This window comes from Homalodisca vitripennis, chromosome 8 (genome assembly GCF_021130785.1).
Source record: "Homalodisca vitripennis isolate AUS2020 chromosome 8, UT_GWSS_2.1, whole genome shotgun sequence".
Taxonomy (NCBI): domain Eukaryota; kingdom Metazoa; phylum Arthropoda; class Insecta; order Hemiptera; family Cicadellidae; genus Homalodisca; species Homalodisca vitripennis.
The window spans coordinates 9,455,249-9,599,427 of NC_060214.1; the positions used below are offsets into that span (position 1 = coordinate 9,455,249).

Sequence of the window (144,179 nt, forward strand, 5' to 3'; positions counted from 1 at the left end):
ATATTTATAGTTATTAATTTAAAATTATATATTCCCAAAAAAAATAAATACTTATTTTATTTTTACCAAACATACAATATTTAAAGAAATATTTCAAATGAATTTTAATTATATATTTATTTATTGATAATAATCAATAATCAATAATTTGGAGGTGAATAAGAATTTGTTTCAACTACAGATGATTATCTTCTCTAATAATCGCCGCAGCAGCGAACGAGATATTTGCAAAAACCGATTTTTCTTGAAGTTTGACCTTAAATAACTTAAGTCCCGTACACGTGATTATATGAGACTTTTGAGGTAAGTTTTATACCATCAAAATAAAGACGTATGCAAATCTTTAGCTTATTATCTTTTATTCCGAGGTTGCATCCTTATTTTACTGAGTTAGGCTACAGGATACGATAGCGATCCGGAATATGAACAGTTAGACGACAGGTTACTTAAGTCAAGTAATTCCGACCCCGCACTGCTCTCGGCACATGTTCCACTTATATTGATAAAGAATACCAACCTGAGATACGTTTAAAAAAAATAAAGTTTTGCACATTTTGTTTATGATACTATTACAGTTTTGTTTTGTTTTGAAAAGTTAAATAGTTCATATTATTTTATTTTTCTTTATAAAAGATTAATAAATACGAGTAACTAAAGGAGTTTATACTTCATATTTACACACACAGGAATCCATGCAAGAAGAAGAAAATACACCCGTACAATTTTTATAACTTACAATAAACATGTATAATTCAATAGATTTTAAAATTAAGATAAACTAGCAACCTATTTTAGGGTTAACATTATCATAAAACAAATTATCATACATATAAGATTGAAATACATAGAATATTGTAAAATTGAATCATCAGACAAAATAAAGTAATTTATTTAGACCAAATAGCACAGAATACATTAAATCTTAATATAAAAAACAAGGAGATTGTTATGCAGAGTAAGTTTACAACACCTGGAGCTATAAAGTGAATTTAGATCAGCTGGTGACTTTATAATAATGGAATTTATTCTTTGAATCATGACTTAATATGAGACTGACAAGAACCTTTTTCGTCACGAAATTTATTAAAAAACACAAAGTTAATCAACATTGAGTTATTAAATACAGTCATACATTTTATTATTTGTGTAAAATCGGTAAATCTCGATTTTTGTAAAAAAAAAAAAAAAACAGAATTGACATTTACTAGATGATGACCATTCGAATATTGGATGGCAACCAGAACTCTAAAATCTTCAAGGATCAACATTGCCAGTATTAAATCCACACTAAACCGACGAGGATGACTGGAAGATGAATAAATGTCAATGGAACACACAAAGTAAAACTGGACCCAATTTATGATTTCAAATCTTTCAAAATTCAAACCTATTGTTTTGTATAAATTCAAACCTAACATGCACCAAAAGCTTTTCTATGTTGGATATAATTTTTTTATGTGCCCATGGAAGTATAATTCACGAAACCCTGTATCATACATGTGACAAATAAACTCAATAATAATTGTAAATCAAAACGTTTATTTATTTATATCAATAGCCCAGTTAAGCAAGGACAAAGAATGAGTTAATAAATAAATAAATCAAAAGGAAAATTAATAATACAGATCATGATATGCATGCAATAAACCATGGTACTAAAGTGCTGCTTTCTGTGAAAACGTTTATAACATATTAGAGGAGTACGAAATATATAGGGCATACGATAAAAAAAACACACAGATGATAATATTTTCAATAATAAAGTAAATTCATTCCATACACCATTTTGACTGGATCAGCTGCTCCTAATAACATAACTTATAGCGAGTGTTTCTGATTCAAACTTCAGTAACAATAATCCTGGATCATCTGCACCCGTCAAATGAATTTTCACAAAATGCCACAAACCTTCTATATTAAATATATTGGATGAGCTGAGGCTCCAGATTTGACTAAGAGAAAGCCTTCAAGGGGTCTGTTTAAAAAGTAAAAATGTTGAGGTTTAATTGATGTGAAGGAAACAGGATTTTTCCGGACATTTGCCATCGTTCAGTAAAGTAAAAAATCAGTAACACTACTTTTCGAGATCTGCAATCTCAACTCTTCTTCAGGTAAATAACTAACCTAATACATAATTTCAAACTAGGTTAAAATGCATTCTACATTATTCATACATTAGAGAGTACGAAATATATAGGAAATATGATAAAAAAACACACAGAAGATAATATTTTTCAATAATAAAGTAAATTTCATTCCATACACCATTTTGACTGATCAGCTGCTCCTAATGACATAACTTATAGCGAGTGTTTCTGACTCAAACTTCAATAACAATAAACCTGGATCATTTGCTCCTGTCAAATGAATTTTTCACAAAATACCACAAACCTTCTATATTAAATATATTGGATGAGCTGAGCCTCCAAAATTTGACTAAGAGAAAGCCTTCAAGGGGTCTGTTTAAAAAGTAAAAATGTTGAGGTTTAATTTATTTGAAGGAGACAGGATTTTTCCAGACATTTGCCGTCGTTCAGTAAAGTAAAAAATCAGTAACACTACGTTTCGAGATCTGCAATCTCAACTCTTCTTCAGGTAAATAACTAACCTAATACATAATTTCAAACTAGGTTAAAATGCATTGTACATTATACATACATTTTAATTATGTATTAGTTTAGTTATTTACCTGAAGAAGAGATAAGATTGAAGATCTCGAAATGTAGTGTTACTGATTTTTTGTTTCACTGACCGATGGCAAATGTCCGGAACAAATCTTGTCTCCTTCACAATCCTTCCATCGTCAAAAATAAACTTCAAAAAAAGAATTTAATTCATGGTTTGATATCTGAAACATCTCACCTATTGCAAGGTTTTTTAGTTTTTGAGCTGCGCAGCTGCGGTGGGGAGTATTTGCCTTGGTTTTCGTTCACACATTGGTAAGTGACGCATGAAAATTTATTGAGGGATAAAAGTTACTTTAAGCTATAATAATCACACACTTACAGTGCATCTTTTGGTAAGAAAACTTCTTATCAGTCCAACACAAACGATAAAAGAACACAAAGACTAATGTTTGCCCGAGCCACTTTCACAGCTGTAATAACAGAATTGTGTCCTTTAGTGAAGTTGCTCTTAGTTGTTTCTGTCTCACATTACGTCGATATCAAAATAAATAAACAGAAGACAAACTACTGGAAATATTATAAACTAAACTATATTGTGATTATGAACCAAGTAGCCTTTCTTACTAATTTTGTACACGCATGTTTGAAGGGTGATGGTAAATATTATATTAGCCTATTTTACGTTTGCTTACGATTGAACAAACTCTCAATTGAAAAACACATACGTCATAATACAAATACGTTGCATGAGTAAAACGGAACAGAAAACATCTAATAGTTTTTGTTTTTGGCTAACTGTATCTGTGTAAATAGAAAATTAAATTTAAAGTTCAAGTCTTTTCTGCAAAGGACAATATATTATCAGCCAGTTTTATTAATTTAAGTAAACTATTGTTTTTTTAAACTTACCTTCTAAGCGTAAATTATGAAAATCAAGTAAAAAACTGCCAATATTAATACTGTAATCATAAAATACTGAATAAACACTAATTTTAATACTCAGTCAAATTTGTGCAAATTAAGGAATTGACAAAACACAATATGATCAATTTTCATGTATGTTGCATTTTAGAATTCGAAAAATATTTCAAACCAAGTAGGTGATCATATTATCGCTGATAATCTTTACTACAGGATTGACAGTTACTTTTGCACTTTACCTAGTAAGGTACACATCCATTTCAGTAGATTCAGCTATATATTTTATCTTTTTTTTCTTCTCTTTTTTTAAGCCTCAGCTTTTATAAGCTATGTTGGCTTCGATGTACACTGATTTATTAAACTGGTATTTATTTGCAAAGTACTTTTGTCAATCGTGTGTCTATGCCTGATTGGACCTCCCCGGGATTTGAAACCCGTGATCTTTCACTTTAGAGAGCCGAGACTATATCCATTAGTCTACGGAGAAGGACGGATATATTCTATCGTAAAAATAATAAATAGCGATGCCGTTATATGCATAATGTTGCTATCGTGAGAAGGGTTAATTCTAAACGAAATTGTTTAACTACATTTCACCTTCACCTGAAGGGAGACTAGATGTTTTCGTTGTCTCATCATGTGAACAACATCAAGTGCACTACGATGTTCCAAACTTGATCCCAAATCACGGTGAAGCAAGAGTTTTCTACACAGACCATAGTTATGGTGATTTGCGATTGTGTCTTAGAACATCGCTGTGCATTTAATTCTTTGTGCATTTAATGAGACAATGACGGAGACTATTCATCTAGATTACTTTTTTGTATTCTAGGTGTCTCTAATGTCTCTAATACAAAAAGTTCCTTTTTACCCTCTCTTTGCGGAGCTTTCTAAATCTCTTCCAGGAGTCAAGTCTGCGACAGTATCAGATTTCAGACACTGTTGAGTAAAAGGAGAAATTGGGCGGAACTCAACATTCGTGCCGCTATATAATTTGGTATCTATCGTAAAAACTTACTATATAAACTGATTAAAGATTAGTTGACAAAAAACAAATTATAGACAAAGGTAGAACACGAAAATGTTAATCAGTACTATAAAATATTGTTCAATTTCAGCTGTACCTTGGAGTAATCATACAGTAACATATTAACTCTTTCCTTAGTATGATTAACACTTTAGAAACATCTATTTTTAAGGATGCATTATAACCACACATATATGGACTGTCATCAATCATATACATTTAAGTTTAACACAAGACTGTTAAAATAACTCAAGTGTTTTAAAACGCAATACGTGTTTACACCCTCAAAAGTTTTGTAGCTGCAAGAAATTGTTTGCAGCAAAGAAATACAGTGTAACCTAGTCATCCAATAAACCAGAAACCCTGAGAGAAACCACATTGTACTCACCGCCAACCGCATTGATGTTAATTATTATACAATTACTGGAATGAACGACACATATTTAAAATAATATAAGACAGCAATTAAATCATGTTATTAGTCAATCCGCTTTTTTAACTATCAGAGAAAATAAGAATAAAACCAATCTAAATGCTATAAAAACGAATAAACTGCCAAGTACAGTAAATCTAATGTGCAAACCATTCAGAAAATAAATGCTCCTAAAAATCAAATAAATGCAATTAATAAGTAGGATATTGTCTATCTAGCCTAAAAAATACTATTCATTAATTATTTATTATTAAGTTGAACTAATAAAAAATGATGTAAAGGGATTTTGTGAAACTTGCGGATCTCTTTACGTTGAACTGCGCCACTTCGCTACTTTGCTATTTGCTACTTTATTGTCTGAAAATGTTTAAATTTTGAAAGTGAGGTTAATTATATTAATATGAAAATGAGAATATAATATTAATATGAAAGTGAGAATATAATATTAATATGAAAGTGAGAATATAATATTAATATGAAAGTGAGAATATAATATTAATATGAAAGTGAGAATATAATATTAATATGAACGTGCGAATATAATATTAATATGAAAGTGAGAATATAATATTAATATGAAAGTCAGAATATAATATTAATATGAAAGTGAGAATATAATATTAATATGAACCTGAGAATATAATATTAATATTAACGTGCGAATATAATATTAATATGAAAGTGAGAATATAATATTAATATGAAAGTGAGAATATAATATTAATATGAAAGTGAGAATATAATATTAATATGAACGTGAGAATATAATATTAATATGAAAGTGAGAATATAATATTAATATGAAAGTGAGAATATAATATTAATATGAAAGTGAGAATATAATATTAATATGAACGTGAGAATATAATATTAATATGAAAGTGAGAATATAATATTAATATGAACGTGAGAATATAATATTAATATGAAAGTGAGAATATAATATTAATATGAACGTGAGAATATAATATTAATATGAAAGTGAGAATATAATATTAATATTAACGTGCGAATATAATATTAATATGAAAGTGAGAATATAATATTAATATGAAAGTGAGAATATAATATTAATATGAAAGTGAGAATATAATATTAATATGAACGTGAGAATATAATATTAATATGAAAGTGAGAATATAATATTAATATGAAAGTGAGAATATAATATTAATATGAAAGTGAGAATATAATATTAATATGAACGTGAGAATATAATATTAATATGAAAGTGAGAATATAATATTAATATGAAAATGAGAATATAATATTAATATGAACGTGAGAATATAATATTAATATGAAAGTGAGAATATAATATTAATATGAACGTGCGAATATAATATTAATATGAAAGTGAGAATATAATATTAATATGAAAGTCAGAATATAATATTAATATGAAAGTGAGAATATAATATTAATATGAACCTGAGAATATAATATTAATATTAACGTGCGAATATAATATTAATATGAAAGTGAGAATATAATATTAATATGAAAGTGAGAATATAATATTAATATGAAAGTGAGAATATAATATTAATATGAACGTGAGAATATAATATTAATATGAAAGTGAGAATATAATATTAATATGAAAGTGAGAACATAATATTACTATGAACCTGAGAATATAATATTAATATGAACGTGCGAATATAATATTAATATGAAAGTGAGAATATAATATTAATATGAAAGTGAGAATATAATATTAATATGAAAGTGAGAATATAATATTAATATGAACGTGAGAATATAATATTAATATGAAAGTGAGAATATAATATTAATATGAAAGTGAGAACATAATATTACTATGAACCTGAGAATATAATATTAATATGAACGTGCGAATATAATATTAATATGAAAGTGAGAATATAATATTAATATGAACGTGAGAATATAATAATATCTTGTAGTTTGCGGGTTAGTTTCTGGTAACTGCAGTATCCAGAGGTTACTCAATATACTGTAAACTTATTTCAAAATTATATAAAAAATATTTTGAAAAATTTTGAGACAAGTGTTAAAACTGAGATAAATTCAATTGTGAACAATATGAGAAATGAACCGATACTGCGAGAACAACAATTAGTTACCTGTCATTAGTTGTTGACTATTTGTTGTTATTAATAAGTTATTTATTGTTATTTGTTATTAGTTGATAAAAATCTGATAAATGCTATATGATTAATACGACCTTAATTTATTCAAATATTGAAAAGGGTGAAAGGATTTATATAGATATTATGATGCCAAGGAAAGTATAGTTTTTATATGAATTATAAAAACTGTTTATTCCAAGAAATGTATATGAAACAATTTACATTGTTTTTATTATGGAAAGGTCATGAATACATTGAAACTTTTACAATTTTAAATTAAAGAGCATTGTAATAAACAAAGTTAAGAGTATTTATATAAGTATATTGAAATAAAACTATATCAAGGTCTTTTTTTGAAGCAATTTATAAAATTTTTATTATGAAAAACTTTTGGATGGCAGTTTTAACATAAACATAAACAGGGTTAATATATTTATGTAATATAAAATCCTGAACTAATGAATTATAATCAGTAAATTTAAAAACTTCTGACATCCTCGTATGTTTGAGATATAAAGAAAATTACTAACCAACTACCGGTGTAGTAAGAAATGGATAGATATTGTGGGACCGCTGCACAAGATTTCGTTCCACAACGACATCATGATGGCAGTGGACTTCTTGAAACTTACTGGTCGCATCACTCCGAATATTTCAGGTAAAGTTTTACAATAATTAGTTGAGGACAACATATTAAAAAAAATATGGACTTTGTGAATAGTGTGAAGGACTACTCGAGTTTTGAACTTTTATTAAATTAAAGACCAGGTAATGCTTGGCTACATTTACGACAAAAAACTCGGTGTTAATAAATGTCAACAATTTTGTTACATTTTAGGAAGCATAAGGTAAAGCGGGAAACTTTTTATATTGTAGAATTCTAGGACAAATATTTTAATTGCGGAATAAATATGAAGACCTTTTAAAATTGCGGTGGTGATATTTGATTGTGGTTATATAGTGCAGCATACAAACTATTTAAGCAAAATAAAACGTTGCCATGTTCAAGACTTGAAAGGAGTTTTATATAGTGGTATGTCCACAGTTTATTCATAGGAAGATGGAAAATTACTTTCTCTTTCAGGAAATATTTTCCAGGATGGAATAACAATTTTTATATGAAGTAAATTATAAATGAATCCAATAAATATCAAGTTATAAAACCAAGCCCCGACTATTTGGTATTTTGTGTTTTTTATTATAGGGAAGAATTTGAAATAAATAAACATGAGGTAGATGTCATGAATGAAGAGGAACATCGAGCTTAGGAAAATAGTTTAATATTTACATAATAATGCTGTGTTCCAATGAGAATCAATATTTGTTTATAGATTAAAACCCTACTGTGTTGGAGATTACAGTATATATTTCTTACAGTGTTGGTCATGTTGTGAATAATAATTGAATGCGAGCCATTGTTCATAATTAACATGAGGCAACTGAACTGCTATTTTCCCATATGTTCTTTGTATTTATGTTTGTCGAATGAAAGTGAATGAAAATATACACATGTTCCATGTAAATATAAAAATGGTTAAGAGTTTAAATTTGGTGACCGATTGGAAATTACGATAAAGCATAATGGATTATTTAAAATATTTTTACTTTATGAAGAAATGTTGAATAAATTTAAATTATTGTTATATGAAACAATATTATTTCAAAATCTTTGAGCCCTGGCAAGAAAACAAATTAAAAGAACTGTACGATCCAAAACAGATTTATGATGAACAGACTTCACAACCCGATCACGGCACGAGAAGGGAGACGCGGTACAAAATTCAGCGGGACACAGAAACACTGTAGGGGCACTCCCGGTGGACGTCGGTCGACAGAACCTGGACCTAGGACTCATCAGCTGTTCCAGGCAAATCAATAACTAGTGGACAGAGGTCAACTGATTATCGCTCCGGACTTAGTAGTGATTGGTAAACGGACTGTAGGTCCACGTCATAAAACTGCCGGAAGCATTTCTTACCTACTTCTTAAGGGGTGGGCAGTGGGTCCACGGTCCTGGCCTGGGAACCCACTGTCCGACTCACGGGTTTCTTTTGACGAGGGGTTGACAAGGGATCGTCGTACTCACACTGCAGCACTTGAATGAATGTTTCGAGATCTAAACTCAATATCTGCTAAATAGTTTTCAGTAGCCTACACTACATAAGACAGCTGCAAAAAGAATGAAACAAAATTATATAAAAAAAATAAAGTCAGGTTATTTACGCCATTTCTAACTTAAGAATTTCTGTAACGATTTATAGTGGTCTTTGCTTTATTGGATACGTTTTTCGCTCCGACTAGGAGAACAACGATTAAAATATCGTAAGAATGCACAGAAAAATCAGGAAAAGAGAACAAGACATTTATATAATAGTATAAGCGCCTGTTAACTTTAGTCAATTGTTCTGTGTAAACATTGTTTTATAGTAGCACAATCATAAATTACCTTAAATTTAGTCGTGAAAGCATAGAGTACTGTAAGCTTGATAATAACAACACTTCTTATTACAAACTTTTTTGCGACCACTGTTGAGCACAAGTAAGACAAATATTGAGATAAGAAAACTAAAAGTTTTATTAAAAGTCTACTTTTAACTGTACACTTTAGTAAATATTGAGTATGCATGATAAGTACTATATGCAGACATCAAAGGAATGTACTATATAACTTCTATATAGTTATAAAACGCATAGTTTATTTGACTTTTGACAGAAGTAGGCTTCTCAGAAGTTTGTATGTACCTTGTTCGAGAAAACAAAGCAATATTAACTAGGGCTTTTTTATTAACTAAACACCAAATTTTAAAATTTTTAACGGTTAACGGTTTATTTTAAAGGGTAGTAAAACTAATAGGGTTTAAGAATAAATTTAAGAATTTGGAGCGTTCGAAGTCCTTATAACAGCTAGTAATTAAACATGTTATCTCCTGTCGTTCCGGGATCACAATTTTAAATAACGTTAAATTTTTTCGCAGCGAGATATAGCGATGAATAGCAATTGGAAGTTTGAATGAAACTAGACAAATTGTTTAGCCGTTCATCGAATTCCTGTTTGAGTGATATTTACAACGTATCGTTAGCGGCATAAGGTTACTATTATGTAAGTTAGTGTGTCTGTGTAGGCAGATGTTTTGTTTACTGTTTGGATTATATGCCAAGAGCCACTATTTAAGGTAATAAAATATTTTTTCATCGTATCTATTTAATTTAATTTGGTACAACTTTAAAAATGATATATTAGATATGAACTAAATGGTTATTAACAACCATTTGAACTAACTATTAACAATGTTAATAAAACAATAAACCATCCATTTCAATTAACGTGTACTACGAGTAATGTGTCTACTGGTATATACAGTATTATACAAACGATGGTCCAATATAAGGAATAACTAATACAAACTTACTGTAGATGTTTATGATTCATTAGGACAATGCCAAATTAATCAGATAGTAATATAATGCTACATGGAATTCGTTAAGATATAATCCCTATTAGTAATCCACTTAATATGTGATAGCTTGAGTAAACTGTTGTTAATATTTACTGCTTTAGCAGTACGCTGGGCGAATGTAGTGGAAGCATCACTGACCAGAATAAAGAATAAGTGCAGGTAGAAAAACTAATGCACGGCCCGGTCAGTTTTGAAAAGTAGGGCAGTTAGTCCACGTGTGTCAGCGTTAGTCCACGGGTGTCGGCGTGGACTAACTGTCCTACCCTGCAGAAAAGTGACGTCAGCCACCCTCGTCAAACTAGGCGTGGACCTACAGCCCTACAATCGTAGTGATTAAGGTAGAATTGTTATGTGACAGGGACGTGGAAAGTAAACCTCAGATTTCAAAGAACAAATAAACACAATTACTCTCATTTTATTGTATTGTTTTTGGATAATGAATTGTTAAGGGTAACTTACTAAATTGGGGTCTCCTTTCTAAATGGTATTATTAAATATCTAAGCTATAAAACAAAGGGAGGGGGAAATAAATGTTGCATCTGCTACATAAGCAGTTTAAAACTTATTCATTACATATTTTTTATGATATGCGAAAATATTTTCGAATTTAATTAATGATATAAAAGTATAGGAAAATTAAATTATCTAATTTCTCAAGAAAGGGTTTGCGGATATAGGATGATACAGTGAGATAGCGGGATTTTCTGGTAGTCTAGTTTGTTAACGTGTTTACAATAGGGGTAGTTTGAAGATTACTTCGTTCTCTCTGACCTTGTGGTTGGATAGTTGGAGGCCAATCAAGGCTTGGTTTTAATTATTAGGAATTGAATTTAAATATATGATAAGTTACAAGGATTGTTATTTTAAGTCCAAATTAGTGAACTGCTAATTAATAAACAAATTTTAAAGTGACAGAGAAAGTATTCTCCTGTCTATCTACCCTTACGAATATAATTAATTAATTAAACTAGATAATTGAGTTGCAGTTGAACTCATAAAAAAATGATGTAACGAGATTTTGTGAAACTTTTAAACCTTATTACGTATACGAGTACACAAAAATTAAAATTAAAAAGGTTCTACTGTTTTCTCTAGAGATAAACCAATAAAATATTTGGGTGATGTAATATACATTCTAATATATATGAGGTACAATATTTGGGTATTGAGGAATAGAAACAAATACAGGCAATTCAGTAAAAATAAATATTATATATGACACATGTACAAGAACTTTTGATTTATTTTGATATATGGAGTTCGCTGATTAATATCTGACGCTACCATTTAGATATAATTTATAATATCTTCCAGGTTTTGCACGTTTTAAGTTTGTTACATATTTTGTTCCTCCCGGCTTTTGCAATCATACAATTAAAAGTGGTCGTGCTCACTTACGCGTTGACTGTTTGAAAAAAGCACTGTTTGGAATTGTAATAGAAATTGCAAATAAAGATACTGTCTTGTGGGTTTTATAACAGTCAAATAACAACAATACTGATTTTTGTTGTTATTTGACTTAATTAATTTTCAACAGGCGCCATTTTGTTTGTTTTATAACAAATTACGGCATTATTTAAAAAAAATATTTATCCTATTTACCGAAACTTATTTGCAAAGTTTATTATTTGTAGCTTTACTACTCCAAGAGATATAAAAGTTTCTATACCAATACAAAATGGCGGCTAGCTGCTAAACGACACATTTCTCGACCTATGTTAGAAGACATTTTTGTTTTTAAATAAACAGTAATATCAGCCATAGAAGTTTATGACGCCTTTTTTGAGCAGATCTTTGAGGAGCCAGATGTTATCAGATAGCACAGCAAGGAAATTGATTGGCCGACAAATAGACTCTAACGGCCACTTTCAAATAAAAAAAATGAATATTACTATTTCTCGTCACAAATTGTCTTATAACTACATTAATAATCATATACACTTGAATACCTTATTTGGGAGATAGAAATAGTATGACGCGCCCTCGAAAGGCGTAACATAACCTAAGATAGTGCTATTCTATGACAAAGGACTGGGAAGTAACTCCTTAACTGGCACCAAAAAGCTAGTGTACGAAATTATTGTATTTTCCTATTGGGAAGACAAGGCATTATTGCTAAGCACTGATTTCTTGAGGGACTAATAAAAAACACTGGTTTGAAATTTGCCATAATAAGTTCTGTGCCAAGTTCAGTCCCATTGGCTTGATAAGTATTCTACAACCAGTACTCACATATTATTAAAACGTGCTTAGATTCGATCATAATAAGGTGCAAAATAGAGAACAGCTCAGCTCACCTTGTATAATTAATTATTGTTTCCTTATACGCCTTTTAAACCTTTGACTGAAAATGACAAGTCCCTTTGAGAGTCTTCAAGGGAACGAATCTATTCATTTATGTCGTTCAGTACCAAAGTAACATGAGTGGGTCAAGTAAAGGCAATTATGGGAAACCCTATAAATGCTACAGATTTTGTATAATATTATTTAGCTGACAGTATGTTCTTTCTAAAATAGATAGCAGGAGCGGTGACTAATTTCCTGGTTATACTGATCCAGTTCGAAACTAAGCCACCGCCCTACCTAGTCTTAGAATAAGCCATGAAACTCTGAACTTGAATACGAGAGTTGAAGATTAATGTTGGGTGTGAGTTTTCGTTCATACAGTTATTTTATTCAAATTATCGTATAAATAGGAACGAGTAACAGGCTTTCACTGATTCAATTATTCAACTGAACCTAACCACAGTATTCTTCTTATATAGATTTTATATGGTGATTAAGTTTATGGTCACCCAAGATAATGTTATTGAATTACTCTTTTATGAAGCTTGCGACCATGACATGATTAAATATATTTATGTAAAAATTGTAATTTATTTTGCCTACGTATAAAAACAGTCCTGTCAGTCATATGCAGCCATTATTGTCCTGTAAAGGCTATTTAAACGTCTAAAAATAAATACAGAATTACTAATTTCCTTCGTTGTATCTATCACCTGGGTAGTAAGTTACAAGTTTTGAGTGGATGTATGTATTGTGTACGTGTTAATTTGTTTTAAAATATTTGTTGTTAGGTTTCTTGTATTGGATTAGTTAATTAGTTTAAAACAATTTAACAATCAAAGTTTCTAGGAATAGTTATTCGTTTCAAACAGTTTGCTTAGTCTTTTTCGGGGGGAAATTATTAAAAACGAACTAAGGCTTACTACACGGTACAACCAGGTACAGAAATGTAAAGAAATTTAAAAATCGAATTCTAAAATTTCAAATTTATGTTTGTTCTTTTTGTCATCCTGTTTTGCTATGGATGTTCTTTGCTTTTCATTTGTTTAATAAGGTTTTTTACTGCTCAAGTATATAAACACTCCGTGACAACAGAAGATTAATCGTGTTTCAAGTAAGGTGCTCCCAATATTATAATATTACTTCTAATACATACATTTATATAGAGTATTTCGTGATTACATTGAATAGCCCACAGTTATCAGTAATACTTGAACTATTTTAGACTAATTTGCAGGAACCAAAGTCGAAGTTCGTAGCTTTCTTAGTGGAACAGTTATAATTTTCCCAATTAATTGGAGTCCTATGATATTTTGAAATGATATTAATCACATAACATGCATAAGGTACCTATTTTCCAGTTTTCATGGTTAAGAGGATCAGAGGTTAAAAGAAATTGCAAGTAATTCTTATTTCAGGGTTTGCACTATTAAGACCAATTCTAGTTCTCCATTTAGTTTACACTTCCGATTGAATTCCGGTCCACTTCCTCCGACATGTTCTAAACAACCCTACTTGTTACTAGCGTACAAGTCAAAAGCAACTGTGAGAACACTGGGCTACTTTACAATCTAGTTCGCTGAAAAGCAGGCGTGTGGCGTGTAAAGTCGCTGGCTGAACTAGCTTTTTCCCAGATGTGAAGAGAACACTGAGCTAGTTTACAAGCTGCGTGTAAAAAATCTAAGTGTGCTTAAGCCTGTATTGAAACCATGCACACCCTTTCCTAGTGCTGTCGGATCATAAGATTGTGGAGAATAAACGAAAATTTTTCAGTATTTTAGATAAAAATTGTATATTGTTGTTTGAAAGTAATCCCCTAGCAACTGTAGAGTTGTATAGTAAACGAGTAAAATTAATTCTTTAAAATTATAAATATTATTTTTATTTACATGGAAGAAAGATTTGATATGCATGGAATGACATGATGCATGATGGTATCAAACATTTTTTTAGCAAGACTCCAAAAGAGAATTTTTGTCAGGATCTGGTCATCGTGTTCTCTGTAAGTCGTTTCAGAAATTATATTTCCTCGTTCTTCCAGGTATCTACATTCATGAATTTTAAGGCTCTGCAGAAACTGCCTTTAATCATCCGTATAATACCCACCACAAGGTAACATGGTCTACCCGATCCATGGATTGACACTTTTTAAAAAGATAATGCACCATTCTGCTCTGAGGCTATATAACGCGCACGCTGCCTGGCCACCTGAAATACCTACACAGGTAAACATATTTTCTTATAAAAGTTAAAACCAATTTTTCTATACAGATATAATATAGAACCAATACAAAAACTTTGGTACTTTGGTTTTGGTACTTAGGTTTTAGTACTTTGGTTGGTGCTTTGGAATTTGGTATGACCAAAGTCTAACAAGCAGTAGATGAATGATTGTTTTGATGCCTCTTTCTGCTGGTTTAGCGCAAGACTTAAACGCGTCGGTGTCCCAACGTTCGATTATAGACACCGAAACGGTTGTTACCACTCATACTCAACACGTGTTACTCACGTTTTAAAGCAACATAGGCCTTGATTTGAGATCGCTAGCTCGATTAACACCTGTAATATTCGTGGACCTTTGTTTTGAGCTGATTAAGAAGTAATTCTTGAACTTTTCTCAAATTCGGTTTTAGATTTATTGCAAAACGACTTAACGTGCATGATAGTAAACTACATTCAGGTTCAAATCGTGCTACGTTGGTTTTTGAGCAGGGTTGAGTTTTAAATTATTTTTCTTTTATATTTGCTTTTCCATCGCCGTATATTAGTTTTTTAGATTTGACACAATCCATGTTTGGTTTCGAGCCTAAATCAAGCAAGACATGTCGTAGGAATTTTGAGTTCACTGGCATGGTGAACACCTCTTGGTGCAGCGTCTGGAGTATGGTGCTGGTAGAGACATGACTCCTGAAATCTGGAGTCATGTTTGTCTGGAGAAAGCCAAACAAATTCGTTGGTGAAGAATGTTAAACGGAATTCTTCCCATCGTTTTAAAACCAGAGACACCCATACTACAAAATATAGTGTAGTGTGAGTGAAGAGGTATTCTCATATTCAGATACCTACGTATTATCATATATCTTCTATATATTGTGTAATCCAAGCTAAACTCAACATTCCCACGGAACTTTTTTATTTAGGCTGGAAACCAAACATGGATTGTGTCAAATCTAAAAAGGCAATGTACAGCGATGGAAAAACCGAATATAAAAGAAAATAATTGAAAACCCAACGCTGCTCGAAACCCAACATAGTACGATTTGAACCAGAATGTATTTTAGTATCATGAACGCTAAGTAATTTAGCAATAAGTCCAAAACAGAGTTTAAAAATATTCCAAAAATTACTCCTACCTTAGCTCAAGACATGAGAATTATATAGGCAAGAGATATGAGCAAACATATGTATCTGAATATGAGAATACCTCTTCACCAAGATTACACTATATTTTTTAGTATAGTTATCTCTAATATGTAATTGAGATTTTATCTCCTTATAGTTCAATGGACAAAAACATCCTTATAAATTGTAAGGAAGACAAGAGTCAAGTTCTTCTTTGCCTATTTCAAAAATAAAGGACTTTCTTGAGTGGATAAGTTAAGCTAAATACAAAGTCGTCAAGTTAAACAGTCCTAAGTAGACTGGAAACGGGCTAAACAATTTAAGTGTAGACAAGTTCCCTCCTTCCAAACAGTGAGGGGAAGTCGGGTAGGGTGGTGGCTTAAAGCAACATATTGAAGATACTTCTCAGAGTTAATTCATAAGTTTGTAATAAAATGTATAATTGCCATAACATTTTTCCATAGCACAATATTTCATATATGATGTATAGGGTAGGGTACGATAAGCGGACCCGGTTTTTATATTGAAATTGGCAAACGATATTACTGAATCATAACCATCGATACAATCAATCGATACCGATTAATTATCTTTAACGATTAATTAAATAATCTATATCAATAGCTGTAAACACTTTCAAATAATACTCTTAATGTAATATTTCCATTTTATATAAGTAACATTTGATTATTAAAAATGACAGTCAATTTTATAAAACTACACGAAATAGCTTTGGAAGATGATAAGACATGTTTTTCATGACTTTAACATGTTGGAATCGTGCGGAAAAACCCATTATGTGAAATTTGTGGGAGAGAAACAACTATAACTGTGAGAGGAGCAAATATGGTCGTCTTCAGTTTTCCTAATTTTGGTTATAATAATTTTTTTTATTACTGTAAAATATTAAATTCATATTTTAATTGAGGACTTTAGGTACTTTTATATCGATTGATAGTCTAGAATTTGAGAGGCGAATATTAGGTACCGATGATTACATCTTCGATATAAAAAAACCGGGTCCACTTATCGTACCCTACCCAAAGAGTACTAATGCTTAATTTTTTGTATCACCTCTCTAGATACGGGAAAGGAAGTGGAGAGAATTTGGAGTGAGGTAATCGTAAGGTTTCTCATGCTTGTGACTGTTAAGTGGTTATAAATCTTTATTTTAAATTCATTAAATAAGAAAAAATATAGGAACTTCTCATTCTGAGTTAGAAGTAAAGTATAGATGAAAATAATTTTAATTTATAACGGATTTAGAGTAAATGGTGTGGCTCTATAGCACCCACTGTTATATCATCTAATCCCATATCAACATAAAGTAAATTATCGTGAATTTAGGTGGTGTGATATTAGGCGCTGTGAGACAAGGAAGGTGCTGTGGGACGATCAAGTTTTAGTGGCACAGCACCTAATCGGTTCGGATTTATTCAAATCGATGACTCCATTCTTCGATATAAAAAACCGGGTCCGCTTATTGTACCCTACCCGATGTATAATATAATAAGCCTTAAGATAATACCTAACAAGCTAAAATTTAAACACAACATAGTTCCTGCATTACTATAAACCAAAAAACATCTTGAATTTGGTAAAAAAGGAGTTGTCAAATATGATTCAATATGACGTCACAGTGTGGCGAGCACTCGGTGATCTAACTAGCCAGTAGGTCAAAAGGGCATTTCGGCAAGAAACCAAAGCTATAGGAGGAACAACTAAAACGCTATTTTACCAAAGCTACCTAAAATATAAGGTAAAGGTATTATGATTTTCCACCTGACACAAAAAGTAAAAACTGAAAATATAAAAACTGTTTTATATATTAGTACTTAGGTCATGCTCAGTTTAGTTCAGTAGAATAAATACTTTCGTGTCCTACAAAAAAAAAAAAAAAAAAAAAAAAAAAAAAAAAAAAAAAAAAAAAAAAAAAAAAAAAAAAAACTATAATTATTGGACTAATAGCCATGTACCAAAATTTATAATTTATTCGACAAAAATAAACCTTTTATCAAATTAGCCCTACCAAGATTTAAACTCTTGCAAAACCTTCAGCAAAGTATCATCACAAGTGTCAATAAATAATTTTCGGTTAATCCATCTGTTAATTATACCACAGTCCCTGTCGCAAGTAAGTAAGGTATGCCCCTGTTAAACGGAAGTACTTACTGTTGTATCTAAGCTTTTCTAGGTAGTTTAATTCTTGACCTGGCAGTATATAGTGATTGTGTACATCACATAACTGAGAGCAGACTCATTCAGGATGATGTATATAAATGGATACACGGCAGGCAAAGGGTTAAGCAAAATGCAAATGTTCTAAAAATGTGTTTACTCCATAACAGTTGAATCTCTCGGATATCATCACGAATTTACTTTTTTAATAATACAAAATGGTACAAATTTCAACCAGAAACAGTACCAATAAGCTAAAACTGCAAAGGAATTAATGTGGAATGATCCTTGTACCGTTATTTAGTTGTACTTTATATAGTACATATTTTCGCAACCCTGTTACTTGTTAGTAGCATAAGTTATATCCGATGTTCTTGGAACTAAATTCTTGGAGAATTGATAACCTAATTGGCACGCGTATTGATTTTTCTCTCGGTAACTTTGTAGCTGCCGAACCTTGCTACCGAAGCTACATCACGCGCGCCTTGCCCGTAAGTAAAAAGTTTTACTTTCGTATCATAAGTTAGCCCTTTCATGCGAGACATCTTCATTTGAATGTAATGTACAGTAAAATTATAACTTGTAAAAGTAACTTACCTTGAATGTGTTTTATTTGCCAGATCAACTTGGATAATATTTGTGTCGATGTTCTTCTGACGAGAACACGTGTCGTGATTATAAATGGCTAATACCGTCGCGATTTTGTCTTAGGCGAGTTGCAGTTCGCTCTTCGAGCTCACTTCTTGAGTTCAAGCCCCATTACTTCATGTTTTAGACTTCCAGTCTACTAATATTCCCCTTTTCCGACTACAGCCAAGAATGCAGACGCCCGCGTTTTTGAGTCAAATTCATCGTAAAGGGAAGTTATTTTTAAAGTTTTAGTTATTAATTTCGAAGGTACAATCTATAGAATATTGGAATATTTAGGCCCTTCCCAAGGTATTATATTTTAGTTAATTCATATTCTATTTGGCAGCAACGTGGAAGTACTTTGTTTTATTTTACCAACTAGAAATGGTGCTTTTATGTTTATTTGCCAGTATTAAACATTATACGTAAACTTAGAATTTCGAGTAATTCATTACTACGACCTCAGTGGTCGTACCCTTTAGTAGTAAATGTACTACTACTAATAGACAGCGTTGTTAAAGCTATTTTGGTAATGCTTAATATATGATCAAACACTCCAATAAATGACAAATTTTTATTTTTGTGAGGCCTTTTCGTGCTCAAAGAACACATCGTCAGACTTACATAACTGAAATAAAAGTAAAGTAATAATACAAACAATTTAGACTTAAATAAAGTATTTAGACGAAAATAGACGAAAGTATTTTTATGCAGAAGAACCAAAATTATTTAGTAAATAATGAGCCTGGACGTCTACAAAATTCACCGTTACTGCATTTAATCTAATTAAATATTAATTTTTACATATACAGTAGACATACTTCCTGGCCTTTAAAATATTATCTCTTTGTATTTTTCAAGACATATGTTTTTATTTAAGTCTAAATTGTTTGTATTATTTACTTTACTTTTATTTCAGTTATGTGGGTCTGACGATGTGTTCATTGAGCACGAAAGGCCTCACAAAAACAAACATTTGTCATTTATTGGAGTGTTCGATCATATATTAGGCATTTAGTTTCCAATAAGAAGAAGCTGGTAAAATGTATTTTGGTAATGATGACTTTAGCTACAGTTCATCTTACTCAACCGTACTTAGAGATTGTGTCAGAAACATAGTAGAGAACACAATTGTGTACTTGATAATTCGATGAGAATACCTATTTACCTAGATTACACCATATTTTTTATATTCTATAGTCTAGGTGCCTCAATTTTCGAATCGATGAAAGACTTCGTTTTAAGCTTCTTCGTCGCTGACTTTCTTTAGATCTCTTCAGACGAAAATGACTTCCGTAATCTGTGAAAGCTTTATAGTCCAGAATTTGCACTAAGAGCAAGTGAACTGGAGCTAAACTCGACATTGACATTGAATCAACCCTTCCCGTCATAACCAACACTGTTCGTTAAAAAAGCATTAGTTCAGGGCAGAAAGCATCATAGAAAAACAATAAGCCGGTTTTCCCAACGTTTGCGAAAAGATTTAATGAGTTGGTTCTCTCCACGATGAGTGTAGTTTGAAGCCCAGGGCATTTAAACAAAGGTTTTGTTTTCATTGCCATGGGTTTAGAAATTATCACGCCTTCAATTAGTGGCTCACCCTTACGATTTCGTGACAGTAGTATTGACTTGAGTAATAAAATTTAACCCTCCAACTCTTAAGCCCAAAAGTGTACAATAGTTGAAACTCGTGCCAAACATTTTGTTCAACTAAATATGTGTGTGATTTTGATTTGTAGCAAAATTAACTTTAATTTACTGAATAGTCTCTGTTCGAAAAATATTTAGGTTTGTATTCAAAACGATACCATGCCCTAACTCGAAATCAAAGAACAATCAAAATATTGTAATTTTTTTATGGAAATACACCAATTAATTAACTCGTAGTATCTATCTAAAATATATGACTTTTACTTAATATAGTGCTGTTTTTTCTTGTGATACCCCTTTTCAGGTAAAAGAGATAGAAGGACTTAATATTATAATTTATATTTTAGTTTATTGTGTAGTTCGTTTTTTGTGTATTTTGTACCGTTATTTAGTTGTATTTTATATGGTTAATATGAGTTTACATACGATGTTCTTGGAACTGAATTCTTGGCTGATTAACTAACCTAATTGGCTTGCTTATTATTTTTTTTCTCTCGTGAACTTTGTAGCTGCCGTCCCTGCTGCCGAGTAACATCTCTATAATATTACTCTCTCATTCTTTGATTTCAACTTCGAGTCTCTGATTTTAGCTTCGAGTGCTTCCAGTATTCGTGTTTTAGATTTCTAGTTTGCTAATCTTCACTTTTCTCCGACTACAGCTGTAATATCGAGCCAAGATTCTGACTACCGCGCTTGTGAGTCGAGATCACTTTAACGTGAAGGGAAGTCAATGTCAAAGTTTTATTAATTTCGTATACAAAATTCCTATAGAACATTAGAATCATTAGGTCCACCCCCATGATATCATTTAGTTCATTACCACTCTATTTGGCAGCAACGTTGGTAATACATTATTTTATTTTTAACATCCAGAAGTGTTAATTTTATAGTTATTTGCCACAATTAAACATATAAGTAAACTTTGCAAATCGAGTATTCATTACGACGACCTCAGCGGTATTCGACTTCATGTGTTTCGTCCATTCGGTACAAATTTAATCTGAGAGAAACTATCGCCTTTGGGGACTAACAATTTTGACTGCTAGAAAGTAAAATGTGTCGTCGTGATACAAGAGATCAGTTTCGAGATCCGCAACATGGTAGTTGTTATTCTTGACTTATGCGTGTCAAAACGCTCCGGTACGATTTGTTTATTAAAATAATCTAGGTTAGTTCCACCCCCCCCCCCCCCCACCCCCCCCCCCCCCCACCCCCCCCCCCCCCCACCCCCCCCCCCCCCCACCCCCCCCCCCCCCCACCCCCCCCCCCCCCCACATTTTCACCGAAATATAGTGCCAATGTTTTAAAAACACGTTGATTTGATTGTAAAGTAATTTACTACAAAAAAAAAAAAAAAATATATATATATATATTTATATACATATAAATGAATGTTTATATGTATGCTCTTTATAGTCTCAAAACTATTTGACCGATCATTATAAAAATTTGTTTGTATGTGTATTTTTCCACGGAGAAGGTTCATATAAAAGTTATCAAAGCGCCTGCACATTATAAACTGCAATTACGAGACTGTTACGTATATTAAACAACACTATTTGAAGGCGTTATTTTTTATGTATATTTTGACTTTGAAATAAATTTCTGGTTGAACTTAAAGCTTGAGTGTTAGATACTTTATAATAAAGTATATTTATGTGTACAAATATACACTATAAACATACACTTTTGACAGTGTATTTCTTGATATTAGCAACAAGGTAAAGTCTACATCGATCGGCGTTGGAAATGTAATTCACTTGAACCAGAAGTGCTCACGGGCAAAGCTTACGAAAAGCGTGCGAAGCCGCGGGAAACAGCTAGTTCTCCATAAATAAAAGCTATATTTTAATGCTTGAATAAATTGAAATTGAATTGTAAATAATATTCCATAAGGGATATTCCATAAAGGGATTATAAATAATATTCCATCATTATCAAATTTGTACGTTACCATGTAGAAATGAAGTTTCATGCAAAAGTTTCAATTTGTTAATTCGTTTACTTTTTGAGATATTCTGTGAAAGACAGAAGAGGGATTTTCCATTCCCCTGAATGAGAAGCTTTTTCCAATACTGAACCAAACACCATAAGGGAATATGACCCATCATAGCACTTGATCTGGCCTATGCAGGAAGGAATTTCAAGTCTATAGCTCCATGCATTCTCGAGACGTTCCGCATCAGGCAATAGAGATATTGCCAACTCCTGAGTGATAGACTTCGCTAACGTTCAGCCAATCAGTGGAGTGCTCCTGCCGTCCCTATATACTAAGCTAATACGACTGCGGACTAGCTAGAAGCTACACTTACAGCTTGAGCTAGGTGCTGATCCGTGAGTCCGAAACTCCTGGCGAGTTTGTAGTCCCCGTCGACGTAATTTCCGGTCAAGGTCGGGTCGTCAGAACTCAGCGAGAAATTCACTCCATCCTCAGCAAATCTGGAAGTCAGAGAGTTTTACATTGTGGGTGCAACGTTTCCTAGATTGCAATAGAACCTCTAAAATTCTTAATTCTAAGATGAATTTCGTAATCTAATTATAAGTTACGAAGCACCTTTGGTGATGAATAATATTCTAAACTCTCAAATACCAAAACTGATTTCCAAAACTTAACGAAAAACTTTTCTGACACTGTTCAACCATTGATTTTCTTACAAAAGTTGCTTCATCTAAGTGTTTTTGTAGGTGAATACTAATCAACCATCATTTTATTTTATTTTTTATTCATAACCCCAACCTCTTCCTTTGCTTCCTGTCATAGAGATTATTCTCATCTCTTTTCAAGGTATTTATACACTTATCCTTTATTGTCCCTTGTCCCTAAATTTTCCTAATATAACCATAATAAAAGGTTTAATTTTATACCGTCGATGGAGTGACAATGAGCGGTTAATTGTGGTTGAATTAGAAACACTTAATGACAATGCTTGTTTCAATATTTATAACTTTTCCACAACGGATCTTAACTTAATAAATATTACTTTCCTAAATTACCTCTCTCATCAATGTTGACTGTTTCCGCATTCTGTCTAACTTCTACTTCTTTTATAACTGGTAACAACCGGTATGAACACTATTTACTCCCTAGTTTAGTTCTCTCATTACATTACCGATAAGGGTTAATATGGTATATTGAAGATTTTTAAGTTACACTTTGATTGGAGCTTAACACTTCCTCCAACATTTTCTTCCACTTTTACCACCACACTATCGTACCTGAGGATGGGGTGTTTGGCGCAGTTGGGAGGCACAGCAGCGGTCAAGAAGCTGGAGTACGGGCAACACTCGAAATGAATCCTGTCTCGGCGACACCGAGCGTACAACTTCTCGTCTTGAACAACGTGGTAGCCGTGGCCTACTCGGTCACTCTGCAGCTTGTACGCCGCCTGCGGGAGTCACAATCATGTTGAAGACTACACACCAACATATGACAACAATCAGTTCAAAACCAAGTTCAAAAATCTTTATTCAGGAAATCGTTGAATACATGCAAAACAAATACATTCAACGATATATGCCAAAGAACGATATTATATCTTTGGTGGTTGGTTCATATACAAAAGACGTTGACAGACACCCACAAAAATCGTCGAATGGTTTCAGCTTTGACATTTCTTGATTTAATCCTTGAATTTGACATTCGGCCATCTTTAAACTTTTGACACGATTCACACACAACGCCATCACTCACAATGTTTTCTCCGTTAACACGGCACATTCTCCAATAGACTTCTGCTTGCAGGAAACGAACAACACTCCCCAACTTCTTTTGGCGAGAGAATCAATAGAAGCGGTCATGTTTATGCGACTGCAGCTCGGCGATAGCTAGCTAGTTGAGATCGGCAGTGACAAATGTAGCGGGGAAGATGCGCGATCGACTACTGCGCACACCGCGGACCTGCCACGTGTCTGGCCGGCGTAGCATGAGATCGGAGGTTATAAAAATTATTCTCGTACATTTAATTTAGTTATGGTTGTGTATACGATTTGTGTGGCTTTTTTCACATGTAAGCATAGGCTTGTTAGCTGTAAGTATGATTGCCATGCAAATAACAACTAGTACAAATCTGCCATATTGTTTTTTATATAACGATTTATTTTAAATATATATTTTGAATAAAGAAAAAGAACAGCCAGGAATCCACTTTATTATTATTCCAGCCAGGAATATTATTTAATCCACTTTCAACATTTAATTTAGTTGATTACGTTATTGGTTCAAAAGTAAATTGTAATCTACATAGTGTTTATTCCGCGTCAAGATCGTTCTAAAAACACTAGTTTTCACTATTGAAATTTCGATAAATGTAATAAGCTAGAATAGTTGTGGTGCTATAAATTCACACTTCAGTGCACGATGGAGTGTTAAACACGCTTATGTCAAACTAAACAGTAAAGTAATAAAATGGATTATTATGGTGTTGAATTTTGAACCAGACATCCCCGGCTATTGCTAGCTAAGCCGCCCAACATGTGCGAGACTATCGCAATTCGGTTCTGCAGCAATCGGTGTGTATTGACGTTTATCCGGGCTTAGTTAAATGGGATTAAACGTCACCGCTGATTCACACAAAACGTTGAGCTCGTTGGTCGATCACGTGTCAATATTTTGACTTAATAAGCTTACACGGTCTGACGGAATAAGCTGTCTTTGTTTTAATATGAATTATTAAAAATTATCGTATTCGCGGTTTGAGTTGGGCAAACAAATCGGTCTGCAGCACATTATGTATTTTTGAAAAAACATGTTTTAGCGTGTGTTTACAGGCAAGGACGTAGCCAGGTAGGGAGTCCAAGCGGTTCGGATCCCCCCCCCAAATTTTTAACTTTTTTCAATTACTTTTTTAGTAAACGATTATTATTATTTCAATAATTTGATTTTACTAACATGTACTGATGAAAGATCGTTCTCAGCATAGATACGGGCCAAGAACCTTTTAAGGAACAAAATGGATCCTTGCACTCCGTCCACTACGGGAAAATATCAGTTGTCTCGACCCCCCCTTAACATTTTTGTCTGGCTACTGTTCATAAGTGAAAGTCTATATATTTTTTCCACATAACATTTAGTGCCACAATGTTCTACACCAAAAGGAATGTGAATTTAGCCAAACCGAACATTCAACTGTTCAAACGCTCAAATCGCGAGAACCACATATGACAATAAACGCATTTTCAATCGGTACTTATGACTTTCATGACGTCATCACATTCCAGATATAACGATATTTACCGCTTTCAACTGTAACCGTGGTGTAACCGACTCAGATCTCAAATATGCAGAAATACCAATATCTAAAATAGATGATATGTATCATCTAAATTGTGTTGACAAATCAAAGTGTGATTATACTCGTATATTTAACCCTTCCCATGAATTGAGTACGAACATCGGTTCAATATCCTGGGCTTCTTATTGATTATAAAAAGGATAATGAAAGGATAATGTGGATTCAGACATTTTCCATTGTTATCGTAATGCAGAACACTACATTTAGAGGGTTAAAATCTAACCCCTTTTTCTGCCAATTCTATCCTCTTTGACACCTGAAGGAAAGGGTAGATTTCAATCCTCGAAACGGAGTGGGTTCAATATAGTTACTTAAGGGCATTTGAATTTTCAATTGCTCCGATCTGTTACTGTAATTTTAATGAGTCTACTATGAAATGGTATGATATTTTATAGCATTCTTGATTACACCAATTCTTATACTTTATTTCCAGGAATAAAAATAAGGAATTCTGTATTAAACGTACTACAAGCTAAGAAACATAAAATAGTGCCTGAGTTATGTGGGTTTAAAAACGTTAAAATGACAATTTCAGTGCTTATTTTGAATATTAATGCTAATTTTGCACTGCACATAAACTAATTTTAAACTGGATAGAGAAAAATATTCTCTTTGAATCTACTATTTTAATATATTTTAAAACGAAATTGGTGATTATGGAATAAATCTCTTAAACACGTAACGTAGCTACTGTAGGAAGGGGGTTTTCAGAGTTAATTCAGCGTTCAGCACCAGTTAACCTTCCTATTAGTTGAATCAACCCTTCCCACCATAGTTGCGTTATCTGTAGAAACCTCGGTTGCTCCACGGTACCAAGGGATGGTATCAGAAACCTCGTAGAGCACTCAATTAGGCACATCATGAGATAATGAAAATACCCCTTTGACCTAGATTACACTAGATTTTTTACTCTAGATGCCTTTCACATCGAAAAGACGCAAAGAATCCGTGGGAGCTTCTTCGTAGCCGACTGTTTTTATAAGCTGTTCAGACGAACATGACTCCAGATGCTGGGTCTGTGACAGCGTCTGATTTCAGACGATGCAATTAAAGAAAGGTGATATGGACTTTGAATTTTAACCTTTATCCTGCCGGAGTCGATGTTTACATTTCTTTACTGAGCAGTTTTACTAGATCTAAGTCTAGCTCTAGTATCGCACCCTAGTACGAACGGTCTTGGTACACCGAAAATTAATAATACAATAAAGGAACACCGAAAAGACAAACTACTATTCATAAATTTTAAAGAAGGCATTTTTTGCGAGCTAAGTGAAAACCGTGTCCACTTACACAAGCGTTGTTCAAACGTTCAGCGGACACACATCCACGGTAGCCACGTTTGCTAATGGTGGCCTCGGTAAAGGTAATGATAATCGCTACATCCTCTTGAAGCGTTCCTTCAAATACAATAGTGATGTTTTATAAATGTAACGTAAAAAAAGTTTAAAATCATTCAAGTGCGCTAGAATTTATTTTAGACTAACAAATGGGTTTCTGTGTAGTGTTCTTTCACGATTGATGGTTTTGGGGGACAACAGGAATACCATTTGCCACTATTACTAAGGAAATTAGAAGAAAATACAAACTAGCCAGGACTTTTTGGATAGTTCAATTCTTGGAGGGCAAACTTTGAGAGCGGTCAAGTCTAGGTTAACTTTGATGTTAGTTATAACGCCGGTAGCGGAAGTCTAAGACCTTTGAATAGAAATTCGACTGCTGGATGTTATGAGTACATCGGATTGCAGGAAGATCCATCCTAGAGTACGATACCCCACATTCCTGTAAGACACCTATTTGGATAGGTTCATCACTGATCCATAAGGTTCTTCAGACGAGAAGACCAGAATATCTTAGCAGAAAGCTGGTTTTTTGGCACGAGGTCAGTCAGCGCTTAATCGACAGGATGGCCTGTTACACCTGCCAAGGCCAAGTTTAGAGACAGGAAATAGAGACAATGCGACTACCACTTCACCTATTTGTAGGTGTCTCTGATGTCGAAACGATGTAAAAGTTCGTTTTGAGCTTCTTCGTCACCGACTTTCTTTGGATCTCTTAATATAAACATGACTCCAGAGTTCAGGAATCAAGTCTGAGGCAGCGTCATATACCGGACGCGAAACTGGAGCTAAATTCAACATTCAAATTGATTAATGGCACTCGTATTTTTATTTTTGTGTGGTTTACGTTAGTTAAAATTTGTACACTTTGTCAGTATTTACCATGTAAGGCAGAGTTTACACTTTGATGAACACTCAACCAATAAGGGCATTTTTTATTTATTACTTATTTATAGGGCAAAGAAAATTTAGCCAGGAAAATATTTAGGAGTGAGGGGATCTAGACAAATGATATCTTCCCGTAGTGGCAGAAGGTAAGACCCCAGTTTGTTCCTTAAAAGGTTCTTGACCCGTTTCTTTGTTGGGAATGATCTTTCCGTAGTACATGTCAGTAATAATGAATTATTTAAATAATAATAATCGTTTACTAAAAAAGTTATTGCAATTAAAAAATTTAAAATGTGGGAGGTCCGGACCCCTTGGATCCCCTCGCTGGTTACATCCCTGTATATAGTATACCATACCCTGTCTATAGCAGCAGGACCGCTGACCTCCCCGGCATGGATGGTCCGGTAGATGGATGACTTCCTCGCCTCGTCCATCAGGTGCTGAACTTCCTCCACCACGGGTGCCTCGTCTGCAACAGATCCTTAGCATTGATACATCTCCCGAGGAACATATTGAGATCCTGGTTTAATATTTCACGTTGACAAACATAAACTAATAAGAAATGGATTCTAATAGGAAAGAAAAGGACCTGTAGCAAGGAAACTAATACCCACATACCTGATTCCTTGTCAATCCATTCGACAATGAGATTTGAAAATACTATCTGATCCTTTACAACCTTCTGTACTCTGGTGGTTCTCAAGGTTTAAACAGTGTCTATTAAAACCATAAAGACCAGTTTGGAGAAGGTGCAAAGATGAAAATATAAAAAGGCCCTTAATGAGCACCTGTGAGTTAGCATAAACTAACTGAATGCAAAATAAAAAAGGAAAAAGTTTTCTTTTTGTATGCTAGTAAAGGAATTAAACTACTCAAGTACTACATGTAACTTGGACTTAAAAGCAAAAACAAGTCATAAGTTGAGTATTTTTTTAGTTTTTGGAGCAAGACATATGAAATAATGATGAAGCCTTTTTCATGAATGTTATTTATGGACTTCCTTAGCACCTTAGCTTATAGCTGGTAGTACGGGTTGTCTTCGTCCTTAATATTATGTTCTTCATTGATTAGTCTTATATTAATTCATCTTTGTCTTTTTAAATCTTGCAGCAGCCTTGTAAAAGCATGTAACACTTATAGTGCAATTAATTAATAGCTTCCCACGCACAAGCTACGCTAATGTGGAAAGTACATGTATTTGAAGTTAATGTATTAATTAAATATATGGAAAATAGCTGCTATCAATGTTACATGTACTATAATCTATGAAATAAACGCTTTGTATTTGATTTGATTTATCACTAATGTTAACAATGACGATAAAGATCAAATATGTGAGTGAGGTTAACATGTTTTTTTGTAAATAATTCCAATACGCAGTAAATTCTTTTACAATTAATATTATTAGGAGTCTGAGTACAGTACTAGTCATGAAATAGAATTTAATAAATCATATTGATTACAAAGACGTAAATATTTAAAAACGTTTGGTTAAATATCAATACACTTATTAAAATCTTTTTTATTCATCACTCACTCATTTTTATATATTATATACCTGAGCTAAGGTGTTTTTGCCTTTCCTAAATCTACTTTCATCAGAGTCTCCTGCATGCTCCAGTGGGGGTGGCCTTGCATAGCTGCCAGGATGTCTTATCTTATAATAGACCCACCAACTCTGTGGAGTTTTCTGGTTGACAAGTGCAGAGGTCCAACCCCACCACCCCTATGTCCCAGTGGTTCTGGCACAGCCTCAGGGTCTCCTGAATGCTCCAGTGGGGGTGGCCTTGCATAGCTGTCAGGATGTCTTATCTTACAATAAACCTACCGACTCTGGAGTCTTCTGGTTGCCAAGTGCAGAGGTCCAATCCCACCACCCCCAAGTCCCAGTGGTTCTGGCACAGCCTCAGGGTCTCCTGAATGCTCCAGTGGGGGTGGCCTTGCATAGCTGTCAGGATGATCTTGGTCTTGATATTCAGATCCTTCTCAGCCCTCGTCAGGCCGTGGGACACCCTCTTCACCGCCTCGACCAGCCCTGTACAGCAAGGACACATATTGAAATAAATTGTGGAAAAAAACGCATTAAATTCCAAGATATTCCAATATTACCATAGACGTAATTGAATACAAGAATAATTTGTTTTGCAAATTTAATTTACAAATTATGTTACATTCATGTTTACTTCAATCTATACCAGGTGAGTATTTAACATTAGAAAGAATAACTACAGTAACTCTGTTAGGATCATGAAAAATAATGGGTTTTGAATAATTTTATTAAATGGCAATCTTCTTTAAGAAAGTATTTGACTTGACAGATCCCTCATAAATGAAAAGTGCCTTCTCTCTCTCATGGAGTCTCACTTTTTCATTTTTAAATGACAATTTTATAAGAAAATACTCAAAACACTTTTCTCAGTAGAAGCAAATTCATATTTTCCATTCAACCAACTTCAGCAATTCTTTTTTATAACTAGTTGAGTCACTTCAAATTATGAGTGCTATGTCTAATTGATTCAGGGGAAACCTTTAGTATTTTTTCGTAAGTTTGGGCTTTCTGTTTTGCTAAATGGGCTGTTCTTGGCTCTATCCACGAAGCCTCAAGATTTACTATTTATCATCACATTTTTGTTAATAGTGTTACAATGAACATACTCACTATGTCAACCACATATAATTCCTTTACGATATCATAAAAACCATCGTTAGTCTCTTTTCATATATTTATATTTAATTACGAACACTCACATCATTTTATAAATTTAACAATACTTTTAGATGTTTTTAAATAAACTACGGATTTTAGTTGATTTTTGACAGCAATGTGTATATTTAGTCAAAGAAGGTTTATAAAGTGATACTAATAAATGCAGTTGTAGGATATAGTTTGTTGTATGACTTCTCCGCCAAGTGAATTTTAGGCATAGGATGACCCTAAAAGACAAACGTTAGGTAAATGAACCCAGAGAGTAACGATATCTATGTGTTCTAAACTTCTCTTTCTTATAGATCTTATTGCTTGATAACATTGTTAATTTTCCTTAAATACTTCATTGTAAACGTCACTCACCAAATCAATAAAAGCATTATTAAGACTGTTGGAAATTTGTTGATCTTATCAACATCAAACTATGTATAGCTACGTTTTACACATTTGCTCTCAGAGAAATACCTCGACTGTTTGTAAAATTCATAACTGATATTTAAAATTTGGCCATGAGTTGGAAATATAATAGAACGGAATATTATCACCAAACAGTAACAAGCTCGGAAATAAAAATATGTTCATCTATTTCATCTAATGCGGAGAGGGGTGAGTTATAAGGCCTATTGTGAATTTCTTTTCCTTTCCATCATTTACTTCTACTTATATTTTTTATTTTGAAGGGGATTCTTGTAATGCCTTGTAATGGCATTTTCGTTGGTAACACTAAACCGTAAAAATGGTTTTAAGGGGAACTGTCAAAACTCATTTGTAAATTTATGAAAGTTATTTATTTCTTGTTTAAAAAGTCTTCTCACTATCACGTGTGTGGCAGGGAAATTAAGAAAATACAATTTTATAACCAAGAAAATAAAAGTCAAAATTGTATAACCAAGAAAGAAAAGTCCAGTCCTATCGCAGTATTTGCTGTCTCCTACTTAATAACAGTTATAGTTAATAATAATACTTATTTATGGTTATTATAAAGTAAAGATAAGATTGAAAAGAAAGCATACATAAGAGTAAAGTCTTTGTATGAAATTCAAATGTTAAAAAAATTTATGACCTCACCAGCAAATTATCAGTTTTATAGTAACATAATTATGACTATAACGGGAATTTACTAAAATACTTTGGTCCAAAGTAGCTAAACGAATGTCTAAGGATACGTAACTTTGGGAAATCGGCTAGTTTTTTGCTGTAAATTAAGTTGTCTTGACCTTTCCAGGAATATAAAGCGTGACCTCTCGGTTAGAAAATCGTGACCTTACAGCTTCGCTACGAGAGGGGTCATTATTTACACACTTTCTCCCAGCCTCTCCGATTATATTGCTAGCTATAGACACGTGTCTGTCCAAAGTCTTAAAACACTACCTTACATAAATAAATCTGCTATGATAGTAAGGGCAGATTCTATAGGAATGTTGAATTTATCTCCAGTTCAGCCTTCTCTTGTCTAAACGATCCGGGGGGGGGGGGTTGTTTTGAGCGTCTCCGTTCTTCGTCACCGACTTTTTTTGGATTCCTTCAAACGAACATGACTCCAGATTTCAGGAGTCAAGACTGCAACAGCGTCACATTTCAGGTGTTGCACGTTAGAGGAAGGTGAACTGGAGCTAAACTCAACACTCACTACCCTCCAACCGAACAGATTTCAAAGGTGTTCCCAAAATGTGCACAAACTTCCAGCACTAAAAAAGCCTCTTACAGCGCGTTAATAGTAGAAATAACTGGAGGAGACAATAGCTCACCATCGTACCCCACCTACATCTTCGTGAATGTTGCTAGCTATAGACGCGTGTCTGTTCTAAGTCTTCCAACCAAACAGATTTCAAAAGAGTTCCCAAAATGTACGGAAACTTTCAGCACTAAACAATCCTCTTGCAGTACGTTAATAGTAGAAATAACTCTAGGAGACAATAGCTCACCATCGTACCCCACCTGCTTTTCCGTGAATGTTGCTAGCTATAGACACGTGTCTTTTCTAAATCTTCCAACCAAACAGATTTCAGAAGTGTTCCTAAAGTGTGCACAAACTTCCAGCAATAAACAAGACTCTCACAGCGCGTTTATAGTAGAAGTAACTGGAGGAGACAATAGCTCACCATCGTACCCCAACTGCTTCTGCTGGTCTGGACTGAAGCAGCGGTGAGGCACCAGCCTGACCTCAGCGTAGATCACACCAGCCTTGGCCACGTCCTCGCAGTACTCATAGGCCAGGCGCTCGTAGCCGTCCATGTTCGCGCTGAAACACATACACGTTGACAGCTTGGCCGAGTTGGGTACAAAACATTGCAATCAGATATGGCTAAAATGTACATTACTATTTCCCGGAAGGATTGTAAGGAGACAGGATGTCATCGCTCAGTGATACAAAACATCGAGATCTGCAATCTGATCTCTTCTTCAGGTGAATAACTAACCTACGACAGAATTACAAACTAGGTTAAAATAAACAAATCATACCAAAGCGTTGTGACACGCGTAAGTCAGGAATCACATCCACCACGTTGTGTGTCAACTTCACTAACTCTAAAAATTCCAGCTCAAAGGCGCAAAATCTATCCTTAATTACAAAGTCCGATATCTCTGACCGTGCGGTCTCTCGTGTTTTATGTTGGATTATAAATCTCTTTGCTAATTTTATAATACTTGTGAATGTTAGCTTAGCAATAGCACAATTTACGTGTAGCGCACATTTAGTCCTACATTTGGCCATCTATTTTTCTGTGCTGGCTGAGCTTGAGATGTGTTGTTTTTCATTCAAAAGTATACTTGGTGTGAATGGGTTTTCAGCAGTAGTTAAAAACTTGGTTATGTTTTGAAAGAGAGACAATTTTCTCGTAGATATATAAAATAACAATACACAGTAACTGTTATACACTTGTTACGTACAATTTTATCTTATGGGTTCGATAGTTCTACAAATAAGGGTTTAGCAGAAATTAAGATAATCGAAACATTGGGAAATATATCCATAAGTTCTTATAAGTTTTTGTGTTTATTAGTAAAATATTTCACAAAAAATCAAATAAAAATGATATACCAAAACTTTTTAAACCCTGAAAATTGACAAAAAGCAAGCCAGTACAAGTAGAGTTTTACACATTACCTCAACTTTTTTATCATGAAATATTACAGACGTAATTTTACTGGGTAAGTTATATTTTTTATTATACTCTGTACTAAAAACTTAAGAAGCAAAATTAAAAATGAATACACTTTCTTATTTAAACGTTATAAAGCATACATATTTTCTGAAAAAAGGTTAATGTATCAACATGATGGTCGGCATCAACTACATATTAAAAATAGTACTTTGTGATAGATTCATTAGAAACACGCACATAATACATTTACATGGGTTAATATCTGAATTGATGGTTTAATATAGGGTAAAACCAAACGCAACAGTTCAACAAGATTCTGGACAGTGGCCCAGAAAGGTACGTGTTATATGTATGAAAGGTATTTATTAGTATACGAGCATGTTTATGTGAAGGTCTCCAGACGGGTTTTGTTTATGATTATTATGATGTACCATATGATCAACCATGATGATTATTATGATCAACCATAAACCTGAGACGCCGATATACTTGCTTATGAATGCGAATACAATTCATTTTTGGAATTCCGATGGCAGAGCGGTCTTAGACGTCGGATTTTGAATTTGAGTTAGAGATGGCGCAGGTTCATATATAACACCTGTGAACAATGGACCATTAGCCATCAGTACCATCGACCTTGTACTGTATCGACCTTCCCCCTTATTCTGTTTGATAAGATCCTCGCAAAGGCCCATGAGGACGGAAAAAATAAGGTTTAAAAAAGGGTAACTTTCTTTTAAAAACATGTTTGGAGGGAAGGTGTAATTCATTAAAGTGTTGAATGATGTGTAAACCTCGTTCTAATAAATTCTCAAATCTACTGATCATTAGATTTGAGAATTTCTTAGCACCTATCATAATAACCCATGCTTTTATTTTAGTTAGTTAGACAAATACTGTTAGGTCTTTGGTATACTGCTAGGGTGAATTCCGTTCAGAGAACCGCATTTTAAACCTCCATTGCCATCGAAGAGTGACCTGGAATTCTCATAATATATGTATTTTCGTTGAGAGGAATTCGGTGTCAGAAGTAAATTGACCTGGAAACAACTTAATTCTAATACAGCCTCTTGATTGATTTACACCCCAATACGAGTATATTCTCTAGATCCACCTGTGTAACTGGAATCACATCACCAGCCCAGTCACAGTTGCGTGGTTGAGAAATAACAGCTGTTGTATATTCTCCATAATCTACAGGTCGTATATGGTTGGGCAACATGGGATCTTTGTAGGAAATTCAAATGTTAAAAAAAAATGTATGACCTCATCAGCAAATCAGTTTTATAGTAACATAATTATAACGAAAATTTAAGACGTCTCGTTATAGACGTCTCCTAAAGAAAGTATGTCTCGTTCTTTTAGGATAAGAAGCTTAGAAATTGCTCTTAGTCATAAAAGGGCCTTTGCGCTCCTTCAGGAGTGACAGGATATTCAGGATGGGTAAGTTTAGAAGTAGGCGCCGCTTTTGTCGAGATGCATGAGAAAGGAATTTGGGCAATCTCAGTTATATCTCCTTGGAGGAAGAGGAAGCCAGTTCTGTACCAGCATCTCCAGTCAAAGCGAACAGGGTATGGGACACCCTTATGTTTAGGATAGTAACAGCCTTTAACACTTTGAGCTCCCACCAACTCCAACAGTCATCTCCCGCTGTAGAATAGCTAGCCCTATCGATCTACCCTACACCCCAATATCCCAACATTTGCTGTTGGTAATTTTCCGCTCCTCAACACCCATGGGGTTCCCCATATCTAAGTCACACCGGTTTCGGCTGTATCTAGTGTAGGTTCAACTGAAAGGTATGAACCAGCCAGAAGTGAACCGTCCTGGGGTCTATCTTGAGGTTTAACTACTGTTATATACTATAAATAACCTTACTGGTATATAGGAGCGATGAGTTTGTGAGGCTTCAAGAAGTGGCTGAGTCCCTGGGGTTTGTCAGTCACACAAAGTTTTCTCATGTCTTCTACACTCTCGACGCCTGGCAGCTTTATGTTCCGTTTCCTGAAATCATAATTACAAAAAAAAATGCTTAAGTAATAACATAAACTTTAACCACCCCCACCCCCAAAGTACCTATTTGTCTTTAAAATATTTAAAGTGTTCTACGAAAGAAGCGGAAATCATAGTTCTAAACAATTTCAGTATTATACAAGAGCCTCTACATGTAGGTTGACCCTGTGTAGAGGTCTCATTTTCATTAATATTAATATATTCGTTATTGGTGATTACATTAGACTAAACGTCAACAAAATTAATTTCAGAAAATCTTTTTCCTTTCTGGGTCCAACAATTTTAAATCAGTTCCTGATTCTAAAAAAAAAAAAAAAAAAAAAAAAAAAAAAAAAAAAAAAAAAAAAAAAAAACTAAAAACATAAAACATAAAACTATTTCAAAATAAGTTTAAAACGTGACTTTTAGAGAAATCCAAAATAAGTTGCTTGCTTGAGGTTATTGGTTAGTCAGATAGGTTCTTTTAATGCACATTGAAGATACATTTTTGTTTTGTATTTTAAAATACAATACATCATTCATTTTCTTAATTTTATTACATTTAAGTCGCTTTATTATTTGTTGAATTTTACTTTTGTTTGAATTTTTCTGTTAGGTATGTGTTTTTGTCAATAAAAGAGAACTTTAGTTATTATTTTTCACATTTAATTCAATTAAGAACGCTACAGTGTGGACCGCAAGTTTTTAAGTTGACAATTATCGACCGTAAATATATAAATAATTAAGTTAGTTTAAGTTGTGCTAGCCACAGGTATTTAATACTATGGCTAGTAATTCCAGGCAAATGTCTCTATTAGTTTAATAACTACTGGAGGAATACATTTTTTCTTATTCATATATTATTATTATTCTTATTCAATACGAACGGATAAATATAGTTTTCAAGCAATCAGTTTAAATTGTATCAAGCTAGAAAAATACAATAAGAGAAGATTATCTTTAATATTTTTAACTATTTCGGTACCTTTTTATTCGGCTCACACCAAAACGATCACGCAAAAAATCGATTTCATTCTTAGGGTAAATTTCTCTATTGATTTCATGAAAATCCCTGTGTGGAAATTGGTTCTCCGCTCCCGGACATAATATCTTAATTAATTATATAAACAGCTTTTATAACTATATCAATATTGTCCCTATTTTCAATAACAATAAGTAAAATTTCCATTTCTTTGTTATTAATTTAAAATGACATTCAACTATATTTCCTATATTATTATATAAATTTGAAACTAAGTTTTCCATATTAGAAACATTTTTTAAATAATGTACACAATAAAAGTTTATATTCTATATATGTTAGAACCAAACGTACAGCCATTTTGTACGTGCTACAAAATTAAACAAAACTTACAAAACTATTTCTTATAAAAATAAATTTGAAGCGTAGTGACACCAATAATGTTAATAGTAATAGCAAAGTTGATAATTTACTGCAACACAGCCCAAGTGCATATTATGCAATATGGTTACAATTGTGAATTTGAATATCTATGACAATATCCGTTATAAGGTACATACATTACATGAAAAATACTTACTGTGCTAGCTCCCACAATGTGGAGTAACGCCACGCTGAGTCCAGGTGCATATGAAGTTCAATCTGTAACAAAATCAAATGTACTCACTGGGCTAGTAGTGAAAGAAAACCGTATTGCTATTTAATCCTGAAATAAAATTAGTCTTTTTGTTGATAAACATTATACCCTTTACTCAATTACATTGGTGCTTACCTTTAATTCACTTATAAATTGCGTAAAACTGATTTTAATACAAAGCTTTCTGAAGAAACAAAAAAATTGAGATTAAAAGATATATTAAATTTAACAATGTCAAACTATATATTATGGAACATAAATATATGATTTGTTTACAAGATATTTAGCAATATATTATTCCAGATTATATTATGAGATTGTTATTTCTTATTTCGGTTATCATAAGCCCCTAATTTCATTTTTATAATATAATGACAATGAAAATTAAGTAATTATATCGGAAATACAAGATTGTACTGAAATTATATAAAGTAATATAAACAGTAATAATGAAAACTAATACAAATTTATTACTTTAATACTTAAAAGTCAGTGATCATTGCAATATATGAAATGTACAAAATATTGCAAAGATATGTATAAAATACATAGAAAATATAACATTTTGAGTGTAAAAAAGGGTCTCATATTATTTTAAAATAAAATAAACTACCGTTTAATAATTAGCAAACGTTCTTTTTCAAGACATATATTTAGTGAGTACCGTTGCCGAGCGGTCTAAGACGTTAGACTTTGGGTCTAAGTTAGGCTACATAGCGCAGGTTCAAATCCTGACTGTGACCGTTTGAACTTTTTATCAGTACCATCAACCTCGTACTGTATAGACTCTCACCCTTATTCTGTTTTATAAGATCCTCGCACAGGCCCGTGGCCCATGAAGACGGACAGAATTATATAAAAATATATATATAGGGTGACAATTAAGTCTGGAACCTCTTTTTTAATTTTTGAACCACAATAGAAAGAAATACCAAAGTTCACACGTGCTTACTGGTGATAGTAACGCACACATCTGCCCAATTACCGACCGGATAATCCCTTTAGGGGACGGTCCACAAGGAGTCAGACAAAATTCTTAAATAGCAGCATAGGTCAAGTTTGGTATCAAATTAAAGGTCTTACTTATCAGAGTACAATGCCGCAAACCGGACTTCAAAAGGTGGATTCATTCAGTAGTTATACCTATTTGAATTTTAAAACAATTGAACAATGTAAATTATTAAGTATTACAAGTAAACACCAATTTTTAAGTACCTGTGATCAAAGTAAGTGTTCAAAATGTTCCCCTACCATCGTCTGGCAATGTCCTAGGTGGTTGTAAAAGCCATCCACTGCATTTTGAAGGTAGTCATGAGGAATATCTTGAGCTTCTTGGACTATGACATTTCTTAGGTGCGCCAAATCTCGAATCTTAGTAAGATAAACTTTATCTTTGAGGTATCCCCAAAGAAAAAAATCCAGCGGAGATAAATCAGGGGACCGAGCAGGCCACTCTACTGCACCACGTCTTCCAATCCATCTGTGAAGGAAAATTGTATCCAAGTATTCTCTAACAAGGAGAGCAAAGTGTGGTGGCGCGCCATCTTGTTGGAAATAAATTCTTTGAAATTGTCGACCAAGAGCAGCTTGTAGTGCAGGAATTATCTCATTTGGGAGCATTGCTAGATACGAGTTACCATTTAAATTACCATTGATAAATAATGGGCCCATAATTTGATTTCCTATAATACCTGCCCAAACGTGGAGAAGCGAGAGCCAAGCGAACTTCCAGGATCAAGGCCGACCGGATTCCTGCCGTACCACCGCCGCCCACGGTCTTGAATACTACTCAGCGGTCGGCAGACCGCCACGGGTAATCGTCCTCTTCCAGCCGTTATGTAACTGAGTCGGCCGATCGCGTCCTGTTATACAGATAAACGGCTGCAGGTCATAATTGCGTAGTCCATCACAGTTCCTTCTTCGCGTGCTATTCCCGGGAGCACCACCGGTTTCGCCGATTAGCTCATATCTGACAGGTTGCCAGCAAATAAAAGCAACAAGACTTTTGTAAAGCACAGCTATTACATTGTAATCGAAAATTAATTCTGAAGGCTTTCAACAACTATTTTTTTTTTTTTTTTTTTTTTTTTTTTTTGGAGGCCAAAGAGCGTAGCATTGGACAGTTGCCATTGCAACACCAGATGTTTGTTTTTTTTTTTTAGTGTGTGCCACATTACAGGAGAATATATGGCTGAGAATAATCCGTCTTAAAACCTTGACCTTTGCGTCTTTACCTTTACAAGAACTTGCCCTTAATGAGTCGACGTTATGGGAGCCATAAACTTGTCACCTGTGCAGTTAAACAATAGATTAGACCTTCCCGTAGCGTAAGGGTATGGTTACGACACTCTAACCGAGAGGTCAAGAGTTCGATTCCCAGGGAGGTCAACAGAATTTTACAAATAGGTTCGGACCGTTTTCCCTCAAAAACTTGAATTAAAATGCCATTAGCGTTGAAAGATAGCCCTTAAAATATCAATCGTTACTGGATACATTGTCTTGTTATGAAGAGTTTCAAATCTTTGACGTTCAATATGATAGGAGACAAATCTCAAAAGAAGTACCTTAAGTATCTGCTTATTGGCTGTGCGTCAGTGAATCTTTTGAAGTGGGTGAAAATTTCTTTGCCGTCTTTGTCCTGACGATATTTAGAGAACACATTATAAGCTACAGAGTTGAAATTTTACATGAACGTTCATTTCCACGTATAGTCTTATTATGGCCCATACCTCTCCATGAGCGTTAGCGAAGCCTAACTTTCCGCCGAATACGTCAAGAAAATTGAACTAAAGATTTGATATTTGACAAGGAACTTCGGTAAGGTCTATTACGTGTCACATGGTGTTGAGTATTCCAGCTTTATTGATTCAGAGTAAATAATATCAAACAATTCTGTTTTACTTTCTTGTGCAAAATCTGTATTTCTTGTCAAACACGCACAAGGAAGAAATATTACATGTTTCATACACATTATTACATAACCAGCTGCGAACGATTCGAATAAGTCTTGGAAATATAGTCTGGGGTAATTAAGTCGTAGTCTTTGATATGCCACAAAGTGTTGGAACAGTTTATTTGACCTTATCTCATAAATTCCGCCTGCTATTTATCTTTATCGTTCTTTAATTGTTTACCCTTTTAACGTTTTCCTTATTGGAAGGAAAGGTTTGAATAGACTCACAGTTTTCTTTGAATTAATTTTCTAATAATAGACTCGACAGTTCTAGAACTTTTTGCACATTTCCAAAGATCCTGAGGTAACAATTTTTGTTTTTGGTAACGAGTATCTCTCAATAGTTTATCTACTATTACCGGTCATCCTGCAAGATTTACCTTGAAAGAAATAACAGACCAGAGGGATTATAGTTACTGAAAAGCACAAAATGGAGATTGAGCTTTTGCCGAAATTGAAAATAATTTGAACTATCAGTGTAAAAGAGGAAACCTTCGTCGATCTGAATGTGGATCATTTCAACAAATTGAAACTGATGGGATCAAATATTCAAGATTAAATTAAGTATTTCTCAAGTGTAAGTAGGCTCAAGTTCAAGTTTTTAAAAACAAAATAATTGCCATTAATTTTGTGATCGGTAAGGCTTATTATCTGTCTGCTCCTGCATTCTTGTAGTTTAAATTAAAACCGGAAACACCCTCGTGTCATTCGCTCTTTAACCACCATAGTGCTCATCTTTCGGACTTCCGGTCAATGAAGAGATCGATAAAACGGTTCATAAATTACTCCTAGATAACATCACAAGGCATAAAAACATGCAATAAACTGGGACAACAGTACTTTCAATAGGTATTTTCATCAGTAATTATACAAAAACCCGTAAGATGGCGCCACAAAGCGGATAGCAGTGGTAAAGCAGTTGATGGCGACCGGAAGCGATTGGACACGCGTCAGTCTCCCGCCACGGCGACTCGACGCGATCGACACGAGAAGAGGGAAGACACAAGATATGAGTTATAGATGACCTTTAAAACCGGTTTACTATTGCAACACAGAACTCCGTCTATCTAGCTTTGAGAATATTAATAAACCGATTAAAATATGAGACTCAACCAAATCCTGCAATGTACAGGGTGGGCCATAAGTCACTTGACAAAAATGCATTGCGATAATAAGTATTAATTTATTATAAAGTATATGGTAAACTTAAATGTTTATAATTTTTATTGCCATACCAAATAACAAAAACATACCTAAAGTAAATGTTCAAAGTGGCCTCTATTACTTTATATACACATGTAACATCTTTTAAGCACAGAAGCGCATATGGTGTCAGTCATGGCTTTGGTAGATAATTCTTGAAATGCAGATTCAATAGGTTCTCTTAATTGTTGCAGATCCCTTGGTTTCTCTGAATAAACTTTGTCTTTTAAAATTCCCCAAATTTAAAAGTCCACTGGGGTGATATCGGGTGAACGCGCAGGCCATTCAGTTGTACCTCGTCTTCCTGTCCATTCTGCAAAAGTCTCATTCAAGATCTCTCACATTGTTCCCGTAGTGAGGAGGTGCACCATCTTGCTGCGAAATTAATTTTTCATGAATAGGCTGTGGTTTTTTGAATGCAGGACTGTTTTCCAATGCAACTGTTACCTCATGTAACATGTCATGGTAATTAACAGCATTAATTAACCGTTTGTTCAAAAAAGCGTAAAAATAGGTTTTCTTATTGGTAGCTTATTATTCATGATTTACTCAATTATTTAGAAAACTTAATCTACCAAAATCACTTCTAACATGATGCTAACTTCAAAATAACTCAAACACAACCTAATACTGTTGTTTTGTTGTAACAGCTGACAGGTTACAACTAGAGTTAAATTAATACTGAGTGACTGGTAGTGTAAAGTGACTTTTGGCCCACCCCGTATTATATAAAATATATTACATTCTTAATTAATTGTGTTTTACTATACATTACAGTATACCTTTATTGCCAGAAAGAATGTTAACATTGCATATCATGCGTTGCATAATAATAATTTAATATTCATTAAAATAATGAAATGTCTTAATGCTAAATATTTAATTTTTAAAATATCGTAGTTAGTTAACAATAAAAGTTGTCAAGCAGTGAAATCAATATATAATCAAAAATAACTTTGGATGTCAACGCCCCTGTACTATCGCACATTGAAGCTAGTGAGATGGTCCATGAATTCACCAACTATATAAAATGAAGAAGACACTAAAAATTGTCGCAATTCACCTTTGAACCGATTTACATCATTTATTTAATTTTAGTTAAAAAATTTTAATTTTAGTTAAGAAAAGCTCCTATAAAGCCGTTACCCCCAATAGATTTTAAATTTCTTCAAAATAAATTTCTGAACTTACTAGCCCTTAACAGTCTGCAATAATTTATGCCACATTGTGGTCTAGCGTTTTAATATAAAGCGTACTGGCATTTCTGGAAATTCTGAACCAATCGTCGGATCTAACGAAGATATTCCTGATGAGAGAGCACTGGCCTTATAAGTTATTCAATAACAACTACACAAATCTTGGGAATTATCTAACCAAACGATCGTTGTTCATTAAAGATAGTTTTTCTCTCGGACTTCACGGCCCCAACAATCCCAATTAGTCTTTCAATCTAATTGAGAATAAGGGAAGATCTTCCAAGTGAAATAATGTATTCCTATATTTTGAATAATACAATAAATTATGTTATTTCCATCACAATATGCACATAAGCACAATATACTATTTTTCACTCTGAGCTTTTTAAAATTTGGCCAAGTTGGTAAAATGCAAATATTTTCTTCAATTTCTTATTAAGTTGTGCTATATGCGCGGTCCATTTTAATGTACTATCAAATATCACTCCTATATATTTATAAGAATGCAATTTAACGCTTAAAAATTATATCTGAAGGTTTCTTTGACTTTTCTACACGTGAATTTATATGGAGAAAAATTCTCGAGCCTTATTAGATCAACGATGTTAGTGACTGTTTTCCAATCACAGTTAATAATAGAATTATTTTGAAGGTTTTTGTCGATATATGTCGAGGTAGGATTAGACTTTTTAAATGTACTTATTTGGACTTAAATCAAGTTCAACATAAATTTCGTAATGGTCCGAAATATTTGTTTCAATAATCGTTGTTTTAATTTTGTCCGGCTTTTTACTTTGAACGAAAATGTGGTCAATACAACTTTTACTATTCTCAAATATTCTGGTTGGCTCCGAAATACCGAGCATAAATCCCTCATAAATGAAATTTAAGTACCTTTCTTTTACGCTTAGTGTATCAATAAGTCGGAATTAGCGTCATCAATGAGGTTTTGTCATTAGTCACATCATTGTAGTACTGTCTCAGTGCTAGAGAAAGTTGTCTAGGTCAAAGTCGTGAGTCCTATAAACTGCCAGTGGATTGTAATGTTTGTTCTTATAAGTGAAGTCTAACGTAAGTCCCTACACATGTCCTAACTCCACATCTGTTCCACTAACACACACTCTTAATAAGTCCTCCTCCGTAGACTAATGGTTATAGTCTCGGCTCTCTAACCGAGAGATCACGGGTTCAAATCCCGGGAAGGTCCAATCATGTACTTTGTACTTTAATAAAAAAAAAAACAGTGCACTTCGCTGAGGCTTAAATGAGATTAAAAAAAATATAAAAAAACACACACTCTCTCGCTCACATTCATTCGCACACCATCATTCCCGTTTTTCCCTGAGAAGTTGAAATAATTTTTAACCCTCAAATGGCACACCTTCACACCCAGCTAACCTTGTCTCACTCAGGCAAATGAAATCGACTTAGCTTTCATCGAATCTAGATGTATTAAGAGTGAATCTAAGTTTTTGTTGTGCCCTTTAATGTTCATGTAAAAATACTGAATTTATAATCTCTAAATGAAAATCATTTATCATAATTTTTAAAGGCTTCAACTTGTGAGCAGTGTATTTTTCTATAATGCTCCACTTCTCTGTCAAAATGTTCCAATCTGAGGCTTGGAACAGCTTAACTTAATAAAATATGTTACAATGATTGAAGATAATTTTATACTTAGGGACCAGAAATCAGCAAGATTTAGAACAGGTTATATTACTTTCAAGATCAACCGTTGCCGTTGTACAAATGCTTACTTACAGTTTTAGTAATGCAACAATGCAGCGCGACATATTCAGTTAGATGTTCCTGTACGATACATGAAATAATGAGTTTATTCCTCCACAAAAATACAGTTTAACAACAATCTACGTTCTAGGAATATACACTGCCACTTCATCCAGTAGTGTGGCAGCGCAATAATAGAAAAATAATGTTTATTAGCGAGAGTCCAAACTCTTCTTTATAGACTGCTCACTCCGTGCCGCCTGCTAATCACTGTACTTAATCTTATCAATACAAATTGCCTTATTTGACCAATTTACTTTCGATTGATTAGATATTAAAACTTTGTCTTGTTACCATATTAAGGAAACTAACATTAAACATTTAACAGCAACAAATATAAAAGTAAATATAATACACATATACAAATAAATAATATAATAATGAGGTAATAAATAAATACACATACTATTTACAGTTTAACAAAATAAATATAACGACGAGAAACCAATAAATAAATAAGCCAACATACAATAAATAATTATACAAGAATATTGTTTAAGAAACTGATATCACTAATTTCAAATAACCATTTTTTCAACTTAATACTAAACAATTTTACTGTACTACAGTCTGCGATACAGGCACGATATACTCAATACAAACAAACAAAGTCTGTTCAGGCTTGTTAAGAGCATCAAACAAGAACAGGACCCCAGCTAGAAACAATTGAACAAAGCATTATTTCGTTTAATCTGAATCGGGGAACATTATGACCCACTTTCATGTTATATTAATGTTAATTTGAACAAGGCCAGATATGACTTATCTTTTAATTATTTTAGTATTTTAAGTCATAAAGATATCAAGACCAGATATACGTGACAGCGATAACGGTAAAAAGTCCAGTCTTGTTTGATTATTTACTTTTCAAACCAAAGCAACTATTCCTGCGTGAGGAGCTTGGAATAAAATCAGTATATGTATATTCGGTGATCGGCTCTGAAGCAGCCCCTTACAAAGCCTGTAAAGTAATTAAATTATTAATCTATTATACAGTCTCAGTTTGAAACTATGTACAGCACAATTGTAATATAAAGTATTCCTATTTAATAACAATAGAAAATGAGACTATAATTCTAGTTTCCTCTGATATGGGATTTCTTTCATAACCAAAATAAGATAGTAATGTACATATACATATATGTTATGTCAGTCTGTATGTTTTTTAGAAAAAAAATAATACCTTAAAAACTAATAAGTTTAATCATGTCAAAGTGATAACAAGGCCAAGTACAGAAAAAATTATCATAAAATTATCTTTAGTATTTTCAAAATGGCGGCCTTGTGAACTTTTAAACTTTGAATATCTTAAAACCCAAAACTTTTTCTCAAGAATTCAATGGATAACTGTTTTTTAGAGGATATTATCACAAATCTAATGACACCAACACTATTTAAATCGAATTATAAATAACTGATTTAGAGCAGATTTACTGTGACAAGACATGGCCCACATTGAGGTTCTCAGCGAATAGCCGACAATACAAAACCTGAATAAACGGCAGCTAAACCTAAGCATCGGAGACCCACGTTCATATGGTGAAATATGTTTGTCTTGACTTGAGCAATAACGTAGGATACCTTTGTCCAGAAGGTATATACGGGACACCCTGTATATACTCAAACTATTATCTTTGTTGCATAATTGATCCATTATAACGTAGGCTGAAAGGACGTTAATAAACTGTACGAAAATAATTAATTGACTGTAATTAGAGCGTTTTTGGAGCCGTCTTCCGGCACAGGTGAAATTAATCTTTGAATAAATCTTACGTCACAGAGTGTACAAAGAAATACGATTTTACAAATCGATTCTCTCACATCAAAAACCAAAAGTACAGTTCTTTAACAACCCATAATACCTAAAATAGTGCCTTAATACTTATTACTACTACAAGAAAACCTTCACGTTTGTTTATTATGTGACAAAAAACTCATGCAGACTGCAGCACAATATGTCAGCATTGTTTAATTTCTATCAATTTTGAAGTTGATCAATTTTTATACAGTTTAGATGATATTTTTTCTTACAGTGTCAACAAGTTTTCATTCACATAATATAATTTTATGTCATAGAATTATCATTTTGCTTTTAATATAATTATGTAACGTTCTAGATCAGCATTCTAACCTGATGGATTAAAATGAATTATTTCTTACTCTTACATCAACCATCCCTAGTTACACTTAGAACACAACTGCAAAAAAACAATTGTTTATTACTAAAACAACTTAATTTGCCATAAATGTGTTGCTAATTTAAAGATTAAAACTGTTAATATACCAATAAACGTTATATAAATGTTACCGCTGCCAAATGTGTCTCTGCCCACTGAATGCCAAGGATATGGAAATGAAGCCAAAACTGGTTTCAAACCAGATATAATCCCGTGCGGTTAAAACCGTACATTAAGCCATTTGCTGGTTCAATGAAGTTTTAATCTATACTCCCTACTCAAATTGCTAAATCAACTTTCCTTTGTGAATGGCCATTTACAAATCATGGAACCGTTTAATGCTTTATAAATAGAACTAGTATTACAAAACTTAACTAATTTATGTTCGTGATGAGTTAATGACATATATTCATTGGTCAGAATATTTACCTAATAAAAGAATTCCATAAATGACGAAATTATAAATGTAGTTGACATTTCATCACAATAACAAATCAGTATATTTCAGGAATTTAATTATTTAATTTTTTTTCTCGTGTTGGAAACAGGTAGCAATGCTGCAGTTACATAAAAGTAAACATTCTTGCATCGAATTCCGCGGTTGAATTAATTGTAACTCTTATTAAATTGCCTTTAAATCCGTCTGTTAGTTATGTCGTTATATGTCCAGTAATTTGTCAACCTCTCATGTCAAATTTTTATGACAAATATTTTTATTTATATTACTCCAAAGTCATATTTGTTTCTTATGTAGGTTTTCATATTGTATTTATTTTGTGTTGTGATTTTATGGTCATTACTGCGTTTTGTGCATTAAACGAAGTCAGTCTTCGTAATTGAATTGCCTAGGGCAAAGAATTAAGAGAATGGAATTGCCTATCAATAAATTAGCTTGAGAAGAAAATCGTATGCTTCTGTTCGGATTATTGTTATTATCCAAACAATTTTATCTAATAAGTTTTAGTGGTAAATGAATTATTAGTTATGTTAGAGTTGGATTTTCGTAGTTTATAATTATTTGGTTTTTGGCAGTATTTTTAGTTGTTCAATTTGAGAATTGAAATCTTGTATTTAATGTACTTTTTGTCAATTTTAAATTTTAAACGCCATAAACAACCTATCAGTGCAATGATCTACTGATATATCAAATACAAATCTGTTGCTTTTGTTTTATTAAACATAGTTATATTTATTATGAATTCATTTCGTAGATTGCTTCGCTTTCTTGTAAGAAAATATGCCTGATAGTTTTTTTCTGGAAAATTATTGATACATTTAATAGTTTATTAGTTTACCTGATATTTTTACTACCGTGATGTTGAATTTACCTGCCAATTAACACCCAAAATTGGTATTTATTAAAATGTTATAGATATTAATGATTTTTTATTAGTTACTAGCTGTGTTCCAAAACATCTTATTACCTTGTGTTACTAATTTAGTAAAAGTTTTTGCGTCTTCGTAGGCTCAAATTTCTTGTAAGATTCTAGAAATTATTAATACGTTGATTGCTACAAATGCACAGTATATTTCTTAGTAAAATTTAGAAAATAAATTTCTTTTATTAATTCTAATCCTTTAGAAATAATCTAACGCCTTATTTTTTTAGACATTTTCAATATAATACTGAAGCAAGTGTATTATTTTATGAATTTATACCTGAATAATAAAATATATATCATCATAAGCAAAAGTCGCCTTTCGGACTTCAGTATGTACAGAGGATTTACAATGTTTTGAGATTCAGAGCCATTGAGAAAAGATGTATTGGGTTAAACAGAATATATTATCTAGTATTGTGTCTGTACTTTAGAGAAACTGTGGAAATCTTTAACACAAAGATTGTAACCTCAACCTTCCACTCTTACAAAAGTGTTTTTGTTACAGTGATGCATCTTTTTTGCCACCTTTTTGAATGACTGTCTGCGGTGTGCTGGAAACAGTTACGTAATTTTATTGAGTCGCTTTAACTGTAAAAATTGTATTCACTAGAATGCTTTGTGAATTCTAATACTGTCAAATTCAACCACCTCTCTTGGAGCCTCGGGTTCGATACCTGTTGGCCGAAATTACGAAAAATGCGACGGAAAGGAGAGTTAGGATTAGGAATTAACCAAACAAACTCCTAATATAGGTTAAATGGCTCATGAAGGTTACATGCCTGTATTCTTTGACTATTTTATCTGTTTTTGTTTTTACTTAGTGCTATGAAACAATTCATATCCTTTTTTTTTATTCAGAGTTTTAATTTCTGTCTGAAGCAAACTTATTAGGAATCTAGGAAAGAGAATAATATATAAATTATATATAATTATATAGCATATATAATATTATATATATATATAACTGAATAAATTATATATATATATAATTCATAACATTCTACAAGATATTGTCTAAAATAGCTTTGTACACACACTCCTTTATAGCTTTAAATTCCTCAGTTACCCGTGAATCTGTTTCATACAAATACTACTTTTAAACAACACGCGCCCTCTTGAGATCTTCTATACTGTTATCCTTAACTCAAACCCCGTCGTAGTTATTCCTTGATAGTTTGCGCCTTTTTCCTCTCCACGATGTAAAACTATGGATTTGTGTAGAATTGATTCTTTTATGGTGCATTGGACTTAAATATTTTTCACGCGGATTTTTATAAAAATGCAGATTTTATAGCTCGTAATATTATTCTTATTTTAGAGAGTTCTGATATACTTTCTCAAAGCTACGAAAACAATTAATTCGTTCATTGTAAAGAAACACAGATTCGTTTATTCTAAAATATTATTGTTCAAAATCAGAATCGAATTTATAATTTTGAAATAGTCGTTTACAATTTTTATTTGTACAAGTAATGGTGGGAATATGTTTCTGTTTTAAATGGTTTTAAGTATTTCCAAAATACATAAGCTGTTACAGAATCGATTGACAAAAACATATTGTATTTTTAAATTTTGGAAGTACGCTGCAATTTAGATTAGAATTTAGGTATATTCTGATTTTTTTAAATAAACATTCTACCAACCCTCATCCGTCCATGAGTTTGATAATTGATTTTAGGTCTTAATTTCTGGAATGTCCATCAATAAAAACCATTAAATCTCATGGAGATGGTCTCATTGATAATTCGTCAACTATTTACAAGTACAAATATTATACAGAACAAAGTTGGATGAAGGAATTCTGAACCTTCAAAATTTGGTGATATGCAAAGGATTAGTACGTTAAACCTTGGAAACGGCCTCGTGCCAGTCAGTTAATTCTACCGAGCGCATAAAATCTTCACCCGCAATCCAACTACTTATTTCTATCGCTCTTTTCATCCTTCAAACTAGTTTTGAGGTTAGGTTTGAGTTTATAATAAGCTATATAATATATAACACCTAAATTGTGAAAGAAACTTAAATGTTTTATTTGTGTCCTGACCTGAATAATAGTCAATGTCCTATCAAACCATTGTAAAAACTGTAACATTGTCAAAACTGAAAAATAAAGCAATTTTTTTTATTAACTTTGTATTGAGTCAATAATTTTTGTAATGTGCATTTGATCTAATAACGAAAAACAAAATTGCCTAAGTCTATGGATTATTACACAACTGAATTCTAAAAGTAAACTTATAGGTTATGTTTACCTTTTTCCCGTCCATGTCGAGAAGGCGCCAATCCAACAGAACCGCAATCTGGAAGGCACTGACTGTTACTGAACCGCGGAGCGGTACTCCAGCGATGTAGTCGTCCAGCTGGTTACATAACCTAAAATTACCCCTACCACCGCCACATTCATTATCAACAGTACTCCACTAACAATTAACATTAGCATCTATGACCCAATTTCTTCTGTAAAAAGAGAAAACAAACAATGAAAGCGTGAGAAACATACTAAATAAAGGTTATAGAACGCAATATTTAGGTAGCAGACAATAATAAACATGAAAATAACGAAAATATAATGAAAATTTAGTAAATAACAGTAAGAAATATAGGTATATAATAATCACAATAGCAGCGTATATAAAACAATACAAGTAAGTAGAGATAACAATAAAACATGACGTCAATAACAGCAGAGATCCAATAACAAACAATAAAGCATAAAGGAGGTATAACAAGAAAACAGTTCCAGCAAAAGCAGTACTACAGAAATAGATTTAATTTAGAGAAATTTTGGCGGCCATAAGCGAATTTTGAAAAAATAACTGAGTCACAAAACCAGTTATCTTAATAAACAGTTTGGGAGACAATACTCAACCCTTCCATCCCTTATCATTACATAGGATCGGTCCTAAGGTCGTCGGACCTTCATCTTCTTGTGCAGTTTTATTATTAATAACCGTTTAAGGTACTTTTGCAGCTCAATGACTTTTAAATGGATAATTAAACAGATAGTTAGGTAGCCATGGCTTTAAAACTACTTGACCTATTGTCCTGTGTTGAAATGTTCAACATACAGAGTGTTCAGTAAAAGAGTTCCAATATTTTAAGAGTTTGTTCTATACATAAAAATCAGCAAAAAGGTTTATATAAACTTATGTCCTTTAGTTTTCCGTCTATCTGTCTGTATGTGTTTTTTTATTAAAACATTATATCTTTTGAACCAGTTTAGATAAAGTTATGAAACTTAAAAATTGTATTAGGAACCTTTGTGAAATTAAAATATTTACAAGATTCTTTTACCCATTTCAAAATGGCGTTTGTTTAAAAATTGTAAAGTCAAATAACAAAAGAATCGGAATAGTTATATCAAAATTCATATGATACCAAATATTTAGTCATTTTTATACCAATTCCAACGGTACTTGTTTCAAAGAAATCCGTCAACTCATAAGCGAGCACTTTAAAAGTATGCTTGCACAAGCTGGGAGCAACTAAGATTTTGCCTTTTGATAGACATCAGCTGTTTCAAATAGGAATAGGTTATATAAATTTTAAAAGATGCTCACTATTTTGGAATTTGTATGACAATTTTAACGGTGCTTTTTCCAACGAAATCCGTCAACGCATAAGCGAGAACGGCCACTTTAAAGATACGCTTGCATAAGCCGGGAGCACAAAGCATGTCCCAGTTGAGAGGTATCAGCTGTTTGTTACAACTAAATGAGGTAGATGAGAAAAATACAAAATAACTGGAAGTGTGATTTATTTCAAATTTATAATATAGCTGTACACATAACGGGTGTCTTTTTTAATGAGCCACCTATGTGATTTTGGAATTATTGAATGTGATATTATACGTTTAAAAAGGTCTTTTCTTTTCTAGGGACATTTAGAGGTTTACGACACTTTTAACAACTTTCGTAATTTTCGAATATGGTCGTTAACAATATTTTACTATGAAACGCCTAAATGAGATTTATTCGTATTAAGAGCATTAAAAGTGTGTGAATAGAATATTACGGTGTGTTCAATTAAAGCTTTGATTTACTTTAAGCCTATTCAGCTATTGGATGGTTTTATTAGTAAATGAATCATATTAGTTTTTTAATAAACATTTACGAATATTTTGAAACCTAAGGAAAATATTTCAAATTGAAATATGAAATTTATTGTTTAAAATATTCAAATGGACTCCTATTTAAAAGGGTGTTTTTTTTTCAATGCTCTATTGATCAACTCTCAACCCTTTGAGCTCTCATACCTACGTCATTATTGAAAATATGAAAAAGTGCCAAATAGAATAAAAGAGCCTTAAAATTTATTTTCCTTTAAAAGGAGATTGAAATACAGGATTTTTCATAAGAAAAAACTAAGTTGACCGCCATAGTGGAGTTTTTTTTTTTAATTTTGAAATTTTTAAGGTCTCTAAAAGCAGGAAAATGAATCCCATTAAAAGTCACCTCTCGGATTTATAGTCTGCAATACCACAATGATAGCCCATTAAAATGACATTCTGCATATATTTCTCTAAAATAGCTAATGTAATGTTTTAAAATTACCTTTTTAGGTCATTTAACTCATCAAATATAACTTTTAGAGACTAATACTTTTAAAAGCGGCCAAATTGATTTAGACCATTATTATTATTATTTATTTAATTATTTATGCGGTTCAAGGACAAGTCCACCACGTTCGTGAACTTGTCCAGTAGGATTCACGTTACATTCACCACCGAGCCATCACGTTACGTTGCAGTGAGCCATCACGTTACGTAGAAGCGAGCCATCACGTTACGTAGCAGTGGACCATCACGTTACGTAGCAGTGAACTACTTTTCCGTTCTTGGTTGCCGTCCAGTGATAAAAAACTTACTTTTTGTTCTTTCTTAATGCATTAATATACCACATTCCTATTTCTTTTGTATTATACAACACGTAGATTGCTTTATTAAATGGAGTGTTTGTAAATTTTCTTGAGTCAACTAAACGAGATTGCAGCGAATTTCACGTGTAACTGAATGAGTTCAGTTTCATGTTGGTGATGTCATAATTATGCAAGACATATTAAAAAATAAAATACTAAGTACAATATATTTTTATTTTCGTATGATAATTCTTAAGAACCGGCTATAATGAAACTACCTTGAGCTTTATTCCTTATAAGGTAAGAACGATATTAACTTCGTTCACTTTTACGGCCTTGTTTATGATTTTAACGTTATGTAAGATGTATCATTTTAAAAATTTAATTAACTAGTAGTTACCCGCGGCTTCGCACGCTATTTCGAGGGGTTTGCTCCTGTATAAGCATTTCTTGATTTGAATGAACTATAATTCCGAATGTGCGATGTTGAGTTTGCCTTCTTCCCACAGTGAAGAAAATATGTCAATAACTGTATATTTGTCATTTTAATTTACTCCGGTTTTATTATTTTTTGTTCCAAAACTGATTTTGCCTTTTTCACGATCAAAAAAATATATACACATACACACCTCCGTGAAGCCTACTTTTGTCAAAATACAACTTATATAGGTTTATATACAACCTACGAAAGTTAATGTTCATAAACCAATATACAACCTACGAAGGTTAATGTTCATAAACCACCGTTCTGTACATTCCCGAACGGTAGTTATCTCTGCCTCTTGTCTCATATTCATGTATGTCTCGTCCTCTGGTTAAGGCACATTTATACAAAAAGGCATAAAGTTTAAATTAGCGATACTGCGAATTGCTTTTTTTGTAATTTGAATACTCTCATAAAATGGTTGTTTGCACAGGCTCCCCACAAAACGATTCCATACGAAAGGTGGGGAGAAATTAGGCCGTAGTACGCCGTAACCAGTACCTGATTTAACGTGCTAACGGATTACGGTTGCTAACGGAGTTTGACGATTTTTATTTCTATTACATATTACATTCCTGTATTGGTAACAGTCAAATGTTGACGTTGCAAATTACGCTTGTGAGGCAGTAATTTAAACAACATTAATATTAATGCATAGTTGTCAACAATCCAACGAAACATCGGATGTTTAACCTGCCTAGAATGTTGAATTTATCTGGATTTCACCTTCCGCTTAATGTATCGCCTGAAATCTGACGGCGTCACAGACTTGACTCCTGGAATCTGGAGTCAGCGTCCGTCTGGAGATTCAAAAACATCTGTGACTGCGTCAAGAAGATGAAATGGAGATGAACACAACATCGGTATTGAATCATCCCTTCCCACCATAACTACGTTATGTGTTGTAATGACAATGTATGTAACGGATGTTCAGAATGGAACCTTTAAACATATGTTTGCTTATTATCAAACGTTCAATACTTTACTGTGTTTACTTAAATCATCAAAGAACTAGTTTATCTACGAGTATTACTGAATAGGCCCTACTATTGAATATTGAATAGGGTTTAATGCTGCAGTTATTTCGTGCATGGAATCTTATCTGGGCGGGATACTGTAGGGTGTTACGGTTGATCAGACTGGAAACCTGGAATGTGGAATTCCACAATGGTCCAGTTTTGGTCCTTTATTTTTTGCATTGTTCTGAATGTCTCGCTTAGGAGGATGATCGGTAGATATAACCTAACCGTACTGTCAGAACATTCAGTCGAAGTATTAAAACTTTTAAATGGAATTTTTTTTAATTTAATCATTGGTAAAACGTTAGCTTTTAAGAGTCAATAAATTGACTATTGCATTGAAAAGCAATTCTGTATGGAATTCTTATGAAGAAGAAGCCACAAGGGATTCCCGCGATTAAATTGCACATTTTACCACAAACAATTGTATTAAATAAATCATTCATCACATCTGCTTGGACCATATGTGGAATTTGACTAAAAATTACCTTGGATGGGTTTACTTAAGCTATTAAGAATCATTGGATACAGCATATTTCCGCGATCATCGGTCGAGTGTAAGTAGCCTTTGTTAGTGGGGATGGAATAACTGTTCACCTTTCAGTTTCTTTCTTTTATGGCTTTTTGATTAGTCTGTTATTTATATTCTGGGTTATTCTTCAAAAGTAAACGTTCTGATTAGTTAGGAAAGTAAACTTGGAGTGTAGCCTTGCCATCATATAGACTGAAATCATAATGATCTTCGAAACTTCTTGTAATTTACTTTAACCGAAGACATGATATTTTCATATTGACTATGTGTGCTCCAAATTAGTATCAGCCAGTGTTATTTTGAGGTCTTTTACAATTCTTATGGAGTTATTTACACACACACACCTCATTACATATCGGTAAACAAACACATTACCAATTGTTATTATGCGGACAATAACAATTGGTAATGTTATTGTGCAAACAACTAGCTTTCAGAGCATTAAAATCGCAAAAAAGCTGTCTGAACTATCGAGGAGTGACCCTGTAAACTCCATATCTGGCGAAGAATTGTGTACGCCTTCACCAACTGGGAGATAGAAGAGTTGCTCGAGTGCTCGCTAGCCTTCATAGGCAGGTTCTCACTTCATTGTGTATTCCAAAAGAAATAAAAATATTCTTCCACTCGTTTGAAATGTTGTTTAGCGCCAGATACATTAATGTATTAAGACAAAACGTGCCGAGATTACTTCCAATCTGAGCAACAGAGTAGAGTAAATTTATGTTTCTGTTTTTCTTGTAGTTTTCAACCAATTTAAATTTTAAAACTGCTTTATAAACTATATGATCATAAATTTTATGATAGAAGCAGACAAATTATTTTATTTATTATAAACAACTTATTTTACAGAACTTTCAGAAATTTGTAGGTGGTCATTTTTTGGACTACAAATTTTTATGTAATTTTTACTTTAAAACTTGAATAGTTCGATCAGAATCGTTTATTTTCGATATTCATCTCTCAAATTTGCGTCATCGACATATCCACGCCACCCCGCGCCTCCTGGCACAGCAGTCCTCGACTCTCAAACACAACATAAAAAACACATAACAAACACACATAAAAGATACAAACACAAAAACCACACGAAAAACACTAACCCAAAAACAACACACAACACACAAACAAACCCAAAAGTACAAAAACGCAAACAAAACCCAAAAGTACAAAAACACAAACCCAAAAACACAACAAACCTCAAAAACAACACACAAACACACAACATAAAAACCTGTTCATATGCAATCGACTAGTAATAACTTGCACAACACAACTTTCTATGAATCCAGAAACTATCTCATTATTATAATTACATTATTCATGTCATGATTTATTTTTATATGCCATCCATAAGATAAATACCGTACAATGTTCCTGTATATTGTCCATAAATCAAGGTTACATCTGATGACTGATAGGCTGTCATCCTGAAGAAAGATTTCAGAACTGAAAAAGGAAAACTGGTTATGATAAAAAAAATTAAAAATCCTTGATCTAAACAAGGAAAAGTTATGGGCATATAAATCTAAGAAACGAAGTAATTATACATACACCAATTACATTTATGTACATAGTTATTTACACACAAAACAATTATACCATTTTAAAAACAATTCTACAAATATAATAAATATTTATTTAGTATAAAATAAATATTTATTATACCGAGGCGCAAAACATTTTCCAACTCCACACCTGATGAGACAATGAGAAAACCTCTTCGCCTAGATTACACTATATTTTGTAGTCTAGATGTTTCTTATGACGAAACTATGTAAAGAGTTCATTTTGAACTTCTTGGTCACCGCTTTTTTTGATCTCTTCAGACGAACATAACTCCAGATCCCAGGAGTCAAGTCTGTGACAACGTCAGATTCCAGATACTGCACCAAGAGGAAATTAACTAGAGCTGAACTCAACAATCTCATAAGGTATAGTTTTGATGAGAAACTCCCTTTTCCGTTGGCTTCCATTTATGATCATCTAATGTATAAAATACAGTATATACATCTGGGTGTCCAGGAAACAAACATAGCCAAAGTCCTCGAATCAAGCAGGGGTGGCCTATAACATATATTAATGTTTGTGTGTTTGTCCTTTATGGAATCGTGAAATATTTGACTGATCGTTATGAAAATTTTTATGTATATGTATTTTTCGATAGAGAAGTTTTATATTCTATGCCCATTGGTGTAATTCGACACCAGGCAGCGATGCAAAACATACAAGTTTTCAAAGCGCCTGCACACTATAAACTGCAATCACGATACAGTTACGCATATTAAGTAGCCAAACACTATTTGAAGACGCTAAGTTATTATGTATATAACTATTATGTATATGTCTTTAAGATGCATTTCTGATTGAACTTAAAGTTTGAGTGTTAGACCACTTTATAATAAAGTACATGTAAGGATACAAATATAACAACATACACTATTGACCGATTTTCCTGATCGTGGCAACAAGGCCAAATCTACATCGGTGTTGTAAATATAATTCAATTCAACCAGAAGTTCACATACACGGGCAAAGCTTACAAATAGCGTGCGAAACCGCGGGAAACAGCTAGTTTAATATAAAAGCTAACACAGATTGAAAAATCATACTCAGTCAGCTGTAATCTCGTTGGATTTTCAAGTCTAACTAATTGACAAATGTTATATCTAAAAAATACCATGTAGTATTACCTCATTGATTGTTGAGAATGGAATTGTATTGGAAGACGTTCAGTGGTTTATTTCCATACATTCATTAAAATAACCGAACGCCACATTTGCCAATGAAATGCCTTTTCTGCATTCCTGTCACTAGTATATTCTTTGGCTAATTTAATATTCAAACAGATTCCACGCTTATCTCGCAATCATATATTCCCGTAGAATTGAGGTATTCTTTGATATTGAAGACATCCAAGTGGATGTGTCTGTGCAGACGTATTTCATTTTAAAAAGTGTGACAACCTGTCAAAGTTTCTACTTAGTTAGTTTTTCAAACATTAACTAACATTAGTCCCCTTCTGTTGTGTTTCTTTCTTCTAGTTCAAAGAAAACTAAAGGGCGAATTACTTAACTGTTAACTGTACTTGGTCAAAACACAGTGTACCTTATTTATTTAAACTTAAATAGTTTCTAAATTTTAAAAATGTTAAAGAAAGAAAATATTAGAATCTTGAAAATAATGCTTTAGTGGTAAGTTAGAATTGCGTTTAAAAAATTGTTATGTAATTCCAAGAGCAAGGTTCTGAGTTCAGGCAGGAAGCGATGTTACAACGAAAGGCTGTCAACTTCCGGGACTTTTAATTAGACAGAACTCCACTTATATTATACTTTATATAATTTTCCGATCCTGAGCTAGAAGGAAGAGTTCTTTTTTGTTTCAACAATAGGGTCATCTGTACGATGTGTTCAAGTTTGGCAAGAAAATGTGAGTTTGGAAAATCGAGGACCACAAGGGAGTTTATGCAGGTAAAAGCTATTTGGGTTTTTGCGAATTTAAATTAGGGTACTTTCTTATCAAATTTGTTCTTCTGAAATAAGGTTCATCTGAAATAATCCATATACATGCGTAAAAACATATTTGAAATTTGAGCGAAGTTGATAATTGTTTTGAGTTATAATATCAGAATATAAATATTTCAAATGGATAACCGGAAGAAACCTGCAAGGATGATTCTGTTTGTATCAGGAAAGTTGTCTGGAGAACTAATTATTAAATTTAATATATTTTAACTACTTTTATCCTTTAATAGATTAATTTTTAAATGTGTTTTAATATTATAATAATGGACATTTGAAACCTTGTGGTATATAGTACTGCATAGATATTTAATGCCCACTAAAGACATTTGATTTTAGAAAAAGTACTAATTTTATTTTGATACAAGTGGTTTTTTTTAGTTTTAAAAGTGAACATTAAAGAGTAGTTCGTTGGTTTGGTTTTGAGTTTTTAGTTTTAGATTTTCAATAAGATAAACTTAGTTTGTATTGAAATTTTACTTTAAAATTAAAAGTTCCTAACTTTAATTTAACTAACCTTTACTTTGGGAATGTTTTAGAAAATTTGGTGGTTATGTAATCGTTGTTTGAATTACATAAATAACTCTTTAAACAATAATGGAATTATGAATTGTAAATTTTACTCACTTATAACATTTCAATAGCTTAATCGATTAACAAGAGTTACAGCAATATTCTTTTTTAATAAATATTTCGATTATTGCTCAATTTTAGTAAGTGAAATATTGACTGAAATAGCACAGAAAAAAACTATAAAATATACATTATTATCCCAGGATACCATAATAACATAGTATTATAAAATACTTTGTAAAAAGTAATGATCAGAGAATAGCTGGAAAGAGGAAGAAAAATGAAGAGTAGACGAATCAAACAAGTTCTTTGTTAACGTCCAATCTTTTCACTTAATTCTCTATTTACAGGTTCTTTTTGTGTAACCACTACAACACCTATATAGGTACAACGCATTATTAATAAAATAAAGAATAACAAATCTGCGGGATAAAATAATTTTATCAAATAAAATTGTCAATTTAAGCTTCACTACTGCTGGTGTTGTACCAATGTTAAAGAAGGAAATCGTTTCAGTGTAAATAGTTTTAGGCCTATTAGCCTCTTATCGCTATTTTCTAAGATAATGGAAAAGTTATTAAATTTAAATTACTCAGTTACCTTGATAATTTATCATTAATTACCAAAAACCAATTTGGTTTTTAAAAAAGCATATCTACGAAGAACGGCCTAATTAAAGTTAGCGATGATACTTATATTACTCTTTGTTGGAAGTTTATTTTTGACGATGGAAGGATTGTGAAGGAAACAGGATTTTTCCGGACATTTACTATCGTTCAGTGAAACAAAAAATCAGTAACACTACGTTTCGAGATCTGCAATCTGATCTCTTCTTCAGGCAAATAACTAACCTAACACATAATTACAAACTAGGCTAAAATAAACAAATCATACCAGAGCATTGTGAGACGCATAAGTCAGGAATCACAACCACCACCTTGTTGTGTGACAACTCCACTAACTCTAAAACATGCACTTAATAAAAAAAAACTAAAGATAACACTAATCATTAAAACTGAACTGCAGAATACAGGTCATAATGCGTCTGCATGTATTAATTTTAGGTAGGTTGTTAGGTAATTATGTGTTAGATTAGCTATTTACCTGAAGAAGAGATCAGATTGCAGATCTCAAAACGTAGTGTTTCTGATTTTTTGTTTCACTAAATGATGGTAAATGTCCGGGAAAATCCTGTTTCCTTCATATATTACTCTTAATTTAAAAGTTATAATTACCGGCCTATCTATAGATGTTTTGGGTAGGGTACGATAAGCGGACCCGGTTTTTTATATCGAAATTGGCAAACGATATTACTTAATCATAACCATCGATATAATCAATCGATACTGATTAATTATTTTAAACTATTAACAAATAATCTATACCAACAGCTGTAAACACTCTAAAATAATACACGTAGGATAATATTACAATTTTACATAAGTAATTCTGATTATTAAAAATGGCAGTCAATCTTGGAAAACTACACGACGTTGCTTTTTCGAGGCTTCAACATGTTGGACTCGTACCGAAAAACCCATTACGTGAAATTTGTGGGAAAGAAACAACTGTAACTGTGAGAGGAGCAAATATGGCCGTCTTCAGATTTCCTAATTTTGGTTATACAAATTTTTTGATCACTGTAAATATTAAATTCATATTTTAATTTAAAACATATGATTGTTATTGAGAACTATAGGTACTTCTATATCGATTTAAAGTCTAGGATTTGAGATGCGAATATTAGGTATCGATGACTATATTCTTCAATATAAAAAACCGGGTCCGCTTATCGTACCCTACCCGATGTTTTATTTAGAACAGCAAGATAAAAAGCTTTATTTGGTACTTTTCTAACAAAAGCTAGCGAGATTGCAGTCCGGATCGTGGCCTTGGGACTCTAATCCCATCGGTCGCTGTCAGAATGAAGCAATGCGCCCACTGCGACCAGACCAGTCCAGCTCGGCCCGGCCTGGAATTTTTGGTACATCAAGATACACGTATTCAAATGGCCCGGCTCACTCTGGCATTTCTGGTTTGTCTCTGCGCACTGCCAGATGTACCAGCCCACGGTAACCGGTCTGGCCATTTTTTTAAAGCCGAAATATACAACATTAGATGGACACTCGGCCCAGCCCTGCCCGAACCGTACAATGAAGGTAAATTGGCTATTCAATTTGAAGGTTTTAATTCAAAATCTACTTTTCTGAATGCTTGAATGTGAAAATGAAGACTAAAAGTTTCGTACTGTTTTGTTACTATTAACACAATATATCTAATTTTAGTTATAATGCATCTCAATAGAGGGCTGACTTGGAGTGATCACATCGACGTGCTATGTTCCAAAGTTGCCAATGGTATCTTTGCTCTGCGGAACCTAGCAAAATATTGTACTAATTATTAAAATGGCCTATTATGGGCTAGTATACCCACACTTTTCTTATGGAATAAGATTGTGGGGTGGCTGCGAAAAATACAAATTTGAAAGAGCCTTTTGGCTACAATAGAAGGCAGTCAGGATCATTGGAAGTTTAACATTCGGAGACTCGTGTAGAGATGCCTTTAGGAGTCTGGGATTACTGACTTTGCCCTGCCTCTATATCCTGGAAGTTACACTGTATTGTAGATACAAATGCGAATTGACACAGGGTGGTCACGTCCACGGATATAATACGAGGGGAGGGACAACCTGAGAGTTCAGTCTCACAGAACGATAGCTTATGAACAACTTCCATCTCAGGTTGGTGTTAAAGTGATCAACAGACTCCCGGAGTGCATCAAAGAATTGGCAACAAAGAAACGTTTCAAAGCTCGAGATCTTTTAGTGTCGAATGCGTTTTATTCCCTTGATGAGTTCATGATAATCGCTGGGAACGATAAAACTATTTTGTTAACTCTGTTGCCAAAATGAATAAAAGTTTTGTGCTGACGATTGTAAAAAATGTTTTATTTTAATTAATGTAACTTTGTTCAAAATTGATGTTTTAAACTTCAACTTATATAATAATTGTATTATAATAAGTTAGACGCACGCAATACAATTGTAAAAAATGTCTACTGCAATAAAGAAAATTTGAATTGAATTGATTTTGAGTTATCTAAAACTATTATTTTATATACATAAATCTGATCGGTCGAAACTTCTTACGCTCTAGATTTGCCTTTTGTGGATTTTTAATTCATTCGACAATAAGGGTCATCCTCACAGGCTTCCAAATTTTCAATGTTATGAAATTTTATTGTTCCGTTTAAAACAACTGATTACAAAACACACGTGTTTCCCAGACAGGTAATCTCAATCCACTAGCCAATTTAGTATCAGCTGATTAATTAAACACGCATTAATGTTGAATCGAGTTAAAACAGGAAAACAAAATATTTTAGTGTATCAAATCAACTTTTCTACGCCTTTTTCGAGCAGTAACCCCAGTAATTAGACAGACAATTATCTTCAAAATAAAAACTTTGACGTAGCTTTTTTCTTGTCTCTGGTTCGTTACTTTTTTGGCACAAAGACAGTGGAGAAAACCACACTTTTAAATTGCACAATATTGAAATGAACTCTTTCAAGTTGCTTTTCAAAGGTGTTGCTCTGTATTCAGTGCCAGCTATTCACATTGCAGCCCAAGCGTGTGAAATGGGAGGTGGGCAAGTTTGGTTTGTCCATAGAGAGCAGCACGCCTGAAGCTTTTCAGTTTCTCACTTTTGAGGTAAATTTACAAACAGGCTTGATTCTGCGTTGTAAAACATCAAAAGTCGTAGGTTTTTGCGTTATTTTGAAATAAAATTGTGATTCAATCAATTACAACCATAGTGTGTTTTCCAGAAATATTTTAATCCATATATGTACTCGTCAAAGAAAAAAACCAAATAGCATAGTTTATCTATCAATTACAAAACATTTACACAGTAACTATGAATGTTGTAAATTTGTAATTCTATTGTTTTTACTTGTTTCTTTGGTCTCCTTTATTTGTTTATCGTTTACGAACAAATAGGCTACTAACAAAACTCAATACGGTATTTACTTTCTTTTACAATCAAAATTAATACATAGTATGCTGTTAATATCATTTCATTTGTTTCTAGTGACACAATAGTTTACAAATGAACATGACAAGTAAAAATTACGTGTATATTACTCCATTAATTATACCAAATACTAAAGTACTAGAATATTATGTTAAGAAAAAAATTACATTACTTCATTAAACCAAAAATACTTTATATTAAATCAAAATAAATATACATATACTACAGGTTTTTTAGTTCTTAGGTTATTTTCTACGGTGTAGTACGCCTAGTGAATTATGTGTTTTCTAGAAATATTTTAATCCGTATATTTACTCGTCAAACAAATAACCAAATGGCATAGTTTGTCCATTAATTACAATGCATGTACATAGCAATCTTTAATGTTTTACATCTTTAATAATTTTTGTTACTTGTTTCTTTGTTCCTCTTTATTCATTTCTCATTTACGAAGAAATGCCAACACAATTCACTAATCACTTTCTTGTCCATTCAAAAATAATCCAGTATACTGTTTATTTCATTTCATTTTTTTCTAGTGACACAAACGTTTATGTATTAACATAACAAACAAGTTTAACATGTGTGTATATTACTCCATTAATTATACCAAATACTAAAATACTACAATACCATAAGAAGAAATAATTACATTACCTCATTAAACCAAAAATACTTTATATTAAATCAAAAGAAACTATACATATACTAAAGGGCATCTTGTTTTAAGTTTGTCTATGGATTAGTACGCCTAGAGAAATATGTGACACGTTTGGCTAATATAAATTTGTTTAATATCTGGATAGTTTTCCTTGTATTGGAGAGCCTATTAATAGAGTAATAAAAGATCCTTATTTGTAGAGTACGTGGATTAGATAGAAAAGATCTCATGTCTTTATTAGTACCAGTGGTGGACTTGGTTAAATTATTTTTTTCTGGATTACCTTTTGAACAGTACATTATTTTAAGAATATGCGTGGATGTGGAAGGGCAAGAGCACTGACTCAGATATTAATTAAGCCAACAAAAATCCCTAAGGGTCTAGCCAAAATATAATACTTATCTTAAAAACTTTACCAAATTAACCCAACTTCCATCCCTGGTATGAATAAGCATAAACCCATAATTAATGTTAATGTTCCCGGACTGACAGACAGTTAAGGTAAGGTAAGTGCAAACAAAGTTTTGAAATTCAGTTTTCGTGTTTTTAAATATTATTTTATTGTCCACCATGAGCCCGTAAAAATCGTTGGACATGAAAGCCATTGTAATTTCATTAAATAGAATGTCTTGGATGATATTTCCTCTAGAAATGAACACTCATGCAACTTTTGCTTTTTTATTCATCAAAAGACCTTTTGACCGAAACCTCTTGTTAGACTATCTCGAATTGCTTAATGCTTGACAGCCATTGGTTAAGAGAGTAATTGCTTTGTAAACTCGATTTACCGATGCATTGGAGTTCGTTAATAAAAAAATAGGAACAGAATAGAACCCAATACATACCCTTGGGGAACGCCTCGCTCACTGATAACCAAGACAAGTGAGGTTTATACTGGATCTTTTCATGTACTAAACTATCCTTTGTTTGCCCATCAAGAGATACGAATCCAACCAGTTTTTGATTATACCTCAAATTATCTTATAATTCCAGACCTTTTAGCAGTGAATCATTTTTACACAATAAAAAGTTATAGACAAATCGCATAATATATAAAGTGCATAAGCCCACCCTCATCTCTTTTAAAGACTGTAAAACCAACAAAATTAAGTTAAAAACATCGAATGCTAGTGATTTCCCCTGGAATCCTATATGACAATCTGAAGAATCATGATAAGTTCAAGAAGTTTCCAAACTGTGAAAGATCTACGTATATTTCAAATACTATTGACCATGAACACATGTGATAATTTTAAAATGTGTGTTTTGTTACTGGTATTATTTTTTAAACGTGTTTTATTACTGAATATTTGATGTGATCATAAAAAGTTCAATTTCGAAAGATACAATTTGTTACAAAATCAGAAGGTACACTAGTAGCTCATTAATTAAGAATGATGGTGGCATTCGACAATGCCATCCGCTTGGCTGAGACAATAGTTACTTTCTTACCCTTTTCTGGTACCAATTTTCACAACCTAACTTTAGCAAATGTTAATATTAGATCCATTTCTATTTTTAGAGTCTGACTCTAGGACCAGATATGGTATAGCCACTGCTATTTAGATCGAATTCCATTTTTACATTCCAAATCTAGTGCTGCATCGGGTATATCCGTTACCTTTTAAAGTTAGACTCTAGGACATGCCACTGCTATTTCATCAGTAGACTTATAGTGAGGAGCTGATACATCGAATGCCATTTTTACATTCCAAATCTAGAGCTGGATCTTGTATATCTACTGCTATTTACATAGATACTTCTAGTGAGGAGCTGATACATCGAATGCCATTTTTACATTCCAAATCTAGAGCTGGATCTTTTATATCTACTACTATTTACATAGATACTTCTAGTGAGGAGCTGATACATCGAATGCCATTTTTACATTCCAAATCAAGAGCTGTATCTTGTATATCTACTGCTATTTACATAGATTCTTCTAGTGAGGAGCTGATACATCGAATGCCATTTTTACATTCCAAATCTAGAGCTGGATCTTGTATATCTACTGCTATTTACATAGATTCTTCTAGTGAGGAGCTGATACATCGAATGCCATTTTTACATTCCAAATCTAGAGCTGGATCTTTTATATCTACTACTATTTACATAGATACTTCTAGTGAGGAGCTGATACATCGAATGCCATTTTTACATTCCAAATCTAGAGCTGGATCTTTTATATCTACTACTATTTACATAGATACTTCTAGTGAGGAGCTGATACATTGAATGCCATTTTTACATTCCAAATCTAGAGCTGGATCTTGTATATCTACTGCTATTTACATAGATACTTCTAATGAGGAGCTGGTAGATCGAATGCCATTTTTACAGTCCAAATCTAGTGCTGGATCTAGTATATCCATTACTCTTTTCACTGTCAGACTCTAGCATGCCCACTGCTATTTATTCAGTGGATTTATATTGAGGAATTGATAGATCGAATGCTTTTTTCACAGCCCAAATCTAGTGCTGGATTTTGTATATCTACTGCTATTTTTAACTCTTCAAAGCTTGATTCTAAAGCAGGGGTGGGTAGACTCACCATGTGAACTTCCACTGTACAATACACACGACAATTCTCTCACTTAACCTTACTCATGTGGTTATACGCAATCCATACGCAGTGGTTTTTCATGCAGTACTTTCTTTATACCAAAACAAGCTATAAATATTTCTCCGTGTAAGGTTTTTGGAGAATGCTTTATTAACCAAATGAATATAGCGGTCAAGAATAGCTCTGCCATATTGATACGATAGAACCAAGTCAGTAACTAATGTTGACCTTACTATTTTATCAAGTTGAATAGTAAAATAGCCATTAACGAACTCAGCCTCGTGGCCACGTCCTTCACACACGTAGTCACCACAACCGCGTCCTCACATCAGCTCCGTGGTTATGTGTGCAGCCTCATCACTGCAGTAATGTAATTTGAACTTACACGGTCAGTGTTCTGGTCAGCAAGTTATGTAGACGTTTCCTATTACTACTATCTACTCCATTTCTGTAAACTAGTACTTTCTGGAGAGTGATCATGTGTCTTAGTTTGTGTAGTGGATGTGTTGCCGGTTGCCTGTAGTATTGCGATGGTTGTGTAACTCGCCAGGAGGTGAGGACCTGTCCACTGCCGTCCTTGTGTTGTCGGGATCAGACTCAGGAGTGTGGCCTAGGTCATGATTCCCCGAGCATGTCAAAGCATGAAGGACCATCATACGAGTATTTCCGGACATTACCCATCGTTCAGTTAGTTATACAAGAAATCAGTAATTCTACCTTTCGAGCTTTCCAATGTGATTCCTTCATAAGATGAATAACTAACTAAACACAACACGATACTACAATATAGCTTAAAATTAAAAAAGCGTTGTAATTAAAATAAATAAAGTCGCCACAGCATAATTTAGAAATCACAAAATCCAAACTGTGTGTCAACTCCATTCACTCTATCTCTAAAACATATTGTACTTAACAAATACAAAACACTAATCATTAAAATTTAACTTAAAAATAAAGTCATAACAGGTCTGCACTGACCGACCAACCACAGAGAACTGACCAGATGGCAACATTTAATGGCGATCATCATAGTGGAAACAAAATGGCGACAAAAAAGGATGAAAAGTGGATTTGTATTAGTGGTCTTTCTACATGAACTTTTCAAAACTACACTGTCAATCCGCATTGGTTTATTACAAATCTCTAATTTGTTTGATACTTAATGTGTTCTTATTACATTTTTAAAAGTTGGCAACCAAAGCGGCATAATTTCCACTGACTGTAACCTAAATTTTAACAGCCTTTATTTTAACCTAGATTGTATTAATGTGTTACGTTAGTTATTCACCTGAGTAAGATGTTAGATTGCAGATTTCGAAACGTTGTGTTACTGGTGTATTGTATCACTGAAATATTGGCAAATTTTCGGAAAAATTCTGTTTCCCTCACGTTCTTTCCATAGTCGAAACCAACCTTCAACAAAAATGACAAATCGTTTATATGGTATTATAGACCCAAATTGTGAGGTTATGACGTCACTAGCACAACACCAGTTAGTTTGTTTTGAGGTATTTTCTTAGCTAGCGATGTATTTCCTTCTCTTCCAACCCAGGTTTCCTCGTCTAGTCATATTTTGCTTCCATTCACCTGGTTTTTGATGAGGTTCCTATTTCCATTTGATTTATTTATTTATTCCAACGGTCAACACCAATTTACATTTAACATACCCACTTACATCGCAAAATTTAATTCCAAGTGGCAGAAGAAAAATGAAATGGAATAAATTTAAGTACTAACAGTAAGTTCAAACACATCCTAAATTAAACAATATCTTTGTAACAAATCATAAACTAAAACAATAATTATTGCAACAATTAAAAAGCTATGTAAATGATAACAAGAAACGAGAATAAATAAATCAGTTGTAACAGGAACAATCAACAATGTATAACAACCTAACAGTGGCAAGAGCTATCAAAAAGTAATAACAGCAAGCAAAAAGGTATAGTAACAATAGAATGGTCATGAATGACTGTACAGATGCATGTGCTTGTGAGGTTTAAGTATGGCTAAGTATAACATTAGTTAAGATGGCAACTTTGAAAGATGCAAGGGATACCCCGAAAGAAGTCAGTCCGGGTTGCAGCCTCACTTCCGAACCTTAGGAGCCTTGACATGCCACCGTGGTATGCATAATAAGTTGGCTCATATCTCCTGCGGAAGATGGTCATTGAGCGATTGCCACGAGGAACCACCAGCGCGATGTTGCTCAGGATATCGGAACAACCCAGCAGGCCGTTCACCAACTTGAAGAGCACGTTTAGATCTGTACATTGACGCCTAAGTTGCAGAGGTTGAAGTTTAAACTGAAGCTTAACAGCAGCTACAGGGGTACCGAGAAAGGTAAGACCCAGTCTTGTTCCCAGCATTCTTCCGCTTTTTTTATTCTTTTTCTTTAAATTGTCGGCACAGTTACATGTTGTCATATCGTGCCCTTTAGTGATATAATTATTAGCTTTACTTTTGCGTACCACTTGTCGAGTTGAAATTGAAATTTTCAAGTCCATAATTGAAAATGTGCATAAAACTTCGTATCTACAAATAAAGCACAGAGTTCAGTGAGGGTGCATGTCACACCATGGAATTGGGATGGGCGTTAGCAAACATGTTTGCATTGGTTTGATGGGTAAGCATGATGGCAACTAAAAATAGCAGAAATAATGTGTAAACAAGCTTCTTTTGTTTCTTTCTTCTTGTTTGCTGAATATCAGCAGGTTCTGCTTACTTTGAGCATGGGACCTCGATAAACATTCTTGTATGTATGACCAGTTTTTTTTTTTTTTTTTTTTTTTTTTTTTTTTTTTTTTTTTTTTTTTTTTAGATTTTAGAAAACTTACAATTTCCAGTATTATTTCTATATCAAAGCTCGTTAAAAGATCTTTCAATATATAAGGTGGATCTATTTTCTTCGCTTTCAGTTTAGTGAGCAATTCATGTCTGAAGTCGTTATATTGCACACAATCAAAGATTAAATGTTGAAGACTTTCTATAGAACCTGCATTGCATTTGAGGCATAACGGAGTTAAATAACAATTTATCTTAAATAGGGTTTCGTTAACCCAAGCATGTCCAATTCTTAGTCTATTTATCGTTACTATTTTATTTCTACCCAGTTTGTAATTTATTATACCATGGGGAGGGGCTATCAGGGGCAAGTAGTGATTGCTTAATTGCGCCAACAAAATCTTCCAATGACACTTTAAAATCTGTTGGTTCTTCACCTGCTTGGGTTGCCTCTTTTGCCAGCCTATCTACATGTTCATTGGGACCTATCCCCACATGACTTGGTACCCATTGAAAAGTGAAGTATTTATTACCTCTCATCATGCAGATTGTAATGGCTGATGCCAGATTTTCAATAGTTGTATGTTTAACATATGAACGTAGAGCATATGTGGCTTATTCATAGAGTAAAATTTGTTTTAATAGTACAGAGAAATGTCAATGGTAAAAGATGGTGACGAGATTAGATTTCAGCGCACTCTTGCTTTGTAGTATCCTTTCTACCTCACTGGACCGTTTATTATACTGCTATTAAACTTAACTGCAAACGATTTGAAAGTATTTTAGAGAAATATCATCTATAGACTTTAAATTTTGCTTGAAGCTTCATTTCTACATAGACAAGAATGAGTTAAATGATTCAGCAAGTCGAACCATGGAATTGGCTGAGCGTCATTGAAGCCTAATCATTCAGTAAGCAGACTCAATTTATCATTTTTTTCTGCAGGGGGAAGAGTAAATATATCTTATCTATATTATGTGTATTTATCCACATGACATCTCGAGAATAAATATATATATTTGCGTATATATATATACATGCACTTGCAATGTTGCGTACCGCAGGGAAGCCTGTTACGTGACACTAGACCCAAGGCTGTAAAATAAACCTTGTAAAAAAGGAATGTTGTCGTTACTTTACTTTTAACAAGTTTATTTAATTGGAATGCTATATCGTCTGTTGTAGCTGTATTTCAATAGAGAAACAAATTTTTTTATTTGAGGTATAATTTTAAAGATATATGTCTAATTTAAGTAAACAACTCTTTTCAAGTCCATTAATTATTAGTCATATTTTCTATTTTAAGAGAATATGGTTATGTATCATTAACTAGAACATTTTGTTATTGACAGGATAACAGGATTTCGGACATTTCCATCGTTATTGTTACAAAAGGTACAAGACAACGTTTCGAGGATTGGAATCTATCCTCTTCGTCACGTGGGGAGGTATTAAAACATACAAAAATAAAGAACAGAAGGAAGAAGTAAAGAAGGGAAAGAAAATGGTTTAAACATACCCAAAAACTGTGTGGAGTGTAGTCCAGGCGAGGGATATCCTACTTTAATCCGTGCCGGTGTGATGTGTGATTGTGTTTCTCGTACTCGTGACTTGTGCTCGGGACTTGCATTTTCTGCAGTGACAACGCCTGGACTAGACTCCAAGCAGCTTTTGGGTATGTTTGGACCCTTTTCTTTCCCTTCTTTTCCTTCTTCCTTCTGTTCTTTATTTTGTATGTATTAATACCTCCTCCACCTGACGAAAAGAGTAGATTCCAATACTCGAAACGTTGTGTTATACCTTATGTAACCATAAAGATGGCAAATGTCCAATATCCTGTTATATTGTCGAATCTTCCATCGTCAATAACAAACTTTAAACAAAGGACTTTGGTTATTGTTATCAATTTCTAGTACAATCTTAGTTACAGTTTTATTTTATTAAATTAAGATTTTCTATTTGGGTTAAAACGCCCCACGAGCATTATATTACTTAATCAGGCCTACAGCTATTTCATTTATGAAAATTATAATGCGTGTATTTGGACAACATTACTCAATACTATCGAAAATACATTTCTTATGAATTAAAAACATAATGTCTGTTTTGTCGTGGTTGTCCTGCAGGTTGTCTGTAAGTATGGCGATGGCTGCGTAACTCTTTGGAGTTCACTAACCTCCTTGGTTGACGCCTAGGAGTAGCTTAAAACCATGATAACTAAGAATCTCGAATCGGTGTGTTTTCTTGCACTTGCATATAACCACGCTGAGCAACCACCATGGAGTAGTGTAGTGGGTAGAGCGGTTATCGCAAAATAACCGAACCAAGCAGCGTCGAGCGTGGCTGCTGCTTGGATGGGTGACCGCTGAGCGATCCTGTCCTTGCAAGCAGCCCGCCTGCCCGGCCATTGGTGGTGGTTCGGAAGTCACCTATTAGCCATTAGTCCCCAGTTTATGTTAGAGAGGCCTTCTAAGCTCCAACTTCAGTAAAATAAGACTTTTTTATTTTGGCTTTGCACAGTAATAACCCGTGCGGGTTGGAGCTGCTATCGTCTAGACGGCGGAGATAGAACTACTCTTGAGTTTGGTTTGAGGTTGCTTCTTCCCTCAACCTGCGATGTATCTTCCAAAGCAGCTTCATCACTTGTCAAATTTTCTACACGTTTGATGCATAAGAAATAATTGCCTACTTAGGCCAATTTTTGCTATTTAGTACTTTTCATCACTTTATGTTTCAATAATTACCACAGTTATGTATTGCTTTACTGTATTTCTTTAGCTCTAATTGTGTTTTTATGCTCAGTTCTGTGATTATAAAGGATATTAAGATAACTTTAAAAAAATTATTTTTATTTAAAGAACAGTGTAAAGTACAATTTTACGAACCATTTTGTTCACTGACCCATGTTTTATTTCAAATAAACATTGAGTATTGTAAATCTAAGTATCCTTCTGAAATTAGAAACTTCTAGATATATTTAAGTATTTACCAAATAACTAAACGATTGGAATGTTTCACTTTTTGGTTTATAGTGTTATGGCCATGAAGCAACATAGTATTGTTTTTAATTTACACTTTGATGCTATTTTTCAACCTTTTTAGGCTGCAAATGTCGAGTTCAGCTCCATTTCTCCATTCTTTGCGTTTCTACATCAGAGACACCTAGACTACAAACTCAAGTAAATCTACATGAAGAGGTATCCTCATTGTCTCATCAGGTGCAAAATTGAGTGCAATCCGATGTTTTAGACCGATATCTAAGCACGGTAGAGTAACCGAGCTTTTATGAGCTTTCACAACTCTGGTACATTGCCTGTAATTAACAAGGGGAGGAGGTAGTTAAAGACTTCAACATACTTAACATTACGAGTCAACAAAAAGATTCCATATTAAAATTAAAACGAGTATTTATTCATAATATAAAAGCAATACACTAATGTAATTATTATAGTACAGTATATACAGTCATGTCTAAACTAACATGAGGTCATAAATTACAATTATATAGTCTACATGTTTTATCCTACACTATAATTTACTATAACTAATGATTTATAGGCCCGCGTATATGGATTTTACTCCCATAGGCTTTGGCTTATTCTAGCTTAAGTAGTTAAATATGATGTAACTTTAAAATAATCGTTCTAAATTTTTTGTCGAGGTTCGTTCGACTTTTCAAAGTTTTTGATTAGCACCATAATTTGTAAACCCCCACTTTGCTTCCCCTGTATGTGCTTATAAGTCTAATTAGTTGCGCCAGATATGTTTATATTTGTTTTATTCTTTCACATGTTAAATTTATATTTATGTGACCGGTGTATATTTTTGTAAATAAAAATTAATTTTAATATTTTATATGTTAAATTTTCATTACAACAAAAAAATAAATTAGGAATTTGTAAATAAATGTTCACACAATTTAGTATTATCAATAATAGATCTTATACAGTTTTACAGTTTATATCTACACCATTAACATATTGAAGATGGAGCTTGTATTGGCTTTTTTAACTTATTTACATTTAAACATATAAACCTATATTTAAAACTTTAATTTTTTTGAGGCCTTTCGATAGCAAGGCTATCTTCGTCAGACACATCACTTTTTGTTATCGAAAGGTCTCACAAAAATAAAAGTTTTAAACATTGGTTTATGTGTTTAAATGTAAATAAGTTACCATTGACATAGTTATAAAACAGTAAAATATAACTTCTAACAGTTCCCTAAGTTATGACGTCACTGCGCGTTTGTCAACAAAGTGATATGATCAGGTTAGCATTGCGGTGCATGATAAATTTAAAACACATAGTAAACGATACAATAACAGAAAAATAAACAAAACAATAGTAATGTTTAAAAAAAACCGTTACCATCTTTTTCTTTATTAATGGGTGTTTTTATTTAAATTTTTGTTTCTGTATTGTGCACTGTGTGTTTTTAATATCAAATTAAAACGAAACGCGAGTGTGCGGGTACCTTACGGTGTCACTGTTGACAAACGCGTTACCGTCACAGAATTAAAAAACCGTCAGACGATAAATTTACAATTTTATAAATTAAATGTTACCCGTTGTGTCGTATGGGAAGTGGATATTGAAACAGAAAGAAAACAAAATGTTGTGGGATTTTATTAAAAATAGGCTAACTGGTAAAGGTTCATCCATAGTCAAATATCGAACCAAAATAACTAGAGTAGGCTGCACTAAAATAGTCCAATGACGTTTGATGCGGTGTTGCCACATCTCTGCTGACCATCAGGTGCTCCCGCTATGACGTAATTATGGTCAATACTGTTTGATTTACAATGTTGTCTGCCGAACATATGAATGAAAACTAAAGTAGCCTACGTATATTTTTTGTGGTAACAACGGTCATATTAGTTCATTACATCATATGACGAGACTGATCATATATTATCACAACGCGTAAAACTGGCAACATCGTTGGGCGCGCAGTGTAGAGGGGGATCCAGACACCCCATTCATCTTCGGACTATTTGTGTGCAACCTCCTCTAGTGAATAAACTGAGCAAAAACGTATGTTTTTACTTCCTAATTATATGTACGATATAATAGCAAGTAAGTTAGGGAATGTAAAAAAGAAATTCGAATAATAAAGAAATTGGTCTAATATCACAGGATTACAATTATCATTACTGTAACTTTTTTGATACACAAATTATTTTATTTTTACGACTACAATCTAACCTAATATTTTATTGTGTTAAGAGTTTATTATATTGTATAATGCTTCCATGGAATTATGTTCACTTGTTTATTATATAATGCGTCCTTTGCATTTAATTTCTGTGTTTTAATCAGTGTAAATTAAGGTGTTTCTTATATTGGAAAGGAATCCTACGCGTCTAGTTTCCTTAATCAGTAGCAAAGTTGTGCAAAGAATTATATAAAAGATTTCATAAGTTTCGATAAATTATTGATCAAGGTACAACACCAGTTGCATTCTTATGCATTACATTTTCTACAAAACACTTCGAATATTATCGTTGCTGCAATAATCAGTGAATACCTAATCCTCTACGGTTATTCTCAGCTTCATTCCATTACGTAAGGCATCGTGAATTCGTGAACATCGTGAAAAATGTATATATATATCATCGACCATAGAATAAGTACCGCTCTGAGACCAAGACCAAATAATGTCTCTGCGGTCCATATGGCATTAGTTCTAACCCTGTATCGTTCGTGTGTGCCCATGCATTTATATTCATTCGCCTCAGAGAACTTCACACACATCATATTACAAATCTTGTCCATAAATTTATTAATTTTTAAATTTATCAAGAACTTGTTTTAATACTCAATCATTACAGACACTTTATGGAAGAATCTCAAGAACTACATTCAATATTAGACACATCTAACATGCATGGCTACTAATTTCAATTATTCAATTTTTCATGTCAGTTTTATCACTGACAAAATAAATGTCAGTTTTATCACTGACAAAATGCTTGTCGGTTTTATCACTGACAAAACGCATGTCAGTTTTATCACTTACAAAACAAATGTCAGTTTTATCAGTGACAAAATGCATACCGGTTTTATCACTTACAAAAACAAATGTCAGTTTTATCAGTGACATAATGCATATCGGTTTTATCACTGACAAAATACATGTCAGTTTTATTACTGACAAATATTTACCTACTTTAATACCGAAACAATATATAATTTCACTATATTAAAACACTTAGGACAGTTACAGAAACTTTTTTCAAGCTTCAACTATTGATTAATGTTTCTCTTATGGCATATGTACCGTCATGCAAACAACATGAAAAGTGTATTACAATAATAAATTTATGATTGTAAAAGTTTAATAGCCCACAAACAAAAATAGCACTAACATAACACATTTGCACTTGTGGACGAACACAAATTAATTTAGTTTACTCGGTTATTTGAACATGACGTAACTGATTGCTATATTCCAAAAAATGTTTGTTTGCTGACCAACAACTGTATACCAATTAGTTAAATAAATATGAAACACATTTGACAAAATTATAAATTTCTAGATTTATCTCACATTTGTTTATACTTGTAAATAAGGTAGTGGTAACAATTCAGTCTTCGACAACAATTCTTCTACGACGGTAATTAGAAAGTGGATGTGTGTGGTAAATGTATGGTAGATGTGTGGTAGATAGATCCTCCTCTAGAACTGTGGACACTTGTTGTGTTTAGTGAGGGTGAGTCGGCCAGGGTCGATGTTGAGCGTGCTGAGGATGTCGTATACTTGAACTCTAGATGACACAGGCAACTCCTTCTGTCGAGCCAGAACCCACAGGAGATCTGGAGAGGAAGGATGGTAAATTAGTTACACAACTCAACATTCACATGGAAGTCTTATCGTATTTGGTGATGTTAGGTTTGCCATACTTGCAAACTACCTTCAAAGGTACTTTAAATGGGCTATTTGTAAGGAAATCTTCAAAGGTCACTCACCAAGTAATGAGTAATTCAATTCACAGTTGTGAAGGAAACAGGATTTTTCCGGAAATTTGCCATCGTTCAGTGAAACAAAAAATCAGTAACATTACGTTTCAAGATCTGCAATCTGATCTCTTCTTCAGGTAAATAACTAACCTAACACATAATTAACAAACTAGGTTAATATAAACAAATCATACCAGAGCGTTGTGACACGCCAATGTTAGGAATCACAACCACCATGTTGTGTGTCAACTTCACTAACTCTAAAACATGCACTCAATAAAAAACTAAACACAACACTAATTTATTATTAAAACTGAAGTACAGAATACAGTTCACAATACGTCTGCATTCGTCGACCAACCACCATGTATGATCATATGTATCATGTTTTACAGTAAAAAAATAATAAATTTTGTTTATCAAAATAAATAAAAAAATACATGTTAGAGATGTAGCCTCGAAAAGTGTTTTATAATAAATAACATAATATAAATAAACTTTTAACACTTTTAAACTTTTATTTTTCTTACTATGTACATTTCGGAATCATTGATTCCATCTTCAGGTACAAAATAAGGTTAAGTTGATTATAAAAATAAACTTTTAAATATAAAAATAAAAAAATTATTAAAAAAATACAGTTTTCTTGAATTATAAATAAATAAAAAACACGTTGTTCTCTGAACGTATCACTCACTCTTTGAGACATTATTTTCAACTGAAAAAGTTGAAAATGTGAAGTACTTCATGACAAATTACAGGCATTTAAAGTTGAAAATTCGGTCAACTTTGTAAACCAACAGTGTGTACAGTATGTACATGACTGATACCTTCAGCCCCCCCCCCCCCACCCCCCCCCCCCCCCACCCCCCCCCCCCCCCACCCCCCCCCCCCCCCACCCCCCCCCCCCCCCACCCCCCCCCCCCCCCACCCCCCAAGTCAGGAGGACTGGTTGGAGTCGCCGCCTACTGGCCGAGAGAGGGCTAGGTATTTGTCCCGGCTTACCCATCTACATATGAGGCTGTCCGCTACTTAGATCCAAGCTTACCAGTTCTGGTGATAGGGAGTGGTTGGAGGAACGCATCACCTTGGTGGACAGCCTGCTGACTGTACTCGAGAGGGACGAGGGGGCAAAGGCTCCTGAAAAAACTGTGTCTGCGGTTGACTCTGCTGCGGCTGTTAAGGGTGAAGGCCAGATCCCTAGGTCAGTCGTTGCGGAGGTGTCTGGTGTGGACGGGGCCAGGGGGCCTGTGACCCAAATGCCTGCTGGATCTGGGGGACTGGGGACTGTGGTGACGGGATCCTTTGTTCAGTATCACAAGCTTCCGAAACCCACTTACCCCGTTGCTGCAGCGACTACCAACGGTGGATGGTTTAGATACTGAAGCCTTGCTGCGGTTTCTTTCTGAGATCCTGCGACTGCATGACTTGCCTGGTCTTCAGGGAGCGAGCTTCCTGCATGTCATCTCTCCGTTTTGTAGGCCACCTTTGGGTGACTGTCTGGTTCGAGTTCTCCAGAGGGGTGGTACCCTGGATGATTTTCATAGGGAGGCATTGGATTTCTTTGTTCCTGGTCAGTTTGAGGGAACGTCTCCGTGTGGAGAAATTCTTTAGGCCTCAGGGCACGGAGAGAGTTTGGCTAAGTTTGTGGCCGAGGTGAGGGACACTGATTAGGGTTTTAAGGCTCGATATCCCCGAAGGTACTGTGGTCACCACCATTCTTGAGGGTCTCAATCCTGAAGAGAGGTCCCGTCTGGTTTTTGCTGGTCGCCCTTCCACCTTTTCTGAACTGGACCGTCTGTGCATTGCTTCGCGCAGCGTGCAGTTTTGCTGACCGGCAGAGGGCGGAGAGGAACAAATCATCGTTCCATCCAGCCCTCCAGGGCTGTCACGGCCGTACAGAATCCCGTGGATGGGCCACACCACTCAGGTGGGCTTCGTCTACCCATCTGCTATGCCTGTGGTGAACAAGGTCATACTCGTCGGGAGTGTCCTAGGAGATATCGCACTGGTCCAAAAAAACTAGATCAAAGGGGGGTTTTATCTGAAGTTTCCCCCGAGGTCTAAGAAAAAAATTTCAAAAAAATAGTTACCTGTGCGAAAAATTTGATTAATAGTTTGGACACTATGAGCCTAGCAGAAAAGGGAAACCTACGGCTTAGGACAGCATCTTCGGTGTGCCCTTATATCAATATCTTAGTGGGAGACTCAGTGCATAAGGCCCTAGTTGATTCCGGGTCAGCCTGTAGCCTCATCCTCTTCCCGTCTTTTTGAAGCCATTTCAAGGTTAGGTTTGGTGAAGCAACACCGAGGAGTCTTCTTTAACTTGCTGGACTGCTTCTAATTCCCCTCTTCCAATTTCGAAGAATGGCTTCAATCAAGTTTTAAGGGTTGAATATTTTTCATGGGTGTGGAGCTTCCTTGTGGCCCAGGACCTGAGTATGGATTTGTATTTTGGGGGCGGATTTTATTCAAAAGACTGGTTTGGTGCTGGATCTTCAGGCGGGCCAGTCTTATTTCAAATTCAATCGGCGAGTGGTCAGTCCCCTTTTCTGATAAATTGCAAATCGACGCCGCAGGTTGTGGAGGTGGAGTGTGAGGAGGGTTCTGCCCCTGAGGACCCGTTCGGTCACTTGGATGAGGAGCAAGCTGGGGGTTCTCCGTGAGCTTTGCTCAAGATTTCCGGAGGGTCCTCACACCCAAGCTCGGTTCTACCCATCTCATTGAATATGAAATTCGTCCCTGACTGGACACTCAGCCAGTACGCGCTCCCACCCATACAAGTTGGCTCCTCCAAAGATGGAGGTTATGCGTGGTATCATCAAGGATCTCTTGGATCAAGGAGTTATTGAGCCCTCAAACTATCGTATGCCAGTCCAGCGTTTCTTGGTTCCAAAGCCTAATGGAAAACATCGTATGGTGGTTGACCTAAGAAAACTTAATGCCAAAATTGAAATAGACTCAGTGCCTCTCCCTCTCCCCGATCTCCATTCTGCTTTTGATTTGGTTCGGTAAGGCCAAATTTTTTCACTATATTTGATTTGAACCAAGCATATCATCAGATTCCGTTGAAGAAGGAATCACGTCCTCTCACGGCCTTCTGTGTTCCGTGGAATTTTGTATCAGTACCGATCTGTGCCTATTGGGCTAGCTGTGGGGGCCCAAACGTTAACTAGGTTGCTCGACTCCATCTTCCACGATGTGAAGTTTCAGGTATGTCTTTAATTATCTTGATGATCCTTCTGGTTCTACAGTGAGTCTTTCACGGAAACACGTTTAAACATCTTGAGGAGGTCTTGGTTTAGGTTGGGTAGGGCTGGCCTTACTGTCAATCCGGAGAAGGTGTCTTACGCCCAGTCTGAAATTTCGTTTCTTGGTCACCTCGTGTCGTCTAGGGGGTATCTATAGACCCTGCCAGGACCCAAGGCATTCGGGATTTTCCTCCTCCGAAGGATGCCAAGGGTGTTGCCAGATTCATCGGCATGGTTAATTTCTACCGGTAGGTTTATTCCTGACTTTGCCGAGGTGGCCGCCCCTCTGAACGCTTTAAGAAGGAAAGAGGCAAAGTTCGTATTGGGGTGAAGATCAAGAACGTGCTTTTCAACTGCTTAGGGAGGCCATTATCCAACCCCCTGTGCTGCGAATACCGGACTTTAGTAGGCCCTTCATCTTGCAGACTGACTCCTCATCCTGTGCTGTAGGAGCTGTGCTTTCTCAAGAATTCGACGGCGCTCGGCAACCTATAGCTTTTGCATCTAGGACTTTGACCCTTCAGGAAAAGAAATCTTCTATTTATGAGCTGGAGTGTCTGGCGGTCGTTTTCGGCATGGATAAGTTTCGGAGGTTCCTAGAGCATTCCGAATTTCTGCTGGAAACTGACAATCAGGCTCTTTCCTGGCTATTGGCCCATCCTCGACAACTCGGGAAGATTGGTCGCTGGGTTGTCAAAATTGCGGCCTTTAAATTCAGGGTGCAGCACATTCGCGGCACCCCAAAACGTCGTCGCCGATGCTCTTTCTAGAATGTATCATCTACCCAGCGATCCTGTTGATTCTCAAGCACCGTTGTGTGGGACTGTGATGTTGGATTTTCCCTGCTGCCTTTGAGAGTTTTGGCTCTCACCAACTTCAAGACCCCGAGTTGTCAAACATCATTGGTGAGCTCCAGGAGGGAGAAGCCCACTCTCCTTACTTCTTGTCCAAGGGTGTCCTCTGCTGTCGTGCCCGACGCGGAGGTGGTCCCAAGATTGTTCTGCCGAGTGCCCTCATACCGATGGTCTTTTCCTACTTTCATGTTTTCTCCCGTGGGCGGTCATTTAGGTATTCACAAGACCATCGCTAAAATCAGAGATAAGTTCATCTGGAAGAGTATGGACAGAGACATTGCTGGTAGAGTACGAGCTTGTCATCTTTGTTCGGTCAGTAAACCAGCACAAAATACCAAATTAGGACTTCTTTCCTCCGAGGTGGCGGAGCGGCCTCTTGAGAAAGTGTTCATTGACTATGTGTGGGACCCTTTCCCCGTAGCAAGTCAGGGAACACCTCCCTGCTTGTTGCTGTGGATGCTTTCTCTAAGTTTTGCTGGTTGATTCCTCTTAGGAGTGCCACGGCGTCGCTCACCGTCAAGGCACTCAAGTCCCGCCTTCTACAGAATTTTGGAGTGCCCGCCACCTTTGTCTCGGATAACGGCACACAATTCGTGTCGAGGGAGTTTCATCGCTTCTGTTTTGGGCATGGAATCAAACATGTTACGACTTCTCCTTACTACCCCCAGCCTTCTCATGCTGAGCGGTTCAAACCGCAATCTCAGAGCCGCCCTCATCGCTTATCACGCTGAGAAACAAACTACCTGGGATGAAAACCTGAGCTGGCTTCAGTTAGCCTTCAATTCTGCTCTTCACGAAAGTCATGATTCCACGCCTTTTCAGGTCATGTTTAGTCGTCCTCCTTCTGATCCCTTGTCTAATCTCTGGAGTCTGGATAGTCTTCTACCAGTACCTGGTACTCCCAATGTAAGTGACACTTGGGAAGCAGTCAGGGTTAAGCTCCTACAGTCTAGGGAAAGGGTGAGGAGAAAATTCAATAAGGGACGTATTGCTAACCCCTTCCAGGTGGGGGATCTTGTCTTTTGTAAGGCCCATCCGGTCAGTTCGGCCGTGGATAAACGGGCAGCCAAACTTTGCTATCGGTGGACAGGTCCCCACCGGATTCTTCGTTTTCTCTCCCCCAGTTACTGCTGAGTTGGTTGATCCCGTATCGGGGAGGTTGTGGCGGAAGGCCCACGTTTCTCATCTGAAGGCCTTCCGTGGTGATACCTCTGGTCATGCTCTGGATACTGGTGCGGCTGCGGGGGTGTCCGGGGACTGATCACCCCTGGTTTTCTCTGTGGTGTCGTTTTACTCTCTTTCTGTTTTCTTCTTTCTCCAAGAGAGGCGCCTCTCAATATTTCAGGAGGATCGTGTTTTTGTCTGCCTCCTGCTCAGGACTTCGTTTCCTGTTAGGGTTCTCGACTTCCCGTTTCCTGTGCCAGAGCTTGTTGGTTCTTCTTTCAGTGGGGGAGAGGTTTTGTTTGGGGTTGCACCCTTTTTAGTGGGGGAGGTTGAGCCGGGGCTCAGTTTGGACAAATTATTTTTGTCTATTATTTTTCCCACCTCGGCCAATCTTGTCAGTCGGTGGGGGAGTCACTCCGTCAGAGTATTGATTTTCTGCCTGGTTGGACTGATTGGTTGAGGTCAGCTGGTTGACCCTTGACTAGACTACTGACCAGCTGTTCTCCGGCACCGGCACCGGCACCGGCACCGGCTACTGTTCGGAGCGGTCAGACTGTTCGGAGACACGTTTGGAGAAGCTTACTGTGTTCTGGCTGTTCTCTGTTCTTCACGTTTCTCCATGGCTGGCTAATTCTCCGACTTTCGGCAGGTAAATGTTCTTTTGCACTCTCTTAACTTATTTAGTTGGCGGTTTTTCTCTCCCACCCAGACATATATTATCGTAGATTAGTTATAAAGTAATTTATATATATTTATTTTGTAACTTGTGTTCCTCGTGTACGTGTTCGTGTCGCAAAGTGTTCGTTCCTGTCTTTCGTACGTTCTAAAATTTGTTAATTTATTTACTATGCTAGTTTAGTTTTTTATCTTTCGCTCTTGTGCTTTCTAACTGATCCGTTTGGCGAACGGAAATTATTTATTCCGTGTACACACTTTGTTTTTTTTAGTGTAAGCGAGACGGTACAGACTTTGCAAATTTTTGTTACCTCGTGTTTTGTGTTGCGTGCAAATTTGGGTGGCAACATCCATGATTTCAATTTTATTATTTAATTATTGCCTTTATAGTAGCGTGAACTGATTAGAATTTAATTATTGTTATTTGGGAAATAATGTATTGTTATTATTTGTAAATTATATAATTATTATTATGCCTACCTTACAATTAATATTTAATAGCAAAATGTAAATTATTATAATATTATAATAGAATGATTAAAATCCAGCGAATTATAGTTACAAGTAATTGTTATCACGCTTAATCATTTAGTATGGCTGTTCTAGCCTATAAGTAAATGTTTATATATTTGAAAATTTGTTTTGTTTGTAATATTTAATATTGTCACCAAGTAGTGTATCTTTTAATACTTGGTGTCTTGAGGTATTTTTGGGAAATAGTCTTCTGATACTTAAAAGGTACTGTTAGTTACAGATTGTTATTTTTTTTAATTGTTAAATTTAAATATTTTATTATACTTTGTGGCAAACATAATTAAGTTTTTATTATTTCTCGGGTTGTAGTAAAGTTGATCTGAATTTCTACTGGTTATGTTGGGATTCTACAGGGTCCCCGTGAGTGGCCGTCAACGGAATGGTGCGGCGAGTCTGCCCAATGGTAACAACTGAAAAATTGAATGCCCTCGCCCTGCCAGCGCTTCTGTACCGGCATCCAACCGGAGTGTATGTGCTCCTATTCATTTCATCTGGAACAAGGTTGGATCAAAAATGTTGTTTTTTTTTATACCACTTGAGAGGATAGGCTTGTATGGAGCGCTGCCAGATGTTAGATCTGGAGGAGGGCCAGTATATTAGCCAGTATTATTTAGTTTAGTTACATGAACTGAAGGGGAGGATTTCATCTTTAATTCGGATTCGTGGAGGCAACTAAGCCCCCGCCTCCTTCGAAAATTGGCTTTAAATAAATATATTTTTTTTAATTTTCGGCTACAAACTTGAAACCAAATTACTTTTTAAAATTAGTGGGCCTAGAAATTCTACAACCTTTTCCCTCCCCTCAGTTCATAAAAAATTACCTGTTAAAATTTTTAGATTTACTACTGCCGTACCTGAAATTGTTATTTATATATCAAATTTTCTATATTATATTATTTATTTATTATGTTATTTATTTCTATTTATTATGTTATTGTCTATATTGGAATTTTATCTGTTGTTATTTAGTTCTTAAATTACACGGTGCACCGTGGTGCTGCAGTAATTGTATTTTGCATGAAAATGTTGCCACCTCATTAATTATATATCATTTACTCGAATTCTTGTCTCTCTTTGTCTCTCTTCCCACTAGTGGCATGTGATTGTTTTTTTTTTATGATTTGCTCCGAGTTTGGGAGGGGCGCGCTTCCGGGACCTCCTGTTATTTTTCGCTAACTCGGAACAAATTTAAATAAAAGATTTTATAATTTACTCTGGGTGGTTAGCATTTTGAACTAATAATAAACTGAACTAACGTTGACACTAATTTTGTACAGCACTGTTTTATCTTACTATATAGGCACATGACGTATGAGTGTTAGATGTATTCAAAAGAGTGCTTTCAAGTTACCTAAAAGACCAATGTAAAATAGTTACTAACACTTACCCAAATCAATGCATCATCCTCAAACTCGATGCTATCTTTATAGAAATAAAGATTCATGCAAAATAACAAGTCTATAATAGGCCAGTTCTTTTTCGAGATATATTGTGGACAGAGAGAAAAACGTTACATTTTCCATTGAGTGATTATAATCGGAATGTGCTTAAAATGTAATATAAATAAATAAAAGTACACAAAGTCCTTACGTGTACTAACGCTCCCACGCATACATTCAAAAGATGTTTACATAACCCAAAACGTATTTAAAAAATAGTAAATTGTAATTCCGCTACTTGGGTGACACAGTGTACAAAAAGTAAAAAAAGTTTCACAGTGTGTGTTCACACAATAAAAAACATGTAAATGAACGGTTTTCCAAAATGTGAACTGTACTTTGCGTTAAATTACCTCTAGCATAAATTTGTTTTATTTTAAGTGCAGTTGCTGAAAAAAGCTAACGATCCACTTCCTATTGAAATGAGAAATAGTATTTACTAGCAGTAAAAGCTACAATTAATTGGATCCGAGGTGTAATTAACAATACAAGATAATGAGCATTTAACGAGCCAACCCAGTTATCGTTCTCGTCTGTACATGTACTTCACCGGTGAATACGTACGATTGCAGGTAGATCGAGATAATGTGGAGTTCTCGTATGTGTGTAATTCAGTTAACAAGAGGCTCAGTTATCCTCATCTAGTTACCGTAACACTGAAGGATTTTTACCTGCTTCTGTACGGTACGTACTATTACAGGTAAAGCAAGGTAATCTGGAGTTCTTGTATGTGTGTAATTCAGTAATGTAGTAATTACATCGGTTTTCATCTAACAAGATCAAGTTGGTTACAATTTTCTACAGTTCAAGGATGGCCTTGACTTTTGTTATTGATAATAAAATTAATTTACAACGTTAATCATGAGAGAACATAATTGTCTCAATGTAGTAAGTTTATTAAGTTACTTAACGTAAAAGTCCTCCAAGGAAGGTTCTGTTCTGAATTATTTATACGTTCTGATTAACGTACACTGGGCAGCACTATGAATGTTCGTGAGCGCCAAGTGTAGAGATATTGGGTTACAAGCGATTTGGTATACAAAAGTATACAAAAATATACATTTTTTATATTATAAAAACACCCCAAATACTCGTTCTTCAACGCTTGCTAAAAGTGCAATATATCATGACTAGTTAAAAGATGAGTTAAAACACCACTAGAAAGGAGGAGTTACAACCTGAGCTGAAGCAAGAGAAAAGGAGTGGCCAGGATAGTGAACAGAAGAGCCAGGTCACCATGTTGATGTTGATCTGTGTCCAAGGCGTGAATTGATGTTTACTGTTGATTAATACATCACGACTGAACTATACGTGATAGCAAGATTCTCCAGAGGCATCGACAACCCTTCTGCTCTTCGCTCTCTGTATTGTTCCCTTGTGAGACAGCTTGTGGAATATGCAAGTCCCGTGTGGTCGCCTTACACTGTTGGCAATAGGACGAGACTGGAGGCTCTACAAAAGGCGTTTTCTTCGCTTGATTGGTGTCCGGCTGGGTTTTGCCTATCTTGATGTGCCTGTGGAAGAACTGTCCAGCAATCTGAACTTGTCACCTCTTGCCCTGCGACGTGACGTGGCTGATGTTGTCCTTCTCTGGAAGATAGTGAATGGTCGCATGAACTGTCCAGATCTCCTAGCTGAAATCGACCTCAGAGTTCCGGCAAACACAAGATCTCGAGATCTGCTGGGTCGAAGATACCACTCAACCAACTTCGACTTCAAACAGTCCTTTCGCAAGGTTTATTCGCCTGGGAAATCAGGTTGCGTCTGGGTGTGACCTGTTCTTCGATGGACTTCACCAGGTTCGCCGGCAGGCCTTCTCTCTTCTTTCTGTGAGGGACTAGTGATTAAGACCTGCAGTAGTTAGCTTTAATCTGTGTTAAGTGCACGTCCATTGTATTATATGTTGTATTTATTTAATTTCACTGTTATTTGTTTAAATGTTATATATTATATTTTAATTTATTAGCACAATTTATTTATTTTCGCTCCATACTTGAATAATTATTGTTGTTTGTTAATCCTTATTTTTATTGTTTGTTATGTTTTTGATATTTATAACTTGTTACATCTTTGAATACTAATTATTTATTATCAAATTTTGTATGATACCTATTTTGTTACTTTATGTAGATTTTTTCATCTGTTCGTAGATCATTTTATTTTTCCGCTGTATCTACTATCTATGCTTGTATTTGTAAATTGGCTGCTGCCGTTGGAAAATAAATAAATAAATAAGTGTTGTAGCTGCAGAGAATGATCAGGCTTAAAACAAAAATCATTTAAACAGGGAAGAACCATTTGAGAAGATATAAAATATATGATGAACATGGTTTAAAATATGCATTTATTAATTAAAACTAGACGATTTTATGTCACTCCGTTATTAAAAAACTACAGTATTTAGATAGTTTCTATACTTTAAGCGGCTTGAAAACTTTCATTTAACACTCTTAACATTTGCTGACACTCTTAAAAATTTTAATAAGCAATCATCCGACGTTATTTGAATAAAAGTTATATAAAGTAAAATAATCTGCTCATTGATTAAACTGAGTATGCCTGATTAAACTAAAATAATACTACATTGCAATAAAAACAGATGATTTTTGACGCTTATCACAACAGTTGATTGCAATTGGCCAACGCACTTGATCCTAAAATAGTACTATTTTTATTAAATATGCTGCAGTCTACAAACAACGTAATATTTATACATAACAATTTATCTATTCATGATTCTTTTGTTTTATTATTAACTTGTAATTTATCGTGAACTAAGCGTAATTTAACGTAAGCGGGGTCTGATCTTTCCTTTTACAGAGGATGTACACGTTATCGTAAAGATGAGCATAAGAAATGTTAATAACTAGGAATACCTGTTCTTATGTTTCTATTCTGTTTTTAACTATAGAAGGATTGCGAAAGAAACAGGATTATCTGGACAAGTGCCTTCGTTGAGAGATACGACAGTTAGGTAACACTACGTTAACTATTGTCAGATAAGAGAAAAATTAAAGAGGAAAATTAAACAGAGTATTCAGATATTAGATATAATGTATACTGTAAGTCAGCAATAAAAACTCGCCAACTTAACCAAAGTGACAGTTCACAGAATCTCTATAGATTTGGACGACTAAAGTCTGGGAAATTCTAGACAAAGAACACTGAGAACTTCCAGACGCCATGCATTTACAGGAGCCAATGGGTGTCCAATAACACGAGACCAAAGTTTAGTATTATTTGGAAATTCCGAAATTCCTAGGGGCGAGAATATTTCAAACGCCTCTAGAGACTTCAGATGTCGACTCTAGAGACACCTGTCTGAGACAAAAAAGACTCAGGAAACTTCAGCTGCTCTACGTATCTCAGAGACTAGAAGTTTTAAGAGGTCAACATCCATATTCCGGGGTCCCAAAGCGAGGAAATGCAGGCCTAATAAACTGGAAGCTGTTGGTCAAAGGTTCCAAATCGTTACGTGTATCATTGAATATAAAAAAACTCCTTTTAAAAGTGTAAATTATACCAAATGTAACTATATTTACAACAGTTATGTTACAATATTTATTATTTTAGTATTGTAAAAAAATTTACATTTTAAATAGATATTTTAGAGTTAAGAAGGATATTAGTAAAGATTAATTAAAAAATCCTAGTAGTTTTGACATTTACCAAGTCAAACTATTTTTTAGTTCCTTAGTTGAATAATTGACTACTTGCCAGAAACAGATAAATAAACTATTTTCTACATTAAAGTGCAATAATTACAAAAATACAAAAATTTAACGTGTCAGAAGAATAAAATACAAACAAGAATCAAAACTGGCCTTTCATCAGGGGTTTGTAAAACACATACAATTTCTCCTATAGAGAAGTTGAAGATGTTGACTTTGTTAAGTTACTTCCAATTTGCAGTGGAATAAAACAAACAAAAGTTGGAGAAAGAGTACATCCGCACCTCACATGGGAGACAACCCACATCCGGAAACTGTTTGAACAACCGGAAATGAGCTTGTGATCGCAGCCCGTCTTAGTTTTGTAGAAAAACTATTGAATAGCCTAGACTGGTTAAACTATCACCACTTTACCATCAGATATTTGATTCTAAAAACCTTATTGAACCAAGTGTGGTATATTATAATATAAACCGTTTTCAATTTAAGGGTTATAAGGGGTAATTTTCGGTAAAATTTACATTACAAATTTTATTATATTGTTCTACTATATCTTTATAACTATTTTAGTACCATAATTAATAATTTCGGAGTACTGTAACTATAGTAACAGGCATTTACATAATGAATGTGACGACAGAGGTTAGATATGATAGCTGGTGTGTAAATATCGAAATCAACCATTACTGAGGAGCTTTATGACCTGAGGAGCCTTATGACCTGAGGAGCCTTATGACCACAGTAAACATATCCACTTACTTGAGGATGTAATGATTGTGATCAAGGCTATTTGAACCCTTTGACTAGTATCCCGCAACGCATTCGGGAGCGCCCTACGTGCCGCCTGCAGTAATCCCGATAGCCGTGCGGGAAGCAATATGACTGTAAACAGTCTTCATAATAATATTTCATGATGAATAACCTCTCGCTTGAATACGAATGCAATCTATCGAAATAAATAAGAAACAGCTTCAAGTAGTTTTCGCCGTTCTTGTGATTGAAAACGCGTCTTGGTGTTGTAGAAAAACTATTGAATAGCCTACGCTGGTTAAACTATGACATTTTTACCATTATTTTATCAGACATTTGATTATATAAAGCGTATTGCACCAAGTATCATATATAATATAAACTTTTGTCAGTATAAGCAAAAAAACATTATATCCCATTAAAAATATCTTTCAAAATAAAGAGATTCGTCTACTCAATGTTGGGTACAACTCATGCAGTAGTTTTTATATAATCCATTAAACCTATAGCAAATTATATATATATGTATATGAAATTTGGCTGAGCCCCATTAAAGCCTGACATTTAGAAGCCCCAAAATAATTTGGATATGGTTTCCAAAAGGTTCCCTAACAATATAATACTAAATTCTAGACCACATACGCTAACTTCTCAAGGTCCACTCTGCTCGATAGCTGCACAACGACTCTCTGCACAACCTCCGGTCTCAGCCTGATCACCTAGCAGGAACCATCCTACCAGAACCTGTCCAGAAGAATTCCGGATGGTAGGAGGCTCCTATTGTTTGAGCTAAGGGCTAGAGGTCGGCGCAGCTGGCTATCGCGTTCGCGGCTACAGAAGGATTACGCGCGCCAAATTCAAATCTGTAGCGGCACTCGCCGCAAAATAACTCATAATTGCGACAGTCACAGGTGATTGGTCGGCGAAGGCAGACCTATTGTAACCTTTATTACGTAGTTATATTTTTATAATTAGTATTGTTTTTGTATTTTTTTAGTGCGGTCTTTAGAATTAGTGAAGTTGACACACAACATGGTAGTTGTTATTCCTGACATTGGCGTGTCACAACGCTCTGGTATGATTTGTTTTTTAAAATAACCTAGATTAGTTAGTATGTGTTAATCTAGTATGTGTTAGGTTAGTTATTCACCTGAAGAAGAGATCAGATTGCAGATATCGAAACGCAGTGCTACTGAATATTTGTACCACTAAACGATAACCGGAAAATCCTAGGTCTTTAACAATCCTTCTATCCTCGAAAATAAACTTCCTACAAAAAAAGTTTGCCACAAGTTAAAGTGAAAGATGCTCATTTTTTAAATAACTCCAGATAACGCTCGAAAGAAATATTATAGTAACTTGGAGTATATAGATTCATCTCTGTCCAAGGAAAATTTATTTAGGGCCAAAGATGGACGGACGGACAGTACGTCGTTGCTCAGTCCGTCTGTGCGACAGATGATCCGTTACGTTCTGTCGTGTTCATTGCTCAGTCTGTCTGTGCCACAGATGATCCCTTACATTCTGCCGTGTTCATTGCTCAGTCTGTCTGTGCGACAGATGATCTGTTACGTTCTGTCGTGTTCATTGCTCAGTCTGTCTGTGCCACAGATGATCCCTTACATTCTGCAGTGTTCATTGCTCAGTCTGTCTGTGCGACAGATGGTCCGCTACGTTCTGTCGTGTTCATTGCTCAGTCTGTCTGTGCCACAGATGATCCCTTACATTCTGTCGTGTCCATTGCTCAGTCTGTCTGTGCCACAGATGATCCCTTACATTCTGCCGTGTTCATTGCTCTGTCTGTCTGTGCCACAGATGATCCCTTACATTCTGCCGTGTTCATTGCTCAGTCTGTCTGTGCGACAGATGGTCCGCTACGTTCTGTCGTGTTCATTGCTCAGTCTGTCTGTGCCACAGATGATCCCTTACATTCTGCCGTGTTCATTGCTCAGTCTGTCTGTGCCACAGATGATCCCTTACATTCTGCCGTGTTCATTGCTCAGTCTGTCTGTGCGACAGATGGTCCGCTACGTTCTGTCGTGTTCATTGCTCAGTCTGTCTGTGCCACAGATGATCCCTTACATTCTGCCGTGTTCATTGCTCAGTCTGTTTGTGTGACAGATGATCCGTTACGTTCTGTCGTGTTCATTGCTCGGTCTATCTGTGCCACAGATGATCCCTTACATTCTGCCGTGTTCATTGCTCAGTCTGTCTGTGCGACAGATGGTCCCTTACATTCTGCCGTGTTCATTGCTCAGTCTGTCTGTGCGACAGATGATCCGTTACGTTGTTGTACAGTAGATGCATTTGTTTCTTAGAGAATCGAAAAACAGCAAATAAATTTGATTTTTCGTCTTTTACATTAAAGGCTGAATGTGGAACGACAGAATGTGGATGTTGAGTAATAATTATATTTTTGTAATGGTCTTACAATAATATTTTTATTTAAAGAACTATCGAATATTGGAAACATAGTATTATTCTACTAACAAGTAATTCTTAATAGGCCGATCATTAGTGTTAACAGCACAAAGTACTTCAAGGCGTTAAAAGAGCACGAGGAAGAAAACTGCAAACTGTGTCATTGTGAAACTAGGTATTCTCTACTTACCAACGATAACTGGCTGTGGGCCATAATGACTTTCCTCGTTTAATTGAAAATTCCCTCGTTATGAACTTAACCAGGCGAGATCCCCTTACCAAAGATGTAAAGTAGAGTTCCACATAAACATAGTTCAACGATCCGCAAATATTGTTTGACTTAACGGCTTTACAATTTCAATGCTGACTATGAGCCTCTACAGTTTTCACACCCTACACCTGCTGCCAGTTTTTTTGTTCAACCCTTCTATTGAATGTGTCACAAATGCGTATTCATGACGGTTTCAAATCTGTCCGAGAGTTCTTGAACATGTTCTGTTTTAAATTACACTTTTGACTATTTCATCAGCATAATTAGACAAACCAACAAAGCCATGAATAGAAGGTATTTATATCAGATAGGATTTTTGATTCTGGAATAAAACCTGAAGAGTTAGTTTTATTTGTACCTTGCATTTCCAATAACCATTTCTCCAATAATTAAATGCATATACAGTTGTATTATTATCAATATATAGATTTTAAAATTGATCAATGGTTTCTTTGGTATGTTTAATGGACCTTCATACTTTTGTAACCTTTGCAATATGTTTTGACAATATATGTTTTTGCCAATGACGCAGTATAGTGGGTACGAAGTTTATGTAAGATAACAAGATCAAGCAACGTCGAGCGTGGCTGCTGCTTGGATGGGTGACCGCTAAGCGATCCTGTCCTTGCAAGCAGCTCGCCTGCCCGGCCATTGGTGGTGGTTCGGAAGTCACCAGGTTGTATTAGCGAGGGCTTCTTAGTCGTCGTCTGGTAAAGTAAGAGATCTTTTTATATTTTGGAAATTATTGAACCATCAGATATATGAATAGCTATATCACCGTTTGAGAACGGCTAGCTGGCGCTGTTTTACCATTTATTTTCGAGTCTGACGCTTGGTTTTATTTTTGTCCAGTTTAAAAAAATCCTATCTACAACAAAATATTTCATATGTTTAACCTTCTTGGCATCCTCAAAATTCACCTCCACCAAACTTGCACGACTGAATATAGATTTTTTCGATTTAAAAAATCGATTTCAAGAAAAAAAACCTGTTACTTGCTTAAATCGCCCTCGTCTCTTGGACAAAATTTTGAAATAACCGATTAATTAATTTTTTTACTTTGTTCTCTTAGGAAGAGAATCTTATAATTTGCACTTAGTCATAAAAGGGCCTTTGCGATGCTTTTAGAGTAACAGGATATTCTGGATGGGTAAGGTTTGCTGGTAAAAGAAGCACGATGATAGATTTGTGGCATAAATCTCATTCTCATGTCTCCTTAGTAGAAGGTAAAGCCAGCTCTGTAACAGCCTCTCCAGCCAATCAGACCACTTCCTTATGTCTTAGATAGCAACAGTCCTTAACAGGGGACCCCACCAACTCGATAAGCCGTCTCCTGTGTGGCTGAGCGTGTTAAAGCGTATCGTCAGTAGTCCGACACATTTCTCTTTGTTTGACGAAGGATGTAACAATTTCTTTTACGGATTGTGATTTGTTATTCTAGCTATACAACATGAAATTAACTGTAGACTTTATAATTTGCATCGAGCCTTAGAGAAACCCGTTTCGCAGGACATCGTGTGGCGTTTTCCTACCTGGAACAGTCAGGTGGTTTTGTGAACATTCGCTCAGCGAGACTTTGAATTTTCTTCTTTCTATGATTTTGACTTGACAATGTGACCTGGTTAAGATTTTAGGTTGATAGCACCGAGAAACTAAAACAGGATTCATTTTTTTTAATTACGTCTCGAAATAGTTAAAGAAAAATTCCTGTGAATGCCGTATTTGAAAATGAAGCTCCTTTAACAGTTGTTTTTTACAACGCAGATGCAAACTTTTAGCTTTTAGCTAATATTTTATGTTGATAAACAAATACACGACACAGATTTTTTAGCAAAACAGTTTCCAGTTCCTCTAAGTCCTTCTTCTTATGGTAATGCTATGTAATTAATTTATCATTGCCCCATGCGTCTCTTTTTTGGAAAATGGTTGAAATATATTTACAGCATTCGGTCGAAATAAGTTGAAACGATTTGTATATCGCCCTCTATTGAAATGGTTTGAAGGAATTCCATATTTCATTTATAAACTTACTATGCATCTTTTCAATTCTGTCAATTTCTTGGTATAAGTGTACGTTATTGTTTTTTTTATTCATGTGATAAAAACTATTTAAAACTAATTTTATAAGCAGAGAAAACTATTAAAACTTGTCTAGAATTTAATGAATGTGTTTTACCTTTAACAAAAGCGTTTAGTTTCTTGACATTTCTATACGATTCATCTTTATTACTAAGGTTTAATAGTTTGTATTCATTAAATTATCGGTTTTCCATTTTACATAGTTTATGACAGAAATATGAAATTAAATATAGCCAGTTTTTTATTTATAGTATGACGGTTTTATAAAATAACAACATGTAACACCGTGTAATTAAATGAAATGCGTTGATAAATTAGAACTTATCCTTAAAAATGTTATGTTATTCAACAAGATATTAAAAAAAATCACGGATATCGCATATTTTTATAACTAATGTTAGTAGATTCCCCTTATAGAAAAGTACGAAGTAATGCTATTTTAGCAGAAATGAAAACGTGTCCTAGGGTGAATACCAAAATAGCGTAATGTTATCCTTTGTAGTTTACACAATAACAACCTCGCCGACACTGACAGAGGCGGGGAACACTTCCATTAACGTGACGCTTACCTGAACTTATAGTCATTACTACACCTCTACTTAGAGCATGTAACCCTGACAAGCCGGTACACTTCCATTAACGTGACGCTTACCTGAACTTATAGTCATTACTACACCTCTACTTAGAGCATGTAACCCTGACAAGCCGGTACACTTCCATTAACGTGACGCTTACCTGAACTTATAATCATTACTACACCTCTACTTAGAGCATGTAACCCTGACAAGCCGGTACACTTCCATTAACGTGACGCTTACCTGAACTTATAGTCATTACTACACCTCTACTTAGAGCATGTAACCCTGACAAGCCGGGAACACTTCCATTAACGTGACGCTTACCTGAACTTATAGTCATTACTACACCTCTACTTAGAGCATGTAACCCTGACAAGCCGGTACACTTCCATTAACGTGACGCTTACCTGAATTGATACTCATTATTACACCCCTACTTAGGGCGTGTAACCCTGACAAGCCGGGTGTACTTCCATTAACGTGACGCTTAACTGAACTGATACTCATTATTACACCCCTACTTAGAGCGTGTAACCCTGACAAGCCGGGTACATTTCCATTAATGTGACGCTTACCTGAACTGATACTCATTATTACACCCCTACTTAGGGCGTGTAACCCTGACAAGCCGGGTACACTTCCATTAATGTGACGCTTACCTGAACTGATACTCATTATTACACCCCTACTTAGGGCGTGTAACCCTGACAAGCCGGGTACATTTCCATTAACGTGACGCTTACCTGAACTGATACTCATTATTACACCCCTACTTAGGGCGTGTAACCCTGACAAGCCGGGTACATTTCCATTAACGTGACGCTTACCTGAACTGATACTCATTATTACACCCCTACTTAGGGCGTGTAACCCTGACAAGCCGGGTGTACTTCCATTAACGTGACGCTTACCTGAACTGATACTCATTACTACACCCCTACTTAGAGCGTGTAACCCTGACAAGCCGGGTACACTTCCATTAATCTTAACTGATACTCATTATTAAATCCCTACTTAGAGTATGTAACCCTGACAAGAACATACATCAATTAAGATTATACTGAACTAAATACACATTTGCTTCTTAGTTCGCCAACTCTATATCATGAAGACATATGTTCTCTTTACCTCAAGAACATAATAATCTAATTATTAAACTGCCAATATCATGTTTTTTCTTTATGACCCGAATCTTTTGGTTTTCTTACTTGCTGAACACAACTTTCTCTCCAAACTCTATCACATAACATGTGTAGCTTTAGCACCACTCATATCAAACACATATATGAGACAATTAGTTAATGTTAACCTGCAGGCCGCCTCTGGCAATATACTATGGAGAGATGACTGGCTCTGTCTCGGCCATGGTACCTTGGAAGAAGGAGAGACTAGTTCTCCCTCATTATAGTCGGAAAAGGACTTTTGTGCTGCTTCCGGAGTGACGGATGTTCATCATTGTCGAGGATTGGAGAAGAGGTCGCCTCTGACAATATACTATGGAGAGATGACTGGCTCTGTCTCGGCCATGGTACCTTGGAAGAAGGAGAGACTAGTTCCCCTTCATTATAGTCAGAAAAGGACTTTTGTGCTGCTTCCGGAGTGACGGATGTTCATCATTGTCGAGGTTTGGAGAAGAGGCCGCCTCTGGCAATATACTATGGAGAGATGACTGGCTCTGTCTCGGCCATGGCACCTTGGAAGAAGGAGAGACTAGTTCTCTCTCATTATAGTCAGAAAAGGACTTTTGTGCTGCTTCCGGAGTGACGGATGTTCATCATTGTTGAGGTTTGGAGAAGAGGCCGCCTCTGGCAATATACTATGGAGAGATGATTGGCTCTGTCTCGGCCATGGTACCTTGGAAGAAGGAGGGACTAGTTCTCCCTCATTATAGTCAGAAAAGGACTTTTGTGCTGCTTCCGGAGTGACGCATGTTCATCATTGTCGAGGTTTGGAGAAGAGGCCGCCTCTGGCAATATACTATGGAGAGATGACTGGCTCTGTCTCGGCCATGGTACCTTGGAAGAAGGAGAGACTAGTACTCTCTCATTATAGTCAGAAAAGGACTTTTGTGCTGCTTCCGGAGTGACGGATGTTCATCATTGTCGAGGTTTGGAGAAGAGGCCGCCTCTGGCAATATACTATGGAGAGATGACTGGCTCTGTCTCGGCCATGGTACCTTGGAAGAAGGAGAGACTAGTTCTCCCTCATTATAGTCAGAAAAGGACTTTTGTGCTGCTTCCGGAGTGACGGATGTTCATCATTGTCGAGGTTTGGAGAAGAGGCCGCCTCTGGCAATATACTATGGAGAGATGATTGGCTCTGTCTCGGCCATAGTACCTTGGAAGAAGGAGAGACTAGTTCTCCCTCATTATAGTCAGAAAAGGACTTTTGTGCTGCTTCCGGAGTGACGGATGTTCATCATTGTCGAGGTTTGGAGAAGAGACCGCCTCTGGCAATATACTATGGAGAGATGACTGGCTCTGTCTCGGCCATGGTACCTTGGAAGAAGGAGAGACTAGTTCTCCCTCATTATAGTCAGAAAAGGACTTTTGTGCTGCTTGCGGAGTGACGGATGTTCATCATTGTCGAGGTTTGGAGAAGAGGCCGCCTCTGGCAATATACTATGGAGAGATGACTGGCTCTGTCTCGGCCATAGTACCTTGGAAGAAGGAGAGACTAGTTCTCCCTCATTATAGTCAGAAAAGGACTTTTGTGCTGCTTGCGGAGTGACGGATGTTCATCATTGTCGAGGTTTGGAGAAGAGGCCGCCTCTGGCAATATACTATGGAGAGATGACTGGCTCTGTCTCGGCCATGGTACCTTGGAAGAAGGAGAGACTAGTTCTCCCTCATTATAGTCAGAAAAGGACTTTTGTGCTGCTTCCGGAGTGACGGATGTTCATCATTGTCGAGTTTGGAGAAGAGGCCGCCTCTGGCAATATACTATGGAGAGATGACTGGCTCTGTCTCGGCCATGGTACCTTGGAAGAAGGAGAGACTAGTTCTCCCTCATTATAGTCAGAAAAGGACTTTTGTGCTGCTTGCGGAGTGACGGATGTTCATCATTGTCGAGGTTTGGAGAAGAGGCCGCCTCTGGCAATATACTATGGAGAGATGACTGGCTCTGTCTCGGCCATGGTACCTTGGAAGAAGGAAAGACTAGTTATCCCTCATTATAGTTAGAAAAGGACTTTTGTGCTGCTTGCGGAGTGACGGATGTTCATCATTGTCGAGGTTTGGAGAAGAGGCCGCCTCTGGCAATATACTATGGAGAGATGATTGGCTCTGTCTCGGCCATAGTACCTTGAAAGAAGGAGAGACTAGTTCTCCCTCATTATAGTCAGAAAAGGACTTTTGTGCTGCTTCCGGAGTGACGGATGTTCATCATTGTCGAGGTTTGGAGAAGAGACCGCCTCTGGCAATATACTATGGAGAGATGACTGGCTCTGTCTCGGCCATGGTACCTTGGAAGAAGGAGAGACTAGTTCTCCCTCATTATAGTCAGAAAAGGACTTTTGTGCTGCTTGCGGAGTGACGGATGTTCATCATTGTCGAGGTTTGGAGAAGAGGCCGCCTCTGGCAATATACTATGGAGAGATGACTGGCTCTGTCTCGGCCATAGTACCTTGGAAGAAGGAGAGACTAGTTCTCCCTCATTATAGTCAGAAAAGGACTTTTGTGCTGCTTGCGGAGTGACGGATGTTCATCATTGTCGAGGTTTGGAGAAGAGGCCGCCTCTGGCAATATACTATGGAGAGATGACTGGCTCTGTCTCGGCCATGGTACCTTGGATGAAGGAGAGACTAGTTCTCTCTCATTATAGTCAGAAAAGGACTTTTTTGCAGCTTCCGGAGTGACGGATGTTCATCGTTGTCGAGGTTTGGAGAAGAGGCCGCCTCTGGCAATATACTATGGAGAGATGATTGGCTCTGTCTCGGCCATAGTACCTTGGAAGAAGGAGAGACTAGTTCTCCCTCATTATAGTCAGAAAAGGACTTTTGTGCTGCTTCCGGAGTGACGGATGTTCATCATTGTCGAGGTTTGGAGAAGAGACCGCCTCTGGCAATATACTATGGAGAGATGACTGGCTCTGTCTCGGCCATGGTACCTTGGAAGAAGGAGAGACTAGTTCTCCCTCATTATAGTCAGAAAAGGACCTTTGTGCTGCTTGCGGAGTGACGGATGTTCATTATTGTTAAGGTTTGGAGAAGAGGCCGCCTCCTGGCAATATACTATGGAGAGATGACTGCATCTGTCTCGGCAATGGTACCTTGGAAGAACGAGAGACTAAAATTTTCTGACTGTAATGAATGGTTTCCTTATCTTCGTGTCCTAAGTGAAGAAACAACAAACCCTCTGATTAAATCCTCACCAAACTGATCAACAAATAACCTATAGTTCACAATGATCTATAAGCTATTGAAAGCTCAAATCTAGAAATCTAGCTCAAAGTAGAACTCCCCAGTAAAGGCTTATCACCTTAAATCCAAACGTCACGTAGCCAAATCAGTACTCGTATACTTCCAATTTCAGAATGGTCACACAAAATCCTAGTATAGGTTTGGGTGTTTGTAGACAGAGACGTCTCCACAATCCAGAAGTTGAAAGTTCTGAGAACGATTACTGGCTGCTTTGTGATGCTGTGCATCAAGCAAGTGTCTTCTACGGCGAGCGGTTGATGGCTGTTGGCTTCTCCTCAGTTGTCCACATCACAATCTTCTCCTACAGCTTCTTTGTTCAAGTCCTAAATGGCAACGGACTTCCCGCGACAGCTGAGGGGACCTGGGGCTTGGCTTACATTTGCTACGTTGTCCTGTTGATGAATTCAAGCACACTGACGTCACTCACTCGGTAATTATTGGGATAATAAGTCTATTCTGATAATGTTTTATTACACAGACTTCTCGACGCAGTCATTGTCTATTTCACAATTATTACTTCAATTTATTATAATAATAATAATACATTTTTAAATTGATCTTCAGACATGCCTTCCAGCATAGATGGAAGAAAAAACGTATTTCGTACTTTTTAAAATATTCAAAGATCTAAATAAAGTTTTGACAGCAAGTTTGTTCAATTTTGTCAAAATTTAGACTGTTATTTGCCCAAATTGTAAGTTTTTATTAAATGATTTAAATCTCTGCTATATGTATACTTTACGAGACACCAAAACAGTAAGTTGTACTCAGAGATCTTTAAAAATATAGCGTTTAAAACTCTTTCTTGGTTATAATCAATTATATTGCATGAGTGTAGAGCTTCATAATCTTTAATTTAAAGTAGATATTATATTTGACAAAGGAAACAGGACTTTTTTCCGGACATGTGCCATCGTTCAGTGAAACAAAGTAACACTACGTTTCGATATCTGCAATCTGATCTCTTCTTCAGGTAAATAACTAAACTAATACTGAAGACCACTGATTGAAGATGTATTGTGACCTGTAGTCTGTAGTTCAGTTTTAGTGATTAGTTTTGTATACAGTTTTTTTATTAAGTGCATGTTTTAGAGTTAGTGAAGTTCACACACAACATGGTGGTTGTGATTCCTGACTTAGGCGTGCCACAACCGCTTTGGTGTGATTTGTTTATTTTAACCTAGTTTGTAATTATGTATTAGTTTTAGTTATTTACCTGAAGAAGAGATCAGATTGCAGATCTCGAAACGTAGTGTTCCTAATTTTTTGTTCTACTGAACTATGGCAAATGTCCGGAAAAAATCCTGTTTCCTTCACAATCCTTCCATCGTTAAAAATAAACTTCAAACGAAGAATATTTGGCAAAAAAGTGGGAAAAGGGTGAAAAAAATTAATGAACACGTGTTACACAATAGTTTACTAAGAAAGTTTTAATCCATCGAGATTTACATGATAGCCCTGATAATAGCCTACGAGGTATAAAATTTTAAAAATATTCTTTTTAATTTATTTTAGTGTGTACATTCTTTTATAAAATTAATTATATCCTATAAAGTTTCTTATCTTTGATTTTTTCCAGGCTGAAGACATAGGGTTGATGATACACAAGTTAAAGAACAAAGATATGGACCTTAACTTGAGAAAACGGATCTGGTAACTCTTTTCAAACTGGCGAATGGACTGCTTGACTGCCCAGGTCTCCTCGGTGGCATTGACTTCTCCATCTCAAGAGGAACTCGTTCGATGACCATCTTCCGTAGACGCTACCATCCTACTTACTACGCTTACCACAGCGGTCTCTCCAGACTTCTTAGAACTGGAAGTGATGCTGCGCCACATGTTGACTTCTTCAATGAGACTGTCGCATCTTTCAAGAGAAAAGTGGCTTCCCTTGTAAACAACTGACTAGTAGCCTGCCCCCTCGCGCGCGCGCACGCACACACACACACACACTAAAACACGAACGTCACTGGTATGCATGTAATGGATTTAGTTTATATTTATTTCAATGTTAAATTATTTAAGATGTTAAGATGTTGTTGATTATTTATTAGGTTTACGCATGTTACTGATTATTTATCTTTTCTTGCATGTCGCTAGTTATTTATTGTTACTTTTGCATGTGTCAAATTTTGTTATCACTTAGTTGTTATTTAATTCTTATCATACACTACACATTTATTACTGTTGCTTCGTTTTTATATTTAAATATTTATTATTATTATTTTTTTTACCTTTTCGTTAATTATTTCTTAATTTATATTTATTACTAATTCGCTGTTTTTTTTATTACTTATTTTAACACTGTTTGTTATTTAATTATATATGTATACATTATATTAGTGCTATTAATAGTTTATACTCCTTTTAAATTATTACATGTACAAGTGGTGTAATTCCGTTGGAAGAATTAATAAATAAAAACAGGTATCGTAACTAGCCTACTGATTAACTGCATAAATACTAATTCCATCAATTTTGCATTAAACGTAAGTTGTAATATTTTAGTTAATTTTACTATGAAAATATTTGTGTTTTTTTGTTAAAATATACTGCTGTCATTACTTTTATATACCTATTTATTTTTAAATTGGTAACTGTTTAATAGATTCCTTGGTTGTATCAAATATTAAAATCTGTTCTAGATGTATAAATTAACATAAATTATAAGGATAGTAAGTATATTGACAAGTAGTTGTATCATTCCACGTGTAAAGTACATTCTATGACTAAATAAATAATATTATGACAAAATAATAATAATAAATAATCATGAATAAAATTGTTTCCCCATAGCCTAAGGGTAAGGGTGCATTTCTGTAACCAAGAGGTTACAGTTTCGATTCAAGGGAGGGACTGTTTTATCTTCAGAAAGTTTGGTACACTAAATGAAAAATGCTATAGACTTTGAAAGAACCTCTAAACAATAGTAGGCTATGCACAAAATGCATGGGTATGGTCAAATAATTCTTCAGTAGTTCAAATCATACAAACTTTTGTATCATAGTATATATTTTGTATACTAACCTTGATTCTTTGTTATAATGGCAGTTTCCAAGAAAACGTGTTTAAACAATCATGTTACTGGACCACGATTTTACTGTGATTTCCTTCTACAATATGTGAGGTAGTAATATTGGTTTTTATATTACAAGATTGCAGGAAAACCTTATAAACCTTGAGGATTTTGTACCAAATTCTATCGGCCAGCCCAACTATGAAGTTGAAGTCGATGCTGGTGTCGAAGTTGTTTTCAAAATTTACATCGGTGGACAAAAATTAATTTCCGCATGATAAAAAACAGCATGTAACATTATACTGACTGTTGCTTTATATTGCTATTTATAATGCATTTAGCAACTAGAGTAAGACAAAACCCGCAACTGTGTGTATACTTTTTTCTTTCATATCAGAATTATTTCAATATTACCAAAAAAGCAGAAACACATCGCAATCAGAGTTTGTTAACATAAGTCGACAATATAAAATACTGTACATTTAATTTTCAGCATGAATGAAATTTTATAAAGTGCAAATAGTAGTTGAGAGAAATTTAAGGTTGATGAGATGTTAAAAGTTTTAACGAAACCGAAACACACAGTCGTATAAAACGAGTTACTGAGTCATCAAAGCAGGTTTGTCACATCAAAGTAGCGCTTCTGTGACATTAATGTGACATTTCACATTCACAAGCGACTCTAAAGTGATGTACTGTGCGTCGAGTTGACAGAGAGATTCTATTACCGACATTTTCGACATATTTACGTTTCTAGTTGGAGGTTATGCAGTTTAATGAGTCACACATATGTGTTTTAGAGATAAAACCGACTTCTGAAATATATTCTATTGTAAGTAATGTAAAGTATAGCTTACTAATAATTACAAGAGAAAACTGTTTTTTAATATACGCATTTGAACAATAATTTTACGTTTAAGAGACTACATTTTTTAGTTGCAATAGGGAATACATAGGCGGGACAAAAATACCACTAAACGTAAGAATGAAAGAGCACAAAGAAAACACAAGAAAGGGTCTCACAGAAAAGTAAAAAATTGCACACCATTGTTGGTCCGAAGACCATCATATGAATTGGGATGAAGCCAACATAATAAATCGGGAACCACATTTCTTCAAAAGGAAATTAACTGAGGCAACATACATTAAATTGGCAGACCAACCAATCAGTCAACCATCAATCAAGATTAGGCCGCTTTGGTTGCCAATTCTAAAAAATAAACTAAAAAGAAAACCAAAAGTATCAAACGGATCAGATATTTGTAATAAACCAATGCGTAGTCACAATATGGTTTTAAGAAGTTCATCTCGCATGAACCAATAATAACGAAAGGGCCCATTCAGGTCCCCCTTCCTTTTTATTTCCGCCATATTGATTTAGTCTGCCGTGACGATTGCCATTGGCTAGTGACCTCTGGGCGGTCGTTTGTTGTTGGTAGACGAATGCAGACGTATTGTGACCTGTATTCTGCAGTTCAGTTTTAATGATTAGTGTTGTGTATAGTTTTTTATTAAGTGCATGTTTTTAGAGTTAGTGAAGTTGACAAACAACATGGTGGTTGTGATTAATGACTTAGGCGTGCCACAACGCTTTGGTATGATTTGTTTATTTTAACCTAGTTTGTAATTATGTATTAGGTTAGTTATTACCTGAAGAAGAGATCAGATTGCAGATCTCGAAACCTAGTGTTACTGATTAATTGTTTCACTGAACGATGGCAAATGTCAGGAAAAATCCTGTTTCCTTCACAATCCTTCCATCGTCAAAAATAACCTTGTAACAAAGAAAAGCGACTGCAATTCGAGTAATGGTCTGTTTTATTATTCAGACGTCAAAACGTAAAATATTCAAGTAATACTATTCTTCTGTATACTGCGTGAGGCTTGCAAGAACCTTAGTCGTAGATGCCGCATGGATTATCTGAGCCATATTGAAGATTCCTTCCCGCACAATCCCAACAGCTTTTGGAGTTTTGTCCGCTCTTCTACTGAATCTCTCGGAGTCCCTTCTACTGTCACACTTAGTGGACGCACTTCATTGGACCTGCAGGATAAAGCAAATATGTTTTCAGAATTCTTTTCTTCTGTCTTCTCCCAGCCGGTAACTTCAGCTCCACACTTCGATTTCAACACACACTCTTCTTTGGCGGCTATATCTTTCTCTGCTTCGGAGGTCTTAGAGGTCTTGAGGAAACTTGATGTTATGAGGGGTGCTGGCCCTGACAACGTACCACCATCACTTTTGTATCACTGCAAAGACATCTTAGTTCAACCCCTGACCACTCTATTTAACCTATCTCTACGGCATGGAACATTTCCTGAAATTCTTAAAGTGGGACACGTGGTTCCTATACTTAAGAGTGGTAGTTCCTCAGAAGTTGAAAACTATCGTCCCATTACCATTCTCTCTGCTGTTGGGAAGGTGTTTGAAGGGCTCGTACTGTCTCGTTTGAGACCATACTTGAAACCTCTAGTTTGTCCTAGTCAGCACGGTTTTACCGCCTGTAAATCCACAGCAACCAATTTACTTCTGTTTGAAGGAAAAATACTATCCACCATGGGGTCTGGTAAACAGCTGGACGTGGCTTTTATTGACTTTGCCAAGGCCTTTGACGAGGTTGACCACTACATTCTTGGACAAAAACTCAAAGCTTATGGCATTCACGGCCCACTCCTCTCCTGGCTGAGCGACTATCTGCTGCGACGGCGCTTGCTAGTAAGGCTTCCTGGTGCACTTTCTCAAGAATTCCACCAATCCTCGGGCGTCCCTCAGGGCTCCTTATTAGGCCCATATCTTTTCACTGTATTCATCAATGATATTACTTCGATACTGAAAGTGGATGCCCTGCTTTTTGATGACGACGTCAAAATCTACACGGTGGTCTCCAGCTGGGACGACTCTGCACTGCTTCAGTCGAGTCTTGATGGTGTTCTGGATTGGTGTAGAACTAACAACATGAGGCTAAACTCGTCCAAATGCTCTGTAATGACCTTCAGTCGATTGCATCAACCTAGTATTTTTCAGTATTCACTGGATGGTCAACCTCTGGATAGAGTATTCAAAATTAAGGACTTGGGTGTTACCTTCTCTGCTGATCTCTCCTTCAATGACCATGTCGATGAGCTGTGCAGAAGAGCGTATAGGATGTTGGGATTCATCAACAGGTCAACTCGTGGAATGACAAGCTCTGCAGTCTTAAGGACTCTCTACTCATCCTTCGTTCGCCAGTTATTGGAATATGCGAGTCCTGTTTGGTCTCCCTACCAGCTGGGTCTTGTTGACAAACTGGAAGCGGTCCAAAGGAGATTCCTGAGACTGGTGGGACTGCGGCGAGGACTGCTGTTTAGAGACATTCCTGTTGCTGAGCTGCAGGCCGAGCTTCTTCTCCCAGATCTTCGGACCAGGCGCTGTGTGGCGGATGTCTTGTTGCTGATTCGGCTGATAAGGGGGGAGCTGGACTGCCCGTCACTGCTTTCGCGAGTGGATTTCCGTATACCATCGGGGACTCGTTCGCGGGAGTTGTTTGGGAGGCGCCAATACTCAAGAAACTATGACTTCCATGGTCCACTTGCAAGGATGATGAGGATTGGCAACCGTCACTGCGGCGGGTTGGATCTCTTCCACGACGGGGTTTCGACCATAAGGAGAGGAGTATTGACAGCCGCACAGCAAGGCTCTACATGAAACGTCCTACCGTATCTATTCTTCATTTGTTATTATTTTTTGCATACGTACATATAGTATTTATTGATTGTTATTGTTTTTGTTACTATATATGCATATTTATCGATTGTTATTATTCTTAGTATATTTTTCAAGTTGTTACATACTTTGCTCGTATTTATATCTGCATGTATTCGGTTGCTGGTATACTTATTATTTGCTTGTTATAGGTTTGATTTGTAAACATTGGTTTGTCTTTTTATTTCTTGCATACGTACAGATAGTATTTATTAATTGTTTTTGTTTTTGTTACTATATACACATATTTATCGCTGTTATTATTCTTAGTATACTTTTCAGGTTGTTACATACTGCTTGTATTTATACTGCATGCATGCTAGTATTCTGTTACTAGTATATTTAAGTATTTGCATGTTATAGATTTGATTTGTAAACATTGGTTTTGCCGTTGGAATGAAATAAATAAATTATTTGGAATAAATACAAAATATGTATAGCAAACATCAAGTATCTAAAAATTCGAACACACATCAAACATCAAGGTCTCATCCATAAATACATCTTCTCTGTTCAAGGCCAAATTTCTCAGCTCAATTCTCGGGAGTAAGTCCTCTGATCACGTGGTCCTCCAGTCATACGTCGTAAATCCGTTCACGGTATATAACGCCTTTTAACACCAAGCAGTGGTTCAAACAAGTTTAAAAGGTTCATAGGGGGTTATTTTATTTCTCGTAATAGTGAATTCTGTCTGTTTTTTAAGATAAAATTAAACATATAGGCTAATATGACGTTGTTTCTAATATGTAGAGGGTTGGCAGAATCAAATCTTGCAGTAACCGGACTACACGCCGATCAAATCGGCTTCTGGCACTCAAAGGGTTAAATGGATAGCCGATCTCAATGGTACATTATTAAAATTTGGCTTCATTAGACAACAGAAATGTAAGTAAATTAATTTGCATGATTGAAGTATAGTTGTGACCCAGATTAAGTAAAAAGCTATACTAAAACTTGAGGAAGAAGACAGACGATCAAGAATATGATAAATATAAATAAAATAGAAGTGCTATGAAGAAATAGGTAAGTGTAGACAAATTACATTTGAACTGTAATGTATTAACTCCACTTTTCAAATTACATCATTTCAACTAAAGCTGAAGTAAAAATTACGAGTGAAATTATTTATTGATTTTAGGTTGTGTAACTGAAATTGCTCAAAAGTAATTGCTAATATTACCCTGTAGTAATGGTATAATATCAGGTAAATCACTGTAAATTACAATGCTCTGTTCAGTGGACCTACTGTGTAAGTACGGTAGCTTAATCATCAATATCAAACCAGAAAATGTTGACAATTTACTTTTGGCATCTCACACCTACTAAAAGCCAATTGAAGCATAATATACTTTACAATATTATAACTAATTTAAGAATGATTATAGTAAAACCACAAATATCCTGGTCAAAATTAAACTTTTAACATTTTCCAGTAATATAAAAATCTGTACTATTATACAAAAATGCGTCACCGAATTCTTTTGCATATCTTTAGACGAATATGACTCCAATTTCCAGGAGTCGAGTCTGTGACAGCGACAGATTCCAGGACGCTGAACTAAGGAAACTGTGAACTGGAGCTAAATTCTACAATTACCCAAAGACCTGTTGTATTGTTCTGGACATATAAAGATTATATTATTCGCCTAATTAGTCTAGCTTAAATTGGTCTGTTCTATATGGATGTATTGTATTTTATATGTTTTTTTTTTATTAATTTCGATGTGGGCAACAATGATCCAGATATTGAAAGTAGCATTTTACAGGATAAAATTAACGGATATTAATACGAAATGAAAGATTATTTACTTTTAAGTGATATACAAGTTTGTGTACTCATATCAATACAGACTAATATTTATCAAGATGAATGTACGCAAAATGATTCCATAAACAGCTGCTGAACTAAACAAATCATTTCGTGACAAAGGCAGCGATAACGGGGGAAACGAAAGTATGTAACCACACATCTGTAAACCATGTACTGTTTACTCCAACTGTTTGTGTATGGAACAGAGATCCTTGTGCCGATCTGCACGTTGAGCCGTGAACACATCACTTAATTCAACGGTAACAAGGGGCAATTTTGCACAAGAGTGAACACCACATGACAGATTGTTGGTTTGTATCTGCATGCTTGCGTTTTCCACACGGAATACAGTGCAAGGAGCTATTGTTAGACCACAATAGCTACAGCAATAGCAACATTTGCTATTGCCTCTAAATAAGACAGTAAATCTGTCTTCAATGCAGAGTATAAGAGATTAAATTCGTATTAACGAAACGTTGGTAATTGCTCTTATGCTGTAGTAAGGCACCTGTGGCAGTTTCATTTGATCATGTGAGCGTGGCCATAGTTTTTATACATATAAAGTAAGCATTCCTGTAGTTACGTTTCATCTGAGATTATAATTATCATCTCACCTACAAAGAACGTAACACCTTTACCCAATGCAACATGATTTAACAATAAATTACCTTTTTACGGATCTTCTTCCTACAACTTTTCTAGAAGACTCTTAACAGTTCACAGGCCTACATGTTAAATAACATGTGCCGATAACATATTAAATATAATTTGGAATCTAGATAACAGATTTTATAATTTATTCTGGGTCTTTAGAATTTTTAACTAATAATTAACTGAACTAACGTTGACCCTATTTTGTACAGCACGGTTTTATCTCACTATATGGGCACACGCATGAGTTTATGATGTATTCAAAAGAGTGCTACAAGTTACCTATAAGACCAATGTAAAATAGTTACAAACACTTACCAAAATCAATGCATCATCCTCAAACTCGATGCTATCTTTATAGAAATTAACCTTCATACAAAATAACAAGTCTATAATAGGCCAGTTCATTTTCGAGATATATTGTGGACAGAGAGAAAAGCATTAAATTTTCCAGCCCCTCAAGTGATAAGAGTAGTTGACGTTTAGGTAATTAGTCTAATTAATAATGTACTTAAAATGTATTATAAATATAATATAAAAGTACACAAAGTCCTTACGTGTGCTCACACTCCCACGCATACATTCAAAATATGTTTACATAACCCAAAACGTATTTAAAAAATAGTAAATTTTAATTGCGCTACTTGGGTGACACAGTGTGTTCACACAATAAAAAATATGTAAATGAACGGTTTACAAAATGTGAACTGTACTTTGCGTTAAATTACCTCAAGTATAAATTTGTTTTATTTTAAGTGCAGTTGTTGAAATAAGCTTACGATCCAATTCCTATTGAATTGAGAAATCGTATTTACTAGCAGTATAAGTTATAATTAATTGGATCCGAGGTGTAATTAACTATACAAGATAATGAGCATTTAACGAGCCAACCCAGTTATCGTTCTCGTCTGTACATGTACTTCACCGGTGAACACACGGTAGCGCTGCCCGAGTGCACCACAGCTCTTTACTAGCTCGTGTCTTCTGCTTCTGTACGGTACGTACGATTGCAGGTAGAGCAAGGTAATCTGGAGTTTTCGTATGTGTGTAATTCAGTTGACAAGAGGCTCAGTTATCCTCATTTAGTTACCGTAACACTGAAGGATTTTTACCTGCTTCTGTACGGTACGTACTATTGCAGGTAGAGCAAGGTAATCTGGAGTTCTCGTATGTGTGTAATTCAGTTGACAAGAGGCTCAGTTATTTTCATCTAGTTACCGTAAAACCGAAGGATTTTATGTGCTTCTGTACGGTACGTACTATTGCAGGTAGAGCAAGGTAATCTGGAGTTCTCGGATGTTTGTAACTTAGTAATTTTTAAATTTTTCTTTTTTTTGCTTTATTTTATTTATTAAATCGTTTTTTGCCCTTGCTTACCTAGCTATTGATATAAAATAAATAAACGTTTGATTTACAATTATTGCTAATGAGTTTATTTGTCACATACAGGGTTTCGTGGATTATACTGCCATGGGCACATAAAAAAAATAATATCCAACATAGATAAAATTGTGGTACATGTTAAATTTAAATTTATACAAACATAGGTTTGAATTTTGAAAGATTTGGAATCTTAAATTGGGTAGATCTTACTTGAGTCCAAATCTAGTTTTACTTTATATGTTCCATTGACACTTATTCATCTTCCAATCATCCTTGTCGGTTTAGTGCAGATTTAATACTGGCAGTGTGGATCTGGACTTGCAGATCTGAGAGTTCTGGTTGCCATCCAATATTCAAGTGTTCATCATCTAGTAAATGTCTTTTCTGTTCTTGGATTCGAAAATCAAGATTAAAAAATTTAATAAAAATAATAAAAGTATTACTGTATTTAATAACTCAAATGTTTATTAACTTTGATGAGCAAAGCTTCTTCCCAGTCTCCTATTAAGCCATCATTCCAAAGAATAAAATTCCATTATTGTAAAGTGACCAGCTGATCTAAATTCACTTTATAACTCCAGGTGTTGTAAACTTACTTTGCATAACAATCTCCTTGATATTAAGTATTCTGTGGTATTTGGTCTAAAGAAATTATTTTTTTTATCTGATGATTCAATTTTACAATAGTTTATGTATTTCTATCTTATATGTATGATAATTTGTTTTATGTTAATTTTAACTCTAAAATAGGTTGCTAGTTTTTCTTAATTTTAAAATCTATTGATTTATACATGTTTATTGTAAGTTATCAAAATTGCATGGGTGTATGTTCTTCTTCTTGTATGGATTCCTGTGTGTGTGTACTTATGTGGTATAAACTCCTAAGTTATTTATTAATCTTTTATAAACAATCATAAAATACTCGTAATATAAACTATTAACTTTTCAAAACTGTTGTTATTGATAGTAAAATTTACAACGTTAATCGGGAGAAAACATAATTGTCTCAATGGAGTAAGCCTGTTAAGTTACCTAACGTAAAATTCCTCCAGGAAGGTTCACTTCTGAATTATTTATACGTACTGATAAACGTACACTGGGCAGCACCATGAATGTTCGTGAGCGCCAAGTGTAGAGATATTGGGTTACAAGCGATTTGGTAAACTATAAAAAAATATACGTTTTTTGTATTATAAAAACACCCCAAATACTCGGTCTTCAACGCTTACTGAAAGTGCAATATATCATGACTAGCTACAAGATAAGTTAAAACACCACTAGAAAGGAAGAGTTACAACCTGAGGCCCAGGAGCGTACAGAAGAGCCAGGTCACCATGTTGATGTTGATCTGTGTTCTTCAACGCTTATTTAAAGTAGAATATATCATGACTAGGTACAAGATAAGTTAAAACACCATTACAGTAGAAAAGAGGAGTTACAACCTGAGCTGCAGGAAGAGAAAAGGAGCGCCCAGGAGTGTACAGAAGAGCCAGGTCACCATGTTGACGTTGATCTGTGTTATTCAACGCTTATTGAAAGTAGAATATATCATGACTAGCTACAAGATAAGTTAAAACACCATTACAGTAGAAAAGAGGAGTTACAACCTGAGCTGCAGGAAGAGAAAAGGAGCGCCCAGGAGTGTACAGAAGAGCCAGGTCACCATGTTGACGTTGATCTGTGTTCTTCAACGCTTATTGAAAGTAGAATATATCATGACTAGTTACAAGATAAGTTAAAACACCACTAGAAAGGAAGAGTTACAACCTGAGCTGCAGGAAGAGAAAAGGAGCGCCCAGGAGCGTACAGAAGAGCCAGGTCACCATGTCGATGTTGATCTGTGTTCTTCAACGCTTATTGAAAGTAGAATATATCATGACTAGCTACAAGATAGGTTAAAACACCACTAGAAAGGAAGAGTTACAATCTGAGCTGCAGCAAGAAGATAGGAGTGGCCAGGAGTGTACAGAAGAGCCAGGTCACCATGTTGATGTTGATCAGTGTTCTTCAACGATTATTGAAAGTACAATATATCATGACTAGCTACAGATAAGTTAAAACACCATTACAGTAGAAAAGAGGAGTTACAACCTGAGCTGAAGCAAGAGAAAAGGTGCGGCCAGGAGTGTACAGAATAGCCAGGTTACCATGTTGATGTTGATCTGTGTTCAAGGCGTGAACTGATGTTTACTGTTGACTAATACATCACGACTGAACTAAGTGTTGTGGCTGCAGAGAATGATCAGGCTTAAAACAACAATCAGCTTTAAACAGGGAAGAAAGATTTGAGAAGACATACAATATATGCTGGACATGGTTAAAATATGCATTTATTAATTAAACTAAACGATTTTTTGTCACTCCGTTATTAAAAAAGTACAGTATTTAGATAGTTTCTATAATTTAAGCGGCTTGAAAACTTTCATTTAACACTCTTAACATTTGCTGACACTCTTCAAAATGTTAAAGAGCAATGACTTTATATGAATAAAAACCGCTTATTGATTAAACTGATTATGCTTGATTCAATTTTAAAAGTACTTAATGTCATTAAAACTAAACAGATGGTTTTTTGACGCTTATCACAACAGTTGATTGCAATTGTCCAACGTACTTGATCCTAAATAGTACTATTTTTAATAAATATACTGCAGTGTACAAACAACGTAATATTTATTCATAATAATTTGTCTATTCATGATTCTTTTGTTTTATTATTAACTTGTACTTTATAGTGAACTAAGAGTAATTTAACGTAACAGGGGTCTGATCTTTCCTTCTTCACAGGGTGTACACGTTACCGTAAGAGCATAAGAAATGTTAATAAATAGGAATATCTGTTCTTTTGTTTCTAGTTTATTTTTAACTATAGAAGGATTGTGAAAGAAACATGTGTCTTCGATGAGAGATACGACAATTAGGTAACACTACGTTAACTATTGTCAGATAAGAGAAAAATTAAACAGGAAAATTAAACAGATGATTCGGATCTTAGACGTCATGTATACTCTAAAGTCAGCAATAACCAATTGCAAACTTAACCAAAGTGACAGTTCACAGAATTCTATAGGGTCCATAGATTGGGACGACTAAAGTCTGGGAAATTCTAGACACTGAACACTGAGAACTTCCAGACGCCATGCATTTACAGGAGCCAATGGGTGCCCAATAACACGAGACCAAAATTTAACATTATTTGGCAATTCTGAAATTCCCAGGGGCGAGAATCTTTCAAACGCCTCTGGAGACTTCAGAGGTAGGTGTCTTAGACAAAAAAGACTCAGGAAACTTCAGGTGCTCTAGGCATCTTAGAGACTAGAAGTTTAAAAAGCCAACATCCAGATTCCGGGGTCCCAAAGTGAGGAAATTTATGGCCTAATAAACTAGAAGCTGTTGGGCAAAGGTTCAAAATCGTTACGTGTAGCATTGAATATTAAAAAAAACTCCTATTAAAAGTGTAAATTATACCAAACGTAATAACCATATTTGCAATAGTTTTGTTACAATATTTATTGTTTTAGTATTGTAAAAAACACATTGTACATTTTAAATAGATATTTTAGAGTTAAGAATGATATTAGTAAAGATTAATTGAAAATCCTTTAAACGTAGTTTTGAGATTTACCAAGTCAAACTATTTTTTAGTTCCTTAGTTGAATAATAGACTACTTGCCAGAAACAGGTAAATAAACTATTCTCTACATTAAAGTGCAATAATCACAAAAAATATTTAAATTTCACGTGTCAGAAGAAAAAAATACAAACAAGAATCAACACTGGCCTTTCATCAGGGGTTTGTAAAACACTAACAATTTCTCCTATAGAGAAGTTGAAGATGTTGACTTTGTTAAGTTACTTCCAATTTGCAGTGGAATAAAACAAACAAAAGTTGGGGACAGAGTACATCCGCACCTCACATGGGAGACAACCCACATCCGGAAACTGTTTGACAACCGGAAATGAGCTTGTGATCGCAGCCCGTCTTAGTTTTGTAGAAAAACTATTGAATAGCCTAGACTGGTTAAACTATCAACATTTTACCATCAGATATTTGATTCTAAAAACCTTATTGAACCAAGTGTGGTATATTATAATATAAACTGTTTTCAATTTAAGGTGTATCAGGGGTAATTTTCGGTAAAGTTTACATTACACATTTTATTATATTGTTCTATATATCTTTATAACTATTTTATACCATAATTATTAATTTCTGAGTACTGTAACTATAGTAACAGGCATTATATAATGAACTAGCTGTTTCCCGCGGCTTCGCACGCTTTTCGTAAGTTTTGCCCGCGTATGAGAAATTCTGGTTGAAGTAAATTATATTTCCAACGCCGATGTAGATTTTACCTTGATGTCACGATCAAGAAAATCTGTCAAAAATGTATTGTACATGCATATGTACTTTATTGCAATGTGGTCTACCACTCAAGCTTTAAGTTAAATCAAAAATTTAGTTTAAAGACAATTATACATCATAACTTAGCGCCTTCAAATAGTGTTTCTCTGTTTAATATACGTATCTATCTCGTAATAGCAGTTTATAATGTGCAGGCGCTTTGAAAACTTTTCTTTTAAAGTGCCACCTGGTGGCGAGTTACATCAATGGGCATAGCACATAAACATTTTCCGTGAAAAATTTCATATACATACAAATTTTTATAATGATCGGTCACATATTTTACGACTCCATAAAGGACAAACACACAAACATATAAATAGATGTGACGACAGAAGTTAGATACGATAGCTGGTGTAAATATCGAAATTCAATCATTACTGAGGAGCCTTATGACCACAGTAAACATTTCCACTTACTTGAGGATGTAATGATTGTGCTCAAGCCTATTTGAACCCTTTGACTTGTAGTCCCGCAACGCATTCGGAAGCGCCCTACGTGCCGCCCGCAGTAATCCCGATAGCCGTGCGGGAAGCGCTAAACAGTCTTCAAATAATATTTCATGGTGAATAATCTCACGCTTGAATATGAATGCAATCTATCGGAATAAATAAAAAACAGTTTCAAGTAGTTTCCGTCGTTCTTGTGATTGCAGCGCGTCTTGGTGTTGTAGAAAAACTATTGAATAGCCTACGCTGGTTAAACTACGACATTTTTACCATTATTTTATCAGATATTTGATTCTATAAAGCGTATTGCATCATATATAATCTAAACTTGTTGTCATTATAAGCAAAAAAACATTACCTCCCATTCAAAATATCTTTCAACATAAAGAGGTTTGTGTACTCAATGAATTAGGTAGAACTCATACAGTTGGTGCTCCTTGTTAGTTTATATAGTTCATTGAACCTATCGCAAATTATATTATATTTTGAACTAATTAATTTTGGAAACAAACAGTGCTGCGGTTTAATGGTCAGGATGCAGGCCATGTACAGTTTGAAAGTATACATTTGGGCTTGTTTTGAATTATATTACAGTATAGGGGTACATCGCACTAAAAGCCTTATTTCGCTGAGGTTGAATGCAAATTTCAAATATTAAACTCAATGTTCTGGGGACAGATAGACAGTCAACACCTACGCTCAGCCCAATTCCACAACTGGACATTCATCATCATTGACCACATTCTTGCCTATGTAGAAATGAAGTTTCGTGCACAATGCTGCGTCTACGGATGAACTATTACTCGGGATATCTTACCAGCTGCTATATTCACATTTTTGTTCCTAAAGTTCGGTTTTATGGAAGTGTTTCATAAATGTAAATTTTACGCGACGCAAGAATGCGCTGTAATAAAATGTCACCGACTATTACTGTTTGAATATAAATGTCACATGTTCAAATATCATATGATTGTACATATAGTTGGGTTTAAAAACTTACTTACTCGACTTTATTCTCGTTTCCACCATGGTTACATATAACGAAATGTGAAAAGGTTAATAAACGCTCAACCAAATCCTAGCAGTAACATTCACCATCATCGAACTCGGTGTTGTTTATAAGGAAACGAAGCCTCATGCAAATTGACAATTAGTTTCGTTTTTAAGATATCGTGCAGCCAGGCAGAAACGATCATTTTCCAGCCTTTGGAGTGATAAGCTTCGCTAAAGCTCAGCCAATAATTATTATTACAATCAAATACAATATTCGCTGGTCGATAGTTTTTATACTTATATCCATTACAACGGAAAGAGCAGTTATTGTTAGTATCAGTGATACGCACTAAACTGCAGTTTCCTTTCCAATAGTGTATATAACTGGGGACGTGAGCAAAATTTCAAATTCTTGCGAGGTGGACAAAGCAAGAATTTATGTATATTTTCTCCTTCTGCACAACTGTAGGGAGATTATAAAGCAGAGAAGTTGGGATATTTAGCTTTTAATAGTAGTAGCACTGCTTTCTTATCAGTAGTAACAAGCATGGAAAGCAACTAACCACAAAAACGTTATAAAACACAATAGGACAATCAATACTCTCCCAGCAACTACCACAACATCCTCTTCCACCATGATGACGTATTAAACTTATTGTACGTAACCGATGCTATGTAGAGTACATCTTAGAGTAATGATACATCCTATCCCGCCTAACTTCCGTAGAGTTTCGACCCTGGCTAATAAATAACCGAAATATTGAATGCAAATAAATGAAAGCGTATATAAATATGAAATAATTACTGGTAGATTATTAATTTTATTATTATCGTCATGCTCAGGCCTATAATAGTTACGGATTTGTACGGCATGTCTGTCGTGTATTTTGTAAATTAAATATGAAATCCCATATAAAATTTTGATGTCTTCTATAGTACAAATCTGATATTTTATTTATATGAAGGCAAGTGAGTACACTAGTTTTCTATTTATATTATATGGTATGTAATCTAGATTATCAATATTTAACTTTGTGTGTGCGTATATATATATATATATATATATATATATATATATATATATATATATGAAATTTGGCTGAGCCCCATTAAAGCTTAACATTTAGTAAGCTGCCACAATTTCTCTTTTGTCTACAGGGGGGGAGGGGAAGCGTAAACTTCCTGCGTGAACTTTTGGATGCAACCTCAACGAAGCCTGTTACGAAACATATTGTGTAGTGTACCTTGTTTTATATATATATATCTACGTATAAAGGTACGTAAACAATAATTTGATGCAGGTAGTACCAAAGTTGAAGACTTCATAGTTGTATTTTCAAAACCTAAATGAAGCAATCGTTCTTACCCGGTTTGCCTGGCTAGTGTCGTGTAAAAGTCAAACTAGATTTTCCACCTCACATCGTTTGGAAAATCGCCTCCACAAAATATTAAATTGAAATATTTCCACATCTTTGTGTAGAGAATTACAATTTTTGGTTTAAAATTTGTTGCCTGAATATTGTTTTCTACAACACCGTTGAATTGTCCAAGCATTTAATTGCGTAAGCAATATTTCAAAGTGGCAAGAACCTGAAACAGTAGATGTCAAAATATCACAAATATTTATTCATATTTTTGAGTTTGTCACTTTTAGAAATAAATGCTTTTTACAGAAGGCTCCATTTTAAAATGTTCACATATAAAAAAAACCGGTTTTCATTTCAATTATTTATTATTTATTTATTCATTTTATTCAAACGGACATCTCCAATTTTACATAGCAGCTTACTTACATAGTTGGCTTAATTTATTTCAATAAACGTTCTTTTTGAATGGATAAATCTTGCATGCATTATATTTAACACTAATACTAATACCACAACAAAATTACTGCACCGTGCCATAGTATAACAGTTAGTAATGTGCGGTAACCGTAGATGTGAATATAAACATAGCAAGATAATTAGCAATCAAATAGATGCAGTAACAGAGTAAAAATATGTTAAACTAAAAAGAGCATAACAACCAATGTAACAGAGCAACAATATGATAAACTACAAAGAGAATAACAAGCAATAGTGGGTGGCAACAATGCAACAATTACCACAGTAGGAGCAACAATAAGCAGCAGACAACAATAAATAAGAAAGGCAATAATATTGATAATAAATAACAAACAACTTAGGAAAAGAAATACTCTCTGAAAGGAACAGACCAATTTTGTGACACTTAAAAAAGCACCATTCCTGATACTGAATTACTGCATTGAAATTATGTGACTCTCTACATTTTTGCTAAAAATTTTTCCTTTGCGCCATGTAGGCAACCATCATTGTGGACCTGCCGTCTTGTTAGCTGATTCCATACTGGAAGAAGTCCTCTCTTCAAAATTCCTAGGAATACACCTGAGGGTTGACTTGGAATGAGCACATCAATCATGTTTGCACAAAAATTTCCTCAGGCATTTATGTCTTGAGATCCTTAGTAATTTACTGGCCAAGTCAGGTACTGATAACGGGGTATTATGGCTTAATTTATACACATTTTTCCTACGGAGTGGTCCTGTAGGGAGCGTGCACAAGCTCTCAGTTTCAGAGAGCATTCAAACTCCAAAAAAGCTATTCGAATAATTGAAAAAATAAATTCAGAGAGTCGTGCAAGCAATTTTAAGGAATTGCGTGTCTGTACATTTTGGAAACCACTTTTTTGTACGTATAAATGTGCTTTAACCAGAGGCCGGGAGATACATACACATCCAAGTCGTTCAAAATGCGCCTTAAACACCTTTTGGTGTCACAAGCATTTTATAATGCAGAGGAATTTTTTGCATTTAACTTGGAGACCGCCCAGTTACACGACTGATTCTGCTGTTTAAAGTGGGATATGTTGGCGAAGGATGAAAGGTGCATAAGTGTAAAATTGTGTGTGTGAATGAGAATTTTGTGGTATGAATGTAAGAAATTTTAGATTAAAATTTGTGACGTTTGCTATACAATGTGCTATTGTCGCTGCAATAAAACTGATTTGATTTGATTTGCCATGTTACCGAAGACAATAAGTCACTCCAGGGGTTGGAAAAATAGATTCCTGTCTGACTATCTCACATCTCGTGAACGAACTAACCTATAGACTTGAAAGTTCTCAATAAGCTACATCCTGGGATTTTTCTGAACGCTATAGAAAATTATTAGCTTTATTGGTCTTAATGATACTCATATCCTAAATGAAAAAATTGCAAAATAAGTTATTGTATAGGCAAAATCAGTACAACCATAAGTCATTTTAAACATAGTAGCCTGATGTGCATTTGAAATTGTAGATGCAATCTCAGCGAAGCCTGCTACGTGACACGTGGTTTTTTATTATTCCACTTTATTTGCAACAGGTTTATAGACCGTTACAACCATAAAATAGTTGCTTTGCAGCAGCCCTAAAGGTAGATGTGTTAAATTGAAAATACAACGTTGTTGTAATCACTTTATTGTAATATTTTGAGAAGTGTGTATCGTATACTATCAGCAACTCTTTAATGTACAACTTTGGACTAAAAGTATTTATAGTTTGAAGTTTTAGTAGTTGCTTCATTCTGAATACTCAAAGAAACCATTTCATTATCCAAGCACAACAGAACACTCGTGTAGCCGACATACGAGTACAATAAGCAAACACACCTTTGTACGTCTTTGTCTGACGTCACGTCCTGGCCACCTTGATTACCCTGACAAAGACCTCTAGAGTAGCTTTCATTATTGTAATGGAGGGTGGGTCTATTCTACGCTCCTCGGTCTTTGACGAGATCTTCTTGGAGTTAAGTTGCACAAAAATAACACATATTCTTGAAACCAGTTTCGAAAAAGATGTAACTCACCGTAAAAGACAATTCACCTAGAGTATGTCATAAAAATTCTCCTTATTCATTATTTTTTATTAGAACTTTGTAAGTTATTACATCGATGGATAAAGCAAACGCTTACAGGAAACTGATAGGCTAGTTTGTAGCCCACATATATTAAGTACTCTGCTACAACAGAGTATCGAAAGGCAAACAAAATGTAATGAAATATTTACAAAATAGTCCAAAATGCAATTTTGTTACAGGTGTTACTAGTCACTTGATTACATATCGCATAAATTTTAATTTTATTACAAATATTTTATATCATTTATACGTATCCAGTAATAACCACAGAGCTATTTAACAAATGTAACAATTCTAGTTTAATTTTTAATTGGACCATTTAAACTCCAAAAAAGGTTCTTACTCGAAGCAAGGGTACAAAGTTTCAGTCTCTATGACCTTTTCTTCCAAGAATGATATAACGGAGTATAAACTTTCTTTAAACACTCAATATAACGGGCACGACAAATCACCCAGCTTATTAATGCAGAACAGTCATTAAAATGAAAAAAAAAGTTATTTTAACCTAGTTTGTAATTATGTGTTAGGTTAGCTATTGCAGATTTCGAAATTTAGTGTTGCTGATTTTTTTTTTTTTAAATGAAGAATGGCAAATGTCCGGAAAATTCCTGTTCCCTTCAAAATCCTTAAATCGTCAAAAACAAACAAAGAAGTGAACAATGGTTAAGAACTCTGATTAAGAACAATTTCTAAAATACACTTTTGATACATGTCATATTATCTGATGTTTAAATGACGGCCATAATGATTCCCATGGGAGATCTCAAACGAATTAATGAACCCAAACAATTCAAATCTCGATTAAGACACTTTTTGTAGTCAAAGGCATTTTACTCCGTTGATGAGTTTACGATAGGCCGCTGGGATGAAAATTAATATTTTATTATTATTATTCTATTTATCCTTTTCTGATATCCAAAACATGCAAAATACAATATATTGTTAGTTTCACACATGAGAATGTGGAATTAACTGTTCCTATGATAAGATAGGTTTTAGTTTATAGATTTTTAAATCAAATTGTTGAAATGACGCTTGCAATGCAATTTTGTTAATTGTTTTACTTCAATAAAGAATTATTATTATTATTATATAAAATTCAAAGATTCATAAAAGGTTTATAACAAACTGTTGTTTGTATAACAATATATGGATAATTTTAATGAAAATTTTAGCGCTAGATTTTTGTTATTGATATCTACCGAGGTTTACCGTGTTATTTTAATTTCAGTGCCAGTACTTAATTTTAAGGTTACTTTCTAAAATGAAGGACGACTAAAATGAAATTAAACACATTAAAGTGAGCATTGACCTGTTATAAAGTAGCCCGATTTGAGCTGTCTTCCACATTTTCATGCTCATATAACGTTATTTATGTCAAAAACGTTTTCAAACTTATTTTGATGATTTTTAATGCGCCTAACACACACTGAAAACAAACACTAAAAAGAAACTCTGGTTTAAGTAAGGGCAATCAACTTCGTACGGTTACAGCAGTATAAGCAAGACCGAAAAAAACATATGTTATACAGAAGCAAAACAATAATTGATGAAATGATGAACCCAGCAGATATCGGGTCAGAGGCTTTGATAGATCTCTATAAAACTATTCTATAGACATTGTTAACTGTGCTCTTGATCAATATGGCCGTTGTGTGGCGTTGTCTGTTGTTTGTATCTTTAGTGCTCACAAAGTTTGTTTCCGCTTCCGTTACCAATGCTATACCTCAGAGTAAGTAATTTTCACTACGTATTATAAAACATTCCTTCCGTTTTTTTTTTTTGGTTTTTTTATGCTAAATATAGTTGTTGGTTGAAGGATGAGCTCTTCTTATTGGAAAAACTTTTCCATAAAAAACTCATAACTGTGCAATAATTTTCAAAATAAAATTATTAAACTATTGTGAGTTTTTTTATAGAAAAATTGTAATTATTGATACCTCAGATTTTGTCATATTATATTTAAAAGTTTGAGATGATTAGTTGTTGCTTATATTTTAAATTCATAATAATTGTTATAATTATAATTAATTATGTTATATAAAAGTTATAGTTAAAAGAATCTGCGACTGCCAGATTGCAGTGATTTTTTACAGTTACTATCGTTTGGTAAAGTTTATACTAAACAAAAACGATACATGAATTAAGCGATGTTATACTTTAGTAAGTAGATAAGATCTCCCAATTCAAAAATAACATATATTCAACATGTAATTGCACAAAAAATGTATAGGGATTAGTTTTACAATGTAGGTTCCAATTTTATTTAGTGAAAGATTCTGTTCAGCGAAGAATAAAGTCTGATTGATGTTTCTTTTGCATTTTTAAAATAACATATGTTAAATTTATAAATGTATGTATCAATCTAGTTGGGCCCAAAAATATTTTTAACAATATATGATTCTTTTATCTACGCACAGTTATATACAGTTAGTTCTTAATCCCATAATTTATGCAAAGTTTTATAATAACTTTTTTATATAAAAAGGAGAAGCCGGTCCCCTGTTAAGCCACACTCTGTCCGTCCTCATGGGCCACTGGACTATGCGAGGATCTTATCTAACAGGTAAGTGGAGAGACGATACAGTACAAGGTCGATGGTACTGATAAAAAGTGCAACGGCCACAGACAAGATTCGAACCTGAGCTATCTCTAACTCTCAGGCCCAAAATCCGGCGTTAGACCGCTCGGCCATCGGGACTTCAATTAGTTATAACACTGAACTATAATAACCGCAACCAAATTTTAAACCTGAATAAAAGTAATGTAGCAAGCAAGGAAGTAGCCAATGAGGGGGATCAAGGGGTCCGGACCCCTCAAAATTTCAATTTTTAGATATAATTTTTTAGGACACGATTATTATTATTTAATTAATTCAATACTACTGATATGTACTGCTGAAAGGTCGTTCTCAACATAGAAACAGGTCAAGGACAGTTTAAGGAACAAAATTAGGCCTTACTTTCCGCCCAATACGGGAAAATATCAGTTGTCTTGACCCCGACCCCCTCCAAAGTCTTTTATGGCTACGTTCTTAGTGGCAAGGTTCATGAGTTGCTATTGAAATATGTAAATTATAAACTCTGGATTTAATTATTTCTGCCCCTACTAAATTGATTATTCACCTTTTATAATTAGATTAAACTTAAATAATTCTTGAACACCAGTTCTCTATTCAGCTTACCATCGTAAATCCATTAATTTTATATGATAAATACAATTTAATGCATAGTTTTAATTCTACATAATATGTCATAGGAATGTATAGCATTGAATTACGCAATCCTTCTTATGTCCCATTATCCTACGAGATTAATATTTTTACATGTATTCGAGTTACATAAAGACTATTTATTTCATATCTTACAAAATGTCATTTGCTTACAAATTAAACATTAAAACTACAAAGTATAAATATTTTATTACTAAGAAGAAGGTGGTACCTCTATGAACCACATAGTCGCTTACGAATGAAAAAATTAAACAAATGCTAATTAATGAAAAAAATACTTATATAGTAAAGGATTAATATGTGTAACTTTGAAGATCACATTTTTACTACTAAATATAACAGCGCACATATTTAGGCATTATTATTAGCACCATCTTCTTTTCTTAAACGGTTAAAAACTGTTTTGTTAGCAGGTAATCGTCATAGATGTTAACTTTTACTCTACGGTGCTTAATAAATGATTATGGATTATGATCCTATACTTTAACAACGTTAAAACGGTGAATATACGAAACAGTCGAAGGTATCAATAAAAGTAAAAGAATAAAAAGAATAGGACGTCAAATAATGTTATCGATTAAAATTGTTGTTTAGACTAGATTCAAGTTTTGACTTTTAGGTATAGTTTGTATACAAAATCAGGTGTTGCAACCTCATGCTACCGAACATTTTTACATAACTTCACCAACCATAACTACCAAAACTACCCCGGTTCAATAGGTATATTGAGTGTATGTAAACAATGAGAATACATTAATTACATTCCGACGGTCATGTAATTATTTTGTTCTTCAAACTGGGCCGGGCGGACTATTAAATGTGCTATTGAAAATCTAAGTTTTTCACGAAGATACCATTACTGTACAAATGTAAATTGTCACAATAATAAAACTGAACGTACAATAAAACTGGTCAAACACTTTACTACAGTTCCTTAGACAACTTGTTTATAATGTATTAAAAACTACAGTTAATACTGGTGTCACTGACCTAGTTTATATTGCTGAACCAATCGTATCAGAATAACTGATCGATAATATGAACGGAAACGTCAGGATCAAAAATTAAAATATTTTCCGGATATTTCTGCCTAACTGGTGTCTCAACATCGGAAGATACAAATACTTAACATGTTCAGACCTGTACTGTTAATTACAGTACAATAGGCTTTTGCTTCTTGAATTGGAATACACACAATTATTATCAGTTTAACACTCAATGCTTTTAGGCTTTTACATATTTGGCACCAAGTAAAACACTTACTGTATTTTATCAAATTCATCGATTGTTAATTTTTCGTCCAGTTGGATACCAGCTCAGTATTTAGAGAGCTAATAGTCAATGGTTTGTTACAGCTGAGGACAAAGAAGCAGCTGTAGATTATGTACCACTTCATCAGAGCAGCCCTTGTGAACCGTGTCCTGCACAGCCGAGTGCTCAGGGATGCAAGAAGGAATACTTGCTTGTGAATGAACTGGTAAAATTATATTACTTCTACCCTACTTGAGAGGGTGGAAAAACTGCGTTTCTGTCTGTTTGTCTGTCGACACGGTCTAAAAAATGAACCGACCAATAGAGTAAAAGTTTACATGACAATCAGATTTTATAAGAGCAACACTGATTTCAATGATGGTGCATGTTTCTCCACGGGATTTAGCTGGGTTTTAGCGAATATTTTTACATTGGTCATATGGGTAACTGTGATGGCAATGAGAAAATAGCAGAAGAAATACATATGCAATAAACTGGGTAAGATCATATGAGATTTGACCATGCAATAGTTTTATTCATAGAGGAAAAATAATAAATTATAATTATAATTAGTGGAAAGTCAATGTTATAAATTAGTGATAAGATTTTATTTCAGCGCACTCATGTGTTTTCAGCACCCTCATTTACTCACAGAAACTTGTTTATTTTAATCAGTGCAGTAAAGCAGTAAATAATAAAAAGTAATTTATCACGTGGTAAAGTATCTTAAGAAAGATTACCCTGAAACCAATAATTTTGCATGAAAACTCATTTAAATAAGAACAAGTTTCATTATGTTGGGTGACTAACCATTGAATTAAATCGTTGAGATTAGATTAGGCTGATCGTTATAGAAGGCTATTACTCAGGAGGCTAACACAATTTCTCTTTTACTCCTTTATTTGCCGTGGCGGGGGATGCACTTGCTATTCTGTACGATAGTGTGTCTAAAAATAGATTTATGACCGCAGGTTATCTCAAGAATTAAATGAGATATAGATTTGAAATTATTAAACTAACCTCAGTGTATATAGGATAAGGATATGTCCCCAACACAATTCAATTTAGGTTACACCACTGTACCAGTTTTGCATATATTATCCAAAGTCTTAAGTATCTTTAAGGTGTACAAAAAAATATTACATCTATGTGATGGGTAGATATAATGTATAATTAGCTGAGCGTCAGCGAAGCCTATCCTTACAGGAGATGGAAAATTGTTATTGTTGTCTGTCTCTCTGTATATCCGCACGACATTTTACAAAAGAACTGCCTATAGGTTTGAAATGTTTTACCAAGCACTTCTACAATATAAGCAACATCGAATTCGATGATGGTGCATGTCACTTCATAAGATTTCGCTGAGCGTTAGCGAATATTTTCACATTGGTCTTATGGGCAACAATAATGATAAAGGGAACATTGTACAATTAACAACTTTTTAAACAAATCGGAAACAACCTTGGAAGATATTAACATTATCATATCAACAGGTGAAGCTTAAAAATAAAAAATACATGATAGAGTGGAAATCAATGTTAATATTCGGTGAGAAGATTTGATTTAAGTTCAATCTTGGGTTGTAGTACCCTCTCCGGAACTTATATTACTGAAATACTGCTATGACTTCTTACTTCTTGAACAAAAATTTGAATGTATTTTTGTTAATGATATGTTAGGAAAGATTTTATTTGTGTACATTAAATGTTGCATAAAACTCCATGTTAATATAAACAAGTATGAGATATATAATGTTACATAGCCAACCAGGGGATTGGGCTGAGCATCATTGAAATCCATCACTCAATAAGTTAAAAAATTCTCTTTGGTCTGCAGGGAATGTCAAAATTTATTTTCTGTTCACACTCTGCTTTTATGAGTCCGTCTATCTATCTGTCCACAGGAAATCCTGAGAATGAAATCACATTTTGCATGCAACCTAAGCGAATCCTGTTGCACAACGCGTGGTCTGGCCTACTGTTATCTTGTTAATAATCGGTGTTTTATAAATAATTAATATAATTTTTGTTATTTCATTTTATTTTGCTCAGTCTTCGTGGTATGAAGCCATGGCGGGGTGCAAGATGCGTGGACAACAGCTGGTCACCATCAACAACATCGAACAGTGGAATCAGGTGCAGAGAGAAATTACACTCAAAAAACCTGGTATGTACTGTAATATATAATTTCGTACTCTTTACAGCTTTCTAGTCAACTCTGAAATATTGATATTACTTTGTACTAAGTTTCGGAAAAAAATCGTAAGTTCTAAATTTTCTTTAGGTGGAATAATAAACGTCCAAAAACGTATATGTAGCATTTGCTACGTAGTAAAATTAAAATTTAGTTAATAAATAACTCTAGGGGAAAATGTATAGGAAAATATTTTTTTGATTTGTCAAAACCTAGGTAAATTTAAAAATGTAATTTCTCAAGAAAGGGTCAGTTAATGCAGGAATTGTACAGAAAAAACAGCGGTATGTTGACTTTGATAACTGGTTACGATAGGGGTTGAACGGTTGACAATTGTTAATTTCTTCTAGCTAGCTTTGTGATCAGATAGTCGGAGGCCAACTAAGCGTGACGGTGATGAGGTAGTTTTGGTTAGGGAAGGGGACGGTATAAAAACTCCCACACGCGCGTCTCGGCGTGTTTTTTTTATTGTTCAGCGGATTTTATTTGTGGTATTTCCGGTTTTTCTGTTTCCTTAAACAATCTACGTGGGATTTTGTGTAAGTATAAATTGTGTAGTCGAATTACGATTTACTTGTGTGAAATGTGTTGTCAACTACTGATGGCGAGAGAAAAGAAGAGACCTGGATTCTGGCCTATTTGAAATTTGCAGGCGCTACTACTAGTATGTTGCCGCGCCTCGTTTCGTAATTCCATTATTGTTTCACTGTTCCATTGCTAGGATAAACAATTCGCAGGGTTGGCTGTGGAGAGAAGCGCCTGAAATTACCGCGCGGCAACACACTAGTACACAGCTGTGCGCCGGCACGGGCCAGGTCTCTCTTTTCTCTCGCCACCAGTAATGTTAGCTCTCTTTACAGGGATTATTGCATTATTTAGATACAACGGGAATTAAGAAGCTTATGAAAAAAACTAAATAATTAAAGAAAGTTTGCAATAGAGTACAAGTTTTTGCAAGACATTTAAAAGTAAAGTTTTCAGTTTTAATATTAGTATAGGTTACTTGTATAGGAAAGAGTTGTGTTAAAAAATTAAACTGTATACACGAGTCAAGAAAACGTGTGTTATACAATACTGGAATAACTAAAATAAGCAAAGTAAGAAAACAAAACTATCAACAATAACAATCAATAACATGTGATCGTTGCCAGACACCGAAAAAAAAAAAAAAATAAAAATAAGAACAGTCAGATATACATTTAATACAACAAGATGTTAAGTTTGTAGTAATTAATTATTTTTGGGTGGGATGTAGTTTAGTTACAGATTTAACTTTGAGTCTGTACCAACAATAACAGGAAGTGACACATGTGGTACAAAGTCATTTTCAGCAAGGCTATAGTTCAGTTTTATCTGGATTCGCTTATAATAGAGATTTTAGTTTGAATTAATTTTGAAACAACTAAATTTGAATTTTATAAGAAAGTTAACGTTTTTGTCGATTTTAACTTCTAGTCAAATTGTTAACTTTAATTAAATTTATTTTATTTTAAGCAAGAAAACTTTTACAAGACAGGTGGTCGTGTAAGTATTTGGTTATATTATTAATTCTATTTCACTAACAAAATTAATTAATTAGTATTTAAACTAGAGACATAGTGCAGATAAAGAAATTTAAAATAATTCAAAGAGATTTTTGTGGACTATGCAGATCTCTCTACGGTATTATTTTTTTAAATAACCTTTCCCAAAAATAATTAATTATAAGTAGTAGAATACACAATTGTAGGGAATGTTTTATGAATATCCCTAACGTGATGGAGAATAACGCTTTCTACTTATCGCCTTGGTTTGTCCATTTAATTAGTGAACTGACCTTTAGTGAGATAAACGAAACAAAATAAGCCGCTACGCATTTATCTGATAAAACAAGTAAGTTTTTATAAAAGGTACAAAGATTTTTATAGAGAGTTTAAATACTTGCCAAAATTCGAATTGAATGTCGAATCAATTTTAATAAATCTTCGTAGTTTTTACGTTAAAAAGCTCTTGTCATTCATGTTATTGACATTTATTTGTGTACTCTTTAGTATTTGTGAAGAATAAGGGAACATAGCTCAACTCATACTCTTTATATTCGATTAAATTTGGAATTTTACCGCCATATTTCAATATTTTTGAACAATGAATGATACAATAAAAAAATACTAGAATTTTGTGAACAGCTATGACAAATTTTAGAATGTGGTTTTATATTCATATCCAAAACCAGATTTCGATACTACTTAGAATTGATCACACCATCCAGAACTTTTTAATTGTATCATAATTACATCTGTTGTTACAGTAGCAATAATATTAATTTTTAAACAAGTCAAAAGTCTTTTCACGATATTGTAATGGAAATAAAATGTCTTTTACAAGTAACCTTTAAGCACCTAGGTACTTCAAAGGTTCTTTTTGGTGCCTGAATTCAAATTTCCAAGAAATATGCCCAGCATAAAAGCTTTTAACTTTTTAAAGCTACAGTTTTTGAAATGAATAGAGCTGTGGGAGAGTCATGTCCTTCTTTCAGCTTTCAATCTTTGGAAGTTCCTGGAACCAGGAAGACTTACGTAGAATGTTTCAGATCTTGGTAGTTTATTGGAATCTCAGTCTCGGAGTGATTTTGCCTGTAGGGAGTCACTGCAGTCTATAAATTCCTATCGTAACGGAAGCTTCTAGAATTCAAATAATTATACTTTGAAATATTTCAACCGCATTGTCGGTTCAAGGCAACTATATGTGAGTTTCTGACCAATCAAAACTTCTAAACTCAGAAGACTTCCGTCCAGCTAAGTTTCACAGACTATGAAATCTCCCACCCTCTAGAGACTCACAGGAGCCCTCTCTCTGCTCCTGAGAACTCTTAGCGTCTAGAAGACTATGACTTCTGTGAGTTCCTGACTATTTTAAACCATCCTGGAAATTAAAAGGAATCAGTAACTAAAAGTTTCCTGACTCAGATTTCTCAGGTTTTGGAGACTAATGGACTTCTGAGATATCTCACCCTTAAAAGCTCTCGGCATTTGTACACTCTAGAAGCTCTCACCTCTCACATTTCTAACTTCTAGAAACCTCTGACTCTAGGTGGTTTGGCATAAAACATTTTCCTGCATCCGGAAGTTGTAAATATTCTATAATCTCCCTGTTTCAAGAAACTACGGGTCAGAAAAAACCCGCTCTCCCCCTCCACCGCAAATCTCCTACCCAACTATTTGCCTAAGAAAGTTTTGCCATATACAGAAGCCCAGACGTATAGCCTGTTGTCGCTCTAGATTCCTTAAAGCTGCACTTTAAAAAAAGATCCTTGCCTCTAAAACAATTGCAGATCCTTGCCTCTGTGTTCTTTGGGAGCCCCCGCCTCAGAGTGCTGAGCCAGTGATAACTTCTAACATAGAAACTCCAAAATCTAGAATCTGGAAATCAGAAGGTATCCTACCTCTAAATGATCTCCTGATCTCTGATAAATCTAGGGTAATTGAAGGTTTAGCCATTTTTCTCGAAATACTTTCCGGTAGATCTTTGACCTTTTGGAAGTTTTTCTCCTAGAAAGAGGAGGGAGAGAGAGAGAGAGAGAGAGAGAGAGAGAGAGAGAGAGAGAGAGAGAGAGAGATACAATAATTTTTAAAGTTAAATATCAATTTAGCAGAAAACTCAGGAAGTTGCTTTAATTGGTTTAATTTCGTATTGACTATTTACTAAATCTACATGTTAAAATAATGAATTAATGTATTTATATTACACTGATTTGGCAAACTTTTAACGCGCTGTTTACATCAGGAAGAACATGCAGTATCGTACCTTACAGCACTGTACTACTTCTAGGTTTTATTAACAGAATGCCAGCACAAGCAATACCACATGAGACTATTATCGGTATTGTAAGGAAAACTGCGGCTTGTCCCAGACAACGATAGCTATTTCTACTGCTATATAGATTACCTTCAATTCCACTATTACTTTTTTAATGTGATGAATAAATGCAAATTTACTAAGAAATAATGTGAGAAGGCGTGGTTTGATATATTTCGGTGTATAACCAGACACATTTCAAGAAACTACTCTATTCCTCGGTTAAACGATTGAACCATATTTACATTAACACAAACATGCGGAAAACACTTAAATTTGTCGACCATTGAACACTTTCCGGTGAATAGGATAGGTATTCATTTAATTTGATTTAGTTTTCTCGGTTTTTATTTCAACTTCCTCTCAACTTTCCATACATATCAAGTGGAGAGTGCACTCGTACTTGTGCTAAAACTAAATTATCTGTTAGACGGCTTGGTGTCATCGTTATGGAGCGGATACTATTACAAATATAAAACATATATCGTACAAGAAGTTAATACGATGGGGGGATCATAAATAAAGAATGGCCGGGTAGCAGAATGATGGTTTCGGTGGGAGGGCGCCGAAATAGGTTCTTGCAAGGATTGACTTTATAGTTCAGACTATTGTATGGCTTTTGGTAAAATGCTTTCTGAGATTTCATTACTTTCTGCTTAAAAACTAAATGTTAGTAGTACGTAACACAGCCAGGCAAAACAGTGTATCCATCCTCGTTTATAACAAAAACAAAGAAATGCAAGTTTAACACTCCATTTGTATTCTTTCTCAGTGTTCAGAACCCTCTTAATATGTGAATTATTCAAGTAGTGGTCTTAAAAATTACAATAGCATTATAAAATTATTAGGTCTTTCATATTGTGGACCCCAAATTTTGTTTGTCCACTCTACAATCAGCAAAATCCATGGAGACTAATGAAGATTTATTGTAAAATATTTGTTGTCTTTTAATTTATTTCCAAGGATACGATTGTCTTTTAGCTGAACTTTGGCGCAAGTCAGTCGATTTTCTGCGAAGAGATTTAGGAGAATTTACAAACACAAAAAACTAATTTAGAAAGTAAGTGCCTTTTTAGTATCGACTTATCGAAGCATCAGCCAGAGTATCTACTAAAAGTAAGAAGGATCTCCTTTGATTCAACTAGAAGACACCGAAGGATTTTCAAGTGACTGACGAAAAGAAGAAAGAAGTTTCTGGGAAGATACATCACTTTTTCGTTCCCCAGCAGGAGAGCCTTTTTAGTTTCACATCGAAGCTTCAGCCAGAGTATCTCCTAGAACCCCACGAAAAGGGTCAACCTTTCAAGAATGGAGATGTTCCTCCTGATTCTTCTGCGCCAAGTCTCAGAACGATGGGACGACCTGCACTGGTGCCCAATCGATCAAATGGTCAATCTGTCTAAAAATATAATGTACTTTTTATAATCTTCTATGAATTTTATGTGTAATCTATAAAACCTACCATTTGTACAGGGTATCAAAATCAAATCAAATACCCTCACACACATACAGTGAGGGAGAGAGAGGGAGAGGAGAGAGAGAGAGAGAGAGAGAGAGAGAGAGAGAGAGAGAGAGAGAGAGAGAGAGATTTGGTTTAATTTGGCATTTGGAATTTATCCTCATGTTATATGAAATGACCTTGCAGATTACTTGACCAACGCATATTGGACTGCTGGGATGAGCATTAACAGCGGCAGTTTTGTGTGGGCCTCGACCTGGGAACCGTTCAATTTCACCAGCTGGAGGGATGGTGAGCCTGGGTTTCAAGGTAAAATTAACTGTGTTGCAATCGGCTGGCTTCATAAACACAAATATGATTGGATTCAAAGAAACTGCAATTATGGAAAATCTTTTATTTGTGAAAAATGTTCAAACCAGTAAATTTTTATAATAAAGGTTGGTTATAGCTAAGTTCATAACTAAAGGATATTAAAACTATATTATAACAAGAATGCTGTTGTGTTTATTTATTCCTCGTATCAGTATAACATCAAGTGCTATTAAGGAGTTTTTAAATACAAAAGGCAGGAAAACTGCAATTACGTATTATATTAATAATCAAAGAAATCTTTTTTGTACAATTAAGGGAAGAACTTAATTTCAGTATCGGTTTCCGTGCCCTGACAATAATTAATTAATTGAGGTATGCCTAGAACCTGCAACTTTAATATACTTTGTTATACAAGGTGATAATATTTTATATATTAATTGTGACGACTTTCCCTTACAACACTTTTTGGAACCAAAATATTTCATAGCAAGTAAATGAATAAAGTAAATAAAAGAAGTGTGAATATAAGAGCGGAAACATTACATATAAATAAGGCTGATTGTTCATTTAGGACAAGGAGGAGGAAATCTCTCATTGAACTTAATCCTAATAGAAAGTTTTCGTTTGCTTCTGAATTAATGTAATTTTCAGGATTGGTAAGGATGGACAGGTACCGCTATAATGAACATTTAATGTGGTAGGATAGCTAGGTTGACCATAATTTTGAAACACCAAAGCGGGACGCCGGAAGGTTTTCAAAACCGGAGGTAACACGAGTCTTTGTGGTCTTTTAAAGTAATTTTACAGATGTTTACAATGCAATTTTCTGTTATCATAAAACTGCACAGCTTAAAGGTGTAGTTCCAAGTCAGCGGTAAGGCATTGAGATAATGACAAAAATTCACTGTCTGAGCCTTAACCTTAGCCTTATTAACCTGGGTTGACTCTTCTTGACCTATGACATGAGTGTTAAAATATCATCTGATCAAAAATACAACCTGTGAATTGAAGTTTTAAACTCAATTCAACAGATTGTGTTTGAAACAAGAATACGCGCACAGGAAAAATACACGAAGCACGAGTAAAAGAAAATATGGTAAAGGATAATGTATGGCAGCTATTTTGGAGAAAATTTGGGTATTGTACATTAAACCAATATTTTATAGACATGATGTAGATACTTTACTGCAACACAGTGAACATATGCAATGTTTGTAAAAAGAACAATTAATCGATCAAAGGAATAGTTTGGATTGTATTTGTATCCATTTTATGGGCTTATTTCCTAGAATTAAAGGGGTAATCAGTACAGGTCAGTTTTATTAGTCCATTTAAAATAGTATATATTGATCTTATTTGCCTATTGCACAGGATTAATTGTGTCATCAGTACATATTAATGTTATTGGTGCCTTTAAAATAGTATGTATTGTATTTGTATTGATCGTATTGGCCTGTTTCATAGGATTAAAAGGGTCATCAGTACATATTAGTTTTATTAACGTATTTGAAATAGTATGTATTGTAATTGTATTGGATGCTATTGGCCTATTTTATTGGATTAAATGATCATCAGTATATGTACTAGAGCATATTAGTTTTATTAGTGAATTAAAAATAATGTGTATTGTATTTGTATCGATCGTATTGGCCTATTTCAAAGGATTAAAAGGGTCAACGGTACAGATTAGTTTTATTAACGTATTTAAAATAGTATGTATTGTATTTGTATCTTATTAGCATATTTCATACTATTAAACGGATAATTAGTACATATGAGTTGTGTTAGTGCATTTTAAAGATATATAGCCTATGGATCTGCCCATGAAGAGATTGTCCAATTGAACAGATACGCAAAAAACTTTAGGATACTTTTTTAAAAACGTTAACATGTATAGGATCAAATAACGCCTACCTCTGTCGATTTTAATACATTTTTATTTGATAAATATATTGATAAGAAAAAATGCAATTTATGAAGCTAATTAAAATAGGACACAACGCATATTAAGGGACACTAGTACACTATTTTATAGGGAGAAGATTTTATAGGAATAATCAAACTAATTTGGATGTAGTCTTTGTTTTATGGGAACTTGTCCAAATACTGCATATATTAAGAGGTTGAGATTGCTGCTTATTAGCTTACTTACGGTTCCCCACAGCAGTAATAATGCTTAGTCTTCCTATTAAGTCACCAATTGCCAATTTAAAGAGGGCTATTAAAATATAAAAATAGTTTACAACATAATGCTAACAGAAAAACTTACCTAGTTATTTATTTATTTTTCAATTTTACGTGACAGCTACAGGACATGACATAGTACAAACAAAGTACAAAACCTTCAATTATTCCCAAAACAGCCATCCTAACTAAAATTAATGTACTCTTAATATGAACTTTACATAACAAACTAAACCAAACTAAACTACTGGCAGTTACACAAATTAATATTTAAATTTCTTTACACAACATAAATAAATGAACTCTATACAATTTAAATAAAAATAACAACTTGCTACATTGTACACATACACTTATACAATAAACAATAAATTAAATCAAAATAAAAGGTTGCTGCATATCTTAAATATTTTCCAAATTATCATTAAAAATATCTAAGTTTAATTGGTTTAAATTAAGAAACCGTAGAGTCTTGTACAAAGGCAAATTATAATGAGAAACTGTTCTACATCTAGGTAAAGCAAATAAATCAAATTCTCTAAATATATGATGTGGTACATGCAAACCTATGTGACTTGACAAATACGAACTATCAACTGAATTATTAAGTAACTTATATAAAAAACTTATTGAGGCTAGTTCCCTTCTTATGGAGAATTTTTTAATCTCAAACATTTCCCTTAAATTAGAAGTGGGCATGTCGTAAGGACATACATAATTATGTTTTTTGTAAAATAAAAATTTAAGAAATTTGTTTTGTATTATCTCTAAATTGCTACACTCTAACACATTTATTGAATTCCAGATAACAGAACAATACTCTAATTTACTTCTTATCATAGTTTTATACAAAGTCATAATTGTCTCAGTATTGTGAAAATATCTTGAATTTCTCTTGACAAAGCCCAGAAGTTTGTATGCAATCGACACCAGCATGTGGACATGATCATTAAAACAGAATGAAGAACTAAAAATTACACCTAAATCTTTAATTTTAGAAACATTTTTTAAAGCTTTATTATTTATGAAGTAAATGTTAAAATCAGGAATCCTCCTCCGTGAGTATGACATGGCAAAACACTTGTTTACATTTAATTCCAACTTATTAGTCGAACACTAAAGTATATATATATATATATATATATATATATATATATATATATATATATATATATATACTATTTCTTGTGTGCGTGTGTTTGTCACTGAACTCCTCCTAAACGACTGGATCGATTTGAATAAAACTTTGTGTGTGTCTTCAGGTGGATTCAAAAATGGTTTAGGCTAACAATTCGGTTCAATTTAAATTGCTTATTTTATTAACTTTTTATTTATAAATATTTGTTACAAGACACGTAATACAATGCGAACTGATACTTAACATCTGTTAATACTTTTAGCTGAAGTTCATCAAACAGGCAGAAACATTTTGTATACATTTAAATTTGAGAAAATATTAAATTATTGTAAAGTGCTTGATTATTAGTGTAGGCTAATTCAGATTGCAAAGACTATTATATAATTTTAATTTAATTTTAAATAGTATAATAATTTTAAGACTATTATTATCTAATTCTAAATTTAAATTGTACTAATGATTAATAAACCATCTATGTAAAATCTATAAATATGTAAATATATAATAAACCTAGCAATGTAAATATTATTTTACACGCTGTTATAAAAAGTATCTTATTGCAAAAAGCTGTGAATGTTTGCACATAAGTTAATCGAATCTGGTTAGCTCCCTTGACATTGTGTGTGGCATTTTTACCGTATTTAAAGAAAAGCAAATGTTAACATACTCTTACCCTTATACCAGAAGTATATTTCCTTATACATATTTCTTGATCAGTGAAAACATAAAAATCAATTCAGCACCAGATATTAATCTAAGTTGGATTCCAAAACCAACATATGTAATTATTTTCTTTGTTAGTGGAACAGCATAACTCAATTGTGGAACTGTAAATAAATTAGACCGGAAGTGAATTTAAACGACTGGAACAGACTCATATTGACCGCAGAGACGTTTTAGTTGTACGATATGCTTTCAAAAATGGGGACAAAAACGTACCTATAACACTTGAAATGTCTTATACCGAAGGCAGATTACAAGTGCTGGTAGTAGACCCTTTTTGACTCAATGAGATTTTGAATACCAACATATGTATATATTTTATAGATCAAGTAAATAAATTAGACCGGAAGTGAATTTAATCAAGACGGACTTGACTCTTTTTGACCGCAGTAACGTTTAAGTAGTACCAAGTTATATATTTTCTTCATCGGAACAAAGAGGCAAAGTATAACTGTCATTTGAAAAATCTTTGATCGAAAGTAACTTAAAAGAGCCGAAAGAAGATGCTTTATGACCGAAGTTGGTTTCCGTTGGTATATATTTTCTTGATCGGAGCACAAGGCAAACTCTACAATGGTATTGGAAATAAGAAAGTGAATCTAAATTGGAGACGGAACTTGATTCTTTATAACAAAATTAGTTTGTCGAGAGTTATCTATGTAAAAGAAGTGTTCTGAATTATGTATCAACGAAGGAATGACTTTTCTCTACGACACCAGGGCTGGTGATCAAGTTTGAAAATTTCCATAAGAAATGCATTGCAGCAATACATTTTATTTATTAAAAGAACCTGTCATAAAATGATCAACTGTTCTATGTAAACATTATAATATTACAACATAATTATGTTTAGTTAATTTAAGTACCTTTTGAAAAGTATTGCTATTTATAGTCTTGAAAGCATAGAGTAAGCATAAGAATAACATGGACACCAACATAATATATATCTAGGATAAGATTAATTCCATTCCTAAACTGCACAGAATACCGTATATCATTATGCACTATTTTACCATTACTATGCATTATTATATTATTAATTGCTAACGTCTTCGGTTTAAGGATTCCTCCACACTGGCCTAAAATAGTTAAATTTTTACTCAAATCGTCAGAGCAATTTAATAAATCATCATGGAAAGTTGGAGGGAAATTAAAATACAAACTGATTCACTCTAAGACTTCAGGGTCCCAAAAAACTGTTAAAAAACCTTAAATCTAAAATGGATCTGGAGATTGAAATTCAGTGACTTTCAATTATCTCAGGAGCGTTTAAAATGTCATAGAAAAATCATATGTAAATGTGGTGTGACCTGTTTCCAACAGGAAATTGCGTGCGAAGCCACGGGTAACTGCTAGTAATATGTTATAACACACCATTGCTAATTTCTGTAACAACATTTATCGCTTTCTTAAAATATAATCCAAGAGCAAGATTCATTTCTTGAGTTTTTATATCAAGTTATAAACACCATGCTGCTCTATTTGAGATTGTGGGACAGACAGTGACTTTAGATGAGGGGTGGAGAAGTCAAATAAACGATCAAAACAGCTATACGGTTAGTGTCGCATCATTTTGGAAAAGAGTTCATGTTAAATTACTTTACCAAAATATAAAACAAAATTACACTTTTAACAACTAATTCCATTAGTAATGCCATACTTTAATACAACATTGTAATTAAGGTTCTAGATTTTATGAATTATCTGTGCTTATTTAACACGATAAAGGTATCATTGCTCCTGTCCTATGAAACTATAAACTATATCGTGTACAGAAATTTATCCATAATCACAATTTATGCAAATAAATTACGAACCGTGATAAAATTCTATTGCATTTATGAAAACCAAATAAAACAAAATTAGTGTAGTTATAGTATAAACAATTGAATTAATGTGATTGTTGAATTGAGCTCCAGTTCACCTTCCTCTTAGTGCAGCGTCTAGAATCTGACGGTGTCACAGACTTGACTCCTGCAATCTGGAGTCACGTTCGTATAAAGCAAGACTGAGGCTACAAAGTACACTAAATTTGTTCCACCGTGCTTAGAGATAGTGTCAAAGCCATCGTAGTCCTCTCAAATTTACGGCTTAAATTTACATAATTCTGTACACCGACATCCGAACCGCCGCGTTATGTTCTGTGTGCTTAGTAGAATTAAGATTGTGTGTATGGAAATCTGTGTATGAAATGCTACTTTTGTAAATTTACATAACTCTGTACACCGACATCCGAACCGCCGCGTTATGTTCTGTGTGCTTAGTAGGATTAAGATTGTGTGTATGGAAATCTGTGTATGAAATGCTACTTTTGTAAATTTACATAACTCTGTACACCGACATCCGAACCGCCGCGTTATGTTCTGTGTGCTTAGTAGGATTAAGATTGTGTGTATGGAAATCTGTGTATGAAATGCTACTTTTGTAAATTTACATAACTCTGTACACCGACATCCGAACCGCCGCGTTATATTCTGTGTGCTTAGTAGGATTAAGATTGTGTGTATGGAAATCTGTGTATGAAATGCTACTTTTGTAAATTTACATAACTCTGTACACCGACATCCGAACCGCCGCGTTATGTTCTGTGTGCTTAGTAGGGTTAAAATTGTGTGTATGGAAATCTGTGTATGAAATGCTACTTTTGTAAATTTACATAACTCTGTACACCGACATCCGAACCGCCGCGTTATGTTCTGTGTGCTTAGTGGGATTAAGATTGTGTGTATGGAAATCTGTGTATGAAATGCTACTTTTGTAAATTTACATAACTCTGTACACCGACATCCGAACCGCCGCGTTATGTTCTGTGTGCTTAGTGGGATTAAGATTGTGTGTATGGAAATCTGTGTATGAAATGCTACTTTTGTAAATTTACATAACTCTGTACACCGACATCCGAACCGCCGCGTTATGTTCTGTGTGCTTAGTGGGATTAAGATTGTGTGTATGGAAATCTGTGTATGAAATGCTACTTTTGTAAATTTACATAACTCTGTACACCGACATCCGAACCGCCGCGTTATGTTCTGTGTGCTTAGTGGGATTAAGATTGTGTGTATGCAAATCTGTGTATGAAATGCTACTTTTGTAAATTTACATAATTCTGTACACCGACATCCGAACCGCCGCGTTATGTTCTGTGTGCTTAGTGGGATTAAGATTGTGTGTATGGAAATCTGTGTATGAAATGCTACTTTTGTAAATTTACATAACTCTGTACACCGACATCCGAACCGCCGCGTTATGTTCTGTGTGCTTAGTGGGATTAAGATTGTGTGTATGGAAATCTGTGTATGAAATGCTACTTTTGTAAATTTACATAACTCTGTACACCGACATCCGAACCGCCGCGTTATGTTCTGTGTGCTTAGTGGGATTAAGATTGTGTGTATGGAAATCTGTGTATGAAATGCTACTTTTGTAAATTTACATAACTCTGTACACCGACATCCGAACCGCCGCGTTATGTTCTGTGTGCTTAGTGGGATTAAGATTGTGTGTATGGAAATCTGTGTATGAAATGCTACTTTTGTAAATTTACATAATTCTGTACACCGACATCCGAACCGCCGCGTTATGTTCTGTGTGCTTAGTGGGATTAAGATTGTGTGTATGGAAATCTGTGTATGAAATGCTACTTTTGTAAATTTACATAACTCTGTACACCGACATCCGAACCGCCGCGTTATGTTCTGTGTGCTTAGTGGGATTAAGATTGTGTGTATGGAAATCTGTGTATGAAATGCTACTTTTGTAAATTTACATAACTCTGTACACCGACATCCGAACCGCCGCGTTATGTTCTGTGCGCTTAGTGGGATTAAGATTGTGTGTATGGAAATCTGTGTATGAAATGCTACTTTTGTAAATTTACATAATTCTGTACACCGACATCCGAACCGCCGCGTTATGTTCTGTGTGCTTAGTGGGATTAAGATTGTGTGTATGGAAATCTGTGTATGAAATGCTACTTTTGTAAATTTACATAACTCTGTACACCGACATCCGAACCGCCGCGTTATGTTCTGTGTGCTTAGTGGGATTAAGATTGTGTGTATGGAAATCTGTGTATGAAATGCTACTTTTGTAAATTTACATAACTCTGTACACCGACATCCGAACCGCCGCGTTATGTTCTGTGTGCTTAGTGGGATTAAGATTGTGTGTATGGAAATCTGTGTATGAAATGCTACTTTTGTAAATTTACATAATTCTGTACACCGACATCCGAACCGCCGCGTTATGTTCTGTGTGCTTAGTGGGATTAAGATTGTGTGTATGGAAATCTGTGTATGAAATGCTACTTTTGTAAATTTACATAATTCTGTACACCGACATCCGAACCGCCGCGTTATGTTCTGTGCGCTTAGTGGGATTAAGATTGTGTGTATGGAAATCTGTGTATGAAATGCTACTTTTGTAAATTTACATAATTCTGTACACCGACATCCGAACCGCCGCGTTATGTTCTGTGCGCTTAGTGGGATTAAGATTGTGTCTATGGAAATCTGTGTATGAAATGCTACTTTTGTAAATTTACATAATTCTGTACACCGACATCCGAACCGCCGCGTTATGTTCTGTGCGCTTAGTGGGATTAAGATTGTGTGTATGCAAATCTGTGTATGAAATGCTACTTTTGTAAATTTACATAATTCTGTACACCGACATCCGAACCGCCGCGTTATGTTCTGTGTGCTTAGTGGGATTAAGATTGTGTGTATGGAAATCTGTGTATGAAATGCTACTTTTGTAAATTTACATAATTCTGTACACCGACATCCGAACCGCCGCGTTATGTTCTGTGTGCTTAGTGGGATTAAGATTGTGTGTATGGAAATCTGTGTATGAAATGCTACTTTTGTAAATTTACATAATTCTGTACACCGACATCCGAACCGCCGCGTTATGTTCTGTGTGCTTAGTGGGATTAAGATTGTGTGTATGGAAATCTGTGTATGAAATGCTACTTTTGTAAATTTACATAATTCTGTACACCGACATCCGAACCGCCGCGTTATGTTCTGTGCGCTTAGTGGGATTAAGATTGTCTATGCAAACCCGTGTATGAAATGCTACTTTTGTAAATTTACAATTTTTAGTAAGTTAATGTTATGGTCGCTATATTTGTAAGTTAAACATTTTTTTAATTACTAAGCTTTGAACTTGTAAAATTATAAATTGCGAGATATAGAACTAAGGCTTATGAGATTCATAAATATTGACTTATTTTAAGATGGGAATAAAAATAATTAATTATTTCAAATCTATACGTTCAAATAGACTTGAAATTTCCTACTCAAACTCAATTCATGAGCTCAATTCATGAGCTCAATTCATGAGCTCAATTCATGAGCTCAATTTATGAGCTCAATTCATTCGTATAATGCCTTCAGACCGACAGACAATCATGTGGAAATGAAATGTTTACAACCCCCCTCCCTCCACCCCCCGTTATACAAAAAGAAAAACTGTACCACTCTACTGAGTGATAATAAGATAATACAAAATATAAAATGTGTAGTTCAATTCATTGCCAAGATATGAGCCTGAGTGATAGGCTTTGCTAATGCTTGGCTCAATCACACGCATCACATCACATACCATCATTGAAATCAATGTTACTTGTATTGATTGAGATGAAATTAGTCTTTAAGCGTAATTTTAAATTTACAGTTCTTCGATAGAGTTCATACCAAGTAGATTTCAATGACAATGACTTTCCCCACGCAGTCCAAGAGAGGAGGAGGAGAAATAGGGCACTATGATTTGGATCTCGTCCTCACAGATACAGTTAGCGTATTGGATCGATCTGGATTTAAGGATACGCAAGCTCTTGTATTATATATCTCTCATATATTATATTTATTCTGTGTATGGGTACTATATGTCTTGTATGTATTCATACTGTATTTATTGTATGTCTTGTATTTATGTATTGTACTTTTTTTAACTTTCTTTGTTATAACGATATGAGTAGATAATTTGACTGAATCAATAAAAAAAAATTTAAATTTCAACTTCTAACCTTTATTTAAGAGCCAGGTTTAGTAAAATGCCTTGAGCTTTTCTCCATAAGAACAATCCTTAACCTCATGGAGTTTTATACCTTTATTTCCGGTATCAGTGTCATGTGAGATGTTTAACAATACATATAATTAATACATAAAAATCAATCTTTGTGATAGAGTCTGTCTGTCCACAAGATATCTGGAAAACAAACTGACCTATATTGTGCTTGGAGCTTCATTTGTTTATGAGGAACACTAAGAGTTCTAGATGGTCAATCGTCCTTACTGGGAAAAACTGAAGGCGACTTTATTGCAGGCTCTGTAGTTTTCTACTAGATTTACACAGGCATAGAATTATTAATATCATTTGGAAAAATTATAAATCTTTATTATTAATGGGCAGAAAGACATCAGCCATTTGAGAGCATTACCCCCTATTCCATAGTTTTTAAACTTGTAATTTAAAATAACAATATCCAATACATCATACGCTTTTTTAAAGTCTATATATAAAACTAAGGTATTACCGCAATTATCAGAACTTTTTATAATTTCATTAAGTGTAATTCATAAAACGAATTTAGCACACTATCATTATAATAATACAACTTTAGTACTTTGTTTATTTCAAAAGGATTAAAAACACAGTTATTTATGAGCAAGTAACTATTTAAATATATTTTAAAAATATTGCAGTATCTTAAATAATATTTTTTTATTTGTTAATGTACGAAAATGTGCAGTAACCTCAGAGCAACAAAATCAACAGACAACAAGGAGAACCACAAAGGCCAAACCGTAGTGTTTGTTCTGATACTTGAACAGCTGTAACAACAAATACGCTCTGCCGGGCATTTCCTTTCTTTGTTCTATTATATTTACATCAATAATAGAAATTACCAGAGACAAGAGGATTCTAGTTATTTTATAAATAGAAATAAGTTCCCAAGTCCGATTTGCCACCTGGTTATCTGTAGTACTACGTCAGGATTACAATATCCGCTTTTGTTAAGATGAAGAGACAAAGGTAGACTTAAATTAGTTGGTTTCTAAGTACTTCAAGTATCGCAGCTAGCTATGAGGGAAGGGTTGGTTCAATGTGCATGTTGAGTTTAGCTCCAGTTCACCTTTCCTCTAGTGCAGCGTCTGGAATCTGAGTCTGCCACAGACTTGACTCATAGAGTCTGGTGGAATCATGTTTTTCTGCAGATATCCATATCAAAGCCAGTGACGAAGAAGCTCGAAATGAACTTTCTACGTCGTTTCGGTATATAATACAGGTAAATCTCTTTGTGAAGTGGTATCCTCATTGTTCTCACCAGTTGCGCAACTGAGTTCACTACAATGTTTTTAGATAAGTTTTTAAAGCACCATGGATCAAACGATTTCTACAAAAGGATCAGATTCCAGAATCTGCACTAAGAGAGAGGTGATCTGGAGCGAAACTCAACATTCATACTTGAAATATATATTCCCATAAGTTATATTCACATAAGTTAAACGGACATATCGTGACCTGTCCATTATATTACAATCTGACTCAGAAGAGGAGTACTGATTGTTGAGAATAGCACTTGAATCGGAATCTGGTAGTATGAGTTGTAGAATCTGGTAGTATGAGTTGTAGAATCTGGTAGTATGAGATTATAGAATCTGGTTGTATAAGATTGTGGAATCTGGTAGTATGAGTTGTAGAATCTGGTAGTATGAGATTGTAGAATCTGGTAGTATGAGATTATAGAATCTGGTTATATGAGATTGTGGAATCTGGTAGTATGAGTTGTAGAATCTGGTAGTATGAGATTATAGAATCTGGTTGTATGAGATTGTGGAATCTGGTAGTATGAGTTGTAGAATCTGGTAGTATGAGATTATAGAATCTGGTTGTATGAGATTGTGGAAACTGGTAGTATGAGTTGTAGAATCTGGTAGTATGAGTTGTAGAATCTGGTAGTATGAGATTATAGAATCTGGTTGTATGAGATTGTGGAATCTGGTAGTATGAGTTGTAGAATCTGGTAGTATGAGTTGTAGAATCTGGTAGTAAAAGACTGTAGAATCTGGTAGTATGAGATTATAGAATCTGGTTGTATGAGATTATAGAATCTGGTTGTATGAGAGTATAGAATCTGGTAGTATGAGTTGTAGAATCTGGTAGTATGAGTTGTAGAATCTGGTAGTAAAAGACTGTAGAATCTGGTAGTATGAGATTATAGAATCTGGTTGTATGAGATTATAGAATCTGGTTGTATGAGAGTATAGAATCTGGTAGTATGAGTTGTAGAATCTGGTAGTATGAGATTATAGAATCTGGTTGTATGAGATTATAGAATCTGGTTGTATGAGATTGTGAAATCTAGTAGTATGAGTTTTAGAATCTGGTAGTAGTATGATATTGTAGATTCTAGTAGTATGAGTTGTAGAATCTAATGGCATGAGATTATAGAATCTGGTTGTATGAGATTGTAGAATGTGATAGTATGAATTTGTAGAATCTGGTAGGAAAAGACTGTAGAATATGGTAGTATGAAATTGTAGAATGTGGTGGTATGAATTTGTAGATTCTGGTAGTAAAAGACTGTATAATCTGGTAGTAAATGACTGTAGAATCTGGTAGTATGAGATTGTAGAATGTGGCAGTATGAATTTGTAGAATCTGGTAGTAAAAGACTTTAGAATCTGGTAGTAAAAGACTGTAGAATCTGGTAGTAAAAGACTGTAGAATCTGGTAGTAAAAGACTTTAGAATCTGGTAGTATGAGATTGTAATGGTAACCATGTGCGAACCAATCACTTATTCCACCACCTCGCTTCTCTAGCGTATCACTACTAATATTTAGTATAGGACATGGCTCCATAGCCAGAGAAGGGACTATACCATTGAGACGCTCGCCAGTACAAGAGAACCAGTGTCTGTATATAGCTTATGGTTTATTCCTTTTTTATATATATCAAACTTTCAATATACAATAAAACTTATATCTAAGAAAGTGTACAAATAATTGGTACTTTATATATTACCTAACTTACCCATACTCATTTCTCACAACATATATTTTTACTGCACCA

The 144,179-nt window shown here is 34.5% G+C and overlaps 2 protein-coding genes across 3 annotated transcripts; one reads left to right on the forward strand and one right to left on the reverse strand.

The window, feature by feature from the left end:
• Positions 1-22,960: 22,960 nt before the first annotated feature.
• LOC124367207 (adenosine deaminase-like) lies at positions 22,961-50,719 on the reverse strand. Its single transcript, XM_046823859.1, has 8 exons — positions 50,562-50,719; positions 37,554-37,615; positions 35,878-36,003; positions 32,995-33,134; positions 30,014-30,220; positions 28,542-28,654; positions 23,886-24,055; positions 22,961-23,108 (listed from the first exon to the last, which is right to left on the reverse strand). The coding sequence occupies exons 1-8, from the start codon at positions 50,574-50,576 to the stop codon at positions 22,961-22,963; spliced, it is 981 nt and encodes a 326-aa protein (XP_046679815.1). The 5' UTR covers positions 50,577-50,719.
• A 69,644-nt stretch (positions 50,720-120,363) lies between these two features.
• On the forward strand, positions 120,364-131,233 carry LOC124367273 (ladderlectin-like). 2 transcript variants are annotated; one of them, XM_046823977.1, is made up of 5 exons: positions 120,383-120,503; positions 121,260-121,337; positions 123,359-123,480; positions 125,306-125,420; positions 130,927-131,233. In XM_046823977.1, the coding sequence occupies exons 1-5, from the start codon at positions 120,416-120,418 to the stop codon at positions 131,160-131,162; spliced, it is 639 nt and encodes a 212-aa protein (XP_046679933.1). In that variant the 5' UTR covers positions 120,383-120,415; the 3' UTR covers positions 131,163-131,233. The 2 variants fall into 2 exon arrangements, with proteins under 2 accessions (XP_046679934.1, XP_046679933.1); XM_046823978.1 differs by lacking the exon at positions 121,260-121,337 and having other exon boundaries at positions 120,364-120,503.
• The last annotated feature ends 12,946 nt before the right edge of the window (positions 131,234-144,179 follow it).

Coding starts and splice junctions, on each gene's coding strand:
- LOC124367207 (XM_046823859.1), bottom strand. Junction 33,135..35,877: donor CTCATCGCTCCTATATACCA/GTAAGGTTATTT, acceptor TATGTGTTTCAG/CGCGAACATGGACGGCTACG. Junction 28,655..30,013: donor ACCAGAAGACTCCAGAGTCG/GTAGGTTTATTG, acceptor GATCTGTTGCAG/ACGAGGCACCCGTGGTGGAG.
- LOC124367273 (XM_046823977.1), top strand. CDS start 120,416: ATGGCCGTTGTGTGGCGTTGTCTGTTGTTTGTATCTTTAGTGCTCACA. Junction 123,481..125,305: donor ACTTGCTTGTGAATGAACTG/GTAAAATTATAT, acceptor TATTTTGCTCAG/TCTTCGTGGTATGAAGCCAT. Junction 125,421..130,926: donor AATTACACTCAAAAAACCTG/GTATGTACTGTA, acceptor ATGACCTTGCAG/ATTACTTGACCAACGCATAT.